Genomic DNA, 133,815 nt, shown 5'->3' on the forward strand with positions numbered 1-133,815 from the left:
TGGACGAACAGATTCGTGTGGATGGTACTCTGACAGTGACTATGACATTTGTGTTTAATGTGAGATACAGTTTACTGTTCAGTGCGTGTTCAAAATGCCGATTTGAGTGACTCAAAGACTTTCGTCCGGGTAACCATGGGAGAGCTTTGACACCGAGACAGTGGTTCTAGGAAAACTATCAGCAACTTTTTGACCCCAAGAAAATCACAGAATGAAAGGTTTCCGTGTGACTCGTAAGATAGGGAATAATGTATTTGTAATTGTGTAAATGTTTTTTTTTATGTGTTTCATTCCTGAAGGGACAGCAAGTGTAATTGTATTTCATCAACATTTGTGTTTAGAATAGTTAGTGTTTGTTTTTTGTCTGTTCTGGGTTATCAAGTTCACGTAGCATGTTTATTAGAATATTTCGTACAATGATGCTCTAATTATAAGCCAGTGGCGTAATACTAACGTAGCGGTTCATGTAGCATTGATCAGTAAGATTGTCACAGGGGACAAGAGTTTGCATTGCACAACAAATATCGGAATTAACTGATGTATTTTGATGTCGTCCATAGTAATAATCTTGTTGGTGTTTTGACTGAAGCCACTTATTTTTATTATCACAGTGGTGACATTTCACATTAAAGTGTAACGAAGGCTAGTCGAAATGCAAGTTCTTGTCGTCTATATGTGTGACAACAGAGAAAGTATTTTTTATTTGTTTTAGAATTACTGAAATTTGGATTACTCATAAAAATAACGAAGATCCCAGTAACTAAAGCAAAATTTTATCTCAAGATTATTTTTTCATTTCTATGATGTGATGTTTTATTTGTCATGTAGATTGTTGTAAATTAGTATGTGTACGTTACTCCGGATTGTGGAGAGTACAATAATGCAACTACTGCCAATTTGGTAAAGTAACAACATTTGGTCGTCAATTTGAGGTCACCAGGGGCTAAGGTCTCCTCCTGGTTACTTTGATGACTTGCTACGTTTGTTCGAATAGTTTTCTTAAAAAAATGTTCGGAACTACCCTCGCATTGCAAGGATAGTACCGTGCCATTTTTTTCTGCATGGGTAGCCGGTGGTGAAAGGGTACAGTACCGCCCAACATTGAAAATAGGTACGAAATTCTTGTCAGAACAACACATTTTTTGTGTAAAAGTAACTCAATTTCAATCAATACAGCGTAGCCGGACACCAGTGTGGGAAAGAATGACAATTTATTTATTTAATTGATCACATGTGCACTCCCTCAAAATAAATCCCTACATCCAGTTTGGTGAGATCTGTGAAAGGAATGAATGTATGGTCGTCTGCTAACCACAGATAGTGAATCGGAATATATGATCATCTTTGAGTCGATCCTTTGGCTACCTTTGGTGAGACCAAAGAGATGGAAGTTACCAGAGCTTTGAGCGTCTGAAATGTGGCTGACCAATAAGGTAGCAAGGTGCTTCTCCCACTTCGAGAGAGGTGCGAGAGAATCGGAATACGGCCATGTTTCAGGTACTCTGCCGCTGAACCTTCTGCTGTAAAGACCTGTTTTTTTTGTTGTGCTCCGTGATGAAAGAGTGGAGGCATGGTATGGATGTGGAATATTTAAGAGTAGTTAGAATTAATACTTTCTTTCACAGGACCTTTTGTGGGGAAAATTACAAAGTGAGGCAGGTAATTTTAAGGGGATTGTAGTAAACCAACGGTCACAAAGAGCCCACGTGTAGTTGTAAGTTGAGATACTTCCGTGAGCTTAAGCTGAAATATTTAAGAATTAATAGCGTGTGTACAATAAGCTGAAATATTTAAGAATTAATAGCGTGTGTACAATAAGCTGAAATATTTAAGAAATAGCGTGTGTATCATAAGTTGAAGTATTTAAGAAATATCATTCCGTGTGACGCTAAATTTAAACTCTGAGAGAGAATCAAGGTGAGTCGGCCGTTTTTCCAGCAACGCCACTTGGCTTGCATTGCACAGGAAGACGTGCGTTTATCTCCAGAGTACACAGTAGGAAAGTAGAATTACAAAGTGGGGCAGTGTCGTGTGAAACGGATAAATATTGATTGAAGTGGGAAAGCGGAAAGTGAAGAAGTTGTAACCGTTCTTTGTGTAATATTTCATATTGTTGTGTTGTGTATGTCTTGTAATTTGGGTATGTGTGTTTTGCATGGGAGTAGCAAGGTAGTTTCGAAAGATTTGTGGGTATGCCTGTTCCTTCTGTATCGCTCGATCTGGGGGAAAGTTTTGTGAGGATTATTGTGAGAGGCGAAGTGTGAGGTATAATAAAAGATCCACCATCCGATCCAGGGAGTGCACTGTTGCGGTAAATAGATTACGAGACCATAGTATAGAGATTCACTAACGTAAAGCCATGCCCACTGGGCGGAGTTTCTCATGTGATTTTGTTGTAGGTTGTAGAATTTGTGTGTTTAGGAATAAATCAAATAGTGAAAAGAAAGAGATTGGTGGCCTTTTTCATTAAATTGTATGTTATCGTAATGTCCCGAATTTATATAAAAGCCGTTAAATCAAAGACAAAAGGTAAATGTGGTATTGCCAGAGCGTAGTGTACAGTCAGAGTTCTATAAATCACTGATAGTCAGATGCGTGTTTCCGTTGCGTATTATTCATACAGGAGGATAATTTGTAACTAAATAGTAAGATTCGAGAATTCATGTTGCTCGATAAATTAAGGAAGATTCCACTCGCTTGGCAAACCACTCATCTTGCAGGCCTGACTGCTTGATGCCACAGTATGAGAAAGGCAAGTGGGTGCCTCTCATCATGTTAGGAACGGTAGATTAAAACTGAAGAAACTGCAAAAGGTGGGAATTTAAGGTGGTAAGACATGGATAAACTGAAAGAATCAGAGGTTGTACAAAGTTTCAGAGAGAGCATTAGGGGAACGGTTGACAAGAAGAGGGGAAAAAATACGCTAGAAGAAGAATGGGTAGCTTTGACAGATGAAATAGTGAAGGCAGCAGAGGATCAAGTAGGTAAAAGGGCGAGGGCTTGTAGAAATCCTTGGGTAACAGAAGAGATATTGAATTTAATTGATAAAAGGAGAAAATATAAAAATGCAACAAATGAAGCACGCGAAAAATAATACAAACGTCTCAAAGATGAGATCGACAGTAAATGCAAAATGGCTAAACAGGGATTGCCAGGGGACAAATGCACGCATATTATGGAAATTGAAGAGGACGTGGATAAAGATGAAACGGGGAATAAGATACTGCGTGAAGAATTTGATAGAGCACTGACAGATCCATGTCGAAACAAGGCGCTGCGAATAGACAGAAATCCATTAGAACTACTGATAGCCTGGGAAGAGCCAGCCATGACAAAACTCTACCATCTGGTGAGCAACATGTATGAGACAGGCAAAAATTCCCAGTCTTCAAGAAGAATATAATAATTCTAATCCCAAAGAAAGCTGGTGTTATAGGTGTGAAAATTACCAAACTATCAGTTTAGTAAGTCACAGCTACAAAATACTAACACGAATTCTTTACAGATGAATGTAAAAACTAGTTTAAGACGACCTCGGGGAAGATCAGGTTGGATTCCGTAGAAAAGTTGGAACACGCAAGGCGATACTGACCCTACGATTTATCTTGGAAGATAGATTAAGGAAAGGCAAAGCTACATTTCTAGCATTTGTGGGTTTAGAGAAAGATTTTGACAATGTTTACTGGAATACTCTCTTTCAAATTCTGAGGGTGGAGGGGTAAAATGCAGGGAGCGAAAGGTAATTTACAATCTGTAGAAAAGCCAGATGGCAGTTACACGAGTCGAGGGGCATGAAAGGGAAGCAGTGGCTGGGAAGGGAATAAGAGAGGGTTGTAGCCTGTCCCTGACGTTATTCAATCTATATATTGAGCAAGCAGAAAAGGAAACAAAAGAAAAATTTGGAGTAGGAATTAAAATCCATGGAGAAGAAATAAAAACTTTGAGGTTTGCCGAAGACATTGTAATTCTGTCAGAAACAGCAAAGGACTTAGAAGAGTAGTTGAACGGAATGCACACTGTGTTGAAAGGAGGATATAAGATAGCTAAATGAGGATAATGAAATTTAGTCAATTTAAATCAGGTGACGCTGAGGGAATTACATTAGGAAATGAGAAAGTAGTAGATGTGTTTTGCTATTTGGGGAGCAAAATAAGTGATGATGGTCGCAGTAGAGAGGATATAAATGTGGACTGGCCTTGGCAAGGAAAGCGTTTCCGAAGAAGAGAAATTTGTTAACATCAAGTATAGGTTTAACTGCCAGGAAGTGCTTTCTGAAAGTACTTGTATGGAATGTAGCCATGTAACGAAGTTCAAATGTTCAAATGTGTGTGAAATCTTATGGGACTTAACTGCTAAGGTCATCAGTCCCTATGCTTACACACTACACAACCTAAATTACACTAAGGACAAACACACACACCCATGCTCGAGGGAGGACTCGAACCTCCGCCGAGATCAGCCGCACAGTGCATAACTGCAGCGCCCTAGACCGCTCGGGTAATCCCGCGCGACATGTAGTGAAGTGAAGTGAAACATGGACGATAAACAGTGTATACAAGAAGAGAATAGAAGCTTTCGAAATGTGGTGCTACAGAAGAATGCTGAAGATTAGATGGGTAGATCACATAACTAATGAGGAGGTACTGAACAGAAATGGGGAGAAGAGGAATTTGTGGCACAACTTGACTAGAAGAAGGGATCGGTTGGTATGGCATGTTCTGAGGCATCAAGGAATCACCAATTTAGTATTGGAGGGCAGCGTGGAGGGTAAAAATCGTAGAGGGAGACCAAGAGATGAATACACTAAGCAGATTCAGAAGGATGTAGGCTGCAGTAGGTACTGGGAGATGAAGAAGCTTGCACAGGATAGAGTAGCATGGAGAGCTGCATCAAACCAGTCTCTGGACTGAAGACCACAACAACAACATGAAGTACAAAACTTGAGGCCGAAAGTAACTTTCGCATGGTGTCTCACTGCAAAATAACATGCCTCCATGAAAGCCAGGACCATACCTAGAAAGAAATGCTACAGTATAGTACATAAAACAATTGAAATACGCAACGAGATGAACATAAATGACACTTTTACTCAAGGACAAAAATTACACTGAAGACACCACTATTCATTATTGTCCGATGGACTCACAAAAAGGCAGTACACGGTTTTTAACAGTGCGTGTGACCACTAATGAGTGCCTTACAACGTGCTCCCGTGGATATTTCCATTCCTCCACCGGCGCGGTCGAATACCGAGCGAGGTGGCGCAGTGGTTAGCACACTGGACTCGCATTCGGAAGGACGACGGTTCAATCCCACGTCCGGCCATCCTGATTTAGGTTTTCCGTGATTTCCCTATATCACTTCAGGAAAATGCCTGGATGGTTCCTTTGAAAGGGCACGGCCGATTTCCTTCCCCATCCTTCCCTAACTCGAGCTTGTGCTCCGTCTCTAATGACCTCGTTGTCGATGGGACGTTAAACACTAATCTCCTCCTCCTCCTCCACTCTCGAATGGCACGTGGGAAAAAGGAACACCTAAATCTTTCCGTTCGTGCTCCGATTCCTCTTATTTTATTATGACGATCATTTTTCCCTACGTTGGTGGGTGTCAACAAAATATTTTCGCATTCGGAAGAGGAAGTTGGTGATTGAAATTTCGTAAATAGATCTCGCCGCGAAGAAAACCGCTTTTGTTTCAGTGACTGCCACCCCAACTCGCGTATCATACCAGTGACACTCTCACCCCCATTGCGCGATAACACGAAACGGGCTGCCTTCTTTGCACTTTCTCGATGTCCTCCGTAAATCCTACCTGGTAAGAATTCCACACCGCGCAGCAATATTCCAGCAGAGGACGGACAAGTGTAATGTAGGCTGTCGCTTTAGTGAGTTTGTCGCATCTTCTAAGTGTTCTGCCAACAAAGCGTAGTCTCTGTTTCGCCTTCCTCACAATATTATCTATGTGGTCTTTCCAATTTAAGTTGCTCGTAATTGTAATTCCTAGGTATTTAGTCGAATTGACAGCCCTTAGATTTTTGCGATTTATCGTATACCCAAAATTTATTGGATTTCTTTTAGTACCCATGTGGATGACCTCGCACGTTTCTTTGTTTAGTGCCAATTGTCACTACTCGCACCATACAGAATTCTCTCTAGATCATTTTGTAATTGGAATTGATCGTCTGATGATTTTACTAGACGGTAAATTACAGCGTCATCTACAAACAATCTAAGGGGGCTGCTCAGATTATCAAATAGATCATTTATGTAAATCAGGAACAGCAGAGGTCCTATGACACTACCACGCGGAACGCCAGATATCACTTCTGTTCTACTCGATGATTTACCGTCTATCACTACGAACTGTGACCTCTCTGAGAGGAAATCATGAATCCAGTCACACATCTGACGATACTCGAATGCACGCAATCTGACACGTGCTCCATGGGATTTAGGTCGGCGGAAGGGGCAGGCCAGTCCAGTTGCATAATGTCTTCTCGTTCCAAGAGCTTTTTCACTTGCGTAGTTTGATGCGGTCGCGCACTGTCATCCATAAAAATGAAGTGCCAAAAGCAGTCCTGAATGCCGCACACTGGGAGGCAGAACGAGTACAGTGTCGCAATGAAGTTGACAGGCGGTTTTATCGTTTTCAAATGTTTAAAGGTCAGTTCGTCCGTGCAACATTATGCCTCCTCACATCTTAACACCTGGAACACCTGGGTACATTATGTACGCTCATATGGCGAGAGGTGGAAACAAGTAATGTGACTCTACAGTAGCGCGCCAGCAGTAGTGGGGTTTGCAGAAACAAAATCGCCGATTACTGTGCGAAGAAACTACCGAGTGCTAGTTCTGCAAGGTTCGCAGGAGAGCTTCTGTAAAGTTTGGAAGGTAGGAGACGAGGTACTGGCAGAAGTAAAGCTGTGAGTACCGGGCGTGAGTCGTGCTTCGGTAGCTCAGTTGGCAGAGCACTTGCCCGCGAAAGGCAAAGGTCCCAAGTTCGAGTCTCGGTCGGGCACACAGTTTTAATCTGCCAGGAAGTTTCAAACTATCGTAGGTTATATGGATGTGATTAGCCTGCTGTGAAGACAACATTAAAGGGGATAGGACGTCAAACGGGCCGACTTGGAGCAGGAGAGGCACCACAGGACAATTTAATTTCCACTGTCTATACTTTTACAAATACATTCATAAAGCTTTGTCAATATGACCGGGAAGGATTCAAGTTCAAATGGCTCTGAGCAGTATTGGACTTAACATCTGAGGTCATCAGTCCCCTAGGACTTAGAACTACTCAAACCTAACTAACCTAAGGACATCACACACATCCATGCCCGAGGCAGGATTCGAACCTGCGACCGCAGCGATCGCGCGGATCCAGACTGAAGCGCCTAGAACCGCCCGGCCACAACGGCCGGCTAAGGATTCAAGATTCACACTCATAGCAGTGGAAGCTCAAAACCTTAACAAAATAAATTTCTTTTACATGCGAAATTCCATCATTTTTTCACTTACTGTTGGCTGCATTTGTTGCTATAGGTACGCTTTTCTACATAAGTAAGAGATATTCTTCGATGAATTTTGCACAGCAAACAAACCATACTTACAGGTGCATGAAACACTAGAATTTTCCAAATCTATTAAAAACTGTGGTAAAAATTGAGATAATTGACTATAAAATTAGAGTTTTTTCTAAACACTAAGTTCAAAATGTAACAGCTCATTCATTTTTTTCATATATTAAATAAATTCTAGAGTTTTATGCACCTGTAATTATGGTTTGTATGCTGTGCAAAATTCATCGAAGAAACTCTCTTACTTATAAAGAAAAGTGCACCTATAGCAACAAATGCACCCAATAGTAAGTGAAAAAAATCATGAAATTTCACTTGTAAAAAAGTTTTATTTTCTAATGTTTTTGAACGTCCAATGCTATGAGTGTCAATCTTGAATCCTGCCTGCTCATGCTCACAAAGTTTTATGAATATATTTGTAAAAGTATAGACAGTGGAAATTAAAATGTCCTATGGTGCCTCCTCTGCTCCAACTTGGCCCGTTTGATGTCCCACCTCCCTTAAGGGAGAGTCTCTTAAGTGTCTGCAACTGGAAGCGTTCTGAAACATTCTCGCGGTGTATGCAGTAGTGTTCCGGAAGAGACAGTGGAGGACATCAGACAAGCGTTTCTCAGAAGGCCACGTAAGTCACTTAGCAGGCATCTAGCCAACTTAATGTACCCTGAGCAATCGTGTAGAAGAACAGCGTCTCCGTTTGCATGCTTACAAAGTGCAAATTATGCAACATCTGATGCCGAACGACAAACCACGCCGACAATTTGCTACGGATATGCTGAAGCGCATTGACATGAATGCCAGCTTACTGGAAAGATGTTTATTCTCAGATGAAGCAACCTTTCATGTATCAGGAATAGTTACTCGGCAAAATGTTCCCAATTCGGGCTCGCAACATGCGCACGCTCTCATTGAAAATACGATATTTCAGTGCCTGTGTTATGCTGATTACGACGCAAAGTTTCTTTGGACAGGGATACATGTCCAAAGGAACAGGCACTGCAGCCATAATGAAATTCATGAAATGTATTCGCAATTGCGAATAAGGACTACCATCAGCTGCAGACTGGAATGACGACAATGAAAATTTGCCGGTTCGGCGGTCTTTACATGTACACTCATGCTCATAAGTTAAGGATAACTGCAGAATGTGGTGCCACACAACGTGGCACTACACAAAACTGGCGCTAATAGCACAGGCACATAGGGAACACACACGACACAGATCTGCAAGTCCACGGTATTGGTGGTAAGTTGAGAAAACCGTCCCGAAACACATGTGCTACAAAACGCCACTGTTTCCTGCGCATGTACCCTGACATCAATATGGGATATGATCACCATGCACACGTACACAGGCCGCACAATGGGTTGGAATACTCTGCTGCTGGTGTATAGTCTCCCATTCTTTCACCAGTGCCTGTCGGAGCTCCTGAAGTGTCGCAGGGGTTTGAAGACGTGCAGCGATACGTCGACCGAGAACATCCCAGACGTGCTCGATGGGGTTTGCGTCTGGAGAACAGGCAGGCCACTCCATTCACCTGATATCTTCTGTTTCAAGGTACTCCACGATGGCAGCTCGGTGGGGTCGTGCGTTATCGTCCATCAGGAGGAAGGCGGATATACTGGTGCAAAATGACGTCCCGATACACCTGACCTGTTACAGTTCCTGTGTCAAAGACATGCAGGGGTGTACGTGCACCAGTCATAATCCCACCCCACACGATCAAACCACGACCTCCATACAGGTCCCTTTCAAGGACATTAAGAGGTTGGTATCTGGTTCCTGGTTTATGCCAGATGAAAACCCGGCGATAATCGCTTTTCAGACTATACCTGGACTCATCCGTCAACATAACCTGGGGCCACTGTTCCAATGACCATGTACTGTGTTCTCGACACCAGGCTTTACAGACTCTCCTGTGACCAGGGGTCAGTGGAATGCACCTTGCAGGTCTCCGGGCGAATAAACCTTGTCTGTCCAGTCGTCTGTAAACTGTGTGTCTGGAGACAACTGTTCCAGTGGCTGCAGTAAGGTCCCGAGCAAGGCTACCTGCAGTACTCCGTGGCCGTCTGCGGGCACTGATGGTGAGATATCGGTCTTCTTGTGGTGTTGTACACTGTGGACGTAACGTACTGTAGCGCCTGCACACGTTTCTTGTCTGCTCGAATTGTTGCTATAATTTTGAGATCACACTTTGTCGCACACGGAGGGCCCATGCTACGAGCTGCTGCGTTTGACCAGCCTCCAGTCACCCTTGTATTCTGCCCCTCATAACATCATCAATATGTGTTCTTTGAGCCATTTTCAAAACACAGTCATCATGAGCACGTCTGAAAACGTCTGCACACTTACTCGCTGCACCGTACTCTGACATGCACCAACACATCTCTACGCATGTGGACTGCTGCCAGCGCCACCGTGCGACGACCGCAGGTAAAATGCACCGCATGGTCATACCCCGAGGTGATTTAAACCGGCAAACGGCCCACCACAGCGTTGTTTCACCATGGTTCAGCATTATTCTTAATTTATGAGCATGGGTGTACATGTAAAGACCGCGGGACCGGCAAATTTTGATTGTCGTTATTCCAGTCTACAGCTGATGGTAGTCCTTATTCGCAATTACGAATTCATTTCATGTATCTCACTGAAAATGTTTATCATAGTCCTCAGCTGGTGTGGGCTCATGCATGACAGGCTTTAATGGTTCGATAAACCCCCTGCCAGGCACTTAAGTGTGCATTGCAGAGTAACCATGTAAATGTAGATGTAGATTTGGGACTATTCTGCTATGCAAAAAACGCAGTGAATGAGCCAGTTTATCTGTAAATGTTGAAGCAGATTGTACACCATCTGATACAAGACTTGCAACCCAACATCATCTTTCAGCAAGCTGGAGCTCCGCCGCTTTGGTCAACGGCTGTTTGCAAGTTCCCGGATACCAAATTTCCCAATCGCTGGATCGGACACGTTCTCCCAACATTACCCCGCTGAATTACTTCTTGTGGGGATTCGTCAAGGACTGCGTGTATGCGACTAAACTTGAATATACTCTTATGTTAATACGATGTACCACTGATGTGAATGCAACAGTGACAGTGGACAAGCTATGAAGACTATGGCAAGAAACTGAATACGGACTCGATATTCTTCGTGCTACAAATGGTTCGAGGTGTACTGACGACTGTTAAATGAATTCTTTGAGACAACGGTCGTCAAACAGCACGCAGCCGGAATCAAGTGTTTTTGCGGCCCACGGTACTCAGGCGTATTTTATAACATCATGAATTTAGAAACTAATATCCGAATCCAAAAACATCAACTGCCGTTAACAGTTTCCTGACAATGTTGTTTTCCTGCTCAGTAACAAACAAAAATACACTCCTGGAAATGGAAAAAAGAACACATTCACACCGGTGTGTCAGACCCACCATACTTGCTCCGGACACTGCGAGAGGGCTGTACAAGCAATGATCACACGCACGGCACAGCGGACACACCAGGAACCGCGGTGTTGGCCGTCGAATGGCGCTAGCTGCGCAGCATTTGTGCACCGCCGCCGTCAGTGTCAGCCAGTTTGCCGTGGCATACGGAGCTCCATCGCAGTCTTTAAAACTGGTAGCATGCCGCGACAGCGTGGACGTGAACCGTATGTGCAGTTGACGGACTTTGAGCGAGGGCGTATAGTGGGCATGCGGGAGGCCGGGTGGACGTACCGCCGAATTGCTCAACACGTGGGGCGTGAGGTCTCCACAGTACATCGATGTTGTCGCCAGTGGTCGGCGGAAGGTGCACGTGCCCGTCGACCTGGGACCGGACCGCAGCGACGCACGGATGCACGCCAAGACCGTAGGATCCTACGCAGTGCCGTAGGGGACCGCACCGCCACTTCCCAGCAAATTAGGGACACTGTTGCTCCTGGGGTATCGGCGAGGACCATTTGCAACCGTCTCCATGAAGCTGGGCTACGGTCCCGCACACCGTTAGGCCGTCTTCCGCTCACGCCCCAACATCGTGCAGCCCGCCTCCAGTGGTGTCGCGACAGGCGTGAATGGAGGGACGAATGGAGACGTGTCGTCTTCAGCGATGAGAGCCGCTTCTGCCTTGGTGCCAATGATGATCGTATGCGTGTTTGGCGCCGTGCAGGTGAGCGCCACAATCAGGACTGCATACGACCGAGGCACACAGGGCCAACACCCGGCATCATGGTGTGGGGAGCGATCTCCTACACTGGCCGTACACCACTGGTGATCGTCGAGGGGACACTGAATAGTGCACGGTACATCCAAACCGTCATCGAAACCATCGTTCTACCATTCCTAGACCGGCAAGGGAACTTGCTGTTCCAACAGGACAATGCACGTCCGCATGTATCCCGTGCCACCCAACGTGCTCTAGAAGGTGTAAGTCAACTACCCTGGCCAGCAAGATCTCCGAATCTGTCCCCCATTGAGCATGTTTGGGACTGGATGAAGCGTCGTCTCACGCGGTCTGCACGTCCAGCACGAACGCTGGTCCAACTGAGGCGCCAGGTGGAAATGGCATGGCAAGCCGTTCCACAGGACTACATCCAGCATCTCTACGATCGTCTCCATGGGAGAATAGCAGCCTGCATTGCTGCGAAAGGTGGATATACACTGTACTAGTGCCGACATTGTGCATGCTCTGTTGCCTGTGTCTATGTGCCTGTGGTTCTGTCAGTGTGATCATGTGATGTATCTGACCCCAGGAATGTGTCAATAAAGTTTCCCCTTCCTGGGACAATGAATTCACGGTGTTCTTATTTCAATTTCCAGGAGTGTACTTTCAGTCAGTACTGGCACCTATAGTCGGCCACTGTCGACATCATATTAGAAAGTCACGGAGTTTTATTGATACCATAAAGCAGATAAGGAAACGACAGACAGACGTCATGGTCAGTTTCGAAGTACTCTCCCTGTTTGACGTGGTCTCCCTGTTTACGAAGGTTCAGCGCAAGATACATTAAAACTACAATGAGATTTTCACTCTGCAGCGGAGTGTGCGTTGATGTGAAACTTTCTGGCAGATTAAAACTGTGTGCCGGACCGAGACTCGAACTCGGGACCTTTGCCTTTCGCGGGCAAGTGCTCTACCATCTGAGCTACCCAAGCACGACTCACGCCCCGTCCGCACAGTTTTACTCCTGCCAGTATCTCGTCTCCTACCTTCCAAACTTTACAGAAGCTCTCCTGCGAACCCTTTCACACCAGCGCACACTCCGCTGTAGAGCGAAAATCTCATTCTTGAAACATCCCCCAGACTGTGGCCAAACCATGTCTCCGCAATATCCTTTCTTTCAGGAGTGCTAGTTCTGCAAGGTTCGCAAGAGAGCTTCTGTAAAGTTCGGAAGGTAGGAGACGAGATACCGGCAGAAGTAAAGCTGTGAGGATGGGGCGTGAGTCGTGCTTGGGTAGCTCATATGGTAAAGCACTCGCCCGCGAAAGGCAAAGGTCCGAGTTCGAGTTTTAATCTGCCAGGAAGTTTTACATTAAAACTGTTGCTCGCTCATTTCTCCCACAAAATTTTAAAATTATTGCGGCACACTTTGATTACCACTTACCTTTTGTACGGTAGAAATTATTATAAAATAACTGATGGAACAGCCACGGGTTCGCTACTACCACCAGCCTTAGCTGACTTTTTCAAGGCGATTTTGGATAACGAGCATTGAAAAGTGCTCCATTCCGGCCATCCTGTTTCATCAGATATGTTGACGATACATTTTTAATCTGGTCCAATGGCAGTGAGCCCCTGCTGCAGGTTTTTGGTCATTTGAATGGTATACATTCCAACATAATATTTACTGTATAGGTGTACAAGGACGCGAAGTTACCTTTCTTACAGGGGGAGGTCACGACGTTGGGATCACAGATTTACTTCAAACTTTGTATGCCTTTAGCAAGCCATTAAAACAGCATAATATGAGAGTTCACTGAAGCGCCAAAGGAACTGGTATGGGCTTTCGTATTCAAATGCAGAGACATGTAAACAGACAGAATACGGCGCTGCGGTCGGCAAAGCCTAAATAAAACAATAAGCGTTGGCGCAGTTGATAGATTGGTTACTGCTGCTACAATGGCACGTTATCTAGATTTAAGTGAATTTGAACGTGGTGTCATAGTCGGCGCAAGACCGATGGGACAGACCATCTCCGAGGTAGCGATGAAGTGGGGATTTTGCCGTATGTCCATTTCACGACTGTACCATGAATATCAGGAATCCGTAAAACATCAAATCTCCGACGTCGCTGGGGCAGAAAAAGACCCTGCAAGCAGGGGACCGACGACGACTGAAGAGAATCGTTCATCGTCAAAGAAGTGCAACCCTTTCGCAAATTGCCGCAGATTTCAGTGCTGCGTCATCAACAAGTGTCAGCGTGAGAACCACTCAATGAAACATCATCGATATGGGCTTTCGGAGCCGAAGGCTCACTCGTCTACCCTTGATGACTGTACGACGTAAAGCTTTACGCGTCGCCTGGGCCTCAACACCGACACTGGACTGTTCATAACTGGAAACATGTTGCCTGGTCGGACGAGTCTCATTTCAAATTGCATCGAGCGGATGGAGACAACCTCATGAGTACATGGACCTCGCATGTCAGCAAGGGACTGTTCAAGCTGGTGGAGGCTCTGTGATCGTGTGCAGTTGGAGTGATATGGGACCCCTGATACGACTCTGACAGGTGACACGTACGTAAATAAGCATCCTGTCTGACCACCTGCTTCCATTCATGTCCATTGTGCATTCCGACGGACTTGGGAAATTCCAGCAGGACAACGCGACGCCCCACGCATTCAGAATTGCCTCAGAGTGGCTCCTGGAACACTCTTCTGAATTTATACACTTCCGCTGGCCACCAGACTCCCCAGACATGAACATTATTGAGCATGTCTAGGATGCCTTGCAACGTGCTGTTCAGAAGAGATCTCCCATTCGTTCTCTTACGGATTTGTGGTGTCAGTTCCCACCAGCACTACTTCAGACATTAGTAGAGTCCATGCCACGTCGTGTTGCGGTACTTCTGCGTGTTCACGAGGACCCTATACGATATTAGGTAGTTGTATCAGTTTCTTTGGCTCTTCGGTGTACAACTTGCTTCTGTCGTTCAGGCGGGCCGGACATTTTGTGAAATTTCAGCTTGCAGTTGAGAATGGCTGTTAAGTCGAAATCGTGATTATGTGAAATAAAGTGAGCTGGGCTGGCCCCGGCTAATGCGTTGGTTTAAACCTTGACTGTTACTCTGAGTTTGGTTTCCCGCGGTTATTGGGGTTATGCCATAATTCTTTCTCTTTCTACGTGTGGCAGCAGCGGTGTGTATCGATATTCGCACCTTGTACTATCTTTGGTCTGGTGCTGATAGTTTCTGGTTAGCCGGTGTGCGGTAGTCCGACGGTTGGTGTGGATCAGCAACTAAATCTCCGCGCGACGCAGTGGGCCGGGCCCGCTCGCAGTCTCTACGCAGTGTCGGAGTGTGTGGGAGCTGTTCCGATTGCTACAGGGTTCGTGGCTCACCGACCCAGGACACCAAAGTTGAGTGGTGATTTAATTACCGGAGCCAGACTGTTCACATTGTGCCGTTGGTTTTCATGGCTGGCTGTTGGGGGTATTCCCGTGAGTAGCGAGTGTTCGAGTTGGCGAAAGTTTGGCCACCATCCGGTGGAGTTTAACTGTGTTTTGGTTATCTGAAGCCCAAGTGCACCAGCGGAATTTTCTGCCCTGTGGCCGTTAGCGTTCCGGTTACCTGCCCGGGCCGCTGACGCAAAATTCAGGCAGTGTCCTTTCCTCACCGTGTTGTCACTGTCCAACAACTGTGTGTAGTTTTGACAGCTTATGCATACTTGGTTGTGGGCGGCTACGCCTTTTACGTTTTGGCTTTGGAGTTCCTCGTGCACTGGTCGGATGGAAAGCAAGTCGTCTTGCCGTGGGGAGGGGGGGGGGGGGGGGGGGGGAAGTCCGTTGACTAGTTGGGTTGCCGGCGCATCGGATATAGTTGGTGCCGACTACCTGTCTCCCCTAACCGAACGTTAATATTTCAAGTGCAGACCGACGCCCGGAAACTTCTGTGCGCCGCTGGCTGTACTGCCTTTTCTTATTGGTGTTTGTTCATGTATTTTTATGGCTCAAAGGCGATGGTTTGAATTTGTATGCTTTTAGTTGGGTTTTAAATAGTGGGCCTTCAGCCGTTTTAAAATTTAAATTCCTTACTTGATAACTCTTGAATTGTTTGGGTCTTCAGCTTGTGTAAAATATTGTTTAAAGATTAAGCTTTGGGCCTTCTGCCGACTAAAAATTATTTTAGTTGTTTTAAGTAATGGGCCTTCAGCCGTTTTTAAATTAAAGTTCTTGTCTTTCAAGTATCAGACTGTGTGGGGCCTTCAGCCTAATTGAAGATAATGCCTTCTGCCTTGTGTTTTTTTCATTAATTTTACCTGCAGTCTTAAATCATGGACCTTCAGCCGTCTTTAGATTAAACTTGTGTGCTTTTCAAGTGTTAGATTTGTTGGGCCTTCAGCCAAGTTATAGAACTTACTTACGTGAGACCTTCTGCCTTCTAAATATTGTGTTTTGAGTCTGATTTTTAAGTTAAAGGCTTTCAGCCGTTTTTAAATTTAAGTGGTTGTGCCCTTAAGGCATAAAATAGTGTGGCCTATTCAGCCGATAACTAAGTTCAAAAATTTTTGCTGTATTGTTTGGACAACTAAATAAAGTTATATGCGTTTGAGTGTAACTGACAGCCCCTTTTTGGCCCCTTTCCTGTTATGACAGGCGGGCTCACCAGTCGAGTCTGCGGCCATACGGAGACTGCGAGTTCGCGAGACCCACGAGACAGACAGGTCGCGGCCCGTACGTCACAGCACGTGACACTGCAGGTCTTGTGAATGCCAGTAGCCGTCTCCGGAGGGGAGCGAGTAACAGTTTCAGACGAGTTTAGTGATTATAGACTGCTCGTTTAATTGCTTGGAAGTTCTCGATAGCACACGACAAAATTAAGACCTTTAGTCGGTACCTTTTCAGTTGAATATTGAACTCCTGTGGGCCCTGCACGGAGCCGATCATTCACGAAGTGTGGCGGACAAGCCGACCAGTGTGACGTCACAAATTCGTTGCAGGGCTAGGAACCAACACCGACTCAAAGGAAGGCCTCGGCGCTTGTTTGTGACGTCACGTCAGCTAGGCACGGCGAACGCCAGGTCTGTTGCAGGCATACTCATAATGGTGGTGTCTCCCTCCCTGACACATGAAGATGTGAAACTATTGGCGGTAGTTGACCAACACACATTGTCCTGAGAAATTTCTGCAATCAATTAATTGTGCAATTCATTACACTTCTTAACAAATAGTGTTCTTCTGAACTTAAATTTCCACCTGTTTTAAGGATTGATATACAAAAAGAACTTCATGGTCCAGCAGCAACAGAATTCGTGCTTCTTTACCTTATTTGTAAATCTGAGGAAGTTACGTTTGTATTGGGTTGCTTTTACAAGAAACTGTGAACATATTCGTGCTCTTCTTTAGGTATCTTGATTGACTATGGGGTGAGGAGCAGTAAATGTTAATGAAATATCTTGCGATTGTACACGTTGGGGGAAGGGGTGAGGGGACAGAAGAAGAGGCAAAAGAGAGATACTTGTTTTATCAAATAAAATTTTTTTATCTTATAAAGTTCCTCCTTTCAGTTGCAAGAGGGGAATATTTATCTTTTCTAATGTGCATGTTTAAAAAAGTTTAAGCTCAGCAGAATTTTCGATGTATGAAGCTATTTTGTTTCCTGTTTAGAATTACTTTGGTTGAAAACAACTGGCAACAGTTGGACATTTACACATGTAAACTAGTTCACATTTCCAGTGACGATGTCAAACGAAAATAAATAAATAAATAAAAGAAACGAGTTCATTGTAAGGGGGTTGGGGAAAGTTTCGATAACAAAATGGATCAAGTAAATATAGTTATTTGAATGTAAAATTTCCGAAGCTTGCAATGGGGCAAAGCATCTTCTCATATTGATCTACGTTTGTTTCGACAGGATTCAGTAATACAGAACTATGATCTTCATTTGTAGCTTTACGATAGTGAGAAAATCTTTCATCTAAATAAAACTGCAGAATCCAAAACAATACCAAGCATTCTGTCCAAAAATAAGAAATTTATAGTGATAAGCACGCCCAGGCGTTTCTGCCTGCAACAGACCTGGCGTTCGCCGTGCCTAGCTGACGTGACGTCACCAACAAGCGCCGAGGCCTTCCTTTGAGTCGGTGTTGTAAGAACACCTCGTTGGCTCCGCGGGTTCGGAGATGACGTCACTAACCCGCTGGCGAGTATACGGCGCTTATTTCTGATTTCTACTGACAAGGGGAGGCCGCCAATTGTGAAATTCAGATCCGATTCATACTGCGCATAATAAAAGCTCATGGCCAGAGGTGTAATGTGGCAAAGCACCAAGATGCACTTCTCAGCCGTTGTCGAGAAAATCGACAGTTAAAAGAAACCGTTGCGGTGAAATACTCTCTACGATTAATAACTTTATACAGCGTCGTGGCGCAGCGGTAAGCGCTCGGGTTCGTAATCCGAAGGTCGCCGGATCGAATCTTGCGCCATGCAACATTTTTTTATTATTAGTTTTTTGTAATTCAAATATATATATATATATATATATATATATATATATATATATATATATATATATATATATATGTGTGTGTGTGTGTGTGTGTGTGTGTGTGTGTGTGTGTGTGTGTGTAAAAACTATTAATGAATTGCTTATGCATGTTGGTGAAGGCGGATCGCTCTCCAATTGTACCGCCTCCATTTTTCCGATTTTCGACGATGTTATAAGTTGCGCTAGGGACCGCATCTACCTTCTTTCGAAGTTAGCAGGCAACTACGCTGTTATGCGGCGGCTCGTTTCGGCCCATTCAACATCTGTCCTTCAAGTGTAACGAGCGAGTAACGGAGTTTATATTTCATACCTGCCACAGCAAATTTTTGTTCGTGGGGTTTCTATTCTAATTCGAACGTTTGACTTACGCTATACGTATTTGTTTCGGAATATTGTTTCTACGTCTTCCGTTAACTATACGTGGTTAACATTATGAAGACAATTAATAACATTTCTGAAATACAACTTTGTTTGCGGAAAACATAATGATGTTCGAAGTCGCCAGTTTTTCCACGACAAACGACTTTCAACAACTTACTATATTCATAATTGTTGCCCGCCGGGAATATTATATATATATATATATATATATATATATATATATATATATATGTGTGTGTGTGTGTGTGTGTGTGTGTGTGTGTGTGTACACATTTGAATTACAAAAAACAAATACTAAAAAAAAAAAGTTGCATGGTGCGAGATTCGATCCGGCGACCTTCGGATTACGAACCCGGGCGCTTACCGCTGCGCCTCGACGCTGTAGATAATTATTAAACGTTGAGAGTATTTCACCGCAACGGTTTATTTTAACTGTCGATTTTCTCGACATGGGCTGAGAAGTGCATCTTGGTGCTTTGCCACATTACACCTCTGGCCATGAGCTTTTATTATGCGCAGTATGAACTGAATCTGAATTTCACAATTGGCGGCCTCCCCTTGTGAGAGGACGACAGCACTGAAGCCGCATTTTGTGGAAAATTGGCACTTGGAAAGTCTTCCGTTTACGCTCTACATTTGAGATTCTGTCTGATATTCCACAATGCGTTTCAATACAAGTACAATTACTACTGTTAATCATTCGCTCACACAGTCAACAGAACGACACTTCGTCAGGTAATTACGGTGTCGCAACTTTTGCATCGCCGACGGTTGCAGCAACTGGAAACACAGAACAACTCGACGCAATGTTCCGAATGGTGTCGAAATTTAACGATCAGTACTCAGGGGCCCACGGCCAACTTACCACACCCTAATCATAGAATACAGAATGGAAATATTGAAACCGAGTAAGCAGCTGTGTCTGAGGCCAAAAGCGAAAGGGTTCGTCTTGTTTATTTTATTCAAGTGGCTCAAATGGCTCTGAGCACTATGGGACTTAATATCTGAGGTCATCAGTCCCCTAGAACTTAGAACTACTTAAACCTAACTAACCTAAGGACATCACACACATCCATACCCGAGGCAGGATTCGAACCTGCGACCGTAGCGGTCGCGCGGTTCCAGACTGAAGCGCCTACAACCGCTCGGCCACACCGGCCGGCTTTATTTTATTAATTGCGGATTTTAGCTGCTAGGCTTACCTAAGGTAAACAGTTGTTTGATGCGCTGTTAAAGTTAGAAATGTACAATGAGCAGTAGTAAGACAAAAAGACCACACAGGAAAGTAACGAGCAGATCCCACAAAGCAGCTGATAGCGTTACGATATGTTAATTTTTACTTTTGGACCGTCCAGTTACAGCCAAATGAAACACTATTTTCATGTTATAAGCGTTTTGCCTCTATTTTTTGTAAGGCACCTTTAGTGACAGCTTTCGTGGATGTTGTATACATGTTACGTTTTTGTTCCATTTTTGGCGCTAGTGTTCTTCTTGTAACTGCCATTTGAAATTTTGTTTTTCCGACTTCACACAAGTAGGAACTGAATATTTGTTTTCATATTATGTTTAAGTTACTACAGCCGATAGCAGTACACGAGAGAAAACAGTTTTTCCGATTTTCTTGCGGCAAACAATAAAAGTTCGTTAAACTGTAAAAAATACCGTATGTAAATGAAGCAAACCTACATCAATTTCCAAATTAATTTTTTCAGTAGAGGTTCACCTTCTCATGTAAAAAGCTAAAAACAACTTGTTTCTCATTTGTGGGTTTTCTTCGCTACTGTACATAATACCTTTCATTCGATTCTTAGGAAACCAAGTGACGCACAAAATTCATTTTTTCGTATGCTATACTTTGATATCACAATTCCATGATGAAATGTCTATTCTTTCCATACTGTCCACAGTTACTGGCATACTTAAGTTCCAAGTACTATGCAGCATAAAATTTGAAGGGTTTGCAGTGAAAAATGTGATCGCTGGCTATTTTACGTTTTCTGTGATACGTTGCTCCCTACTAAATGTAGCTAATATATAGAAATTGTTTTTAAAGTTAGAGGGAAAGCCACATCTCAGTACAGTATAGTAAAAATAGAAGTTAAAGTGGAGCTTCCGGGCAGATTAAAACTGTGTGCCGGACCTAGACTCGAACTCGGGACCTTTGCCTTTCGCGGGTAAGTGTAAGCTGTGAGGACGGGGCGTGACTCGTGCTTGGGTAGCTCAGTTGGTAGAGCACTTGCCCGCGAAAGGCAAAGGTCCCGAGTTTGAGACTCGGTCCGGCACACAGTTTTAATCTTCCAGGAAGTTTCATATCAGTGCACACTCCGCTGCAGAGTGAAAATCTCATTCTAGTAGTTAAAGTATTTTATTTGAGCATGTTATGTGACTGTGTCGTGAACAGTTCGTGCAAGCTGATGGACGTTTCTGACATTAGTGGTCGCGATTTATTTTTGTACTTACTGCTGGACAAAATGATGAACACATTCCACGCCAGCAGTTACATAGTGGAAAACCTGAAACATGTCTCATATTTAGGACGAAGTTTGACAAAAGTTTCTTTGCGACATTTACCAACTCTCGTTTATTAAAAGAACATGATTCATATTACGTAATATGTTAGAATGAACTGGGCCTAATTCAAGACATTTAAATTACATTTTAATGCAGCCTACTGTCTAGCGTATGGTGCAATTTTACTATTATATCTGCTGTGGGTTCTTTCCTGGACCCTGAAACGAGGGAGGTATGAAAGGGACCCCCCCTGTATTTAATACAATACGGAATCGTAGGGTGCGCTCACCATTACCAGCCATATCTTTCATTCGATTCCCGCCACGTTCGCGAAGTTAGTCTCCTGACTCCCCCCCCCCCCCTCCACCCCCCCCCCCCCTCATCCTTTTTTCTGTTGAGGTTGTTTCACTTTCTGTCTTGCCTTACTCATCTTCCCACAGAATGCGAATTCTTCGCTAATTTCGAGACTAGGTTTTCATGCCACTTTTTCTGGAAGTTATCTAAGATATTTGGAAACTGATGTACATAAAAATACGAACGCTTTCACAATAATGTTTGCGTGTGAAGTCATGAACGCCATGACAACTCTGTTGTGTCCGCACCCGCTTTGGAAGGAACTGTGGCTTTGTTAAGGTCGTTTCATTTCGTATTTCTCGTGAAAAATGCGAAACGTTACACGAGCGCATTAAATCGAAAATATTCCGTGACTCCGGTTGTGCTTCGTCTGTCCTCCATACAATTGGGCAAATAGCGATATCAGACTAGAGACGGGTAGTTCGCGAAGTAATGGGTTCAAAGGAATGGTTCACCAAGATGAACGGAAGGAGCGAGGAACGAATTCTAAGGACAGAATTTCATAGTTCACTTCGCTCGCAGTTTTCTACTTATAGTTCCCGGGAACGGGAAACGGTCGGTTTCGTTCCCGCAACGGCACGCCGGCCGGTGTCGTTCCAGCCTCGGTCCCGTTCCCGCCTATCTCGGTCTCGGTCTCGCTCGGCCGGACTCGTCCTTCTTCGCGTGGCCGCTCGCCGCAGTTCCACTGCCGACTGCTCATAGTTCAGTACCGAGTTGTTCGTTTCGTTCGCTTCGCACGCCAATTCTAGATCTGTTTCAAAACTTTTTTTGAATTCTGAACTTCTGGTTCTTTTCGTATTCTCTTCAGCGTCCACAACCGGTAGTTAAAATGTATTTTATAATTACGTAAGTTACACAAGAATTACGTGGTATGTAATACATACATATTTTCAGGTACCGAAACGGCATATCAGCTTACTTCACTATTTCGATAAACAGCAGAAGAAATACTTGTAAAAAGGCATGATTTTTTGTTATTACACATGCAAAGGAAGTCATCACGGCACATAAGTGTGGTGTCACCGCCAGACACCACACTTGCTAGGTGGTAGCCTTTAAATCGGCCGCGGTCCGTTAGTATACGTCGGACCCGCGTGTCGCCACTATCAGTGATTGCAGACCGAGCGCCGCCACACGGCAGGTCTAGAGAGACGTCCTAGCACTCGCCCCAGTTGTACAGCCGACTTTGCTAGCGATGGTTCACTGACTACAGACGCTCTCATTTGCAGAGACGACAGTGTAGCATAGTCGTCAGCTACGACCTAGCAAGGCGCCATATTCAGCTACTATTCTGAACAGATAATATTGTGAATCATGTACCGTTCATCATTAATGGATTAAAGTTAAGTATGAAACTAATTCCGTCCGCTTTCTGAATTCTAATTCCTTGTCACGTTCCAGACCTCACGTCAGTATAATCCTTCCCTCCTCACGCCAGGCTGCGTGAGCTAAAACGCGTGCATTTTGGCCTCCTCTAGTAACATGGTGTTGGCTCCAGCCAACACTACAATAAGAGTGGCCATTTTCCGTCTTTTTTTTTATCCAAGATAAAAGAGCATGTTCATTGTTATGGAAGGCAGACCGACTTACAACCGAATGAAGCCCGAGCTCCACAATAGAGTGTCTGGTGTCATATTTTGTAAAGAGAATATGATAACTTCTACAATATTACACTCCTGGAAATTGAAATAAGAACACCGTGAATTCATTGTCCCAGGAAGGGGAAACTTTATTGACACATTCCTGTGGTCAGATACATCACATGATCACACTGACAGAACCACAGGCACATAGACACAGGCAACAGAGCATGCACAATGTCGGCACTAGTACAGTGTATATCCACCTTTCGCAGCAATGCAGGTTGCTATTCTCCCATGGAGACGATCGTAAAGATGCTGGATGTAGTCCTGTGGAACGGCTTGCCGTGCCATTTCCACCTGGCGCCTCAGTTGGACCAGCGTTCGTGCTGGACGTGCAGACCGCGTGAGACGACGCTTCATCCAGTCCCAAACATGCTCAATGGGGGACAGATCCGGAGATCTTGCTGGCCAGGGTAGTTGACTTACACCTTCTAGAGCACGTTGGGTGGCACGGGATACATGCGGACGTGCATTGTCCTGTTGGAACAGCAAGTTCCCTTGCCGGTCTAGGAATGGTAGAACGATGGTTCGATGACGGTTTGGATGTACCGTGCACTATTCAGTGTCCCCTCGACGATCACCAGTGGTGTACGGCCAGTGTAGGAGATCGCTCCCCACACCATGATGCCGGGTGTTGGCCCTGTGTGCCTCGGTCGTATGCAGTCCTGATTGTGGCGCTCACCTGCACGGCGCCAAACACGCATACGGCCATCATTGGCACCAAGGCAGAAGCGACTCTCATCGCTGAAGACGACACGTCTCCATTCGTCCCTCTATTCACGCCTGTCGCGACACCACTGGAGGCGGGCTGCACGATGTTGGGGCGTGAGCGGAAGACGGCCTAACGGTGTGCGGGACCGTAGCCCAGCTTCATGGAGACGGTTGCGAATGGTCCTCGCCGATACCTCAGGAGCAACAGTGTTCCTAATTTGCTGGGAAGTGGCGGTGCGGTCCCCTACGGCAATGCGTAGGATCCTACGGTCTTGGCGTGCATCCGTGCGTCGCTGCGGTCCGGTCCCAGGTCGACGGGCACGTGCACCTTCCGCCGACCACTGGCGACCACATCGATGTACTGTGGAGACCTCACGCCCCACGTGTTGAGCAATTCGGCGGTACGTCCACCCGGCCTCCCGCATGCCCTCTATACGCCCTCGCTCAAAGTCCGTCAACTGCACATACGGTTCACGTCCACGCTGTCGCGGCATGCTACCAGTGTTAAAGACTGCGATGGAGCTCCGTATGCCACGGCAAACTGGCTGACACTGACGGCGGCGGTGCACAAATGCTGCGCAGCTAGCGCCATTCGACCGCCAACACCGCGGTTCCTGGTGTGTCCGCTGTGCCGTGCGTGTGATCATTGCTTGTACAGCCCTCTCGCAGTGTCCGGAGCAAGTATGGTGGGTCTGACACACCGATGTCAATGTGTTCTTTTTTCCATTTCCAGGAGTGTACATACATATTTTCAGGTAACGAAACGGCATATCAGCTTACTTCACTATTTCGATAAACAGCAGAAGAAATACTTGTAAAAAGGCATGATTTTTTGTTATTACACATGCAAAGGAAGTCAGCACGGCACATAAATGTGGTGTCACCGCCAGACACCACACTTGCTAGGTGGTAGCCTTTAAATCGGCCGCGGTCCGTTAGTATACGTCGGACCCACGTGTCGCCACTATCAGTGATTGCAGACCGAGCGCCGCCACACGGCAGGTCTAGAGAGACGTCCTAGCACTCGCCCCAGTTGTACAGCCGACTTTGCTAGCGATGGTTCACTGACTACAGACGCTCTCATTTGCAGAGACGACAGTGTAGCATAGTCTTCAGCTAAGTCATTTGCAACGACCTAGCAAGGCGCCATATTCAGTTATATTCTGAACAGATAATATTGTGAATCATGTACCGTTCATCATTAATGGATTAAAGTTAAGTATGAAACTAATTGCGTCCGCTTTCTGAATTCTAATTGCTTGTCACGTTCCAGACCTCACGTCAGTATAATCCTTCCCTCCTCACGCCAGGCTGCGTGAGCTAAAACGCGTGCATTTTGGCCTCCTCTAGTAACATGGTGTTGGCTCCAGCCAACACTACAATAAGAGTGGCCATTTTCCGTCTTTTTTTTATCCAAGATAAAAGAGCATGTTCATTGTTATGGAAGGCAGACCGACTTACAACCGAATGAAGCCCGAGCTCCACAATAGAGTGTCTGGTGTCATATTTTGTAAAGAGAATATGATAACTTCTACAATATTATTTCAGTGCTACAGGGCGGCGCACGAAAAATCGGCCCCGATTGCTCATTGTCGCCAACCAATCATCATCTATTGTTTCGAAGTTGTTGTTTGCATTATCTTATTTGTTATTTCTTCAGTCCCTAATTATTACATGTTTATCTGTTCTGCTCGTAGCGGTCAACAAATCGTGCGTAATTGGCGAGCAGTCTGTACCCGGGGCCGGTTTCTCGTGCGCCACCTTATATTATTTCATTGCTGTCAGCCACATAATGCTACAGTTTGCTACACGAGATGTTTTGCAGAATCACGAAAATTACAAGTGTGCGAGAATTCTGCTATGAATAAAAACTCTGTACTCCAGGGGGGGGAGGGGGGGGAGAGGCAAGTGCCCCCTCTTGGCGCCCTCCATATTCAGTCACCTATGCTACTAATTTTCAATTTTTCATAAGAACCATATACCGAGCACAAATGAACGGTGAAAGAGTAACAATGAACGGCCCCCCCCCCCCCCAAAAAAAAACGATCACCATTGAACTAGTTCTCAAGGGTGAACGAGTTTGCCCACCTCTATATCACACCAACTGTGTGGTTGGATTGATGATTTATAGAAAACAGAGCACTGTAGCAAAAGATGTAAGTGCGGATATTCCTATTGGTGACTGAGCACGGTGTACTGGCCTACATTACATCAGTATTGTGTCATATACAGAAAAATAATTATAGCTATTACAGATCAGTGGCGGATACATTTGGGGGCTACCTCCGCCCCCCTCCCCCTTGCAAGGCCACCCGCATTGCCACCCGCCCCCCCCCCCCCCCCCTGCCCCCAGCCAATCAGCCCGCACGCTATTCGTTTCTTTAGTCAGTCGACTCGCTTGAATCGAGTTATCGAGGAGTTCTACTTTCCTACGTAGCACGCGCGTCCGCGTCATCGTGTTTTATACGTGTCTGTGTCGCACATAGATAGCAAACACACACCTACGACAAAAGTCGCGGCCATTCTAGAGATCTCGATACGTTATTCTGTCTGGCATTTGTCCGAGAAAAGTTTACAATATTCTATTGTTTCGTGATTAAAAAGAGACTAATGGGAGAGATTCCTCAATACAAGCAAACGAGCATAAACGCCCTTAATTATCGTGATTCTGTTATGCAAGCGCTGTCTGTTTGTCCTAGATCTGACTATCCTACTTTGGACACGCTGTACAAGATATTTGCTTGTCTAGCTGCATCTATTGCTACAGTAGTAAGAAGTTTTTCAACATTGCGGCGTACAAAGACATGGCTGAGATCGACAATGTAGGAGGATCGGCTTAATGGCTTAGCTCTGTTGAACACTGACCCTGACACTGATTGTCCTATTGACGGTGAAATTAACCAATTTTCCAGGAAGAATAGGAGCATAGAATTCATCATTTAAGGAAGAGAACCACAATTATAACTTTTTTATATCGTAAGATGACATGGTCTTGTATATATGTATAATCAGTTTAAATAAAACTTTCATAAACTTTGCATGTGATTTGACTATTTTTTATTGCGACAAAAGTAAAGGTAGCTCAAGGTGTCTTTAGCGCCCCCTCGAGGTTTTTCTGTATCCGCCATTGTTAATAATCGTATACGTTTAAGTTGACTGGTATCTCCAACTATAGGTGTCAAGAGTAACAAACCATTAATGCATATTTCCCCTTGAGCAGCAGGTCAGGTCCAGAAGTGTAGAGAAGTGGCCGCAAAAGGGGCAATCTATACTAACAGGCATAGCCCACTTGGTGGTGCAGTTACACTGTGCAGAAAACATCAGGTCGGAAAGTTTGTGACATGCTTGTAGGTAGACTGTTTGGTGCAGAGAAAACACAACCAGCACACTGAGGTGTGTTCATGCTATGGTACTACACACAAAAATATCTGTGCCGCGTATATAAATGACGTTGGAGTTAATGTCGGAAGTTGCATAAGGTTTTTCGCAGATGGTGCTGTTGTACACAGAGGAGTCGCAACGCTAGAAAATTGTAGCGAAATACAGGATGACCTGCGACGATCATCGTTTGGTGCAGGAAGTGTCAATTTTCCTTCAATACAAACAAATGAAACGTATTGCGAATGCATAGAAATGCCATTTATTGCATGATTACAGGACTGCAGAACAATCAGTGGAAGCAATTACTTTCATAAAATATCTAGGAGTATCTGTACAGGGCATCTGAAATGGAACGACCACATAAAATCAATCACAAGTAAGGTAGGTGATCAATCTTCCGCGCTTTAGGTTCTTCGCACATATCTCACACTTGTCCGGTCCGGTCTCAGAACGTGCCAGCCGTAGACAAGAAATAAACGTCACCAAATTGCAAGTCAAATCACGAAGTAATGTACAAGCGCCATACCAGTGATGAATAGTAAGTTACGTATTACATGCTCGGGTCAAATATATCTTGATAAATTACGCTCGTGTTGTATGGGCTCATATTCTTTTATTGTATGAAACAAAGTGCCTTAATATTTAGTTCCACATTTACTTATCAACCATATGGAAAAATATTTACGCATCACCAATGTTGTTTCGTCACGTATGGTCTTTTATTATGTGCAGTACCATAGTGTAAGTATGTTTCTTAACATGTCAGCCATACTTTATGATATCTCTTGTAAGTTGCTCATGACGACATCGACTGCATACAAAAACTTAAAGATCGATGAACAAATAAATCAAAAATAGATTTTATTGCACAAATAGCGAAATCAAACTATGTAGTAACAATTCTCTGTGAACGTTACGTAACATTTCATATTATTAAGCGTTTTAAATATATATCGCAAGAAGCTTTTGGCACATTCCATGTAGCGGTATCGGTCTGAGTTTGGGAAAGGTTTTCGAAAATTGTGCAACAAGTACTACTTTTTTAATACCGTGTACTACGGAACACGATACAATCGAGTTAATCTTGGCAGGAAAAAAATCGATTATCTGCAAGTGAATAGTTTCTCGCGATTTAGATCGATTCAGAAATTACTCCTATTACTGCTACCTCCGACTCCTGAAAAAATCGTCTTTAACAAATGTTTACATGACAACAGGGTATGTCTATTTACAGTTTCTTTGCTCTCACGAGAACAATCGAGTTTATTAGGGTGATCCAATAAAAGCAATCGTAAACGACACGAAACAGGTTTAAAGTCCAAGACCAACTGATACTATCCTGCAGATTCGATACTACACTGAAAGATTTCTCACGATAGCCTCAGATTTTTGCAGACCTGTTACTGTATAGTAAGTACCCGATTTGATGACTCCATAGCTGTACTACTCATCAGTTATTCCTCAGTCCGTTTCGACCTTAACGAAAATATTATTCATATTCATGGCCTGCTCGAGATTTCAAGGGATTCTTGCTAAACTGATTTTTTAAAGAATTTAATGTGAAATTCTTTTGAGGACAAGTTACTATATAGCAGCACTATAATTATAGCAACGCCGTTAACACAAAAATGTGCGTGTAACTCACCGCCGATTCTCACTAACTCTTCGTGTCCATAGCCAAATGGCAGAAATGTACTTCCTTTTGCTTTGTGTCTTAAGATCACTGGGTAGTATTGACTGATGATTTACACTGAACTAGTGCACTATTCCTATTTAATCGCATCTTAAAGTTATTAGTTTCTTATAGCCAAAGTGCAATTCTGTGAATAAAGAACATAAAAAAAAGGAAATTTCAAGAGTTCAAATGATGAAAAACCATCAAGTTGTAAGGCATTCTCGCAAGGAATTCGTGTTAACAGAAAAATATGAACGTGTGTCATGCGCTCCCGGTGATCAGATTCTAGTAATTTTCAGAGGATAGCCGGTATAGTGGTTCGGAAGTTTTTCCTCGTTTCCCGCAGATTTTGAATTTAAGCCTCTGACATGCAGTCAGTTATTCAACTATACAAAGAATACAATCTGTGTAAAAAAAGTGACATCTGAATGCCCAAGAACGTAAAGCACATTTATTACATCGATTCTCGCCATCATTTGATGGGCCACCTGATGAATGTTACTGAAACTAACATTTCTTAAAAAAAACAAGGTAATTTTGGAGATGAAACAATGGAAACATGCTTCGACGGACAAGAGTTTCATACAGGTACTCACTTTGTTGTCGGATGCTATTTCTTGATTCTATCGCCACACGAAACCTAGTAACTTCACTAGTGGACTAGGCTCTGACAACACAGCCGAAACTGAGAATACGATCACATTCACGTATGTCCGCCTTAAGCGAAGTGCGCGCCACGAATGTGGGGGCGTGGAAGCTTGAATTGCCGCAACCAGTAACAGTATTCGCTACAGTAGGCAAAGATGTTATTAGGTACGCTTTAAACTCTTTGGTAAAGTCAACGTTTGATCAAATGCCGTTTTATTACATTTTTCCTACAAACAGCTGAAATGTAATAAATATGACATTAAATTATAGAAACAGTTTTCTGGTTAGAAGTTTCAACTTTCTGTAACCATTTTGTTTCTCCCTATGAAGTTTTCTCTCTGTATTTACTTCTCTTAGCTGTGATTTCCACACGCTTTTTCCTTATTTAAAATAATTTTTCGTAGCCGGGTGGTTCTTTGCTATTTTTCGGCAGCTGAAATACTGAATTACTTATTTGCTTCAACGTTCAACGTACTTCTAACATAGACGTTGTCATCTGTTACTGCATTTTTATCTTTGCCTATCGGTTTGCAGAAAGTAATATTTTTATTTGTTTACGCCTTATGGCGAGGTATAGGAGGTGAAGGAAAATTATTTGCGACGTTCATTATCACGTTACAATGGTGTGGGGCTTAATAAAGTAAGTGGGAAGTGTAAGTGTATACCCCAAAGGTTTCGCTTCAGTTCTTCCAATAAGTGATAATAGAGTTCATTTTCATAATTTTAATATAACAGGGTGAATGGAAAGCGCGAAATGACATTTTTAGAATTTCTCTGTAGGATTAGTGATATACGTTAATTCCAAATAAGTAATGGATAATTACTGTAAAGAAGATTGTTATTGGTTGATATTTCCATGTTTTGCCACACTCATTTTAAGGTTCGGCTTAAAAGCTGGTGTTGCTGGCGGTGCTGTTTATTACACGGTAGAACAAGGCGTATGGAATGACAGCAACCGCACGACCGAACTTCATCGTAGAATACAAGAAAATATGAGACCATTAATACAACAGATTCCAATAGATATGAAGGTAAGGGTTACAGGCTACCTTTATTGCGATTCTGTGTTACGTAAATGTCATTTGTAATAGCATAATAATAAAGATAGGCCTTCAGATCCCGTGTTTCCAGTGTAGTATGAGAGTTTGCCTTCAAGGCACACACAAACACAAATTGATTAAATAGAACATTAAATTATGGAAAGAAGATACGTAGCAACAAGCCAATAAACCTAATATTCCGTTGATCAGTGGAACTGGAACCCATTGCTACCCAGTATGATCACAGATGGGTCACTGTATTTTCAGAAGCTCTCTCTTAAAACCACGTAGAAATAAACTTTGTTTACATGTTACAACACACTGTGGAAATTGTTACAGACAGTTGTTGCCCTGCAAAGTAATCCAGGTGAAAAGAAATTCCACGACTTTTGTATTATAGAATATATTTACGTTATAATGAAATGAAATTCCTGTGAACTAGGAGACCCTTCTCCCCTGTACTACTGTGAAGTTGTTTCTGTGTTTTTTTCACTTACACATCCGAGTAAATTTCTTTATTTCTGAATTAAAAATGCAGAATTTCAAGTCGGAATAACATTTAGTGATTTCAAAGTAGCTCAGCTGTAATCTACCCTTTCCAGGAAAAGTGACACAGTCAACAAGTTAACGTCTTTTTGTTGAAATTCTACTTAACAAATGAGCTACGGTTACATGAAACAACTCCAGGTTCTTCAGTTTGATTACAATTTGGCATGTAAATTGGAATATTTATTTTCAATAACATGTTGATATTTTATATGATCAAGCTGTAACTGAAATTTATTAAATTCATAAAATTTTCACTAGAAGCTTCAATACATCATATATACATCCATTCTTTTAACCTAAGTCATTGTACAGAAAGCTATAGTACTCGGACAGGTATGACAGTCAAGTTATGTAACTTCGGATGCTACATGCTCACTCTGAATTCCCTATTGCTACAGAATGTTTTGAGGATTGTTTTGTTTCAGTTATCGTGTGGATATAGTTATACCATTTCTGATGGACAACACAAGTATTTAACACATCTTAATGACCATGTGGATTTTGTAACATACAGTCATTAATTTTCATTACAGATCCCAGAATTGCCTAAAAGTGGAGAGCTGTCTCATGATGCGCAATATCTGTGGAATTCCGGAGTGAAGGCAACATTTAGTTTCCTGAGTGACCTGCCCTCACTGTTGACAGGCTGGAGCATACAAGGATACCATGTGCTCAGAGAACAGTTGTCCAGCAGCCAGCAGACCAATCAGCAGGCACATAGCACTGACAAGAAAGAGTGATATTTCTAATTTTCGTCTTGTAAATAGTCAAAGTGTAAAATAAACTGTTGTCACATTCAGATGGAAGCCTCCTAAATTAAAAAATCCTTTATTACAAATTAAATAGAAAGTTTATGGAAATTTGTCTTTGAATATGTGAATAGTGGTCCAAACTTTCATATGAAGCAGGAGTGAAAGAAAGCCTTCACAGACCCTTAAATTTTTCAGTTCTATGCAGCAGAAGTGTTGCACTAATCCACAGTTATGTGAGTACTATCACAGATATAAAGAAAATTATAAGAATCAGTAACTGGAAAAACAACACAAGCCCACTTTTTGGCAAAACTGAGTTATATGCAGGGGAGTCTTCGTGAAGCATAGATGCAGCTTCAGTACAAAAAATCACACGTGCTCTATACATATTAATGCTTTTACAAGCATACCGTTTTTTTGTGTTCTTTGCAATAACAACGTGGGTCCCGGACTAGTGTTATTATTGGAAAGAATGGTAGAAATGACAACAGTCTGGAGTTTGTGGGATGACCGCAATTTCTGTCAGAAGGCATATATATTTGTGTATTAATATTTCAGCTGTACGATACTGTGTTCCAAAAGGATTTCTTAACATAAGCTGATAGACATTTTCAGAAAATTTCATGAGTTTGAAAGTAAGAACACACAACATAGATGTCTTGCAGGGCATGATGCGCGAAAGACCCGGGAAAAGCAATCGCCAGCCTAAGCCAAGAGCATGTAATTCGCAATTTCACATATTGACTAGACATGCTGGGTGGGAGGTGTGCAAATAGGTATTTTCCAACCTGCAGACAGACATAATTTTGCAGCCTTTTTGACGTTACAAATGAAACTGTAATGAATTTGTAACTGTGAAAAAGTAATGTTCAACCATATAACAGGAGATGATATGCTACTTAAAGTAATCCAACGCACCAGGTGGGCCTATCGATAATTGAGAAGCATATTAAAACATTCTCATAGAGGATCTCGCATTATCCTAGTGAATAAGCATATTTTTTAGATGCAGAGTTGTCTGTAAAAACTGTATATGAACTGTTCCCTAAGTTACATCTGCATATGAAAGAGTCATGTGGAGTGGATTTAAGGGTTTTCAATAAACATTTTAATTTATGCATTTGGTGGCTGTAAACGGATATTTCAATGGTAGGCAATGAAAACTTTATTGCTCAGTTTTGTTAAATTTTATGGGAGAAGCAAAAATGGTTTCAGAGTAACCATGTACATAAAATGAGTAAAAAATTCTATTTAAAGATGGATGCAGCAAAGTGTGCAGAAAATGAGCATGCGGAGCGATTGTTTTGATTACATGCAAAATCTTAAGATTCTTAAGCTCCATTACAGAAAGCATTTTATTTCCTGCAGTTTGATGCCAGCACATTCTGTATTACAGACCTAAGAAGCAACAGATCCAAGCTATATCTGTGCCACAAACATACTGCCCACAAAGGGTGTTTGCATGAGAGAGAGAGAGAGAGAGAGAGAGAGAGAGAGAGTGTGTGTTTGTTTTGTCTACTTTATAAGAAGGCCTTTTGGCCAAACACTCAATTGTTTAACAGTCAGTGACTCAATATCTTCCGTTTATGCTGAGTAGCAATCGATCCTATTCATAATAATGTCATTATTCCATCCTGGATTTTCCATTGTTTGATCTGATAAATAAAAACGAAATATGCTATTCTGAAATGAGTGTGTGAGCCACATGTCACAAATGCACCATTCCTGGAATAACATTAGATACCACCCTTCCCACTAACATTAAAACCAGGTGGTGAGCTAGTAACTTAGTTTGTATTTGTTGAGAACATGTTTGTCAATCTTAATCTCAGCCCATGACAGATTAGCGTAACTTGCTTTTTAATATGATAAATATTACTAACACTTCCCTAACCAATGTCTGTTGTACCCTGGTGCAGGAATGCAATTAATAATGCTGGAGAACATTAGGCGATAAATGTAGTGGACAAGGATGTAGAGAATGTAACATGGACATTTGGATAGTTCCGTGGAGAGTGCATGGATGGTCAGAGCGACCACTTGCAATAAACAGGAAACCACAGTTCGAGTCTCAATCTGACACAAAATTACACATCATTAATAGATAGTTCATCTATACCTAAGATAGTAGGTCTGTAACAACTACAGCTTGTGTCAAAGAATTCACAGTCAGCAAATATATTTCCAATTATTTTGTGCAGTAGTTGGTCATCAAACAAAGTCTGTTCTTTCAGACATGCAAGTGAAGTTTGGTATAACATTGGAACTCCTCTAATATCTTATGGTGAGTATGTATATAATTATAGTTAAAGCAGCATAAGACGACTCCGACAGCTCGCAGTTATGTTGCCAACTTCCAACTGCAAAGTGCTATTAGCTTCAGGCAAAACAGTAGTTGGCAACATAGCTGGACAACACTGAGGCATTGCCACAGACACGTTTCCAAAATCATGCTACATTATTGGTAGAGGTAGGCCTGAGAAGCTCCTGCACTCAGCCTGCTGGGACTGTCAGGGATCAACTTATGCCAACAAATATAGGTAAGGTAAATAAAATAAGTTGTTGCAGACAGAGTAAATGTCACCATATCTTGTGTGTGTTCCACAGGACATGAAGTATATATACCACACAGTACATCTATCACATAATAGTAAGCACGCACTCCAGCCATCTCCTTGTTAACATTTAACAACGTTGTTGTGGTCTTCCGTCCAAACTAGTTTGATGCTCCACTCCAGTCTGTTCCGCCCAAGCCTCTTCTTCCCTGCATAACTTCTCTCTCTCATATGGCCACCACCAGCCACAGCAGTGTGTCTCGCATAACACTGTGTACGTTGCCCGACTATAAACCATCCATCACTAAGTGTGCAGCAGTCAATGTGTTAATCTGGTGGTTCACGAATATTCACATCTTTCAGCACTACTTTAAGACCTAAGTGCACGTAACTTGCATACGATTTAGAGTAGTTTCATCATGGCCAATTCTCCCAAGGACTTCAAGTATTTTGAGCAAATGTCATCTACTCCAAGGAACTGTTTCGACTTTCTCCTTCAGTGCTCTGTAAAATTCTTGCAGTGTATCTCCCATCTCATCTTCATTTACTTCCCCTTTTTCTGTAAGACTATCGTCAACTTTGTTTTCTTCATATTAACTCTCTAGGTATTCATGTTCATTTAAGACACCAATTTTGAACTAAGTGAGGGTGTGCACATATGAGAAAGTATCTCAACAGGTGCCAAAATTATCTTAAAATTCATATTTGAGAGTTCTAACATAACACATTTACTGCCACAAGGCTGCCGGCCACAGCAGAGCCTAATGGCGAAACTTACTTCACTCAGTCAGTCAGTTGCCGAAGTGGCGTCAACTCGAAACACCTGCACCAGGCGAACGGTCTACCCGACGGGAGGCCCTAGCCACAATACATTATTATAACTTGTTAATTGGGTTTTCTCAGGACATGCATGTATTCATTTTTCTAGTCAGCCTTGTAATATGTCTTGACTTTACATGACCTCTCCTCTACTTTGTTTCAAATGGCCAATGAAGCTTCAGGGTCTTATTTCGTGGCAAGGTGGTTTGATTTCCACAGCAGACTAAGTAAGTGTAAAGAATTTTACATATTGATGTCCCTAAGTCAGAGCACTCAGCTTAATATCAAATGCTTGTACACAAGAATTTTGTATTTGCAAACAAATTATGCCCACTGGCAAAGTGGACTGATGTAAAACTTTTCCAAAATCAAACTCCCTACCCCTGCCCAGAAAACCATTTGTCACCTGGCACAAACTATTCATACTGAACCACGTATAAAAACTGTCTTATAAAGACTTATTTACAATTCACTGAAGTGGGCACAAAACTTCGCCAAACATCAAACTCATTTGCGACCTGTCTGTGTGGGGCAGTATTCAATGGCTCTAAGCATGGGGACTAATTCAGTTCATTCACTCCATTCTGACAATTTAAGCTACTTACCCCACAGACAATTATGTGCAAGGGGACAATGGAGTTCTTGATAATTGGTTTACAGGGGGTGTACAGACTTTCAAAGGACCAGATTCATGATTTTTATTACCTCTTTAATTACATTCATGATGTCTTGAAAATGTGCGGTACAGGGACAAAAACAGTTCATGAACCTGAAAAGTGGTTGAAATGGAACTATGTATGACTTGATTATTTTTCATCACATCAGTTAAAATACAAACTGTTTCAACATAGTAATGCAGTGAAAACTTACAGTTGTCCTTGAGACAATATATCAATTTTGAACATACAAAATTCATGTCAAGTTAAACTTCACAGTAAAAGATTCAGTGTAAAGTTTCTTAGCTAAAACTCGAAATTTCAACACCTAAAACTACTATCTTTTGCCTTTTCAATATTCACTTATTTTTGAGCTCTTATTTCTTGAACTGTTCTTTTGAGACTGACCACTTCATTTCCATGAAATTTCTTTAAGGCATCTAATCTTTTTGATTAAGCATTCTTCACAGATATTATTACTGATTGTGTAATGTTCGCATTTGGTTGTTTCTCACTATTAAGTAAACCCCCTAACGATTATATTGCATTGTACACACTTCTTTCTGTAACAGTTGTATCTTTTCCCAAGTTTTCAACTAAAACTTTAACTGAAAAGCCTTTTTCAACTGCAGCGTTTCCATGAGACATTCATAACAGCTTCTGCATGAACCTTGAAGTCATGGTTTGCACTTTCAGTTAATCACCATAAAGAAATCAAGTTTGTCCTTTTCAAGATTGAATTGTTTTTCAGAATATCCAAAAAAATTCTTTCACTACATCAGCTGTCAAAGGAGCAGATAATTAGTATCTCTCCCCCCCCCCCCCCCCCCCCCCCTCACGAATTCTTCCAACACAATTGCCACTTGAGAATTTCTCGAAATGGATCTCTCCGTAACTTTGAATGATAAACATGGGCCACCTCTGACTATCTTTAATTTCAAACAACTCTTCACAGAAAATTTTAGGTACACATTTTAAGGTTGATAAGGAATTGAAGTCTTCCATAAATGAATTTTCTAAGTGATGTTTAATTTTTTTCAATGTTTCTACTTTCAGCAGCATACCTTCAAATGCTCTCTTCATGACTTCAATATTTCTAACTTACATTATAAAACAAAAGTTGAGAAGAAACATGGAAAACTCTAGTGATATTTGAGAATGTTCCTCTCCTTGACGGAAAATCCTTCATAAAGTAACATTTCCAACAATTATTATGAGCAGTTTTCAAAGCTGCATTCACTAAATTAAGTGAGGAAATGCTGCAATGAAACATTCATGGTTATTTCTCTGTTGATTTGAAATGCATGCAAATCATGCAACATCTGTTGAAATTTGAGAATCACTGAGCATAATTCCCCAGCAGTTGACAAAAAGTTAATTGGTTGATACTGATGCACTACATTTAGTCCTTTAATGCTGGGCACAAAGAGGAGTGTAAATTATTTTATTTGCTCTTTTTTATTGTAATGATTTGTAATTACAGACCGTTCAGCTGTTTTCCAAAGTACACTTGACTGAATATGAACACACCTTTCTAACTAAATTTTTAGTGAAGATGACAGATTCGCCACTCAATATGTGACAGCATAAGTCAGATGAAAGGAAGGGGGGGGGGGGGGGATATAAAACAAAAGCAAGAAGGGAAAAAGGCTTCCATACAGTGACAGTCTGCATACAAATACAGACAGACAGATGAAGCAGGAGAGCTGATACCACTTTATATATACATCATCACTCTTTTTAAAGATAAAATATTTCATGGACTCCAATATAGTGCACGCAGGAGGGATTGGGTACGAGATTATATCCCCAAAGGAAGACTTAAAAAAAGAAAAATTATTTGAGCTTACAGCAAAATTTCACCTCCCTGTATGATGAGAGTGTTGTGTAGACAACCCCCCTGCAAGGACACCCAAATCAGATTCCAAACAAGATCACATGGCCTCATGGAGAGGATGCCCAAAACATCAAGAAGTCCTTAGAAATTTACCAATGAAGAGCAAGGATGCAAAGCACAGTACAACAAAGGAACAACAGTCATAAGACCAGTTCAGAGAGAGGCCTCAACCAACTGAAACAAAAGCCCAGCAGCTGACATCAGATGCAAAAACAGGCTATTCCTCTGACCGAACCGTGGCACAGAACCAAACTAGGAACCGAAGGAAAACATCACAAGATTATATAACCAATTATACAAGCATACTCAACACCCTTCAAACAAAATTTGAAGTACACTACCTTCATAAAAAATAACATGAAAGTCTTTGTAGCATTGCAACAATGGAATACGGACTACAAACATTACAGCTCTTAACCAGTATTGAAAATAATAAACTTAATAAGCCAAAATACAATAAATGATTAAAAACTTGACTGGGAGTGAAGAAGACCAACTTTCCAATTGCCAGAGAAGAAAGATCCAGTAATTGGGTCTAATTATTATGAACCCATTGCTGTCAAAGTGTTAATAAGATTAAAATTATTGTTAACCTCACACTCGGAAATAAAAGACATTAAGCCTTGATGTCAGGGAGAAATGAGAAGAAACAGCCAAGTCTTGTCTCATCTCTCATGAGATCAAAGAACCAAGTGGGGAATGCCAATATTGCAGTCAGTACTCACTGTATCGAAATGTTGAGAGAATGGCACAACAAAAAAGTTGCTATACATTTAAGTTTTCGGCAGAAAGGCCAGCTCAAGGAGAAAACACACACACACACACACACACACACACACACACACACACACACACGAAAACAGACTGCGAGCAACTACGTCTGATGGGGAAAGCAATCTATGAATGATGAGGTTAAGGAGGAGGCTGGGCAGGCAGGGGGAAGGTCTAGTGCTGCTTATGGGAGCACAAAAGGATGGGGTGGGGACAAGGCAGGGCTGCTAAGTGCAGTCAGGAGGTTTTGGGGGATGGGGAGGGAAGGTAGAGAAGTAAAGGACCGGATAAAGACTGTCGGGTGCACCGGTTGAATAGAAGACTGTGTAATGCTGGAGTGAGAAAGGGGAAGGGGATAGGTACTGGCAAGGGCTGAGGTCAGGTCTGTTACGGGAACGTAAGGTACCACAAGGAGAGCTCCCACGTGTGGAGTTCAGAGAAGCTGGTGGTGATGCGCAGGATCCAGATGGCACCGGCTGTAAAGCAGTCATTGAAGTGTAGCATGTTGTGTTGGGAAGCATGTTCAGCAACTGGGTTTTCCAGAAGACAAAGCTTGTCAGTTAGCCCATGTAGAAAGCAGCACAGTGGCTGCAGCTTAGTTTGCAGATCACATGACTGCTTTCACATGTGGCCCAGCCTTTGATGGGATAGATTATAGCCGTGCCCAGAGTGGAGTAGGTGGTAGTGGGAGATGTATGAAACAAGTATTGAATGTAAGTCTATTGCAGTGGCGGGAGCCATGACGCAAGAGGGTTGGGACCAGGTTGGATTAAGAATGGACAAGGATATTGCGAAGGTTCAGTGGGTGGCAGAATAGCACTGTGCGAAGGAAAATGGGTACGATATTACTCATCTCAGGGCACGACAAGAGGTTGTCGAAACTTTGGCAGAGAATGTGATTCAGAGATATTAGGTGACTCTAGAGATAAGGCAAGGGAGATCTTTTTCTGTCTATGGTTGGAAGGTTATTTTCAGTCTGTGAAGGCCACAATTAGAGGGGGACTGCTCATCTCTACAGGTGCTTTGGCCATGAGTGGCTAGGCTGTATGGATGGGACTTTTCGGTATGGAATGGGTGACAGCTGTTGAAGTGGTGGTTGTTAAGTTTGATATGGACAGAGGTAGCCATCTTTGAGTCAGAGGTCAAGATTGAGGAATATGGTTTTTTCCATTGAGCAGGACCAGGTGAAGTGAAGTGAATGGGGGAGAAGGTATTTGAATTCTGCAGGAATGTGGTAGGGTGCCTTCAGTTCCGATCACAAAGATGTCATCAATTAACGATTTTAGTTTGTTTTTGCCTTTTTATGATTTTTCCCACATATTTTTTACTCGTTCCTAGACAGAACCCAAGCCTCCATACTGTTCCTGCATTGTTGCTAAGCTCATAGAATCTCCCCAAATGGTCCTTTCTTCAAATTACCCACTCCGGCTGCAACACCTCCTTCCACAGGGACCCATATCTGTTCAAATTCTACCAGTCCACGGCCCTCACCAACCTATTCCTGCAAAACCTTGTGAATAGTCCCAAACTTTTTTCCAATGCCTCCTCTCTACATGTAAAATTCTCTGGTTCTGCAAAGTTACAACAACACCATCTCAAAAATCTCTCCTATCCCTACCTTGGACTACCATCTCTACAGCAGCTTCCCAATCTCCTCCACATTCCCTTATAGCTGGCAAACCCTGACTTACAGACCTACTTGCCACACCCTCATATACTCCCACCATCATATACAGGGTGTTTCAAAAGTGGTGGTCAATATTCAGGGATATGACAGGACTGATCATTCAAAACAAAAAAGTCGAGTAAACATGGGCTCTAAAACGCGTACCTTAAGAGCTATGAGATATTGTTGCTCTTCAATATTGTGAAACAAATCTCTTCTACTGCAAGCCCTTTGCTTCCATATTTTAGGGTGTGGTAGTATGGACCAAAACAAGGAAAAAATGTCCAGTTAACACATGCTCAAAAAACTGCTAAGGTATGCATTTTAGAGCATGTTTACTGGACTTTTCCTTGTTTTGGTCCATACTACCACTTCTCAAAACATGGAAAGGCTCATCCCAGAAGAGATTTGCTTCACAGTATTGAAGCTCAGGAGCTGCCCATATCTCTTAAGATATGCATTTTAGAGACCATTTTACTTGACTGTTTGGAATTATCATCCCTGAATACTGACCATCACTTCTGAAACACCCTGTAGAATCCACAACCTAAACAGACCCAAAACATGGCCATGAACCTACCCTGTAAAAGCTTTTATCCCACAGAAGTATCAGTCCTTTCCTAAGGCCTTACTTTTGTCCAACTCCCAAATTCAGTCATAGTGTACAGGTTAAAGACCACTTTTCCTTCTCCCTGTCTCTACAGGGACACATTTTATTCACCAACCAACCCTACCAGACTCATCCCAAAGACATCGTTGAAACCTGCCTGACTGCATTCACTCCTCCATCCCAAATCACCCCATTTAACATTCCAGAATTTCTTAACTTAGCAAACCTTGCCTCACCAACATTCTCGACCCAAAACACCCGCAGAAAGAGCCGCAACCCACCACCTAAAAGACAAATTCTAACCTTGTAACTCTACCTGCCGACAAAGGCTCCAAGGCTCCACTGTGGTTTTGAACCACAGGGATTACCTAGTGGAAAGACTTCCAGTTGTCAGGTTTGTCCACCTGCAAACAGTGCTATGGTCATCCCATTCCAGAAATCCAAGACGATCACCAGTCTCCTCAAACCCTTAGCCTCATCCCAGAACCTCTTCACATAGTCTATCCCTCTCCTTGCACCTGCCATTCCCCACACTCTTACCTTCTACAAGCTTCCGAAAGTGCATAAACCTAACCACCTAGGTTGCCCCCACTGTGACTGGTGACTGTGCTCCCACTGAGAGAACCCCTGCTGTCATGGACCAACCTTCAGCTTGTTACCTGTAATCTTCCCTGCTATATAAAAGATAATATCCTCTACTAACTCTCCATAGTTCCTCTTCCTTTACCACCCAGCACCCTCGTCACCACTGATGCTCCATTCCTTAACACTAATATCTGCATTGCTCATGGCCTTTCTGCTATCTAACGCTTTACTAACACCCGACTGGCTCCAAACATTAAAACCACCTTCCTTGTCACCATGACCAATGAGGGCAGTAGATTTCCACAAAAGAATGGACTATCTGCCACCATGGTTCACAGATCATATAAGGAATTTCAATTATGTATAGCATGCAGTTCATTGTTGACAGCCATCTGAACTGGTCAGTGTGTCAATTGTTTGAAAACGGAGAAAACAAGTGTCGTGTGTTATCATAAACACTCATCTGAAGGGGTCGGCTGCCGCACAAATCAAAACAGAATTAGATGTTCATGCGGGGTCTGCACTGTCACTGAAGACCATGTACTTTTGGGTTAATGAAATTAAACATCACTGGACAAGCACTAGAAGACAAAGCACGCTCCAGCCAACCCATTGAGGTTACCACAAAGGAAATCACTGACAAAATCTGTAATTTAAGACTGCCAAATAAAAATTCGTGAGACTGCTGAGACAGTAGTAATCTCACCTGAGCGAGTGCATAATGACTATGAAGAAACTATATGCAAGGTGGGTTCCACAACTGCTCACAGTCAACCATAAGTGCATCCAGCACAACATTTCAACACAATGTCAAGTAATGTCCACAATCCACAAGACTGTTTTGTGGCTACTAATGAAACCTAGATCCACCACTACACACCAGAGTCGAAACAGCAGTCGCAACAATGTACAAAAACTGGTGAAACTGTGCAGGAGACGCCAAAGACCATTCTTTCAGCTGGTAAGGTGATGGCTACTGTTTTTGTGACCCTATTGTGCTTCACTGTTGGATCGTTTTAAACTTGCATTGGCTGAAAAAAAGATCAAGGTTGGCACACAAAAAAGTGTTCTTTTGCCAGAATAATGCACCACCCCACGAATCAGCGATAACAACGGCGAAAGTTCCCCATAGGTTCACCCACTACCACTTACTTCAGTCCAGTCACAGGCATCAAAGGAAGGGCTACCTGTGAAAGAAGGCGTTTGAGCCACCAACTAATACGCAACTACTGTGTTGCATTCTATGTGGGCCCGACAAGCAACAAACTTCTTATCATAATGAATTGCCACCAACGAATTGTGCCCTAGAGAGAGCTTGAACACCCAGTTGCTGGACATACTGCCCAAGACAATGTTCCTCAATTCAGTGATTGCTGTACAACCAGCACCATCTGGTTTCTTCCTTCTGCTTTTTGAACTGTGCAGGTGGGAACTCAACCTGCAAAATATCCCACATTACTGTTGTCCACCTATATCCTTCCCTGCACCCACACTAAACAGCCTTCTATTCCACCAACACACCAACTAGTCTTATTCCCCTTATCCACTTCACTCACCACCGCCCCCCCCCCCCCCCCAAATCTCCTGACTGCACCCAGCATCCTCCCTATCCTGTTCCCACATCTCTTCGAACACTTACAACTGCACTACGCTCTCCTTTAATCCTGACCTGATATTTCTCCCCTTTTGCTTGCATTTTTCTACTTGTGAAGATGGCCTTCAGCCAAAAGGTAAAATGTGTAACAGTGGTTCTGCCTGTCTGCATTTGACATCTATCCTTTTCATAAAATAGTCGTCATTCCATCCCGGGTTTTCTACTGTAATATTTCGGCAGCATAGGTTGCAGGATAGAGTAGCTTGGAGAGCTGCACCAAACCAGTTTTCAGACTGAAGACCACACCAATGTTAGTCTGTTGCATCATCTGAAGTAGCTTTACTTTCAATATTTGTTTATTTTCATTTTTCCTGTGTTAAATTATGGCAGTTTCAAATTTAACCTTTCACACACCTGCCCATGTCAACCAGATGATCACCCATTCGCTATCTCCATTGTATAAATTAGGTGGATCACTGCTGTTCTGAGTTAATTTGAAACCTTCAAATGGGAAGCACTGAGCCACTTTCAACTGGCCTTTCAATGCTTATCACAGTTCATGCAGTTTCACCATACAGTCAATTAGTAATGATCATCTGTACATATCTAAATATAATGCAAATTGCAATTTTTTTCATGTAAAGCATTTCATTGCACAAATACAGATTTGGTCATTTTGTACTGTTCCAAACATCACAGACAAATTAAAAAAAATCGCAAGTTTGGTATTATGTAGAACATACACTAAGGATTTTGACTTGGGAAACAAACCAACATGCAGTCCACCCTTGTGTCCATTCGAGCCATTACCAATGTATCAATTTTACAGAATTGGAAAATAAATTGTTGAACTTCAAAGACTTTTCTACTTGTATTCTTTTTTACTGACATCCTATTTCTAACTTGACATAGTATAATACTATGTTTTTACACACTATATTTTGCTTACCTCAGTATCAGCCACCTTGAGTCTCACATTTGTGTAATATCTGCTCAAAGTGTATTTTGAAGCCAATGGAAAACTAACTTAAAAAGAACCAATTTCTTAGTGGCGCCAATTCTTCCTATTTTATATTTGGTGTTTCTTCTAAACAACTGTGGTAACAAACTGTCACCTCAATGGGAAATGTTTTAAAAGTAATTCTACAGAAGTGACTTAACTGAGCAGAACTTCAGCTCTCTGATCCACAGCCTGCTTCCTGATGTACCCATCATGTGTGAGAGGCCTTGGAGAATTGAGCAAGGTATGTCCTAATTATACTTTAAATAAATGACAGTTTTCATAGATAAATGTACTACCATATTGTTGCCAGCTATATACGAGGTACACCTGTCTACAATATTAATGGAAGGAGCCTCTGGGTAGTCGAGCATATTCCAGTGAGCTACAGAGCCCACATTGGGAAGCAATGCTTTAACAATAATAGAAATTCCTGGATGTAGCAATGCTTAAAACAAGGAAAAGGCAATCACTCATCTACAGTGAACAAATGCATGGAGCAAAATATAAATGAGTGGCTGCCATTCCTTATTTTACATATTTTTTATGTGCAAGTAGGCAACTATTGAAATTTGTTACAAAATAGTCAGTGTCATGCTTATTAATAATAGCATATCTATAAATGTGAAGAGTGCAACTGGTGACAAGTAACCAGTGCATTTGTCTTACTTGGGCATATTATGTTAACTCTACATGACACCATTATCATAGGAAACTGCAAAGGGACTGACTAAACTTTTAATCATGCAGTAGTACACCACCAGCTGACACTTTAATGTAAGGAATAACACATTGGTATAAATGAGAAATTTATGCAATATGTGAAACCATAAGCTGATTCTTTCCTTAAAGGAATTGCCACCAAAAATGATCTTTTATGCCATTTCACCAACCATAAGGAAGATAGCAACTGATAGTGAAGATGATCTGCAGTAGAACAGCACCACTACTTCAATTGCTGTGATATATGGCAGAGGAGGGGTAGAGAGAGAGAGAGAGAGAGAGAGAGAGAGAGAGAGAGAGAGAGAGGTTCAGCACTGGATTGGATGTTGTTTCTGCTCACTTACTGGTTGCTCCAGTTTTCACTTCAATATACAACAGACAAAAAATCTGATTTTTATCAAACCACACCAACTACTGACAAGGATCAATACACACTTTTCCTGTGAGGTAACTATAGGACCTGTCCTGGCATTTGCCTTTTCCTATTGATGGAGTCATGTTCAGTCACAATTGTGTGTCCCAGAAACACAAGATTCTGTATTAAAAGTTGTCACCCAACTAACAGCTGAAATGACATACCAAAATTTTACATCTTTCCTCTTGCTTCTCATTATCATCTGCATAGGTCATCATTACAATAACGTGCGAAATCCCATGCTGAACTCTGAAAATGAAACAAAGTTTGCATTTCTGTCAACTAGCAGTCATGTTTCTTTATTATAATTTTAAGATGATGTATTTGATTGTCAGTGTGTTTGTTATTTCACATTTATGCTCATACAAACAAAAATACTGACAAAGCTGTGAGGCACTGTATGTTCCTTTCCCCACACACATACATACAATAACCAAAATATAAAACCAAATTATTCCTGCTCACATTGACACAAAAAACACTTTTTGCTGCACAAGACTGTAAAGTGAGTAATGAAAATTGTTGTGAATCGTGACACTGGTTGACCGGAAAAATATTTCAGCACTAGCTCTACTCTCAAGATAATTATCAGTATTTTGTTCCCTCCACAAAGAATATACTTTTACAGAACAGTGATTAATTGCATGACTTATGACTTCCCTGTTTGTACATTTGTATGTCACCTTTTCAAAACACATTTTACATAATGCCACAGATTAAGAGGAAAATTATGTGATGTTATGATTGTGTGAGTATTAGGAACAGTTCAAGCATGAAATTATGGATCTTTTAGAGAACTCAGAATGCACAGAGAGTGAGAGAGAGAGAGAGAGAGAGAGAGAGAGAGAGAGAGAGAGAGAGAGAGAGAGAGAGAGAGGGGGGGGGGGGGGGGGGAGCTAGGGTAGGGAGGACTGGGTAGAGGATTCTTTACAAGAAAATATAGCAGTTCACATGTGATAAAAAATTAAACACAGACAACATTTAATCAAATCTCTCTTCCTCAAAAGAAATTTAGTTTTCTGGTATTAAAAAATACAACTATTTGGATTCCAACACAAGCACTTTTTTATGACTCACTCAAACTATCACATATTACTAAGAGATCGCACAAATCTCAAACCAAAACCTAACCAAGAAATAACAAATAATTAGTCAATATCACTTATTGTGCATGAGGCTCCTATTATATGTTGCAAAATCTGACTGGGCTGGAGGTACCATTAGCTCGTTTACTTGCACACATCTTCAAATTCAATAGGCTATCTCCTCCTGAGAGCATTTTTCTCAGTTGAAAAATAGTAATACTTTAATTACATTAGTGTCCACAAACTTATCTAATGGTTGTACAGAGCAATATTCTTAAAAAGAAAATACATTCCACATAGACACACTCTCAGTTAACCCGAAATTCTGTAAGTACACACAACAGGAAAAAAGTACATCAAGCATACCACAGTGTAAATGAAGCATAATGAAAAATAAAAAAAATCCTTGTATCATTATTATTTACAGGCAGTAACCAAACTTCACATTCCATGCTACGCTTCCCTGGAAAGACAAGTGCCTAATGTGAATTCATGTCATCGAGTACCTATATCGATATCACATCGTTATTTTATCTTGTCTAAAAGAAAAACAAGAAGACTCCTGTCCACCGAAGTTTCTGGGACAAAGTAATTTTTTCACTGTTTCAACAGTTTGTAAAAAGTGACAGATTTATTACGCACACAACTGCCTGAAAACAAAATATGCACACAACTACGAGAACTCTCGCTGTCGTTTCAGAATAAAATAAAACTTTATTAGCTTTCGCAGGAAAGCCACTGCACATAACCATTACAGTTTCTGATGTAATGGATTTTTCTTTTCGTCACACTCACACATACAAAAACAGAAGGCTGAAGGAGTTTAGAGGTTAGATTTTAACGCCACAACACGTTAACAATTTCTCTCTTTTCTTTAAAGGAAGGGCAAAAAGCAAGTACATATCTCCTCCAACTAACAGATGTCCAGGAAGATTGACACTAAAAGTGCTCAGTGGTAATCTCGTTCCACGATTCGAAGTCCAGAACAAATTTCTTTGAAGTTCACGGAACCAATTATCCAAGCCACATTTTTTAAAAAAGCACAAATGTTATGCTTCTCCCTCAACCTCTACAGGCGCGTCATTTAAAATTGCCTTTTCTGCCTTCTTTTTCTTCTTCTTTGCTGTCTTGGGATTAGCAGAGGTATTCAGCAGGGCCTGAAACAAATTTCATAGTAACAGTCAAAATGAATGTGACAAAAAATGTCCAAACTACGACAAAGTGTCACATGAAATGAAGGGTACAATATGTTAGATGCATGAACTGAATGTTTACTTCTGTCAATATAATCAGATGTGTAGCATATGTAACTTATAAATCCGCAGTATTGTTTAATAATTTCACTGTCTAGTTATTATTGCAGACTCTCCCACTGTCACACGGTTGATACAAGCGAAACTGACGACACAGTTGGGAACAAAGTGAAAGAAAAATGTTCGTTGTTGGTTTTCATAACCACCAGGCTTATTTGTTTCCTGAAACTACAAACAAATCCTGTCATCCACAAATGAAAACAGCAAAACAAAGCGTATAAAATTTGGCATTTTGGAAGTTTTAACTGGAGCAAAAGTAGTATTGTGTTACTTATAATTACAGGACACCATATGGTACTGTGATTACAAGTATGTGTTAGTTTACATTTTTCAAGTGACACTGCGACACATGTTAGGCATTCCCTGGCTAAGATTAACAGCAGGAAGTCGGCTGGCAATATGTGTTTTGCCCACTGCACTTTGTGAAAATTGTCCCATAGCAAATAATGAGGAACAGGAACATTTCGTATAAACAAAGTGGAAAATAACATGAAATACACAGTTTTCAGCGGCACAATGCAAAATCAGAGAGTTTCAAAAAATGTTCATGTAATAAATCTGGGGGCAGCAGTGTACTAGTATTGGTTAACCGCTAGTTACTGAAGCCTGATCTAATTTGACTTTCCATATAAAGAATATTGTTCTAGATGTGCTGTCAAACAGAAACAACCTACTTCCAATGAATTCCATTCTAGTAACAGCTGTAGCCGCTGACATGATATCGGTCCATGCACGACAGTGCACAGCAGCGATATGTTCCAAATAGCTGTGCACAAAAATGGAATTGTTCAGGGCATCACATCTTGGGTTCTATTGACTGCAGAGATAAAGGCGGCCAGAGTTCTGGATAGCTCTTGCCCTAGCAACCACTTGTGTAACTATCAGAAGGGTGGGCATACTGTAGCTATCCAGTATAGGATCAATATTTAAACATTATATACTTACTCCAGTGGGCAAATTCAACAAATAGGTTGGTTCTCTTGCATTATGTCTGGTTTAGGTCGGACCTTAGGTGGCTTACAAAAGTACCACTTGTTAATGAGCAGTTCCTGAGTAAATTCCGAAAAACCATGACTTTTTGGGTATAGAAAGTAGAATTGTGATAATAGGCATTCCTATACTTTCTATTCATGGCATATCATCGAAATATTTACTGTAAGTTATGAAGATGATATTGCCAGGAATGTTCGAAACTACTTGAATATCTGTTACCATGCTCCAGAGGTTCAAGGTCATCACAAGCATTCTGAGACCACCAAAAATACTTCATGATGCATGTCTCTGTATAATGTGATTTTCACACCTACACAAATACATTCAAAGTGGTACTGCAGGGGGCAGGGCGAGAAAATAGTCTTAATATGTCTAAAGAGAACTTACAGTGACAGCCAAAAATTATGTTAAACTGATAGGACTGCATATTCCATAAAATAACATTTCTACTCTTAAGATACAAATCAAAAGCCAGGCATTATTGATGAATTGCGATCTGTATGCGAAGTATCCAGAAACAATATAAAGCACATGATTGTGTGTTAACCTTACGTTACGCATACTTATTTGCAGTTTACAAGTGTCGAAGTATATAAAGAGTCTAAACTTTACCAACCTATAGAATTCACTTTATATAAGCAGCACACCAGAGGAAAAATATTCCTGTTAGAGTACAAAAAAGGCAAATATGTTCCTCTTTAAAACACTGACAGAAAAATGGGGAACCAGCTGCCTCCATCTCTATTCCACTATCCTCACCAAAAATTTTGGGATGCAATAGCAGGGACAGTGACAGTGACAGTGGAAGAGAGAAAGGACAGTGATGGTAGGACAGACAGTGAGAGTGAGTGAGTGTGAGTGTGTGAGAGAGAGAGAGTGAGAGTGAGAGTGAGAGAGAGAGAGAGAGAGAGAGAGAGAGAGAGAGAGAGAGAGGGGGGGGGGGGGGGGGGGGAGGGGGGGGGGAGTGATGAGACATTAACAATGGGAGCCAAATAAAGAGGAGATAATGATGGCCAGCAAGAGGAGTGGCAGTAAGAGAGAGAGAAGAGGTGGATAGATACAGAATTAGAAGAGAGATGAGGCAGTGGAAATGAAAAGTACAGTTGAGTGGAGACCATTCATAGGTTGGTTGGTTGGCTGGTTTAACGATTGAAAGGACCAAACTATGAGATCATCGGTCCCTCTTACCTGGGATTCCAAGTCACCAAAACCATGGCCTAGTGCACTAAACTGAAGGAAAGAAAACCCCAAAGGTAGAAAGTGTGATGGGGAACATACCCTCCCGCCACTTACAGTGGCACCCCACAGAAAACACTGATGAAATAGACAAGAAGAGATTAGAGAAGCACGGGAAAACACAGAAGAACATCAAGTAAAACAGAACACTTAAGAAAGGGGAAGAAAAGCAAGAGACCGGGTAGGGTGACGGCTGGGGCAGACCACCAAGCCCACCTGTCACTGCTTGGTCAGTAGATAGGTGGTAAGGCATCCTGCGAACCCCTCAGTGAGCTGACAAGGCTGAGGCATCCTCCCTTAGAGTGATAAAAACCTCTTTCACGAATAAACCATAAAACCAGATGAGCCACTGAGGCATCATCCTCTACCACCAGGGGTAGCGAGTCAGGAAAATTAAGTATCTGCCGCAGAGCAGCTAGGTTATGACAGTCCATCAAAACGAAGCCCACCATTAAATGGGCACAACAACATTTGAGTGGATCCTCATGACTGATATGATCATGAGTCAGCCAAATATGGCCGATGTCAGCCAGCAAAGGATGATGGAGACCTACAAGAGGCCCATACAGAGGACCTCCATGAATTTGTAGTGTCCTTTACCACCCATAAGGGTGCACTCAGACTCATGATGCCAAATGAGGAGCTACTCGACTGAATAGTAGCGGCTCTGGTCAAAGAAAACTATCACAATGACCGGGAGAGCGGTGTGCTGACTGCACACCCCTCCTATCCACATCCTTAACTGAGGATGACGCGGCAGTCGGATGGTCCCGATGGGCCACTTGAGGCCTGAAGACAGAGTGCTTTTTTTTTACCACTCATAGGTTGTTCAGTGAAGTTACAGTATGTCATTCCACATTCTAAATCCTTAGAACTTGACTAATACCGTTCAAAGGCCTAACACCAGATCTCATGAGACGGCTTGCCATAGCCAATTTGGCCAGCCTGTCATCAAGTTCATTCCCAACATGACACAGGGTCCAGACAAAGACCACCGAGGGCACACACTGTTTGAGCGCAGAAAGAATTAGGGATAGTTAAAACCAAGGGTTGCCGAAGGTAGCATCTGTAATGTCAAAGGTGATACTCAAACCATATGCGAGACTCCTGTAATCTAGATGGCACTGGACCAATGCTTTGTAGAGCCCGAGCAGAGTAGAGGGATCCACAAACCAGTTGGTATTGCTGAGGCATCAAAACTTTGAGATGCAACCAACATGCCTGCTGGTATTCGAGCATCCAACACAGCCTCCAACTTATTATACATTCAAGTAACTTGCAGGGGGCAATGGTTAAACTGATTGCACAATGGCTGTCCACCTGAGGAGGCAGTTAACTCAATGTCAACATTGGTATGGCTACACTTTCTCACCACTGGGAAGGTAATTCCCCTAGCTTCAGAGACGGTTAAAAAGGTCAAGTATGTGATTTTGGCTAGCCACAGATAAATGCTGAAGCATTTGAATGTGCACCCGGTTTGATCCTGGAGCCATGGCAGGATGGAGAGCAAGGACAGTGGCGAATTCCTGCTTGCTAAACGGGGCATTATAGGGCTCCGGGCGACAGCAGGGAAAACGGAGTCATTACAGACAGCGTTTGAGATGATGGAATTTGGATGGATAGTGGACCAATGCTGAGGCCTGGGCGAAACACTGAGCAAAATCCTCAGTGACAGTATCTGAGCTGGTGAGGATAACACTGCTCAGGGAATACCCAGACACCTGTAGTAGGACGGTGGCCAAAAATTTGCTTGATCTTTGCCCATATCTGCAAAGCGGGAGTATGTAGCTCTATGGCAGCAACATACCATTCCCAACAAATCCATATCTAAAATTTAATTAGGTAAAGGGCCCAGACACAAAGCCATTTAAAGGTAAGGAGGTGCTCGAGAGATGGATAAACACAGACAGTTTTGTAACATGGAGATCAAGATGGCAGTCTTTAATAGCTGCAGCAATTTCGAGGGTCCACCAAGGCACAGTCTTCCATCAGGGAGATCCGAGGAAGGAGGCATTGCTGAAGCAGCTGCTGAAAGGATGGTGTCAGTCAAATTCTGTACAGATTCGTCAATGCTTTCGTGTGGAGGAGCAGTTGGGTGCTTTTACCTTGGCTGCCATCCCCAGTCCGTGTTAGTAAAGACCCACCTGGGAAGGCGCACAGGCAAATGACGCCGAAGAAAATATAAGAAAATCCGGTCACACAAATCATCATGAACGCCCTGTTGAATGGAGGGAATGTGTATCCAGGGCTCCATATGGAATGATCAACAGCCAAAAAAGTGTCGTGTGACACTTATTGTGGGGGCTCCAGTATTGAGAAGAAAGGTCAAGCCTTGCCAGCATGTTTCTACAGTCCTCCCTCTGTCAGTCATTGTAGTACCATGCCATAGAGGTTTATGGATGTTCTAATCCCCACAGAAAATGAAGGGTTGAGGAGGGAGCTGTTGGAGGCAGGCATAAACTGAAGGAAGTGTAGGAGGCCAGTCAGGGGGCAGATAAGGTCTGTATACTGTTACTGCAGAGTACAAATACATTCTAATGGCCACCACTTCCAGTGCAGTTTGAAGAGGAACCTAGGAACTAATAATGTCCATACACACCTACGTACAGACACCACTCTAGGCTTGCAAAGGGCTGACCCAGTTCCAGCAGAAGCCTTGGAAACCACAAAGATTCAGTGACTGAGCATCTATGATATGAGATTCCTGCAATACAACACAAGCTACAGAGTAGAGCAAAGAGACAGAAAAGGCTGCAATTCCAGAAGGTGGTGATAATAACCATTACAGCTCCTTTGGAGGAGAGCAGTACAAAAGTCCAGATGGACATCCAACAGGTCAGAATCAATCACTGTGCCGATTCAGTGTGTCATCAGTAAGGATGGGTGACATCCATGCACAAATGTCAGATCTGACCCTGGCTGGAGAGGAGAGTTTCTTCTCTGGCCAAGGAGTAGGGGAAGTTCCATGTAGAGAGGGAATGGGAACCATCAGGGAGGAGGAAAGGGAAGGTGGCAGGATGGAAGAGAGAGGAGGAGAAAAGAACTCCACAGTAGCAACGGTAGACATTAGAGATGCCTGATGGACACGGTCGAATTTCTATAGTGCCTCAGGATAAATGGTTGGGAGTCTTTAATTCCTGAGTCTTCCCTGCCTTTATATAGATTGAGTAATCTGGGGAGCGATGAGACATGGGCTGGAACAGTTCACTCACTCGGGTGGTGGTGTGCAAGGCCTCCCCACATGGACAGGGTGGCCACAGTTGCCACAAACAGGAGTCGTCTACATCAAGCAGTAATGATAAACTGTAACTGACTTTTTTCACAAGGGTATACTCAAAAGCCAGGATAAAAGTGCCAGTATCAACATGATTGTTCTTAGGACCTCTTTGGACTCCCTGGATGAAATGAATGCCACACCATACTAGATTAGTCCTGAGTCCTCATTAGATTGAAGAAGAGGCCCTGTAGAAAATGTCCTGTGTCATATTCAAGGACTGGTGAGGAGTAATGCTCACTAGGATATCTCCTAAGCACTCACAAGCACAAAAGGAAGCTGATCAGAAGGGAACCAAATCACATCTTATTAAAGGAGTCAACTTCACCAAACTTATCTCCTATGTATCCTTAAAAAAAGACAGGTTCGGTACTGGCAAAGGGCTTTGTCTGTCCTGGACCACACCAATTAAGGGGGAAAGAGTTTCGCTTCAAATTGCCAAGACTGGCTCTCATCCCAGGGAGCAACCAGAGACAGGAATGTCGAGGAAGCAAAAGTAGGAGCACAGAATCGTTCCTATCTGAAGAGACGGCCATGGAAGTGCAGCCAGATGCATGGAGCTTTGCACGTTTCATATGCAGAGCATCCACCCTGGTACCACCTACTCCAATCAAGGGCTTACTCTGTGGGCACCACACAGCAAACGCAAGGGCCACCTGGCACAGCTGTTGTTGCTTGGGGTTCTGAAGCCCCAAAAAGTTGAGCAACGAATGTAGTGGGGTAGCAGGGGTTGTGGAGGAGTGGTGGAAATTTAAATGGCTGAGAGGCTATGGCAACAAACAAGGAGAGGAAGCAAGAGTAACCCACACTGAAGATGCTAAGGAAGGAGTTCTTCCCGAAATGGATCTCATTACATAAACCATTTTGATGGGAAGTCAAATCTCAAGGGGGACCAGAAATGCCGAAAGAAGGAACAGTGGAAAAGCAAAGCTGCAGTCGGGTGGGTGGGGTGAGTGGGTGTTTTTTTTCCAATGTACACTAGATGGCTTAATCTTTAAGTAATGCCAAATTTTAAATGCTGTTAATTTAACTATAGTTAAAGAGACCTTTGGAGAAGAGAGAGCCACTTGTAAGAATATCAAGAGCTCCGATGGAAAACCAGTTCTAAGCAAAGAAGGGAAAGCAGAATGGATGACTGGAATTCGAGAGTAGGAAAAGGGAGAGAAGGAAACATAGTAAGTGAATATGGATTGGGGGTAAGAAATGACAGAGGAATCTGTCTGGTAGAATTTTGCACAGAGCGTAACTTAATCATAGCTAACACTTGGTTCAAGAATCATGAAAGAAGGTTGTATACATGGAAGAATCCTGGAGATACTAGAAGGTATCAGATAGATTATATAATGGTAAGACAGAGATTTAGGAAACAGGTTTTAAATTGTAAGACATTTACAGGGGCAGATGTGGGCACTGACCACAATCTATTGGTTATGAACTGTAGATTAAAACTGAAGAAACTGCAAAAAGGTGGGAATTTAAGGAGATGGGACCTGGATAAACTGAAAGAACCAGAGGTTGTACAGATTCAGGGAGAGCATAAGGGAGCAATTGACAGGAATGGGGGAAATAAATACAGTAGAAGAAGAATGGGTAGCTTTGAGGGATGAAGTAGTGAAGGCAGCAGAGGATCAAGTAGGTAAAAAGACGAGGGCTAGTAGAAATCCTTGGGTAACAGAAGAAATATTGAATTTAATTGATGAAAGGAGAAAATATAAAAATGCAGTAAATGAAGCAGCCAAAAAGGAATACAAACGTCTCAAAAATGAGATCGACAGGAAGTGCAAAATGGCTAAGCAGGGATGGCTAGAGGACAAATGTAAGGATGTAGAGGCTTGTCTCACTAGGGGTAAGATAGATACTGCCTACAGGAAAATTAAAGAGACCTTTGGAGAGAAGAGAACCACTTGTATGAACATCAAGAGCTCAGATGGAAACCCAGTTATAAGCAAAGAAGGGAAAGCAGAAAGGTGGAAGGAGTATATAGAGGGTCTATACAAGGGCGATGTTCTTGAGGACAATATTATGGAAGAGGATGTAGATGAAGATGAAATGGGAGATATGATACTGCGTGAAGAGTTTGACAGAGCAGTGAAAGACCTGAGTCGAAATAAGGCCCCCGGAGTAGACAACATTCCATTAGAACTACTGACAGCCTTGGGAGAGCCAGTCCTAACAAAACTCTACCATCTGGTGAGCAAGATGTATGAGACAAGCGAAATACCCTCAGACTTCAAGAAGAATATAACAATTCCAATCCCAAAGAAAGCAGGTGTTGACAGATGTGAAAGTTACCGAACTATCAGTTTAATAAGTCACAGCTGCAAAATACTAACGCGAATTCTTTACAGATGAATGGAAAAACTGGTAGAAGCCGAGCTCAGGGAAGATCAGTTTGGATTCCGTAGAAATATTGGAACACATGAGGCGATACTGACCTTTCGACTCACCTTAGAAGAAAGATTAAGGAAAAGCAAACCTACGTTTCTAGCATTTGTAGACTTAGGGAAAGCTTTTCACAATGTTGACTGGAATACTCTCTTTCTCACTTCTGAAGGTGGTAGGGGTAAAATACAGGGAGCGAAAGGCTATTTACAATTTGTACAGAAACCAGATGGCAGTTATAAGAGTCAAGGGAAATGAAAGGGAAGCAGTGGTTGGGAAGGGAGTGAGACAGGGTTGTAGTCTCTCCCCGATGTTATTCAATCTGTATATTGAGCAAGCAGTAAAGGAAACAAAAGAAAAATTCGGAGTAGGTATTAAAATCCATGGAGAACAAAAAAATAAAATCTTTGAGGTTTGCCGATGACATTGTAATTCTGTCAGAGACAGCAAAGGACCTGGAAGAGCAGTTGAATGGAATGGACAGTGTCTTGAAAGGAGGATATAAGATGACCACCAACAAAAGCAAAACGAGGATAATGGAATGTAGTCGAATTAAGTCGGGTGATGCTGAGGGAATTAGATTAGGAAATGAGACACTTAAAGTAGTAAAGAAGTTTTGCTATTTGGGGAGCAAAGTAACTGATGATGGTCGAAGTAGAGAGGATATAAAATGTAGACTTGCAATGGCAAGGAAAGCGTTTCTGAAGAAGAAAATTTGTTAACATCGAGTATTGATTTAAGTGTCAGGAAGTGGTTTCTGAAAGTATTTGTATGGAGTGTAGCCACGTATGGAAGTGAAACATGGACGATAAATAGTTTGGACAAGAAGAGAATAGAAGCTTTCGAAATGTGGTGCTACAGAAGAATGCTGAAGATTAGATGGGTAGATCACATAACTAATGAGGAGGTATTGAATAGAATTGGGGAGAAGAGGAGTTTGTAGCAGAACTTGACAAGAAGAAGGGACTGGTTGGTAGGACATGTTCTGAGGCATCAGGGGATCACAAATTTAGCTTTGGAGGGCAGCGTGGAGGGTAAAAATTGTAGAGGGAGACCAAGAGATGAATACACTAAGCAGATTCAGAAGGATGTAGGTTGCAGTAAGTACTGGGAGATGAAGCAGCTTTCACAGGATAGAGTAGCATGGAGAGCTGCATCAAACCAGTCTCAGGACTGAACACCACAACAACAACAACAACAACAACAACAACGAGTACTTTCACACACCTACACTATTAAGACTAAAATAATTTGCAGTATCATTAACAACCAGTATGAAACTCAATCATCTCTGGATAAGGATAGAGATTTGGCACACATCAAAATGTCGTAAGAACCTATCACACTAGCAGAGAACTCGCCAAATGAATGCACTTTACTACGTACCAGCAATGGCTAAATGCCTTACAGCACAAAAAGGACCACTTGGTATGCACTGGTCTCAATACAGGGCTGGTTCTGCTAATGGGAGTATAAAAGAATTGATCTATATCCAAAAAAGTTCGGCAGATTAGTATGCGCTGCTATCATCATCATGTTATTTGTGAAAAGTGTGAGAGGGAAAAAAATAAATACTGACCTGTGGAACATTCAACTGTATTAAATATATACAAAGGTAAGCTGCTTATCGAAAACAACTTATTTACAAATTTTGGTTTTCCAAAACAATGATTGCTGTTTTGTCACATTCCTGTAGACTGGGACCACCACCACACGCACCAGATTTTTCCATCAATTCACCATGTTCTTGATGTACGCATCAACCCTCAGCAGATAGAACTTTTACCTTGTAATATCAATAAAGAATCACTTTTGTTATTTCTGAAATTTCTCCTAATGTAGTAGTTGATCCGGAAGACCATGAATATGCTAGTGCTTCACTGTCCAGCATGTGCAATATTTCAGTGATCTACTGACTGTAGAAACATTGTGCTAGGTTGACAGAGTGCACTGGCAGTACACCAATGGACTGTTCAATCAATAAATATTTTGTTTAACTTAGGTTTCTATTTTATGTGCAATGTTCTCTTCAAATTTACGAACAGAAGCAGAGCACAGTTTGAAATCCTCAAGCTCTTTCCGCTTCTTACAATTAGATGTCTAATACTAGTATTAGAGCAACAGAAAGTGCTAATATGAATTTGGCAACAACTGATAGTACTGTTGGTATTCTTCGTTAATATGCTGGGGATCTCACCATGGCCTTCACAGACAGAGAGAGAGAGAAAGTGTGTGTGTGTGTGTGTGTGTGTGTGTGTGTGTGTGTGTGTGTGTGTGTGTGTGTTTACTGATTAAGGCTGTGGACAAAAGCTATATGTAAATGTCTTAATTGTGCCCATGTGCAACTTTGTGTGTCTTCCTTTACGGTAAGTAACAATCTGTCTTTTAATACATTGCTGATACTCCTACCTGGAGTTTCCATTGTTTGGCAGCAGTGAGTGTTTTCATTTGAGTAATGGACACACACAAAATGACAATCTTATTTCTTCAGCTTTTAGTCTTCCTAATACAAACATTTCTCATTTACCTTTAAATCTGGGTCATCCACATTAAGTTCCGACTGATACAGCTCCTGTTCGAATGGCAATCCCGTTATGCGATGAGGACCATTAGGCATCAGTAACACAGTGAACTTGAAGTGCGCAACAAATTCACCTGGGGGAGACAGAAAAGACAAGTTTAGATTGCAATGTGTCAAAAAACGTTTTCTATCACAAAAGAATGGCAGTAAAATAAGAAATTCCAAAAATCCTTACACAAGATCACAGCAAATACTACTACTGTTAATCTGACCTAACCGATTCAGACAGTCAAACTGTGTGTGTGTGTGTGTGTGTGTGTGTGTGTGTGTGAGCTGGCAAAGTTCTTGTTCTTTTTTGTGTCTTGACAACTTCACACTTCTACTGCTCAGTAAGTTATTACCTTCGTGCCTAAATTTATAATCTCACATACATGGAGAGAGACTGTTCGTTGAATGTAAAAAAAACACTCTACAACGAGAACTAAAAGAGCCTCTCTAAATAGGATGATGTATATGCAGTCCGAGAAAACAATGCATAAAAGAAGAATTCCAAACACTGAGTTTTCTGTACTTGTGTACTATTGGTGGCAATCAAAATAGTAGCAGAAACTACCAGTGATGTAGCAGAAATGGAAACACCTTGGTGAGAAAAGAGTAATTGATACATAAAGATGACCATATTCATGGCTAGAAAAAAAAAAAAAAAAAAAAAAAAAACGGCAAATTTGAATGTGCCGAAGTGCAGCATTGTTCAAATTAATATAACATGTGGGTCCTCCCACAACTGACTGGGCAAGTCTGCTCCCGTGACGGAGAAAGGAAAGGTATATTGTCTCCTAGAGGATCGAGCATAATAAGGTACAGATTTTGAAACCATCCTTCAAGGTGGATGAAATCTTTACCTTTTCAGAACTTCAGATTTAAATTCATTAGAATCACAATTCAACCCAGTATGATACTTCCACTCTTTAGTTGTGTTTGACCACATGTGGAAAAATTGTGTACCTAAGTTGGAACTATGAAGTACGATTTCAACCAATATGGTTGGGAGTATCAGTGATCATTCTAGGCAGAATTACTTATGAAGAAACAGTCACGATCGCAAAGTATCAGTTATTTAAAATGACTGGTTTCGGCCATCTTCATATTAATTACCCTGTAAAGATTATACAAAGTGCATGGTGATTAGGTCAGTCAGTCTTACACAAAATATAAAAAGAATAAGCTAAAACGACATGACAATTTAACCATTTGCTGGAGCTGACAATGTGCTAAGTAGATCCATGCTGCCAAAACAATAACTGCCACTTGTGGCTGCACTGTCAAGTGTTAAATAGTGCTCGATTGGGTGCCAGTTTACTTCACTACATCAGCTGCAGGCAAAGGGATCTTTTTCTACATAAAAATATTTATGACATGCAGAGGTATAAAAACTAACAGTGATTAAAATTCTTCTGGGTATTATGTCGTATCATTGCTAAAAAAAACTAACAACAATAATAAACTAAAACCAACGTTTCGGCCAAATTGCAACGGCCTTCCTCAGGGCACGACTGGTTATGCATGGGGATAGGTGCTTCTATTTATTACAGACTATCGATGTCTGACATCACTGTTTTATAACTTTTAATTGGCCCTCTAATATGATTGGCTAGTCATGACGTAAGGGGAGATGGAAAGAAAGAGGCTATTCGTGGATGTCCATGTCGTCAACAATTGGTAGCTGTACGCCAATCAGTGTTCGGCTTCTGGTTGGCAAGTTTTCCTCCTGGTGTGTGCGGAAGTGGACGGACAGTTGCTCTACAGCTGTTTGTGCAGATACGTCCGTGTCCCGTATAGCTTCTGCTCCGCAACCGCTCGCAGCCTGTTGGACTGGGATGGCCGGCAGCCAGGACACCGGGAGTTTGTAGCCATCTTCTCTGTTGATGTTGTCAAGCTGCTTAATAATTTCGATCGCCTCCCATATTTTGTGTTCTTGCATCCACGATTCTTTCGCCAGCACTCTGGCTTCCTGGAACCTGATAGGTTGTCCGCTGTCACGGTGGTGTTCCACTATCGCCGATTTATTATTATGTTGTAAACGTACATAGAGTTCATGTTCTGCTACTCGTAAGCTGACAGGTCTCCCTGTTTCTCCTATGTAGGCAGTTCCACACACACTGTAGTTCGTAAATACCTGCAGTGTTAAGATTGTTGACTACATCCTTGGCGGATAGCCACCACCACCCAGCTCAAAAGTATTCTGTTCTGCATACGTTAACTGCCCGAGCCTACCGGATAAGAGATGAAAATAACATCAAAGAAGAATTAAAGGAGCTACAAAACACGTTTCATGCCAACACCTATGATAACATCATAAGAAAGGCAGCTAAAACCAAAGGGAGCAGAACACGAGAAGAAGGCACAGAAGAGAAGCTTCCACTGGTACACTTACCATATGTAAAAGGTGTCAGTGAACAGCTAGGCAACATCCTCCGCCGACGAGGTTTCAAACCGATTTTTCAAAGCAGTCACAGGACCCGTGAAATGATAGGTTCCACCAAGGATGTAGTCAACAATCTTAACACTGCAGGTATTTACGAGCTACGGTGTGAGTGCGAAGCAGCCTACATAGGAGAAACAGGGAGACCTGTCAGGTTACGAGTAGTAGAACATGAAAACTATGTACGATTACGACAATATAATAAATCGGCGGTAGCGGAAAACAATCTTGACTGTGGACAACCTATCAGGTTCCACAAAGCCCGAGTGCTGGCGAAAGAATCGTGGATGCGAGGAAGCAAAAATACGGGAGGCGATCGAAATTATTAAGCAGCCTGACAACATCAACAGAGAAGATGGCTACAAACTCCCGGTGTCCTGGCTGCCGGCCATCCCAGTCCAACGGGCTGTGAGCGGTCGCGGGACAGAAGCTACACGGGACACAGACGTTATCTGCACAAACAGCTGTAGAGCATCTGTCAGTCCACTTCCGCACACACCAGGAGAAAAACTTGCCAACCAGAAGCCGATCGCTGATTGGTGTACAGCTACCAATTTTTGACGACATGGACATCCACTAATAGCCTCTTTCTTTCCATCTCCCCTTACGTCATGACTAGCCAATCATATTAGAGGGCCAATTAAAAGATTTACAACAGTGACATCAGACATCAATAGTCTGTAATAAATAGAAGCACTTATCCCCATGCATAATCAGTCGTGTCCTGAGGAAGGCCGTTGCAATTTGGCCGAAATGTTGGTTTTAGTTTATTATTGTTGTTAGTTTTTAGCAATGCTGCGACATAATACCCAGAAGAATTTTAATCACTATGACCCCGGTCGCGGATGCCTACGTTCTTATATAAAACTAACAGTACAGTATATGCATATCATTATAAAAGTTCAAGTGTTTCAATAGCACAGGTAATTAGTAAACTTATTTAACTTTAAATAAACTTTAAATTCAAGTGCACCAATACAAAAGGTTGTGCGAACATCGAATGCCAGCTGGTGGTGCTGGACAGTACCCCAAGCCAATGCCATTTCCATGGAAATGGCGATGTGTTGGGCGCTGCTTGTCAGAGACCATGCTGCAACATGCTGTTGCCTGTGTGACATTGTATATTGTCTATTGGCACTGAAAAATGTTTGTAGATTATGCTGTTTGCATGGAGATGGTGTCCAGATTTCCATTACTTTGATTGAATTGGCATTTTGCTAGGAATTTTCAACGTTGTGTGTAGAGAATACCACTATTTGTAAAAGACTGGGAGAATCAGATGACATTTGCAATGTGTGAGAAAATCAGATAAAAAAGTTAAATTTATAAGAGCAATTTGGCTGTGTCAGTTGTAAAAGAAATACAATGGCATTTTTAAAAGTTGTTTGTTTTGTTACATGTAGTGTCGGCATTTGTAAAAGATTTAGGAAATAAAATATAAAGAAGTGTCGGAGTCAACAGGTAGAAAATGAAATGTGGAATCTAACAGGTTCAGTGAAATATTTTTAAAAATTTGTTATATAAGTTAACCAAATGAGGACACAAAGAAACAACTATCCTCCTCACATTATTAAAAAAAAAGATTTTGTGAATATTAACTTTTTTTATTTATAATGGTTTTAGGGCACAAAACTGCTATGGTCATAAGCACCCATTATGTGGCTTAGTGAAATGTAAAAAGCCAGAATTTGAATCAGCAGCAATGGGAGCAAAACTCAATAAGGAAGGAAACTAAAAATGGAAGAATCTTAGAAAACAACTATTGAAGGGGGGCGGTTTTCTCCGAAAAGAGCTTCAAATGACTGATGTCATGTCTCTGGCACAAACTCAAGGTCGCCATCGGCTGAGCGCGTGTCACCTGCCAAAAGGGAAGCCGTAAACAGGCATGTAGCGGATTAAAATAAGGCACTGAAGTAAAAAGTGTCTCAACGTCCACGGTTGAGAGCAGTGGTGACAAAGCGGGGGAGGATCACAACTTAAAACATATCAATGGCTAAAAAGACAGCGCCCAATCTGGAGTCTTGTTAAAATTACCTCCTCCCGACAAGCAGGCCGCGACAAAGAGGTCCAAGCAAAGGGATGAGATTTTACGTCCCATAATTTATTATTGGGAAGTGCAGACCAATGTGTGTGCTATAAAAGAGCTACGCAACGGCATAAAATGCTCTGTAGATAGGCAAAGGGAACCATGAAAACAGCGGGCTGAGGTGGTGAGACTGCAGCCATTGTCGCTATATCGGTTGCCTCATTTCCGTGGATACCAACATGCCCTGGCATCCACAGAAATGCCACAGAGATGCCCTCAAATGGAGCATGTGGAGGCAGTCCGAATCCGGTGGTGCCAGAAGGTGGACAGGATAAAGAGTTTTGAGGTTTAGAAGAGAGCTTAACGACTCTGAGCATATAATATACTGTACTCACATATGGTGACAGATGTATTGAACAGCCCAGACAACAGCATAAAGCTCCGCAGTAAAAACCAAACACTGGTCAGGAAGCCAAAATGTAATAGGTGTGTCGCCAACAATACAGGCACTCCCAACACAAAAGGTGGTCTTTGAGCCGTCAGTGCAAATAAATGTGGCATCCTCCATTTAGGCACATAGAGCAGCAAATGCCTGACAAACTCTGAGAGGTGGGGGGGGGGGGCGCTTGGGGGGGGGGGGCTATCCTTGGAAACCTGGTGAACATCACGGAGAAGACAGGTCCAGGTCCGGGGGTGAAGCCACGGTGGCTCTGTCCTCCCATTTGGCAAGAAAGTTTTAAGAAATTGGAAGGAAAGGGAATGTAACAGTTGACGGAAGTGGACTCCCGGTGGTAGTCGAGAGGAAGGGCAGCCTGCATACCCTAAATCCAAGGTGGTGTTGAAAAAAAGGGCATGGGTCAGATGAGCAGGCATGGAAGACCAATGACCAGCGTTAACGACTCAGGAGGACAGCTCACCAATTGGACAGCGGAGGTTCAGCAGTCTCAGCCTAACGGCTCTCCACAGGGCTGGTGTAAAAAGCTCCAGATCCAAAATGCAATCAATGGTGGTGGACAGAGTCTAGGCACCAAAGAATACACGGCTGTGCAGAGGAGTAAACTACACTTCCATAGTCCAATTTCGAGTGTACTAAGGGAGCCGAAAAAATATGAAACATGGGAAGACCGCACGGTTTTCTGTACAACACAAGTTCTAAGAATTTTGCGATGTCCGCGAATGGAAAGTCGACAGGGCCTAGATGTAAGGAAAGCAAACTAAATTCCATACGACGCCAAAAATTTACAGACGGTCTTACTGGGAGAAAATCAGAAGCCGGTTTCGATCCTCCAGGAGTGGAGGCGATCGAGGCATCCTTGAAGACGTCGTTCATGAAGGCTGGTCTGTTGAGAGCTGTAGTTGATTGTAAAATCGTCGACAAAGAGGGAGCCCTAGACATCGGGAAGGAGACAATCTGTAATTGTATTTATAGTGATGGCAAATAGTACAACACTTAGCGCGAAGCTCTGAGGCACCCCATTTTCTTGGGAGAAAGTGCGGGAGAGAGTAGTGTTCATACGCACCTTAAATGTCCAGTCAGTCATAAATTCATGGATGAAAAGAGGTAGCCGACCTCGAAAGTCCCAAGAGAACAGTGTGCAGAGGACGCCTGATCTCCAACAGGTATCGTATGTACTCTCCAGATAAAAAAATTAGCTACCATTTGTCGTCTCCTGAGAAAATTGTTCATGATGTAAGTGGAGAGAGCAACAAGAGGGTCATCTGTGGAACCATTCTTTCGGAAACTACATTGGGCAGGCGTTAAAAGGTTTCAGGACTCCAGTCACCAGCCTAAATGGAAATTTACCAGTCTCCAAAACCTTACATACACTACTCGTGAGAGATATGGGGCAATAGCTAGAGGAGAGATGTTTGTCCTTTCCATGTTTGGGAACAAGAATGATGATACCTTCTCACTATCTTCTGCAAAGGTACTGTCAGTTCAAATTTGATTATAAAGGCGAATGAGGTAATGCAAACTACAGTATGATAAATGTATGAACATTTGGATGTGGATGCCATTTGGTCCCGTGGCAGAAGAGTGAGAGGAAGAGTGTGAGTGTTGGAGTTACTGCATAGAAAAAACAGTATTATAGCTTTCGCGGTTTTTGAGAGGAGAAAGCAAGAGGTTGCACTTCCGCTGCTCGTTTCTTTGGGAGAAAGGCTGGTGGGTAATTTGAAGAGCTCAAAATCTCAGCAAAGTGTTGACCCAATGAGTTAGAAATTTCAACTCTCATTCACGTATCGCGTCACGGGACGCCTCATTCCACTAAGGAACTGGGGGGCGCTGGGGCAAAGGGGAGGTACACTGTATTGAACGTTCCACAGCTGTACGAACAACTTCCGTAACATGAGTGACCTGATTGTCAATGCCAGGCAACTGACAGGCATCATTTGTTGTTAGAGAAGAGGAAAGTGTCCATCTGCTGCCAGCGTTGTGGGCACATAGATGGCAGTTATGGCTGTAATCAAAGGAGACATTGAAAATGGTCAATTGAGTGTATCAGCAAAAGCAAACCATTCTAAGTGCCGAGGTTCCCCATTGTTGAGGCAAACAAGCTCTGTTGGTAGAAGAGGTCAATCAATGGGAGCCTCTCAGACAAGGACATTGAGATCCCCAAAGCAGGTGGTGGGCATTGGAAATCCCCAACCGGCAAATAGGAGGGTGGAAGCTAACCAAGGAGATGAAAGAGATTGGCTCTTGCCATTGATGTGGATGACGGAATATATATGGTATAAAGAGATAAGGTGTATCCAGAAAGGGAAAGACGTACAGCGACAGCTTGGAAGGAACTGTTTGAGGGGATTGGGTGATAATGGATAGTATGATGGAGAAGAGTCGTCCCCGTGTGCCAGAGCGCCATCAACAGAGGGGAGACCAAACCAAACTGACTGGAAATGAGGTAAGACAAAGCAATCATGGGGACACAGCTTTGTTTCCTGATGACAGAAGACTGGGGAGTAGGATTGTACTAGGATCGACAATTCATCCTAATTGGAGTGAATTCCACAGATATTCCAATGGATAATTCACATAAGGTTGCAGTCAACTCAACGACCACCGAGAGCTGACAGCAGATGGTGTGGAACAGCATTCAGCCAAAGGCAGAAGATCCTGATTCATAGATTGTTCGGGGGCAGCTCCTGCCACCAGTGATCGGCCACCCGCAGTGTGTCTTGGCAACAATGGAAGACAGCTGAGGATGGCTACCACAGGGTAGTGCTGTAGGAGAGATATGCCGTGACGGAGGAGGAGAGAAACTTCGTTTCTTATGAGTCTTCTTGGAAGCAGGACATCAAGATGGAGGAGTCGATGGTTGTGAGGTCCAGGTCCGTAAAAAAATCTTCAAAAGTAGGCTCTTTTTTGGAAGTCCGGGCTTCCAATTTTGGGGTCCATGATTTAGCAGGAGCCAATGAAGGTTGAGAATAGAGTGAGTGAGTGATAGTGGGGAGGTTGAACGGGCGACCTTTGGGATGTCCGCTCTGCCGACAGTAGTGCTGAAGGTGAGATCGCAAATCTGCGTGGCTACCTCCTTAGTAGGTCGAGGAGAGCTGGGACAGTGCTATATTTACCCGCTGGGAGCACAGTGGGCTTTCTACTGGCGAATAACTTACGAGCAGCAAATAGACACCTTTTCCTTCACTCGGATTTCCTGAATAATTTGTTTATCTTTAAAAATAGGGCAATCCCTAGAGGAAGCAGCGTGGTCGTCCATACAGCTGATACAACAAGGGGATGGAGGTGGACAATCACCCTCATGGGCATCCCTGTAAAGCATATGGCCGTATTGAAACACAACTAGCTGGTATGACCAAACTGCTGACACCGATAGCAATGCATAGGATTGAGGATGTAAGGGTGAACTGAAATTCTCATATCCCACCCTAATGTTCAATGGAAGGTAAACTCTATCAAACATCAAGAAGAGAGTGCGGGTCGATACCAATTCCTTTTCATAACTTTATGTATGGTCGTTACGCTCTGATCAGGCAGGTAATGTTGAATGTCCTCATTGGCTAATCCGTCAACTTATCTTGTATAAACCACCCCGCACAATGAATTTAAAGTGCGGTGCACTTTCACCTGGACAGGGAAAGTGTGTAGCTGTTTACTTCAAAGCAATTTATGTGCCTGCAGGGCACTGTATTTCTAACAACAAGGTGCCATTTCGTACCTGGGAACAAGACTTTACATAACCTGCAATTGTGTCGACGCCTTTCTGAATAATGAAAGGGTTGACTGGGGAGAAGTCTACCTTCGTCAGACCGAGAAACAACTAGGAACTTTGGCACTGATGGAAGAATTGTCCGAGGCTGAGACTCATCTAGATTTCTCCTGTGGGCAGAAGTTTTAGAATTAAAAGAAAGCATTGCGAATGTATCCACCATGATTACCGACTTCTCTGATGGAGCGCTCCTTCCTATTGGGGCCCTCACTGAGGGCACTCCCGCCTTAGGTGATTGTCCACACCTAACAAAAAACGGACGGAGGGACCAATTGGTACATTCAGAAGGTAGCAGCTTGGGTAATCACACCTCCCTGGGCCCAGCCTTTACCAGGGGTATGTATGTGTCCTACTTGTCTAACCGGGGCTGGGAATTACGCGTTACCCTGTCACTGGCTACGCATGGGTTGGCCTTCAGATGAAAGAGAAAAGGAGGCACAAAGAAAAGGAAAGGAAAGAAGAGAAGAATTCTCAAACACCGCAGTGGAGAAGAAGGTAAAGAGAAGAACCAAGGAAAAGAGAAGGATAAAGTAAGGACAGAGACTTTCCAGTAGATGAAAGAAGAGAAACTATGTCTTACAGTCACAAGCGTCTGTCTCCGGACATAGGCACAAAACACTCCCGAAGAGAAGAGGAAGGGGAGGGGAGGAAAAGGGGGGAAGGATATGGAAAGGGAAGGGTCCTGTGCTGGCCATGCACATATACACATGAAAGTTGTGGACCCTCTGGGGATGGAAAGTAACTGTTTGTTTAAAAGAATTTAAGAGTTATTCTTCTTGTGAATAAAAGTTTCAAGCTCCTCAAGTATGTTCAAAAGTAACTCATTTAAGCTTGTGTGTAATATTTTAAGGCAGTCAGAGATGTCACCTACTGTGTGTTCCTTATAAAAAAAGGTGTTGTCAGAACATTGATTTATTTTGTGAAATACTGGAGATATGTTCCTTAAAATGTGTTTTAAAATTACAACCAGCCCATCCAATGAATATTTTTTTCACAGTTACCACCCATCAGTTTACATACACCTGAGTGAGGAAGGTGTTCATTGGCATTTCCAATACAGTGTCTTAATTTATTTAAAAGGGTATTTGCAGGTATAAAGTTGGTATTTTTGAAAAGTTAATTCTACTGGAAACTTCAGAGCTACAGCGATTTAGACTATGTCTTTATGGGAATCTGTGGTTTTTTTGTTTTACTTTCTGAAATAGGGAATGTATGATTTTGGATCACAGTTATTAGCATAAACAACTTGCTTCAAAAATTCATCTCATTTATGTTATTGATCAAGTGTAAGTGGTAATTTTAGCATTCTGTTAAGCACAGATAGAAAAAAGCTTTTTCGTATTTCGGCTGCTGGCAATATTTTGCATTAATGATTGCGTCTGTCATAGTTTGGCTTCTAAAGGTGACAAAAAATGTGTACCATTATTGGAGATAGTTAAGAAAATCTATGGATTCTTGATTTTCAAGCTCAATAGTGCAAATTAGATACCGACACTGTATATTACAGAAAAAAAAACCTTTTTGAAACATCACTGTATTTTGCGACCGACAACTACACAGCTCTTACTACAAATTTTAATTAACTATCCAAAAAAAAATTTCCCCTCATGCTACACTGATACTCGCACATGATTGTTGTAAATGTCATCCAATTCTCCCAATCTTTCATGAATCATTATATTCTCTATGCACAATGCCGAAAATTTCAAGCAAAACGGCAATTCTACCAAGGTAATGGAAACCTGGACAATGTCTCCATGTAAACAGCACAATATACCATCGTCTCTGGATGCCAATAGGCAGCATACAACAACACACAGGCAACAGCATGCTGCACCACGCTCTCTGACAAGCAGCCGCCAATATATCGCTATCGGCAAGAACCACCAGCTGGCATTCAACATTCGCTTGACATTTCATATTGGTGCTCTTGTATATGAAGTTTATTAAAAGTTAACCAATTTTATTAATGACCAGAACTATTTGAACAGTATAAGTTTTATAAAGATATACTTATATTTCTACAGTTAGTTTTCCAATGTACTTCATTTGCACATCATAAATATTTTTACATATAGTAAGATTCCACTGGCTGCAGCTGGTGTGATGCAGCAAATTGGCACACTATCAAACATGTACAGCCACTAGCAGCAGTTACTTTGACAACACGCAGCTACTCTGCACATCACCAGCTCCAGCAAAAGGGTAAAACAACATGCCTTTTTAGTTTAATCTTTGTATATTTTATGCAAGATTGACTGATCTAATGACTACGTGCTTTATAATCTTTACAGTGCAATCAGTCTGAAGATGCCTACTGTATGCTGCAAACAGTTATTTTAAATAATGATATTTTATGATTGAGACTTTTTTGCATAAGTAACTGTGGGGGTATGTTCTGAGGACACAAAAAAGAAGTAACACATTGTCTCCTGAACCCAGGTATCCAAGTTAAGATCCTCGTCCAGCAGTTTTAGCTTTTCACTAATGCTCAGAATACCACCAGTTCAGCAGAACACACACAACCTACTGTCAAAGAATCTGTTATGCTTGTTGGAAGGAAGGAGAATTTCAGGTTTCAACTGTTGATGACAAGGTCACTACAGACAGCACAAGCAGAAAATGGGTATTTGTCATTCAAAGGAACAAGCATATGCAGAAAATTGGTGATGGTCTTTCAAAAGGAACCATCCAAATATACATAGCAGGTAATTAAGGGAAACAACACAGAAAGCCTAAAAGCGGATGGCCAGATGGGAGTTTGAAGTGCACAGCTCTCAAATATGAGTCACCTGTCAAATTACTGAACCAACTTGTTCAGGTATTTTCTTTCCCCACAAATCGTCTCCAGGCCCATGATTTTCCCTTTTTGTTTCTTCTCTAAAATATACTATCTATTATAACACTTTAAAATTGCCATTTCCTTTTATGTAATTTTCTTCCAGAATTTATTTCCACCAGTAGAGTTTCATTTAATGCACACACTTCTCTTGGGGTTAACATTTAATACCACACTGTCTTCTCCTCACTACATGGAAAAATCAGGTCTGTAATATGATTACGTGAATTATGTGCTTCAATTTTCCTGCCCCTTTTATAACTTACCCGACTTTTCATAAAGCACCTGGAAAGGTTCAATGAGTTTGTGATTCACACATTCCATTACACCTAATTTTGCTTTTTTGTCATCTTCAAAGCCACGGAGATTGAATGGCATCGTTCCATACTTGTGACTAACTTCGCTAAAGAATGTTCTTGAAGTCTTCAGCTTCAACTGGTATGTCTCGTCTGTCTTCTTGTATATGGTAACTCTAGTAGCTGTCTCCTTGCCCTACACAAAAATAAGAATACAATCAATGTATCAAACACAAACACACATTTCGATATTTTATCATATCGTCACTGCAGCCATATTTTTGTACAAATTCCACCCATTAAAATTTAAGAAACAGTGTCAAAATACCAGAAAATTTGTCATATAACCGTTCTCACTATTGATTTTGTAAGACATACTAAGCACAGCAATGAAAGGCAATCTATCTCTAAAAGTAGTGTTTTCTGAAAAAACTACTACTACTGATAACAGACTCTGTTTTCCATTAAAGAGGATGTTATCACTGCCACACTTAATAGTCAGAATTCTAGTTACTCACCTGCAACCCACTTCCATTAACAATCTTTCTCAACCCACTCCCCCACCACCTAACTCTAGGGAGACCCGGCTTGTCAATCAAAACCAGTAATGGCATTGTTAAGTGCTCATGTCTGGGATACACAAATCTGAAAGGTGAGTCTAATAACTGGACTGCAAAGGTTACAGAAAGTTGGCAACAGCTGAACAACTACAATTGTATCTGGTACCTGTGACAGTGGTGACATTTAATGAGAAACCAAGAATGTATTATTAAAAATAGCGGCCGATTTCAGCAACACAAGAAGTGTAATTGTCCAGTTTGGAAATGAAACAGTTTTGCCATAACTGACTGATTCTCTTGCTATTTATTCGAACAATACATACGGAGAAAAAAGTTTTTGAAGTGGAGGACAGGTTATCAATATCACCTAATTTTTCTGTGGTACAATCGATACACAGTTTAATTTCAGATCAGCACCATTACCTTCCTGTACTACTTGTTGTAGCTTACCTTCCTGTACTACTTGTTGTAGGTATAATTCCATTATCAACCAAATATGAAGAGAGCAGCAAAATTAACACAAACACGACAAACCTATCATTTCAATACAGTTGTTTTTGTATAATACTTCATTCAAAACCTAGTCACAAAATTAAGAAAGGAAAGACAGAAAGAACTGAAACAGACTGCATTACACCATATAACTCTATATTTGTAATACAGAATTACTTGAAAGATTAATTTCTTTTCTTAGTATGGACAGATGGTTATATTCGTGCAGCATATAACGAGCCTCACATGTCCCCCCTACATTCTCAGTCCACCATATGATGCATCTCACACTGAATTTGTTACATACTTTACAGAGAAAGTTTCTCATGTCGACAACACTACTTACTACAATTGAGTTCTTGTACAAAACGAACTTTCAATCAATAAAGTGTTAATTTCAATTCTCTTAAACATGAAATACAGTGGGCACCTCATAGCTGCTCCGGCCCACCACGGGACCATGTGATGTCAGGTGGTGTGAGAGGCCAGAGCAACATCCAGTATGTTGACGCACAAGCCAAGACTCTTGTGTTTTCAAAAAGTATTTTGTATTTTTTGCAAGGCAATTCTCAGCTATGGCCGACTTGTGGACTTCCCTTTGCTTAATGTCTCTTGTGCTCAGTACATTGCTCTGCAAGTGTGCAAACTGTCTGGCCTACACAGATGCTGCCACACTCGCAAGAGACACGAAGAGCTATGTTGTCTTCAACAGGGCACAACGTATCTCTTATCTTGGGGGTGGGCAGGAATACCGGTCTCCATCCATGTCTCTGCAGTACACGTTGTAATTTGCTGCTCGTTGTCCAACCCCATGGCAGGAAAGCCGCTGGCTTGGCTGCTTCTGCCGATTCACAAGGTGTCCTCCTTCGGTGACCCCTGAAAGAGTTTGCAATGTCTCTTTTGCTCTAGCGATTCTTCTTGAACGTGGCAGAACAACCTGACAATTCCAGGTTAGGTCATTGTGAACATCATGTTGTAAACTTGTAGACATTTGTTGAAATGCTCAAGATAATGGAAATAGGTCGAAATGATGTAATGGTTAGTCTGGACGTGGTGTCACTTTTTACGATGGTGCCAGCGCAAGGCACACTGGATCTTCTGGCCCCACCAGTATTTACATGGAATCATCAAGTCGTTCCATCATGTTGTAACGACAACTTACTATTTGTACCACCAAAAATATGAAATGACAGATGGCACAGCAATGAGCTCACCACTGCCTCCTGCAGTCGCAAATTTCATCATGGAGCACTTTCAGGAGCACTCTGTGGTGTTGCATCTGTTTTGCTTCCTTCGGTATGTCAATGACACCTTCCTGATACAGCCTCACGATGAAAATACACTGCAGCAGTTTGTGGATCACGTGAATGGTGTCCACTCCAAAACTAAATTTACCATTTAAATGGAGAAGGATGGCAAGCTACCGTTCTCAGATGTTTTAGTTGAGCGGAAGGCAGGAGGCCGGCTTGGTCATTCAGTGTACATTGATCAATATTTGAACACTGGTAGTTTTCACAACCTTGTACACAAGAAAGCAGTCCTTAACATGTTAATACACAGAGCCAAAGTTATTTCTGACAACGACCACCTAAGCCGTTTAGCACTTGAGGCACATGTTCAGGGAGAATGGCTACAGCAAAAGTGACATTGCAAATGCTTTCAGGTGTCCAGAGGACGACACCTTGTGAACCGGTAGAAAAAGCCAAGCCAGTGGCTTTCCTGCCATAGAGTCGGGCAATGAGCAGGAAGTTAGGACTTGTACTGCAGGGGAATGCATTTAGACCAGTGTTCCAGCCCCACTCCTGAGATACAAGATATGTTGCGCCCTGTTAAAGACGATATTGCTCCTCATATGCCTGGTGTGTACGGTGGCCCTTGTCAGTGCAGTGTCATCTATAAAGGCCAGACAATCCGCACAACTGCAGAGCACTGAACCGAGCACAAGAGAGATATTAAGCAAAGGGAGCTCAACAAGCCAGCCATAGCTGAGCATTGCCTCAAATACGGACACAAAATACAAATTGAGAACACAAGAGCCTTGGTTCAAGGGCCAACATACTGGTACTCCATTCTAATCTCAGCCGCCCTTCTGTAACGAACAGCAACAATTTTAACAGAGACCAGTGCTACACACTGAGTAGGGTGTAGGGGCGGGTTTTGTACATCGAAACGAAGCAACGGTGGATGCTTAACACTTGTAGGGAGGAGGGAGTGGCAGTTTCAAATGTGGCACTGGCCCCTCGTGCCACCTGACATCACTCAGTCCCGCAGCAGGCCAGAGCTGCTGTGAGCTGCCCCCAACTCATCATCCGCACAAACATCGTTTCTGTCCTCTGATTGGTACCAGCGGATATAATCATAGGCATTTTAGCAGCGAATAGTGTCAGTCCCATCAATAAGTAGTTTTGCTCCTGGGAGCAAGGCCACAGCAAGCCATCGAATGCTCGAGAATTTTATTGGAATTGACTAGGCTTGAAAACCGAGAAGGTTTTCTTCAGCGTAGTGAATGTATTCTTGCAGCAGAGAGAGAGAGAGAGAGAGAGAGAGAGAGAGAGAGAGAGAGAGAGCCAACTCTTCCTCACATTAGTACAAACTTATATACTTATTTGCTTTATAGTTGTAGGAGCCAGAAGACTGTGAGACAAGACAGAGGAACAACAGATAAATTAGAACATATACCTGAATCAGTCGCTTACTTTTTTTTCTCCTCGAAAACTCGTTTCTAGAGCTTACACCCTCTACTTCAGGTGGATCAGTGGATTATATTACATTTTAGTTTGCTGGGTGTAGTCAGTTACTATTTCATTTTGATATAAGTAAGATGTAATGTACATTTGTTAACATAATATGGCACTGGAATTCTGAGTTTTAAACAATAGTAAAGCTACTTACATGTTCCAGCAGAAAGAATCCTGATGGTCATCATAAATATACATTTTCATCTTTAGGTGTTCCACAAACACGAGTCGACATAACCAGACCAGGTACTGTACACATGCAGAAATTCAGTGCCCAGTAAATCAAAGTGCATTTATTACTAACTTATACTGCGCAAATGTCAGTACATTGATTTGTAAATGTTTAAGTTTGGTAATTTGTGATTTGTTTTCATGATTTAGGTCAATCAAAAATAGGTGGTAGTAGGAGTTACTGTATAATCTGGCTTCTAGAAAAGTTCATTGCCACACATACATTTTTGTCATTGAGTTTCATGTCATGTTTTCTGTTGCGAAGAAAAATTTCAAGTAGTTTGTAGATTGACTGACTGATTAATTGAAAGGGCTTTTGGGATAAACAGCGAGGTCATCAGTCCCGCGACTCCGAATTGAGTCACAGAAGAAAGAGGGTCTGCTAAAAGTAGACGGATCCAGTCAAGGGACTCAAATTATAAAATAATGATCATTAAACACACACAGTAAAGGCATAAAAGGTGAGACCAAATAAAATTAAAAAATAAAATAATAAAAAAAAACTGGTAAAAAGGGAGGCAGTCATGGAGCCACAGACCGAGAAGATTAAAATAAGTCCCAACCACAACCACCCTGCCCCTGCTCCAAGACTAAAATAGAACCTTACATCTGGAAATAATAACCACTTTCATGGAGGGAACTCAGGACCAGTTCAACCATCCATGAATCGTCTGCTAATATTAAATTTAAGGAATCGGGAAGGCTATACTTAACATGAGGAACCGAAAGAAGGGGACATTCTACCAATATGTGAAATATCGTCAGTCTGGCTCCACAACCACATTGTAGGGGTGGGTCGTTACGTAGGAGGAAACAATGGGTGAGCTGGGTATGATCAATGCTTAAAACAGTGGACTCCTTCTGAGACGAGTGGAAGGAAGAGCACTAAACTGCAGTAGACTCCTTGACTGTGCGGAGTTTATAACTATGAGCAGTGGCGCTCCACATAGTATTCCACTTTTGGGCAAACTGAGATCTGACATAGATCCACATATCTGCAGCTGGAATCATGAAAGGAAATGCGGGTTAATTATCTGCTTCTCTAGCAAACAGTTAGCCAGTTCATTCCCTGGGATGCCCACATGACTTGAGACCCAGAGAAAGATGTCTGAACAGGCGGCACACACTCAAGGGCAGAGAGGTGGTCATGGATAGCAGAGACCAAAGGGCGACGAGATTACCATCGGTCAACAGCCTGCATGCTGCTCATTTTGTCTGAACAAATCAAAATGCTGTGGATGGAGGTCCAAGAAACAGAAACAAGGGCCCTGTGAATGACCAGAAGCTTTGCTGTGAACACACTACATGATCCCGGCAGTAAACAGTGTTCGAAGCCAGTAGGAAAGTGAAAGTGTATCCCACATTATCAACTGTCTTAGAACCAGCAGAGTAAAAGACGGTGGCACCCTGGAACTCTGCAAGGATGGTACAAGACGCCGGTAAACCACAGGAGTGTCAGAGACCTTAGGACCCTGGAATAGATCAGTTCTATAATCTCTAGCCTAAGCACCATCCTGGTGGGGTATGAGGAGACACGGAGAGAAGTCCAGTGACTGGAGATGGAGATCCCGACATAGGTAAGTGAGACGCATGCCCGCCGGCAATCCCACCTTTGGGCAGGTGTTAGGAGTAAGACATCCCTCATTGGCGAAGAACACAGGGTACACAGGATGGTCAGGGAATGGGCGAATGGCAACTGCATAAGAAACAAGGAGCTGGCTCCGTTGGATGTGTAGAGAGGGAATACCTGCTTCTGTGAGGAGACTATCAATAGGACTAGTGCAAAAGGCACCAATAACCAGATGCACCCCACAATGATCGACAGCATCAAGGAGTTTCAAAGTGGAAGGAGCTGCTGAGCCATAAACATGACTACCATAATCTAGTCTGGACAAGACCAGAGCACGGTAAGGATGGAGAAGAGTGGAATGGTCTGCACTCCAAGATGTGTGGGCCAGGAGGCAGAGAGCATTAAGCTTCCGCATACATATAGTCTTCCGATGGCGAATATAGGGCAGTCTTGTGAGCTTGTTATCAAAAATAAGGCCCAAGAAACAGGAAAACTTGAAGCCATGGGCAGTGGCCCACCCACATAGAGGCCTGTCAGATGGTGCCTTGGAGCTTGCACTCAGCAGATGGCTACAAGCCATGCCATACACCTTATGTAGGTCAAAGATGACTGCAAGAAGGTGCCGGCAATGAATAAAAGCCTGTTGGATGGCTCATTCCATTCAGAGTAAATGGTAAATTGGAAATCACCCTGTGTGGAAGGCACACTGATATGGGGACAAAAGACCCAGAGATTCGAGTACCCAGCATAATCTGAAGCTGACCATCCTTTCGAGCAGTTTACAAAGTATGTTTGTCAGGCTAATTGGGCGGGTTTTCCTGGGCTAAAGGACGGGGATAATTATACTGTCTCGCCATTGTGACGGAAAAGCACCCGTGAGCCAAATGTGGTTGAAGAACCTGAGGAGCTGTTGCCTCTGGAGAACATCCAACTGTTGGATCATCTGGTTGTGGATGGAATTAAGGCCTGGGGCTGTGTCTCGTAAAGAGCTAAGATCCTGCACCAATTCCCATTCAGTGAAGGGTGCATTATAGGGCTAAACGTGGTGCGGGATCAAATAGATGGGGGTCTGTTCAACTCTGTTTCTGCCGGAGAAAGGTAGTAGGATAGGAAGAGGACGACTGTGCCGTCGCAAAGTGTGTCGTGAGGTGTTCTGCGAGGACCAATGGATCGGTGCACAGAGCACCTTGGAAGGTTCAGACCTAGGACAGTTGACTGTTGCTGGTGGCTCAAAAGGTTACAGAGCTTGGACCAAACCTGCTATGAAGAGGCATATGTCCCTAGACAGGAAAAATAGCACTCTCAGCATTCCTTTTTACTCCGCTTAATAAGGTAAAGGGCCATAGCACGGACACACTTAAAAGTGAGGAGATTGGCCTGTGAAGGATGTTGCTTAAATCGTTGCAGCACCTGTTGGCGGTCCTGGACAGTGACTGCGACACCCTCGTTCCACCACGGTACCGGTCGATGACGAGTGGGACCTGTGGACAGGGGGACAGCAGTGCCAGCAGCATGAAGAATAGTGGCAGAGATGCCTTGCACAGCTACATCAGTATAATTTGAGAGGGAGGTGTCAAAGTTCACAGCAGATGTATGTAAAGGCCAACTGGCCCTGCAGAATGCACAATGTGGAGGCCTGTCTGCCTGGCGGCAACAGGGGAATGATAGAATCACCAGAAAATGGTCACTGTCACAAAGATCATCACGGGGTGACCAATGTAGGGAAGCCACGAGGGCAGGGGAGAAGATCGTGAGACTGATAGCAGAGAAGGCGCCATGAGCAGTAGCACTGAAGTGGGGAGGAGAACCATCATTGAGGAGACAGATCGAGTTCTGTGACAAGTTGGTCAATTAGGATACCCCTTCCCATTGAAGTGACATTCTCCCCCCCCCCCCCCTCGGATTCCGGGCACTGAAGTCCCCAAGGAGGAGAAATGGGGATGTGACTTGCTGGATTAAGATAGACAGTGCAACGTAAGAAAGTGGCCTACTTGGAGGGAGGTATATATTGCAGATGGTGATTGCCGGAGTCGTTTGCACTCTAACCACTATCGCTTCCAAGTTGGTACATAGGGGGATCCAGTCACTAATGACATTGGAGCGAACCGAAGTGCAGACTCCACCAGATACTACTCCAGGGCCAGCACAGTTACGACAGAACGCCCTATATCCACAAAATGTTGGACAATGGTTATCAGGGAGATGCATTTCTTGAAAAACAAGACAACACAGAACAGGAGACAAGACGCATTTCTGGTATGTGATGGTAGTATCCGTTGCAATTCCACTGAATGATCGTGTGACAAGAGTCCAAGGTAGTCATGAAGAATCCGAGGAGTAGGTCAGATCACTCTGTAGTCATCACCAGCAAGGAAAGGGGTGACATCCGTAAATGTAAGGCTCAGGTTGCGAGGGGGGAGATGGTACTTCCAGGGGCACCAGGGGTGCCTTTTCTTGGGATTTATGTTTCATCTTCTTCTTCTTCTTCTTCTAATGTAGATGAGGGCAGGGCACAGGAGGAATACAGGCTTCTGCAGTCTTTCTGATGGGAGGTCGTGCACAGGAGGGGGCGGGAGAGTGGAACAGGATGAGGGGGAGGAGGAAATGAAGTAACAGAGGCAAAAGTTGAAGACAGTAACACTGGATGGAGTATCTCATACTTTTGGCGAGCCTCAGCACCCAGGGACTTGTATTCTTCCATCTACTTTTCTCTTTTGTAAGTCAGGCAATCCAGCGAGCGAGGGGAGTGGTGGTCAGCACAATTGACACACACAGGTGGCGGAACATGGGGGCTTCCCTCATGGAGTGGGTGCCCACAGTCACCACACAAAGGGTCCGCCGCACAGTGGGAAGACATATGCCTAAAAACGCATGCACCGAAAGCACCGCATAGGTGGAGGGACGTAGGGCTTCACATCACATCTGTAGCACATAATGTTGACCTTCTCTGGGAGGGTATCCCCCTCGAAAGCCAGAATGAAGGAGACAGTATCAGTGCGGTTGTCTTTGCAACCCTACTGCTACATCTAACAAAATTAGCACCATGCTGCTCCACAATAGACCGGACTTCCTAATCAATTTGCAGGATGAGGTCCCCTGGAACATATTCAGAGATTGGTGAGAAGTGATAGACTCTGGGACATTGCCAAGATAATCACAGGCACGAAGAGCTGCGGATTGGGTAGCAGAAGCAGCTTTGATCAACAGGGAGCCCGACCACATCTTACTAGAAGATTCCACTTCACCAAACTTTTCTTCTATATTTTCCACGAAAAACAATGGCTTTGTGGCAGTGAATGTGACCCCTCTGTCCTAGTACAGACGAGGCAACAGGAAAAGGGTTTCATCCCAAGATGGTGAACCTGGCCCTCCTCCCATGGTGTAGCCAGGAAAGGGAAGGCTGCTGGGTCATACGAAGCAGCATTCAATTATCCTTCACCATTCGAAGAGATAGCCATTGGAAAACGGCCAGATTTTTGCAGCTCGGTATGCTTCATACACTAAGCATCCACCCCAATACCACCCACTCCGACCAGGGGCTCTCCCCTGGGAGACACCCAGCCACAGCAAGGGCCATCTGGCATGGTGGCTGTTGCTGGGAGTTTGAGGCTCCAAGGAAACGAGCAACCACTCCTTCGCATACATGGGGAGGGAACAGCTCAGATATCAGTAATGTGATCCCTGTGTTGTCAGGGGGGCTCAGCCATATGGGTACATAACAGCCCCACCACACGGACTGGCTACACGTGCTGGTGACCTAGCAGGGTGGAAGGAGGCTACAGTGGGGAAGGGAGAGGAGAAGGAAGGGGGAGAGGAATCCACACTGTAGATGCTATGGAGGGAGTTCTTCACCATATGGCTTCCACTAAAAACAGGAGATTTTGGAGTTGAGGTCAAACCTCAAGTGGCGACCTAATTGCCAAAAAGAATTGAAAAACAGGCAAAAGGAACAAAATTGCAACCATTACAGGAAGCCAGGTAGATAGCCAGGTCGACATAAATCAGAACACCGAGAAAAGGGAAGGAGGGGGCACAACAGGGAAGGAGCGAGGAGAGGGAAGGACAGCAGGGTGAAGGAAATGCAGCCAGGGAAAGAAGAATTGGCAGCAATAGCTCCAGGCCCCATGTGTGACACGCACGAACTTACAAAAGAAATGTGGGGAAGGGGTGGAGAGGGGGAGGAAGTAATTTATAGAGATTCAATTTGTGGCTTTTGTTTAGATTACAATGTATTATTAGATTATTATCAACGTTGTTGAAAGCGTATCCCATGTCGATAAATGTGAATAGCTATGGCAGATTTACTGGGAGTGTTATACATGAATGCATTTGTGTGTTCCTTAAAATCGATTTTCGGAGGTTCATCTAGTCTGGATTTTACGTTCACTGGCAGTATATTAGGTAATTTATTGCTAGTGTAAAGGGAACTCTTACATTGTCGTCTCAACATATTACCAATTTCCTCTTAAAATTGTCCTTGTGGCTGTTTGTTCCTTTTCTAACTATTGGACATTTTGCCTGTGCACACAGGTTTAAAACAATTTACAATTTCTATCTGTATAATTATTCTAAGGTCAGTTTGAAACATTTCACTGCTTAATGGCATTCTGCAAGATGTGTGTAACATGAATTTACATGTTGCTAATTTGTGTGTGTGTGTGATGGTGGCATGAAGAAGAATAGATATTTATGTCCACAACTGCAGGTTTACTGTAAATGTTAAGTGCACATTCACAGTTTTTTTTGGGGATGGTGAGGTAAAGGAAGTCTGCTGAATTCTGGTATTCACATTCACATGTGAACTGAATGTTCTTGTGCATGCTGTTGAAAACACAAATTAGTATGCCTACATATTGCTTTTGGGTAAAATAACTGAGTATTGGGCTGGGTCATTGCAAATTGCTAAAACAGCTGAACTGTCAATGTTTCCACCTATTTTCTGCGGTCCTCTTAAGGGCGGTTCACTACAGCGAACAACTGATTGCAAAATTTCTCCTAATGCTTCCTGACTGGGATTGTCTGTCTCATTGATGTATTTTTTCTATGTTTTTCTCGTATTAACATTAGTAAATAATTATTCCCCACTGTGGACATATCAGAACACTGCAAGTGTTGAAACTAAAGGTAAGCTACATTGAAATGGCTCCAACCATTCGCTTTTTAGGCATTTATTTTTCCATGACTACATTTCAAGATGCTTGGCACCTAACATTCAGATTTTTATATTTATTTATACCATGAACACTGTTCCTCTGCTAATGGTGTTGTAGAATTTTGTTATTGAAGTTTTTAAGACACTACTGCAAATCGTCGCAAGTAAAGTAACAGCCTTCACAACACACAGATGAATGTAAACATCTGAGGATGGGGTGAACTTACTCTCAAAAACTTGAGTTTTGAGGCAAAATTTGTTGTCATGGCATGTCGAGAAACGAATGCCATCACATGGGTGTGTTTTCCTATCAACATTGACGTCACAGGCGCCATAATTTTGACTTTGTGCACTCCGAGCACATCTATCGCATCATGTGATGAGCCAACCCGCAAACCTAATAAAGTATGTGAAACAGGCCACTGGGTCTTGGTGACCCGGTTTATGGTTATTCAGTGCTTTGCTGTCTTTACAGAGCAATGAAATGCTTCAACCTGACATTGGAATAATTAAACAAGTAACAGCTACAAATGGTTTACGAACAACAATCGTACAGACACCAGGACAATATGCATTTCTTATTGTGGTGCCAGTTCACAGAACACTGGGAATGTACTGAGACCACATAATGTAAGAGTTACTTTTTCCACCAGCAATAAATTATGTAATAGACTGCAAAAGTCAATTTTCCTTGTGTGTCCAGGACAGTACGGATGCCAGACTGGATAAAGCTTCCAAGTTAGATACACACACACACACACACACACACACACACACACACACACACACACACACACACACACACAGAGAGAGAGAGAGAGAGAGAGAGAGAGAGAGAGAGAGAGAGAGAGAGAGAGAGAGAACATTTATGTACAACACTCCCAATAATCTGCCAAAGCTCCTCACAATGATATAGGATATGTTTATGCCAACGTAGATGATAATCTAATAATACTTCATAACTAAACGAAGGCCACAAATTGAACCTCAATGACAAAATTTTTATCCACAACAGAAAACGTGGAGAGAACTATTCAATGGAAAAGGTGAAACAGTGCCAATGAACTGTGGAACTCGGTAATGCACAGTAATTTTTATTGCCATTTATGTTTCTATTGACTTAAAACGTGGAAAAAAACTCACAGATCACCAAGCAGAAACTTCAACAAATAAATACACTGAGATGTTTGTTTAGGGCTTTTTAAATTATTTACATTTTTTTGCAATATGATATTCTTAATCAAAAAGGTTGCAAAGATTTAAACACTTACCTACATTGTGTGTGTCCAGTTTAACGATATAAGCTGATATATGTGCTATTTGATTACCAGGCACTATTTCTACATCTTACATCTGTCCATTTTCTAAACTGTTTATGTTGTTTCACGTTTGTGCACCATCTAAAGATGCGAATCTATATTTACAGCAACCATAAGGATTCTTACTGATGGAGCACCCTGCAAGTAGCTTTAACGTTGTTTAAAATTCATATTTCCAGTGCAGTATTATTTTAACAAATGCAATTTGTGTCTTATTTGCAGTGAAATGAAACTCAGAAATGGAAACTGGCCACACCCAGCAAACAAAAATGTAATAATGTAATTCACTGATTGACCTGAAGATGGGAGTGTAAGCCCTCAAAAACGTGTCGTGGAAGTAAATGAAAATGACTGATAGAGATTATTGGTTTAAATTATCCTTTGTGTCATAAGCGGTCACTGTTTTCTAACCATGGTCCAACATGGATGACAAAGACAATATACATTAACCAGATTATTACAGGAGACAAAAATTTAATTTTATGAGGAAATTGAATTTGATAGTCAGAAAAATAGGAGAGAATAATTGCTGAATACCGACTGCAGAAAAGAATGAATGCAAAAACTGTCCTATAGAATTTTACACAGCACATCATTTAATCATTGTTAACACTTAGTTTAAATGCATTAAAGGTGGGTCTAAACAGCGAAGAAACCTGGCGACACCAGAACGTTTCAGATTATAAAATGTTAAGACGGATACTAAAAACAGATTTAAAATTGCTGAATAGTTCCAGGGTGCCATATGTTGACTGACCATATTTTATCAGTCCTGACCTGCACATTAAACTAAAGAAATTGCAGGAAAAGGGATAGAAATTTTAGGACATGACACTGCGTAAATTAAAAGACTCGGATTGTTGAAAACTTCAAAGGGAGCATAACACAATGACTAACAAACAGGGGAAAGGAATAAAACATAAGATGAATGGATAGCCTTAAGAGATGAAACAGAGGAGAGAACAGACCATGCAACAGATTAAAATACAAGGCCCACTGGCACCCCTTTGATAAACATGAGATGTGGAATTTAATTGACTAAATGTAAAAATATAAAAATGGAGCAGGCAAATGGGAACACAGTCATCTAAAACTGACAAAGTTTCAAACAGCAAAGCTAAAGTGGTCAAAGTATAAATGAAAATCTGTAGTAGCACCTACGATTTTGGAAAAGATAGGTGTGGAAAAACAAACTTTTGAAGAAAATAGAAGCAGTTACAAAATTGATGAAGAAGTACTTAGAAAAGAGGGAAGGCTGAAAGGAACATAGAGAACGGCTATACAGGGGAAATAAACTTAAAGACAATATTATGGAAAGGAAACAGAAGAACATGAAAATGAGATGGGAGAAATGATACTGTGAATATAATTTGACAGGGCACTGGTAGACCTTAATCCAGAAAAACACACATGGAGCAGATAACATTCCCTCTCAGTTACCGAGACCCTTGGGACAGTGAGCGATAACTAAACTATTCCACCTCATATGCAAAATACAATCTGGTTTCAGAAATAACATAGTAATTGTAACTCCACAGACGGCAGGTCCCGACAAGTGAATAATGCCAAATAACCAGCTTAAGATACCATGGTCATGATATACTGGCATATTGTTTACAGAGAAATGGAAAAACTGGTGAAAAGCAAACCTAAGAGGACATCAGTTCGGGTTCTCGAGTAATGTATGAACACTCAAGTCACTATTGGTCTTCCAATTTATCTTATAAAACAGGTTAAAGAAAGAGAAACCAACAATGTGGCCTTTGTAGAATTACAGAAAGCCTGTGACAATGCCAAATGGTATATTCCATTCAAAGTTCAGAGGGTAGGAGGGATAAAATAATGGAAACAAATGGTTGTAACTTGTACAGAAGGCAGAATGCCGTTATAAGACTATGAAAATTAACCCTCCATCCATGGATGACACACAGGTGTGTGTTCAACTCTTTCCATTACAATTCCGCAGGACATGCTGTTATCGTGCGGGATATAATTTCTGAACCGTATATATCTCTAAAATAGACATTTTCCCATCTGATCTTCTCCTGTTCCTCTGGAATGTTGGGAGTGTGCTTTACACTCACTCACTCACACATCAGTCTTTTAACTGTTTTCATGAGCTTGTGTATTGAACCTTGCTTTAAGTTACACCACACTCAGAAAAATTATCAGTAAAAATCTTCTTCGTAGCCCTGAACACGATTTCACACTTCCTACATCATGTAAACTAAATTTCAATTAAAAATTCCTTTTAAATTCAGTTTTTTGCTATAATACAATCCTTATAATTATTCAAATTACTGAATAAAATTGGTCTACAATTATATACAGAAAAATTACCCACAGTTGGAATGTTAAAAGATAGTAGCAGTTGAGAAGGGAGTGAGACAGGGTTGTAGTCGCATCATTGATAAAATTCAATTTGCACAGTGCATAAGTTCTGGTGGACACCAAAGAGAAATTTGGGAAGGCAAAGTACAGGAAGAAAAAATAAAAACTTCTGAGAATTGCCAATGACTTTCCTCTATCACATACGGCATAGGACATACGTCAGTTGAATGGAATGGATAGCACCTTGAAAATTAAATAAAACATCATGAAGTGTAGTCAATTAAATCAGGTAATGCTGATGGGGTTGGGATGGTACATGGGACCAAATTTTACACGAGGCACTATTTCGGGAGCAAATCAACTGATGATGGGTGAAACAGAGAGGATATAACATACCGACTGGCAGCAGCAAGAAAAATGTTTCTGAAGAAGAGAAATTTGTTAACACTCAATACAAATTTAAGTGTTGGGAAGTCATTCCTGAACGTATTTGTATGGAGCGTAGCGTTGCATGGCTGGCACAGAGATGTGGAGAGAGTCTACAGATTGAAGGTCGTAACATCAAATTAATACTCACTATTCCTTCCCCTGTACTAACGAGCACGTCCATTGCATAAACTTCGTGTGTAGCAAACTCAAATTTCTCCTGCTCTTTCTTCTGCGCATCATTTGGATTCTGTATTATCGTCTTCTCACCATCGATTTTAAACTGCTTTAACTGATGGCTCAGCATGCCCTCAATTGGTTTGCACTTGTATGCCTCACACACCTTCTGCACAGCATCTGTTACAGCAAATGTCTGGAACAGGTTACATACAATATATACAAAGACACTTGTTTTATAAAAGGAATAGACAAGATATAAATCAAACAATATTAACCTCTACCAAGTACGAATAAGCAGTGGCTAACTGCAATTGAATACATTGTTTACACTTGACTACAGGTTAACAATGTGCAGAAAAACACAATGTACAGATATGATATTGTTCTAATGTTCTTGTGGACACTACAGCAACTACTACGTGCATGCAAACAACAGTTGCACAAACAATGCGTGTGATCCATTCTCACTGTCTTCCAGGGACGATACGGTTGTGCAAAGGTTGGGCAAAAATATGGAAACACTGCAAGAAATGCATACTTGAACATTAATGCAGGTGCTAGCCAAGCCTGCATGTTGCGTTGTCTTACTGGACCACGAACAACACCTCTGCAATGTTCTCATTACATTCCAAAATTGCAAGTGGATTATGTCACAGCTGAGTGAATTCCAAACACATTTTTGGTGCTCACATGATGGATGCTTCTGTAGCCAAAGTAGCTAAGTGTGGTATTTCAAGAAGCACCTTATCTAAGATCTATACCACATACAGGGGAAAAAAAAACATTATCTGTCAAGTCACAATACAGGTGCAAGTGTACAATGAGTGATCGTAAAAGATCATCAATGAAGATGACAGACAAAAAATAAGTTGACGACAGTTGCAGAAATTACTACAGAACAATGTCACATTCGCAAACCCTGTCAGCACCAAAACATGAAGAAAGCTCCAGAAGCAAGGAACTGCAGGGCAAGCTGGAATTCCAAAACCACTGATCAGTGATGCATATACCCATGACACAAAAATGTGGTGCCGAAACTGTAAAACCTGGACTATGGGAGAACAATTTGATCAGATGCGTCTAATTTCACACAGTTTCAAATTCTTGTCACGTTTATGATTCGAGAGCAGGGTGGGCTCTGGTGGCGATTTGGGCAGCTGTATTGTGGTATTGTATAAGCACCACTAGCACACTCTGCAAGGTCACATTACTGCCAAGGATTATGTGACCATTCTGGCTGATCAGTTCCATATCATTGCACAGTGTTTATTCCCAATGGTGATGGTGTGTTCTCAGACAACAGGGCCCTGTTCATACAGCCTGCACCGGCCAGGACTGGTTTTGTGAGCACGAGGATGACTTGTCGTATGTCCCCTGGCCACTTGTCACCAGATACCAATTTTATTGAGCCTCCGTGGTCTACTTTGGAGAGAAGGCTGCACAGCTGCTATCCACCTCCACCATCGTCACCTGAACTTGTCACTATTTTGCAGAAATAAAGGTATTGGATTCCCTTGACAACTCTGCAGGGCCTGTATTTATCTACTCCACGACTACAGCAAGCCGTCTTTAATGCCGGCCATTGTCGTATCCTATGTATGTCATGGTAATGTGTTTTTTGACGTTTCCATATTTTATTCCACCCCCTGGCATTTTTACACTGTCAAATACTCTATAACATTTTGATTAGTTTGGTGCTGATAGGGCCAAGGAGTTAAGGGAGTAACAGTAGGGGCATCTGTCCTTCACTTATGGTACAGTCCACTTGGCGTGAGCGGTGATATCCAGAAATTTGGTCAAATTGTGATAGTGTATAGAAGTAGAAGAAACTGAGGAACTGAAAGCAATCTTGATGCTAGAAATTAGAAATAATTGAATGAGAGGCAGGAATGTACTGACCGGGCCAATCTGCAGGCCAGAGAATTTTCGAGGCACCCCCCGCACTCATCTGTGGCAAGAAGAACCCCCCCCCCCCCCCCCCATCCCAAACTCCTGCAACTTGCTACAAAAGTAAAACAATAAAGGAATGAATACTGTAACACCTATTCAGGAGATCCGTAACAGTAAAAAGGTTAAAAATGCAAAGATCATCAGTGGGACTGACAACAGTAAAATAAGGTAACTAAGTGGGTGGACCTATGTTGACAAGGACGAAGTAAGGGGATTGGAGCTCTATTTCCCACATGTTCAACTGAAAGTATTGAAAATGGGAATAGAATGCTCCCTCTCAGAGGTGGTCTAAAAACCTGTTCAACAGCTCTTATCGTCAACTAGTATCAAGTACAATGAATCAACTTTAACTCGACTGTTATAAGCGGAGCCACTCCTAAAAAAGCAGCTGTGTGACAGAAAACAGGGCTAAATGCATCTACAAGCAATTAGAAACAGAGACAAAGGGATGACCATAGCAACTGGCAGAGAAGGTAGGTTCATGATCCCCACTCCCATTCATTCACAGCAGTATGCAGTGGTAGATTTCCCGACCAACATCACATACACAAGAGGTTTCAAAATTTAAATCTGAGAGTAAAACCTCAAATGAAGCTAAGAACCTGATCAACTGTCCATATGTCATCCTTCAACAGTATACAGAAATAACCTCTAAGACCGTGCTGGTGCAGAAAACCACAAGGAGGGAGCGGTCCACCAGGATGTTAGTTGCTGAGTAAACCACCACCACGACAATGAGGAGGTGGCTGATTAAATAAGACGAAACCATGGTTTAATCTGGTATGACCTATGCAGAGGCGACATGCAATGGTGGATTTCTTTCAGGAAGAACACAAGGAGTTCCATGCCGGAGTAGCCTCCTCAAAAGAAGTTTATCAGAGTTCATCAGATGATGTTCCATCTCTGAGTAAAAATGGAAATGTCGTGTGGCTAGGGCCTCCCGTCGGGTAGACCGTTCGCCTGGTGCAGGTCTTTCGATTTGACGCCACTTCGGCGACCTGAGTGAGGTAAGGGCTTATTTTCCAACTGTAAATCAGCACCTCAGATCGTCAAAGCAAACACTGAGGGAGTATTCATTTCTATAACTAACGGTTGGCCATTTATTGCCCAAAGATAAGACAACTAAGTAGTTAGTTTGACTTAGCTCAGACAAGTTTGTGAATAGCAGGTATTGCAGGGTGACATCAGTAATATTGATTAATAGTCTGGAGACCGCTCATTGAACCTACACAAACTAAAATGCAGTTGAGCGAGATCTCGTTAGTAGAACGAAGGACTTTTAATGGCTATCAGCTCCAAAAGTAGTTCTTAACTGGTAGGAGATGTAAAAGCATATCCCATCCATCCACAGTTTTAGAGCTGCCAGTGTTAATGACAGCAGCACCCTAATGCCACTGAAGAACGGAGAGGGTGAGATGCTGAAAGGTCACAAGGGTGACAAACTTTAGGTCTTAATTCATGGTCTGGGTATTAACCAGAGGGGGAGGGGAGAGGAGGGGAGGGGAGTACAACATGGGGAGCACATCCTGGCATTAGGCCAGTATTACACTATCAAATTTCTTTGTCAAAGAAATTTAATGGTGTAATAGGGAACTGTCAAATGTCGTCACATATTTGATCAAATCTAGGGCCTCGCTGTAGATTTGATCAAAGAAGTTGCTTGTCTGCTGTTCACTGCAATGTGACATGTTACCACGTTGAACGCTATTATCGCTGCAGCGTTCTGTCATCTTTAGTGTTTTTAAAACATTGCCGGTAAATACAATTGGTGAGTACCAATACTACAAAATTAATAGAGATGTATGAAGCTGATGAGGCACTTTACAATGTGAGGCACCCTGAATACAAAAATAAATTAAGAAGATTGGAGGCCTGACCTAACACAACCATCTCCTGTAGCAAGGAATCTGAGTGTTACAGTGAGCCTATCTTCTGCAGATACAGCAGTTCTTAAGCGAGTATTGTGCTTTGCGATATGAGGATACACTTCACTGAAAACAAACAGAAATGAATGCTCATCCATTCTTAAGTAACTGATGTATGGCTTGACGTCCTCCACTGTAAGACCACGTAACAAGTTTTGTTGAATGCTTTGATCGTGTTGCCGTAAAACTCATGGCTTCACGCAGGTACGTTTCCTTTTTTTTTCTTTTTTTTTCTCTCCCTTCTTCTCTTCCGCAAGTGCACACAGTGCAATTGTGGTACATGCAACTGCTGCTGTTAATAACAAGTTATTGTCGTCAGCCATCTTGAACTGACGAAAAATATGACGACAGTGTAATATCCCCATTTAGCACCACGTCAAAGATCTTTGTCAAATATATTTGACGAATATTTGATCACGTCTTTGATCAAATCTTTGACAAATAAATCTGATAGTGTAAAACCGGCCTTAGGCAGAGATCCTGGCAAATGGTTATCCTACTTGAAGGCGGGTGTTAGGCATTAATGACCCTTGTATACCTAACGGATTAGGAAATCGTTGGATGGTGACCGCGTTAAGTGATCAAGTGTCCGTACAGTCTGAAACTGAAAGAGGTACCAGGAGTACAATTATGAAATGCGGATTTCAAACATCACATGTAGCACCAATGTCATTTGTGCTATAAAGATTTGACACGGCAGCATTTTGTTGTGTCATCAATACATGACATATTGGAAAAAGAGTGTGCATAGTGTTGAGTTCAATATGTCAAAGTTTATACCGAACAAAGAACATTTGTAGACAGCATTAAATTTTGTTTCTATTTGAAGAAAACTGCTGCTGAATCATACAAATTACTTCAAGAAGTTTATGGAGAACATGCTCCATTGCAAGATACATATGCCCCATCGTTTCAGCCCTTCAAAAACGATGCCTTCAATGTTGTAAACAAGGAACGAGAAAAAACACCAAAAAAATAAGAAGACGTAGAATTGGAAGCATTGTTGAATGAAGATGGTTCACAAACACAAAAACAACTCACCAAACAGTTTAGCATTAGTCAACAAGCTGTTTTCAATCAGCTACGAGAGATGGGAAAGATTCACAAGACCAGTAGATGGGACCACAAGAGGTGAACGACAGGCATATCGAGAAGTACAAAAATGCACATGAGATTTTGCTTGCTCGATACAAAAGGATGTCATAATTGTATTGTATAGTAACAGGGAATGAAAAGTGGATTTATTTTGAGAATCCTAATAACAAAAAATCATGGATAGATCTAGGCACACCATCCAGATCTACCACAAGACCTAATCATTTTGGAAGAAAGACGATGCTCTGTGTTTGGTGGGACCAGAGGGGCATGATCTATTATGAGCTGTCAAAACCTAGTGAAACAGTTAATACTAAATATTACCAACAACAGTTGACCGAGTTGAACCAGTCGCTGCTTGAAGAAAGGTTACAATACCGAAGGACTCAACACGAAGTCATTTTTCTTTGTAACAATGCTCCTTCACATACACCAAAACCAGTTTGCGACACTTTAGGTGGACTCAACTAAGAAGTTCTACCCCATGCAGCTTACTCACCAGAGTTGGCTCCTTCCGATTACCATTTGCTTGCAGTGGTGGGTCATGCACTTGCTGAGCAGCTCTTCAGTTAGTATGAAGATGTGAAAAATGGCTCGATGAATGGTTTGCAGCAAAAGGGGAAAATTTTTGCTGGTGTAGCATTCACAAATTGCCCGAAATACAGGAAAAATGTATAACAAACAAGGGAGCATACTTTGTATAAAGTACTATTTATCAGTCTTCTGAATTAAACACCTTTTTTAGACAAAAAGTCTACATTTCTTCGTTTTACACTTTGGCAAGGAGACTGCCTGCTTAACTAGTCCAGAAGGCACTAATGGCCACTATTACTCCACAATGATGGCCTAGGTCCAATAACTTTAAGGCCAGAGAAGCTGGCAACCATAGACCAGTCAGGATGAGACCAGGGCCTTGTAAATTCAGAGTACTGTGATCCACAGCCCAAAATGTAGGGTCAAGGAAGCAGAGAAAGTTAAGCTTTTGCTTGGTGGGTAGAAAACTATCATGCCAGCTTTCTATCAATGGATAGAGCCAACAATCACGACTGTGCAACAACGTCCAAGCACTGGCTACAGAAATAGACTTCTGGGTCAGGATGGACCATCGCACAAGAGAAATGCACAACTGGTATTTCCAGGGGAAAATATTGGATGGGCGATTTGAAATTGGGTGAAATAAACAGTTCCAATGTCAGCACCCTTTCACAAGATAGTGGTATTAGTGAGAGAAAACTGGAAGGTACGGAACAGTGACCAAGTGGCGGATCTTCAGATTTCTCCTCGCAGCTGTCATTAAGCCAAGGCTACAGACAGAGCAGGTCCCAGAGACTTCACTCACATAAGGTAGCGAGAATGTGATGTCGCCATGTGGTGTCATATGCCTTTGGCAAGTCCAAGGTATTGACAATCGTCAAAAGCTGTCCATATAACAAAGTCCAGGCAAACCACATTATCAGGAGTGGAACGGCCTTGGCAAAAATCACTCTGAGAGGGAGCCAGAAGAGAGAGACTCATGGAGCCAACACAGCCATGCATTCGAGCAATTTGCAGAGAATATTGGTGGGGCAAACTGGGTGACAGCTGTCCATTTCTAGAAGGTGCTTACCCAGTTTCAGTACTAGGACGACGATGCTTTCTTGCTTCTGAGATGGGAACTCTCTCTCGCTCCAGATACGGTTGAAGATGGTAAGGGGATGACACTGACAATCCACAGATAGGTGTTGGAGCATTTGATTGTGGATGTGGTTTGGTCTTGGGGCTGTATCAGGGCAAAGAGCTAGGGCACTGAAGAATTCCCACACACTGAATGGACCATTGTATGGCTCTAAGTGGTGTGTATTGAAGAATACGTTCATTTGCTCTACCCACTGTTTGAGGACAAGGCAGACTGATAGTTCCCAGACACCTGAGCTTGAGCATAATGAAGAGCAACATGTTCAGCAACAGCATCCGAGTCACCGAAGACATCACTATTCTAGTAAACAGATACACCTGCAGGAAACTGGTATCAATAGAGGAGCCTGATCTTTGCCCAAAACTGCGAAGGAAGGGTACGTGGTCTGATGGTTGACATGTACCATTCCCAGCATTCTTGATTCCGTCATTTTATTAGGTGATGGACTGGGGCACAGAATGTTTAAAGAAAATGTGGTGCTCTGTCAACAGATTCTGCTTATTGCCTTGAAGAGCCATCTGTGATATCTGATGGCTTTGTCTATTTCCGGGGCCCACCAAGGCACTATCTTCAGACAGGAAGATACTGGAGAATAAGGGATCGCTATGTCAGTTGCCCAACAAAATGGCTCCTGTTTTACTCTGATCAGCTGTGTCAATATCTCCATTTAGTGGAAGTTAAAGCACCCTAAGTAAACATTGTTGAGAGCCAATCCGGGTGGGCAGCCACGGGAGTGACATGCAGACTGCAAAGTGGTCACTCCCATACACGCCATCACAGACACTCCAGTGAATGGATGGTAGAAGACCAGGGCTGCAAATGGAAAGATCAATGTCTGAGCAAGTTCTATGTGCCACACTGGAGTGTGTGGGGGCACCTGCATTCAAAAGACAAAGGTTGACATCCATCAGTAAGTTTGTGTGTCTACTATGACCAGTGACCACTGATCCACCTAACAAAGAGTTACCCACGATTAGGAAAAAGTGGAGGATATGGGAAACCAATGTACACAACACTTTCCGAGACATTTCACCACCAGGAAGAAGATACAACATTACAGATTGTAAAATCCTGAGATGCCATTATCTGAACAGCCCCAGTATCCAAAGTTGTATCAAGAAACAAGTTTGCTAGCCTACATAGAGTGCAGAACGTATGTGCAAACTCCACCCGACACCCTATCACAGTCAGCATGATTCTTGAAGTACCCCTGGTAGCCATGAAGGACAGGGGTCCACAGTGCTGGAGGCCAAGTTCCTTGAAGGGCAATGCAAAAGTGGGGAGGTACTTAAGAGATGATGTGGTTCAGCAAGATGTCGAAAAATAAAAAACAGCTACAATTCCTTAGGAGAATCATGCCGTCTGTGTACTGTGAATGCAAGAAGGGTCATCTGCTGCTACTGCTGCCACCACTGCCGCCACCAGTTGAGCCATTGTGGTATGAACACAGTTTCTAAGACACTTTTCTGTCATTTGATCTGGGGCCTCCAGGGCCACCAGCATCTCCATCTCGGTAACAGAAGAGGGATATGTAGAATCCGATAGTATGGGGCCACCAGAAACTCTTCCTTGGAAGACTTCTCTTTATCTTTCTTCTCCTAGGCGGTTTAGATGACTGGAGGACTTTTCTGAATTAGTTTCAGGGACTCATGAATATCGTGAGGCCCCACGATCAAGCAGCCTATGGCTCCTTCAGCCACTGGCTGGTATCCAGTTGCAGACATCAGAAACCTTGGAGGCTTGTGTCCAGAGGGACTGGCCTGAGAAATGAGAGAAGGGTGATGCGACTCCAGCTGGGGGATGGGGATCAATGTTCCTGGTGGGTGGCAAGCCATTGCTCCTGCAATGGGTGTGGGGAAGAAAGCAGAGGGAGCACCTGGACATTGCAGGCGAGGGTGGGGGGGGGGGGGCAGTGGCATGATCCAGCAGCCCTGAGGGCCGTCTATAATAGGAATAATGGGTGAGAATGCTGTTAGAGACTGCAACATCGTTGTAGCTGTAGCATACACTGCCGTCATCCATGTAGGGAGTACACTTTTTCTTGGCCTTTTGCTATGTTAATCTGTCCTGAATCTTATACTCTGTATTTTTTCCTCTCCCTCTGAAAGACATTGCAGTCTGATGGGCAGGGAGAATGGTGCTCTCCACCGCTGACACAGAATTGTGAGGGACACGAGAAACATTTGTGTGCAACAGTCATCCACAATCCCTACTGCCTGGGCTGGCATCTCAACTTGAAGAAATATGTCTGAATTTCACAGAACTTAAAGCACCACACAGGGGGAGAGGGACAAAGTTTCACACCACATTGGTGTATCACCACCTTGACCTTTTCAGGCAATGAATAGCCCTCGAACGCCAAGATGACACCAGTAGCAACCCTATTGTCCTCTGCCTCTCATGGACACAACAACCCAAACCATATTTAAAGTATTACGAGGAGAGATAGTCAGCGGAACATCACCGAGCTTGTCACAAGCTAGCAACACCCATAACTGGGCAGGGAATTAAGAAAACTTTCAAACAGGCCATGAAGACCCTACAATACCAGCTGATCATAATGTCTTCCTCTGCCCTTAGGTGTCACCAAGTGCAGATACACATTTGCATGTGGTCAGCACACTGTTCTCCCAGGTGTTGTCAGTTTTCATGACCAGTGTTGCTACTTCTCAGCCAAGTAGCTCCCCAACTGACCTTATGAGGGCTGACTGCACTCCACTTGCCAAGAGCACTCAGTAGACGTGGACAGTGACCCATCCAAGCACTAACCAAGCCAGACAGCACATAATTCCGGTGCCCTGATGGGAACCAGTATTTCCAATGCGTCAAGGCCACTAGTGCGCAGGGAATACTGTTTTAATCAAAACTAATCCACTGTTTAATTTTGGAGATTGCTAAAACTTCCCCAAATTTGTCCTCTATATCCTCCACAAATAATAATGGCTTTCTGGCTAAAAAAAAATAATAAAAAAGACCAGGTACAGGTGGGGAGGGGGGAATTTCTCCACTTGTCACTTAATCCTATCACCCATGGTATTTCCAGATTTCTAGGAAAGGAAACATTTTGGCATCATACCTATCTGCATTTAATAAGCCCTTATCTTCTGAAGAGACTGCTGGGACTGTGTGACCGCCAGTGGTAGAACGCTTCATCCACTTCATATGCAAGTCATCCACCACCACGGTGCCACCCACCCCAAATGGGGGCTCTCCCCATGGGTGCCACCCAACCTCAGCAATGGCTACCTGGCCAGAAATCTGCTGCTCAGAGTCCCATGCCCCAGTCACGATGGGCACATACTACTTGGCACACATGGGGAGTTTCCAGCTCAGGCACCACCACTGCGATCCCTGCGTGGCCAGTGAGCTACCATCATGCAGGTACTTCACACCCCACATACCAGAATAGGTACTGTGTTGGGTTTTGAACATACAATCTTATTAAAAAGAAAGCGTACAAAGGCACAAAGGTGGAACATATACCACATTGGGTAACCTTTCCTGCACAATTTGCACTTCCAAAAAATTTGGAAGAGTGATGTAAAGTCAAACCCATAAATGGGGACCTTGTACCGATTAATGAGCAAGTGTAAATAGCGCTGAAAGTGAAATGGGGAACTAGGTCTTAAATCGTGTACCAGGTCCGAGTGGGGGTTTGCACCAGGAAGACTATCCAATAGAAAGGTAGAGAGCAAAAGGGATAATGGAAGTATAGGCTTGCAGCACACAAAGGGAAGTAGTGCTGCAATAGTTGGAGCCTCATGTTCACTAAGCACATACTCGCAAAAGAGTTGTGGGCTCCCTGGAGGGTCCAGTGGGAGTGGAAGTACATATACAAACACAGATTCCAGGTCTGATAGTGTGGGACGCATCTCAGTCATCTCCCGAGTAGTCTTTTCCCAAGATTTCTTGTTTTTCTCATTACCTCCTTTAGAGGGTTGGTATTTTCTTAGGCTTATCCACTGTGTGGGTAAGAACTGAAGGAATGTGTAGTCCTGGAGCTCCTCCATCCATGGCTGGTGGCAGACCACTGGTCTGTGCATTCCTGTGGAGGGTCCTGTTACCAAAAGATATCAGAATGATGCTGCTTTCTGGCTACATGTTAGAGTCAAGACTCTCAAGAAGATTTTGCAGGAATCACATGAGGTGATGGCCTGTCCCCCATGAGCTAATTTACTTGTGCTACTATTGACGTAGAGGGTAGGCATGGATTAGGTACTCAAAGTACTGCTGATGACCTGTCTAGAGTATAGCAGTAGAGTAGTCACCATTTAGGCACCGTGATCAGAGGTGCGAAATATGGCTTCCATGATGTTAGACCACGTTTCTATTAGGAAGCAAAACCCACAACAACTACGATAAACACTTTGTTGTCAACCTTGTTTTGTGGTGAACCTCGACATACGCAGTAGACCCATTGCTTTTCCAAGTTTTCATGTAATCCCTCATCAGTCTATGGAAGTCAGTCCTGGAGAAACTTTAAATACTGTACTATGTTCACGCCCTTATAGGGCTTTACAGTAAAGGGTATGTAGGACTCTCTGCTTTAATTAAGACAGTATCACTTCGTAATACACTGAAGGAAGAGATTATCGACAAGAATATCAACTCACTAGATGTAAACGACCTGTAAGTCTGTGTGCAAAAAAAGAACAAAGGTAATAAGTTTTTGCAATTCACTTGATTTTGTTGTCTATGACATGGTCAAAGGGGGGGGGGGGGGGGGGGGGGGGGGGAAGTTCTTGTGGTGGTAACAGTCTGCATTACAAAAAGACACTGGTAGCTCCAATATGACACCAGAAAGAACATCTGACTTCTGTATCATGAGTATCCCCACAAGTTATCCGAAGACGGTGAGATTCATTTCAGATTTCCAGCTTCACACATGTACGGAGACAGGCCTTCCTTCTACTGTTAAGTGTGTGCTCTTGGGGGCAACTAACAGTTCATATCAGCTAGGAGGAAAACGAATTACAGAAATAGACTAGTAAACAGAAAATGATGTGAAAGTGAGAGTGTCATTGATCTGAGTGAGGACCAACCAAAATCATCTTAAATACTGTGAAATAATGGACTGAAGGCTACGTGTTATAAATTCGGAAAAAAAAAACACTCCACACGTAAGCAATAGCTGGAGTACTGAAGGTTTCACACAGAACACAAAAAATGTGGTGGGAGGAGATATGCATTGCACCATTTGGCAAGAATGATCTTTTCTGAATTACTTTTCAGAGTACATGTTCCACAGAGCACACTGAACAAAAGAATTATTATAAAACTAACTTGTTCAGGTAGAAAACTGTGAGGGCCTAGTTCCTTTTTAGATGAGTGCAAGCCTAACTGATGGCTTAAATTGCATGCCTGCAGTTTATTTTATGAAAATATCATGAGACTTTACTTTACTTTGCATTTCAAGGTATGCGAAAAGAAGGCCTTGCTTTTCATTGTGCAATCTGTGTGTTACTATGTCACTTAACCATTTATATTTAATTTCTTCAGCATGCTTAATAATTTTCCTGTGTTTACAATTAACTGATTTTTGGGACGTTAAACATTGTTCAACTAAACAGTAACATTTTTGTGACGTGCTTTGAGTGAGGAAAGTAACGTGAGCAGCTCCATGTTGATTTCCATGTTTCTGAAGCTGACGTGCCATAATGCCAGTTTCTGTACTTAAGTTGGTTGATTTGGCGTATAAAGGGACCAAACTACAGGGTCATCAGTGCCTTTTTCCTGATGCAAATAAGGCTCAAGGTAGACCACCACCCCAAGTACGTTTGGGAAAGTAAAAGGGAGAAAAGGAATGGGGAACCACACCTAAAGAGAAAACGAAAGGGACAAACAAATAATGGGGAAAATGTACACATTAAAAACATATAGAGATGTTCTTGACTGGCTGATCACTAGAATAAAAGAGGATGAACCAGCTACTCTGCAACATGCCACAATATCCACCACAAAAAGACAAGGCGAGCTGAATACATGTAGGAAAAAGACGGACACCAAGCCAAACAAACCCTTACATGGCACGATAGTAAGCCCCCTCACGAATAAAACATAAAACTAAATCTGTCGTTGAGGCATTGTTGCCCAACACCGTAGGTAGGGTGCTGGGAAGGTTAAAAATACACTGCACAACGGCTAAAACTGGACAGTCCAGCAAGATGTGGACGACAGTCATGTGGGAGTCACAGCGACACCGAGGTGGGTCCTCATGATGGAGGAGGTAATCATGTGTTAGTGACGTATGGCCGAAGTGGAGCCTGAAAAGGACAACAGATTCCCTGCGAGTTGCTTGCATGGATGACTGCCACACATTCAATGTCTCCTTAATATCAAATAGTTGGTGTACTCGGGGTGCGCCATTCAGTATCCCAGACTGCGAGAACTTTGCAACAGAAGAGCGATTGCAAATCAGTCTCCAGCGGGCCAATCTCAAGAGATGGTTTACTGGTGGCCTGTTTGGCCAGGTGGTCAGCAAGTTCATTGCCTGGTACCTCGACATGTCCTGGGGTCCAAATGAAGGTCACTGAGCTTACACTGTTGCAGAGGGCATAAAGAGTCTCCTGGATTGTCAGTACCACAGGATGTCTAGGGAAGCACTAGTCGAGAGCTTCTAGGCTGCTTAAGGAATCACTACAGATGGCGATTATGAGCAGATATGATCAACAAGAGCACGGCAGATGGCAACCAACTCTGCAGTGAAAACGCTGCAGCCATCCGGCAAGGAGCGCTGTCAGTATGGCTAATGTGAGCGTAGCCAACGACACCTTCGACCATTGATCCATCCGTGCAGATTATTTCTGAGCCATCAAACTCACTGAGCAGAGAGAGAAATTGCCAGTGGTGGGCCTCAGGTGGAACTGAGCCTTTGGAGCTTTGCAATAGGTCCAGCCGATGCCACGGCTGATGTATGGACCATGGAGGTGTATGGAAGCAGGCCCGCAGGAAAGGTGGTAAGGATTCCCAGTTCTGGGTCACCGTTGCAGGAGATTTTTTGCCATGTCAGGGAAAAGGAGATGGTAATTCGGATGGCAAGGCGAACTAAGTATCTGGGCGGTATAATTTGCGAGCAAGTTGCCACCAGAGCTGCAATGGAGGAATGCCAGCTTCCACAAGGAGTCTGTTCACAGGGCTCCATCGGAAGGCTACTATCACGAGGCAAACACCACAGTGGTGGATAGGGTCCAGCACACCCAGGGCAGAGGGTGATGCTGAACCACACACCATCCTCCCATAATCAAAATGAGACTGTACGAGGGCTTGGTACAACTGCAGCAGAGTAGGACAATCAGCACCCCTATCGGTGTGGCTCAGGCATCAAATAAGATTAAGAAGCCGCTAGTACTTGTTCTTAAGCTGACGAAGATGGGGAATCCAAGTTAACCGGATGTCAAAGACCAGTCCCAAAAAGCAGCAAGTCTCCACTACGTCTAGTAGTTGATCATCGAGGTAAAATTCTGCATGGGGGTGGACAGTACGGTGACGACAGAAGTGCATGACAAGTTTTGGCAGCCGAAAACTGAAAGCTGTGACTGAGGGCCCATTACTGCATCTTCTGTATAGCTCCCTGCCACAACAGAAGAGGAGCAGAAGGAAATACAAAAAATATCAACGTATAGGAGGGGAGATACAGACGATCCTACTGCTAACGTGAGACCATTGACAGCAATTAAAAAGAGTGGGACACTCACGACAGAGCCCTGCGAGATTTCATTCTCTTGTGTATGGAGTGCACTGCGGGAAACACCGACGCAAACTCTGAAACTGCGGCATGACAAACAGTTCTGTAATTTAAAAATCGGGAGAGGGACCCGGAGACCCCACTCATGCAGAGTAGCAAGGATGTGCTGTTGCCAGGAAAAGGCCAACTGAATGGCAGACTCCAGGTACACCAACTTGTTGATGGTGGAGAGTCCTTGGCGAAAACCACCCTGCGGCAGAGGCACAAGGCCCCCGAGACTCAAGGAGCCAACACAACCGCCAGCTCATCAGCAGCTTGCACAGAACATTGGTGAGGCTGATGAGACAACAGCTATCAACATCTAGTGGGTTCTTCCCAGGCTTTAGCACTGGAATGATGACAGTTTCCCACCATTGTGACAGGAATTAGCCATCGCTCCATACGCGGTTGGTGTTGGGAATCCGCTGTCAGATGTTTCAGCATTTGCGAATGGATGCGGTCTGGGACAGGGGATGTCACGACGGTCAGCAAGGGCATGAAGAAATTCCCACTCACTAAAGGGAACATTACAGCTCAGGGTGGCACGGAGCAAAAGATAGCTGCTGCTGTTCCACCCTCTGTTTGAGGAGACAAAAGATGGGGTGATAATTCTCAGACAAAGATGCGAGCATAATGCTCGGCAAGATGCTCTGCAATTACCTCTGGATTGGCAGATACAGCTCCATTTGTGGAAATTCCAGGTACACCTGCAGAGTCCAGATAGCTGTAAAGTCAGCGGAGCTGGGTCCAAACCTGAGAGGGGGAGATTCGTGTTCCACTGGTGGGGACATAGTTTTCTCAACACTCCTGCTTCCTTCGTTTGTTGAGAAGGCGAACTTGGGCACGGAGCTGTTTGAAGGCAATAAGGTTCTCCAGGGAGGGGTGGCGCTTATGACGCTGCAGGGCCCACCTACGTTCTCCAATGGCCACAACAATTTCTGGCGACCGCCAAAGCACCGACTTCTGTCAGGGACAACCTGAGGAAGAAGGGACTGTTCGATTCAGCTGCAGCAACAACGGTGTTAGTGACGACATGGACCGCTTCATCGATGGTGGCATGCAATGGATCCTTAACATTGGTAGCGGATAAGAAAGAGTCCCAGTTAACCTTGGGAAAAGCCCACCTGCTCAAGCATTGAGATGAGGGATGCTGGGGTAGGGACACGAAGAGTGGAATGTGGTCACTACTACACAAGACGTCATGTGCTTTCCAGTGGATAGATGGGAGAAAGCCAGGACTGCAAACCGAGAGATCAATGGCTGAATAGGTGCCATGTGCTACACTAAAATGCATGGGGGCACCTGTATTTAGGGGGCAAATATCAAGTTGAGTTAGTAAGTCCTCAACATCTTTCCCGTGACCAGTAACCTTGGTGCAACCCCACAAAGAATTATGGGCATTAGAATCACCCAGAAGGAGAAAAAATGGGGGAGCTGCGAAATGAGTGCAGCCAATAAATGAGGCAGTGCATCACCATCTGGAGGGAGGTAGAAGTTATTGACAGTAATTTCCTGTAATGTCCTCACCCTGACAGCCACAGCTTCTAAAGGTGTTTGAAGGGGCACGGGTTCACTACAAACAGAGGTAAGGACGAAGATGCAATCTCCACCTGATCAATGTCACAGGCAGGACGGTTTTTGTAGTACCCCTGATAGGCACGAAGGGCAGGGGTCCACAGTGCACAAAACCAGGTTTCCTGAAGGACAACACAAAAAGCAGGTGTAACGCTTGAAAGTTGACGTAACTCAGCAAGGTGGTAGAAAAAACCAGCAGTTTCTCTGGACGACGATGCTTTCTGGAATCGGGGAAGGCATGTGCTGCCCAAGGAGGTAGGCTATGCCTCAGCATCACCTGCTGCCACCGGTTGAGTATTTGTATCCACTGCAGATGAGGCAACAGAGATCCATGTCCTCAGGGGACGCTAAAATATTCACCTCATCCTCAGATGCCAAACTGGTAGGGAGTGGTGGTGTTGGGGCCACCAGATGCTGTTTCTTAGCAGTCCTCTTCTTGATTTGCTTGCCCTCTCACTTCTCTTCAGGGGTTTGCTGAGAGGACGTCTCCAAAGTAGCTTCAGGCATGGAGGAAGACTGAAACTCTTTGTCCAGCAGCTTGTGCTGCTTTAGCCTCTGGCGAGCGTCCGCTGTGGCATTAGTGGAGACCTTGGAAGAGAGATTCCCAAGCGACCCCTTCTGCACGAGAGGAGCGGGAGGAGGCTGTTGCTTCTCTGGCTGGGGGGAGGGAATCGATGTCCCCTGCGTTTGGGGAGTGGGGTGGTATTGCTCCAGAAGTAGGTGCTTTGGGAGCAACAGAAGAAGATTTGTCCCCTACCACCAAAGTGACAGAGGTATTCTGGTGGCCCGGGGTGCCCACTGTTTGTCGAATGGTGTGTAATCGTTCAAATTTACTTTTAGCCTATTAGTACGTCAACCAGTCCACGGTCTTGTACTCTATGATTTTCTGCTCCTTTTGGAGTACTGCGCAGTCTGGCGAGCAGGGGGCATGGTGGTCTCCACAGTTGATACAAGTGGGTGGAGGCGCACATGGAGTATTCGGATGCAGTGAATGTTAGCAGTCTCAACATGTGGTGCTGGAATCTCAGTGGGAAGACGTGCCCAAATTTCCAGCACTTAAAGCACCACAGGGGGTGGGATGGGGATTTGGGGGGGGGGGGGGGGGGGGGGGGGAATGTATGGTTTAATGTCACAGCGGCAAACCATCACCTTGACCTTTTCAGGTAATGAATCACCCTAAAAGAGCAAGATGAAGGCAGCCGTATTGTCTTTAGGTCTCCTGTAAATGCACCGGAAGAAATGAACACACCGGTGTTCTTAATTGGCACAGACCTAGTTGTCAGACTGCATTCTGTATTTATACTTGCTCATCCCTTGAATACCTCAAATACTGCAAATCATAACTGTGGCCTTACAAATAATAAACATAATGCAAGAACTTCCCTCAGAACAAGGAAATGGGAAATAATGACAAATTTTAAAAAGCCAGAATTATTTAAGATACAAATTGAATGACACCCACTCAACAAACGCAAAACGTCTAGACAAAGTAACAATTTTGGGCGAGTATTAGTGTGAGAAAAATCTTTTGGCTATTACTGACCGTTGGCTACTGTCTGGTTAGCGACCCAGTGCTGTAGAAAGTTAGTAACATCCAAAAGCGGCAATCGGCTCTCAATCAAGACCATTTTCTTTTCTGTGTGGAAGTATGAGTGCAGTACACTGGGTCAACGGAAGTGTCCGATCCCACCCGTCAGCTTTGACCCGTGATGTAAGGCTGTTGTTGCGTGTGACGTCATGACGGCGCGGAGTCTGGTTTGTAAGGGTGGCGTGTTTGTAGGTGTCGTCGTGTTGCTATTCGTGGTGCCCTCTGGTGGTGTGTTTAGGGGTTTCATGTGTGGTGTATTGAGTTCACTTTGGTGTTACTGCTTGTTCTGGTTTTGGAAGTATATGGAGAAGAATTTTTTCAGTGAGTTAACTGATTTAGTGTTTGTTGTGTGAAAGTTGTTGTTGTGCTGTTTGCTGTAGGTTGTGTGTTAATTTGAGTACCGTATTTACTCGAATCTAAGCCGCACTTTTTTTCCGGTTTTTGTAATCCAAAAAACCGCCTGCAGCTTAGAATCGAGTGCAAAGGAAGTGGAAGTTCTGAAAAATGTTGGTAGGCGCCGAGACAACTAACTTCTGCCGTCGAATATATGTAGCGCTACACAGGCATGCTTTGTAGGCACAAAGATAAATACTGGCGCCAAAACCACTGCATCAGTAAATAAATAAGAAAAAAGGGGTGGAAGACGAGCTTTTTTTCTCCGCCCCACATTTCGACCACTGCATTTTCATACATTACCCAAAGAAGTAAATACAAATTCCGTATTGTTCATCTTTGAATGTAGCAGAATTTCAATGTACTACGAAAATCCGACTGGCAAGACTGTTTGGGATGTTTGTCAATATGGCCAACTCTACGCTCTGAATTTTTTCCTGCCCGGTGAGAAGAGATGGTTGCTAATACGAACCTGATGAAATGTGAATCGCATGCAGTATTCTCTTCACCATAAGAATAATACGAATATAAACATTTTGTCATGTATTCTTTCGTGTTTGCTATCTCATTTAAATCCTGTCTGCCTAATAAACTACAAAAATAGAGTGAGACAACAGCAAACGCGAAAGGATATATGTATCGTGTCATGTTTATCTTCGTATTATTCTTATGCCTAATAGTGATACAGTCAGAAACGAAGCACGGCAACTGACTAGATTTTAAATCTAAGATGACTAATTTCTGTGCAGAATTTGATGTACTAAAGAAGCGGCCGCAAAGATTTTCAAATGTAGAAAAATTTTCGCCTAACTCTCAATCAGAACATGTTCCATCATACGCAGTCTATTATTTGGTTCTTGTTGATCATTATCACAGAAAGCAGCAGTGTAAGTAACAACAAATAGCAGTCTCTTGCCTTTGTTTGCTAATGAGACGATTCCCCCCCCCCCCTCTCTCTCTCTCTCTCTCTCTCTCTCTCTCTCTCTCTCTGTGTGTGTGTGTGTGTGTGTGTGTGTGTGTGTGTGTGTGTGTGTGAGAGCGCACGCCTTTGTACAATTGTGGTGGCTGACCTAGGTTGCAGCACCGGAACTTTGTTGTGGTAAGTTCTTATTTTCCTTTTTTTTAGTGTATTTGTTGTGTTTTGCTGGGGCTGGTTCTGAGTTGTGTGGTTGGTTGGTTGGGGGAAGGAGACCAGATAGCATGGTCATCAGTCTCATCAGAACAGGGAAGGAAGTCGGCCGTGCCCTTTCAGAGGAACCATCCCGGCATTTGCCTGGAGTGATTTAGGGAAATCACGGAAAACCTAAATCAGGATGGCCGGACGCGGGATTGAACCGTCGTCCTTCCGAATGCGAGTCCAGTGTCTAACCACTGTGTGGTTTGTGGTATTGGTGATTTGGTATTGTGTATCAGTTTGTAGGTATGTAGTTGAAGAGAAGTTTTCGATTCCAATGTGTGGTCGTATCTGTGGGTGTTTTCGAACTGGGAGCCGCTGTTGACCTATGTGGGTGAAGGGAACTGTTCGATTCCAAGGTGTGGCTGTAGTTGTGGGTGTTTTGGTTTCAGGAGCCACTGTTGATGTATGTGCGTGAAGGGAACTGTTCAAGTCAAAGGTGTGGTCATCATTGTGGGTGTTCTGGTATCGGGAGCTGCTGTTGACCTATATAGGTCAACGAAAGTGTTTGACTCCAATGAGTGGTTGTGGCTTTGGGTGTTCTGATACTGGGAGCTGCTGTTGAGCTACGTAAGACAACGGAAGTGTCAGTTTCCAGAGGATATTGTGTTTAGTCGAATTTGGAGAGTTTTGCAGTATCGGTTTTTCTGTAGTTTTGTGTGATTTGGTATAGTGCTGTGCATCTAAATTTGTTTATATTTAGTTGGTCCCCACCCAAAAGCCCCCATTTCCCATGTTTGTCCCGTTATTTTGATAGGTTTTTTTGTGGAAAGTGCGTATGTGTGTGTGTGTGGGGGGGGGGGGGGGGGGGGGTTCGATGTATTTTCGTGTGTTATGTTTACGTAATGACATTGGCCACATGTTGGAGTCGCAGTGGATGGTCGTTTTCGCCTTATTTGTGACATCATGAGTCAAAGAAGACGAGTGGAATCTGACTCCGTATTTCCCAGTATAGCTTCTTAAAAACACCCAAATAACAGTAACATTAAGATTTTACATCTCTCGTGTTCCAGAAACCTTCAGAAATTATCAATTACATTCAGCAACAGGGAAAATACACAATAATACACTTGAGAGACTGAGGAATATTTGATGATAGCCGTCTGTTTTGCCCAGTGACATCAATGGCTGCTACGAAACCAAATCCAAACGAAGTGAAAGTAAAAAGCGTAGTTGGGATGACAGATTGATCTCTAGCTTAGCCCAAGGTCTAGGTTAGGTTAACACACGAGTCTGGTTGAAGGTTGTCAAAGTCACTGAATGTGAAAGCAAAAAACATGGTTGTGATTGCTTAACCTGTTAGAAAAAAATCACCACTGATATGAAGGTGTAGCTGCCATGTTCCTCAATAAGCTTCACACACATTTTGTACATCACTGGTCAAAGCCAAGGGCCAGTATCAAACATTCCTCTTTATCTATGATCAACATCAACATGTCTAGTATCTCTAGAAATAACTTTCAGACCTTATATAACTTTGGCTGACATATGCTTTAAAAGAGTAAACTTAAACAAGGCACACACATAGATTTTCAAAAATTACCTCATTTCCTGGTTTCAAAAGCCTCAGAGCTGCCTGTGATGCATAATGAGCTGCCAACACTACATCTGCTTTGCGACCTTTCACCTTATTATTGCGATTCGCACCAACTACTACCGTGTGGGCAACAACGGCAATAAAGCCGTCAACATGGGCACCCAGATCACTATTAGATAAAATTACAAAATCAGTGTATAAAAATAAGAATAGAACTTACATGAAAATACTTTACAGTCATTTAATACCCCCCCCCCCACACACACACACACACACACACACATGGGAAAAAACTAAATATTTAAAGTTCTCAACTAAATTTTAATTATGTTTTTTCTATGTGTATGAATATCAGATGAATTCTATAAAACCACCTGTATCTAATTTAGTCAGAGTGACATTTAAATGCTATGTTCTCCTCTGCAAAACCTAAGATTCGAATACACTTGCCTCATTGTTACATTTTTCCTACAATTAGCATCAACATTAAGACTTGCAACAGTATTAGCCTACTTGAACTTTCATATACAAACTGCAGTTAACATAAACAACATGGTGACTGAATCCTTCACAGAGATACACTATTTTAAAAATGTGGCAGTATAGAAAATACTTTTCCTCAGAGCATTTATATATATTAAGAATACCCAAGTAACTCACACTTTAACCATGTCATCATTCTTCAGTTCAACATCAGGTTCACCGTGAGAGGGGGAAAAATGGCAAATACAGTTATTCACAGACACACTTGTGGGGAATGCTATTCCTGGAAAGAGAGAAAGTATAATTTATACTGTTAACCTGAGATTCAATCTTATACTCAAGATCAAGCAAACCGTGTTTAGACGATACCATATACTAAACAATACCTTTCTTAAGTTCCTTTTCTTTCTTGAAAACTTTGCTTGTTTCATCCAAAATAAGCGTGTCCCCAAACTCGCATATTTCTCTGACAGACGCACCAGCAACACATCTATCAATAACCTGCCTCAGGACCCCTACAAGAGATCGAAATACATGCTAATCACACAAATATTGCGAGCAGAGAAATCAATGGTGTCAGAACTTGCTTCTACAACAAAAACGCACTCAAAGTTACCCAGTACATGCGAATTCTAAGTAAATGTCTTGTGACCAGTTGAAAATCCTTTACAATTAATTAAAGCTTCATTCTCTAGTCACTACCGACTGCACAAGACATTTAACTGAGCTGAATTCTGTAGCGGTGTAATGGGTGACCAAGCGTTACATGTGCTGTTTATGTAACAAAACATCCACATATCGACGAATGTACGTAAAGCCATCACAGTGAAAGAGAAGAAAGACCAAACCGGACAAGGATCATCCTAGTTAAACTCACACTAGCTATTAAATAAGCTCTGCCCACATGGCAGCAAGCAGCCAAACGCAAGCATCCCATATGGGCCGACGTGTTCTTCTTCAGACTATACCCACAAAGGACACTATAAACATTCCAAATTCACAGTGAGGCAATTTTCCATCTTTCACACAAATGTACTCACTGTTAACGATGTCACCAGCCATTTTATATTTGGTGACAACCAAATCCTCCGCGATAGTCTTTTCCGCGACATCTTCTTTGTCGGCCATGTCTTCTTCGTACTATAAGGTCACGTGACGCAGAAGCGGGAAGTCGATGTAAATGAAACGAAAAACAAAGACAATCCAAATTAGAGATATAAGTTTGTTTACATCGAACTGCCACGATGGCTGCAACGAAATTAATTTTATCAGTGTTCAAATGGCACGTAAACACCAGCGTTAACACTGCAAGCTTGGCTCGTAAGTTTAGGTACAAAATAATCTGTTGATGCATACGGCTACAATAATTTTAAGTTTTGTTTATAAGAGGTTACTTACAATAAAAGGAGCATCTGAAAGCTGTTTGGGACGCATTTTCCTTTCAGACAGAGCTATACTGTTGTCTTCTGTAGGGGAGCCTCAAAAAATTTGGTATGAAGTCACACTTTGCTCTCTTTCTTGAGAGTATGTTATTCAATTGCCAGAAACCAAGACAAAATACTGGCGATCCGTACACACAAATGCATGGAGGTAATACAGTCGTTTAAACGGAAATCACACTTCAAGTTGGTTTTGCAGTGAGAACGTAACGAACATACAATTAACTTATGAAGATATGTAATGAATCATTTAACATCACAGTAACTTCCACAAAAAAAAAAAATTGTCCGATCAACTGTAACCTCATCAGCTGCTTACCGGTCGTGACGGCCTATGAAAACTGTATCCCTCTCCTTTTCACTTAAAATAAGTTATCTATTAATTTTACCGACACAGCGCAAATTGAGATGCTAGCCTCATTGTAGTGTATTACGTTAAGACACAAAAAACTACTTATTTTGAAAATATTTTATTATATTTACTGCTGTATAATTTTAATTTACTCTATGTGAAAGAGATATAGGGACTATCTCTTTGCTCTGTGACTTTGCAGTCCATTGTGTATAGATGACGTAAAGTTGTGATGCAAATAGAGAAACCATACTCCTTTATAACGTATCTATTCATGAGAAAATTTGTCTAAAACGTATCCTTTATAAACAATTTTTAAGACATCATCATACTATGAGAAAATATCATTCACATTAGCAGACAAAAGTGTGTGTGTGTGTGTGTGTGTTTCGCTCGGTATTTGTGCGTTTAAGAAACAACGAAGGATCCAAAATGTAACCTTATAATACCGTTTGTGATTTATTTATTTATTCATTCACCAGTAGAGAAATTTTTTTGTGTAGAGGTCGTCATTACACACAGGTGTTATAGAGATGAGATACGGGGAAAATGTTTTCGTTGGAAGTTGTAGGTGACAAAGAAGGTGATGCATTGCTACTAACAGCAATTACCTTGAAACTTGAACGTGATTATAAAGGTGATTTGAAGGTTAAAGTGATTAAACTAGAATCTTAATTGATTTGAAGCAAGTGGCACATTTCATGTATAAAGTGATAAATTATTCAAGCTCGTAGCAAGGCTCACCGATGGTCAAATAAGCAAATCCTATTTTTGTTCTCCTACTAATTAACTCTGAGAAAAAAGGACAAATATTGCTAAACATACTGTCAAAGATATACTTTGGCCGAAGAACCTGGTTGGGGCTATATTAGCTCTCGTCAGTCTCGTATTTGGCGTGCTTTATATTATAACTACATTATAACTTATTTCCAATAACTAAATGCTGTTCTAAGACACTAGCAGATTGAGGATCTCTCGAAAAGGGATGCAATATATTGATTTTAATTGTCAGATAATGAGTGACTGGCGTTTATAGATTTCAGGAGACCTATAAGTCACAGTTAGCGCTACAAAATGTAATTGTTCATGGTCGTATAGTTGGTACCCTTCCACCGAATGGAAAGAGACTTACACATACACATGTTCCCAGTTTTGGTTGGAGTCCTGCCATCTTCAAAATTTTTATTATTTACCATCACAGTTTCTAGAGCTTCTGGGACTTGTCATTGCCAATAATTTACAAATTAAGTATCAAACACGAAAATAGGACTGAATCTTGAAAACGTATTGGTTATCTCGTAAAAACGAACTACCACTCATCGTCAGGACAGAAAAAATTAAGAAGGACTGATACAGATGCAAAAGAATTAAAAGGTGGGTGACTGTCAGCTGCCTATAAAGTATAAAGCAAAGTCTACCAGCTATGATAGTTTTCCATGAGATTTCTTACCCAAACAAGAACATCTTCATATAAAGACATGCAGACGAAGTATATTCCTGGTACTGGTCCAGGATTTCAGCTCGTGTTTCAGTTAGTTCCAAGAGTAAAGGAAGAAGTTTACTTTCCTGACAGTGAATTGTAATTTATTGCGCAAATTAGAACATACATCACAGAACTTCCACATTTATTTTACGGTGTTGGGTTTTCTGTTTATGTACTTTTTGTAATACTGCCACTATATAAATAACTAGTATGTAGTTGACAAGTCTTCGCTTTCTTTACACGTCAACACAGTTATGTAGTGTTGTGGGGGGGGGGGCTTCTTAAGTACTTTTCATACTGCATACTGCTATGTAAATAATGTGTATAAAGTGGGCACGATGTAAAAAGAATAGATAGAAATAGTTTCCTAATTTGCAATGAATAAACCAGCAGAAAATATAAACAACTGCTTTAATTCTCCTATTACAATAGCTGCTGCAGTCACAGCACTACTTCGACAACAGCGACATCTATGGATGCCTTCGAGAAAACCAAAGTATATCTCTGAAAGGAACACAGCCGCAGTGCCTCTCGTGACAAACTATATGTATGTGTGTATATATATATATATATATATATATATATATATATATATATATATTCGCCTGCAGGACAGTGGTTAACTTGAGCATTACTTGGTCATTCATTTTTTCATCGTTTCTTTCTCCATTTTTTTTTTCAAAACCTCTTAATTCTGGCTATGTTCCTATTTGCTTCACTCTGTCCATATTTTGCCTATTTTCTTCGTTTTCTTTACTTCAGATTTCGTTTCCATAATTTTGTTTCTGAATTTGTCTCTTTCATTTATCATTTTGTTATTGATTCCTGCTTATTTTAGGTCTTCTTTTATTTCTTGAATACATTTGGTTGTTTTGGTTGAACTGTTTTCTGGATAAAAACAATCCACTATGTGAGTCTGTTGTTATTGATTTTATGTATGTGTCCATAGAATGTTACTCGTTGTTTTCTGATCATATCTGTGCGTTTATATAATTCTTTGTTTTGTCACTTCATCGATATACCATCTCTGTGTACTGCTCCAAAAATTTTCTCATGATTTTATGTTCTACTTTTTGTGTCTCTGTGATGCCTGAATCTCCGATTGTGGCAGTTTCTGACGTGTAGGGTGCTTTTCAAAGTAAAACTGTACTTAAGTGCCTGAGTTTAGCCTGCCTTAAAATATTTCTTTTATTGTAGTGTGACCATCCCAGTTTGTACATTTTCTGAAGTTCTTCTGTTCTTTGTATGCTGGGTGCCTTGTTTGATCCTCCTATTCGTATATATTCCCCAAGATATTTCAATTTTTCCATGGAGTTAACCTTCTGTATTTTGTGTACATGTTGTGGTGGTTGTTGTTATTTCTTTCCATCTACACCGTCTTCTCATACAATATCTATAAACCTATTTTCACAGAGACATCATGTAAGTATTCCAGTGCTTCTTGTCTATTGTTGCAACATTTTACCAAGTCATCTGCAAATGCCAGGCATTTTATGATCATCTTGTTTGCATACATTCTGCCTTACTGAATTCTTTTTATTTTTTCTTCCCATTGTTTGATACCTTTGTCCAAGACAACGCTGAATAAAAGTGGTGAGAGACCGTCTCCTTGTCTGATCGCTATATGCATCTCGAATGGGTCTCAGATTTCTCCCATAAATTTTATTTTGAATGTGATGTCTGTAAGTGCCTGTTGTATAAGTGTCCTAGTTTTTCTGTCTGCTCCACATTCTTCTAACATGTCAAAGAGAATCGGCCTGGCTATGGAGTCATAGGCCTTCTTAAAGTCCACGTATGTGACTACAGTGTTGTTTGTCTGTCTGATCTTCAGGAGCGTTCACAGGTTCCATATTTGACTAATACAGGACCTCCCTTTTCTGAAGCCTGCTTGGTATTCATCTATCTTCGTATCAGTTTGTGTTTCTTGTCTGTTGAGTAATGCCTTGGAGAGAATTTTGTAGGTGACCAGTAATAATGAGATATATGTGCACTTATTAGAGTCTTTCTTGTGGCCCTTTTTGTGGTGTATGTACGTGTGTGTGTGTGTGGGGGGGGGGGTCTATGCTTCAACTGTAATAGAGGTACATAAAATAATGGGGAAAAACAAGGTATCCATAAGGAATTCATAGTACAAATATCCTTTACACAATATATCACAGCATTATATAAGGTAGAATGAGCCTGCTTCAGACAAGATAAATGAATTATAAAACTTTTCAAAAAATATACCTGGGTTCTGCACTACATGGAGTAAAATACAAACTACAATGCACTGTGTTGCTTGCAAGCATGTTCCATCCTCGTGGTCTCCCTTATTATTGGTCAACATGATTATTTACTTTATAATAAATTTATGTTGCATGAACTTTCATTGGAGTAAGAACTATTTTAGTAAATATTCTTTAAGATATGTTTTAAATTTATAGAGTTCCTTTACATTTTTATCTCTTTTGGCAGATTATTATACACTCCTGGAAATGGAAAAAAGAACACATTGACACCGGTGTGTCAGACCCACCATACTTGCTCCGGACACTGCGAGAGGGCTGTACAAGCAATGATCACACGCACGGCACAGCGGACACACCAGGAACCGCGGTGTTGGCCGTCGAATGGCGCTAGCTGCGCAGCATTTGTGCACCGCCGCCGTCAGTGTCAGCCAGTTTGCCGTGGCATACGGAGCTCCATCGCAGTCTTTAACACTGGTAGCATGCCACGACAGCGTGGACGTGAACCGTATGTGCAGTTGACGGACTTTGAGCGAGGGCGTATAGTGGGCATGCGGGAGGCCGGGTGGACGTACCGCCGAATTGCTCAACACGTGGGGCGTGAGGTCTCCACAGTACATCGATGTTGTCGCCAGTGGTCGGCGGAAGGTGCACGTGCCCGTCGACTTGGGACCGGACCGCAGCGACGCACGGGTGCACGCCAAGACCGTAGGATCCTACGCAGTGCCGTAGGGGACCGCACCGCCACTTCCCAGCAAATTAGGGACACTGTTGCTCTTGGGGTATCGGCGAGGACCATTCGCAACCGTCTCCATGAAGCTGGGCTACGGTCCCGCACACCGTTAGGCCGTCTTCCGCTCACGCCCCAACATCGTGCAGCCCGCCTCCAGTGGTGTCGCGACAGGCGTGAATGGAGGGACGAATGGAGACGTGTCGTCTTCAGCGATGAGAGTCGCTTCTGCCTTGGTGCCAATGATGGTCGTATGCGTGTTTGGCGCCGTGCAGGTGAGCGCCACAATCAGGACTGCATACGACCGAGGCACACAGGGCCAACACCCGGCATCATGGTGTGGGGAGCGATCTCCTACACTGGCCGTACACCACTGGTGATCGTCGAGGGGACACTGAATAGTGCACGGTACATCCAAACCGTCATCGAACCCATCGTTCTACCATTCCTAGACCGGCAAGGGAACTTGCTGTTCCAACAGGACAATGCACGTCCGCATGTATCCCGTGCCACCCAACGTGCTCTAGAAGGTGTAAGTCAACTACCCTGGCCAGCAAGATCTCCAGATCTGTCCCCCATTGAGCATGTTTGGGACTGGATGAAGCGTCGTCTCACGCGGTCTGCACGTCCAGCACGAACGCTGGTCCAACTGAGGCGCCAGGTGGAAATGGCATGGCAAGCCGTTCCACAGGACTACATCCAGCATCTCTACGATCGTCTCCATGGGAGAATAGTAGCCTGCATTGCTGCGAAAGGTGGAGATACACTGTACTAGTGCCGACATTGTGCATGCTCTGTTGCCTGTGTCTATGTGCCTGTGGTTCTGTCAGTGTGATCATGTGATGTATCTGACCCCAGGAATGTGTCAATAAAGTTTCCCCTTCCTGGGACAATGAATTCACGGTGTTCTTATTTCAATTTCCAGGAGTGTATGTCTTGACTCTATCCAAATACAAACATTCACTGTATCTGGGTTTCTGGTCATGTATAGAGCTGTTTGAAGCATATGTACATTAGTTGGCATCAAATAAGGAACAAGACATAGGTAATAGTCGAAGAAGAAATCGTGGCACATTACAGCAGGGCATGATAGGAAAATATTACAGAATCTTGTGCACCTATCAAGTATATTGTTAAACTCATGGACTAATTCAAGGACTTATTTCAATAGTGGTACAAGTCCATTTTTGTTCATTTTGAGATACAGAATCCTAAAGTTCAACGGGCACTGAAAAATTTGCAGTTGAGATACCAGAAATATTGAAGCACATGGCTTCCTGCTAGAGATTAACCTTTCTTTCTGATTGTTTGGATCATTAATTTCAGAAGCATTATATTCAGAAAAGTGGAGGTAATGGACTTGTACCACTATTGAAATTAGCCCTCCAATTAATTGTAGACTCATCAGTGAATAATATATATTAATACTAAATTGATGGTAAAATGATACTGATAAGCCTTTGCAAGAGTTTCAGAGTATCATGAAAGATTGTCTGGAGTGTATACTGAAAATAACTATACTGAACTTAATAACTCATTCAGTATGTCGTTGAGATATTGTGAAGAAGCCAAATGAAAAAATCGTATGTGTGATAACATCAAGCGCCAGAATGGCAGCCTGGAACATACCAGCAGAGAAGCCTGTGAGACGACATTAGCCAATAGAACGCTGACTAGGACAGCACCACGACAGGAGCAGCATCTAGAGGAAGAGAATATAAGCTCTGCTAGAGCTAGCCTATGCTGCATTAGAGGAGCTGCACTAGAAGATCCGCACTAGAAGATGAGCCATGACTTGTGACCTATACTAACTGATTGCTTGGAAATTGTATATGTACAAGGACATTGTTTATTTACATGTTGCCATTTGCTTGCGACCAATCTTTGTAGAAAGACAAATTAAGTACTGTCAATTTTACATATTGCAATAAACTCCATTAATAAGATTTGCCTCAATTGTTGTTTAGCTATCCGAAAAAGCAGCTTGCTAGGCCTCCTATATTACATGAGTGGGCAGGATCCCACAATAAAAATTCCGAGTACAATAATGAAGCATACATGAACAGACAAACACACAAAAAAGGACTGTAATGAATTGAAAGAACCAAACAAGTTCAAATACACAGTTGTGGACCACAAGCAGAAAGAAAGAAAAAGCAAAGCACCTAGGGAGTGGAGCTTCAAACCTACAAACACACTACAAAGGTACACATAGCCACTATTGGGTAGATAAGAAAGAAATGACTGTAAGATACTGAAAATGCCAAAACAAAGCAAAAGTAGACAAACAACTATGGACTGATGTGAGAAAACGAAGACAAGAGGAGAAAAAGAGCCCACACAACGGCCAAGCGAAGTTTAAACTAAAGGTATGGGATGCACTGATTATGACACATGATTAGCGAATCCAGTCTAAAAACTGACTACTTCAACATACAGTTCATGAGTAACTTGACTGATAAAATAAATGTACTGCTAACAGACAAGCTAAAGAATACCTCAGTAATTCTTTAGTAATAACAAAGAAAATAAGCTACAATTTGTAATTCAGAAATACAGTACTAACTGTTATCTTTTGTTATGTTTATATGTAAATGTTTTCTCTTGAGCAAATAAATGCTGATGTTTTAAAAAATGTTCTGATGCTTTTCCTATTGTTTTAATTGCCAGCACACTGTAGGATTAACTGCACAGCCTTTATCAAGAACATCCAATATAAAATTGATATCATCATTAATAAATTCCACTATTATTGTTATTTTCTTAGTGCTGATACTGTGTTATTACTTCTCAAATGGTGGATAATCTCTTGAATCATCACACTCATTACTCAGTACTAAACTCATCAATACAATGTTAATTTATTTATTTATCAAAAAAGCTCTTTAGATTGTGGTATTCAGAATGAACAGACACACACACACACACACACACACACACACACACACACACACACACAGACACACACGCACACACACACACACACACACACACACACACACACACACACAGACACACACACACACACACACACACACACACACACACTCACACATACACGCACACACATTTGCAAAAAGTAAAAAAAAAAAAATCATTATTCCAGAAAATACATGAATTTTCCCCATTTTATCCATAAAGGAGCTTGTGCTGTCTTTTTTCAAGTCTCTTGTATCTGAAATGTTCTAAAAATTCTGCTACTGAATAGTAGCAATGATTCATTAAAAATGTGTGAGAGTTTTACCAGAACGGGAGTGATGATATAATTTCTACCTTATGTAGAATACAGTTGTAAATCTGTATAGCACTGTTTGAAGTGAAAGTTTTGTTAGGTAACGATCTTACTGCATGCACATCAAAGTGGATATTAAACTTTTTATTTATGTCTTTTAAATTCTTTCTGACATATTTACAAATTTCTAGTGTGTATGTATGGGGGAGTTGGAAGGATTTATGATGTTTGAAATTTTTGGAAATTTGTGATAAGGTCTTCTAGGACCAGCTGCTGAGGTCACCGGTCCCTAAGCCTACACACTAGTTAATCTAAATTAAACTAACTTACGCTATGGACAATACACACACCCATGCCCATGGGAGGACTTGAACTTCTGATAGGGGCAGCCACACGGACCGTGACAAGATGCCCTAGACTGTGTGGCTACCCCCCACTTGCTCTTTCAGTTGTTCTCTAAGTTAAGAAAATTAATGATCTTGGTGGAAAATTACCCCATAACATAATTCCATAGGATGCTATAAAATAGGGCAAACTAGCCAATTCAGACAGTGTGAAAAGTTATTTTAACAGATATTAAATGTAGACTATACCATAATTTATTTAGCATTCAATTTATTTACATGCATATGTTACTTGAAGTTATATTGAAGCCATAAGCCTAAAATTTGTTTCCAAGCAACATGCAATTTTGTTGGAGTTTGTTGTCATACTGGTGTTGCATGCATCAGTTTTTAAACATAAATTTAGGAATTTTTTTAAATATTTATCGGTAGCTAGAGCACTACAGTAGTAGTATCAGTAGGAACAATGGAAGTATCTGCGTACACACTGAGTTTTCAACATATTTCCTACAATGTTTCCTGTTACTATTAGGTGATTGATGTTTGCAAAACTTTACAAACATGACTGAAACACAGATACAGTTTTCTGTGGTAGTGTCAACAATGGTTGAATGGAAAAATGTTTGTGGCCAACTACTTCATATCACCACTCCACAGTGCTGGCTAACATCTATAACTGAGCGAGGTGGCGCAGTGGTTAGCACATTGGACTTGCTTTCGGGAGGACGATGGTTCAATCCCGCGTCTGGCCATCCTGACTTAGGTTTTCCATGATTTCCCTAAATTGTTCCAAGCAAATGCTGGGATGGTTCCTTTGAAAGGGCAGAGCCGACTTCCTTTCCCATCCTTCACTAATTTGATGAGACCGATGACCTCGCAGTTTAGTCTCTTCCCCCAAACAACCAGACCCTCTAAATCTGATGTCATTCAGATTTAATTGTGAGTGTTTGCATATGGTATTGAAATTGTACAAAAATATATATTCTTGTTTGTGAGGATGTTGGTATAGGGTGTTTAAAGCACCCAATACTTCAGGGGGTGAGTTTAAACACAAAAACAAGGAAAAAAATGTCTTATAACAATGGGTCCTACAAAGCATACAATTTGACATATGACCATTTGCTCAGAGGACTTGCTCAAATGGTGTCCATTCACCTTAGCAGATACCTCTGCCCTTCAGCGTATGGACTCATGCACTCTCTGAAATCGTCCTAAATGGTTCTGAATGTGTTGAGATGCATGGAAGACACAATCATGTAGGACTGCACATCATTTATTGGAGTGGCATAGAGCAATTGCTTTCTGTGTCCCCATAGTCAGAAGTCCAGTGGATTTAGGTCAGGGGAATGAGAAGGCCATGGTCTGGGACCACCTCTACCAATCCACCAGTTTTCATATGTCCTCGTCAGGTGCTGGAGCAAAATGCAGAGAAACTGTGCTGGTGCACCATCATCCATGAATCACATCTGTAGTCTGTCCTGACATGGCACGTCCTCCAGCAAGTTAGTATGTTCTGCAGAAAGCTGTGATAACAAGCCTTGGTTAATCTCTGTGGTAGCATGTACGACCCTAGTGATCTATTACCAAGAATATCTACCCAACTTTGACTGAGAATCGATCCTGACGCCTTATTTATTGGACAGCATGTGGATTTTCTTTGGCCGAATGGAAATTTACAATGCTATCTTGTGTAAACTCTGCCTCATTGGTAAACAAAATATTGGCAGCACACTGTGGATCTGCACTGTGGTAGGATGGTGTTGTGACCTAACTGCCTGGACGGACTGAACATGGCATGGGTGAAAGAATTGCTCACGAAGTACTATCAGGACCAGAGGATGACTAATACCTTCAGCTGCTGCTATTAATCACAAACTGGTTCCTGGACTGTCATTCACTGCACTTAAAACACACTCCTTCATTTCAGATGTGTGAACTGAGCAACACCTTCCACTGACTTCTTTATTGGGTGCTATGGGACCTGTTTCCCCAAGACGTTGGAACATCTGGCTAAACAGCTTAACATATGGTACCCTGCGGGCTGGAAATTGTTCAGTGTACAGGTTACGGGCTCTCAGATTAACGCCATCTGCTAAACCATAGCTATAAATCATGTCTGCCCTCTCCCTTTTGGAATAAAAGGCCTCCACTGCTATGTTGTGTCAGAGTATCTGCAAGAGAGAAAATATATTGTACAACTTTACTTTAAATGTGACCTGTAAGTAGATCAAACATCATGGTCTGCAATTAGAGGTAAGAGAAATGTACATGAACTTAAAAAGATGTAACAAGAATACTGTACAATAACACAATGTAATTAGAACAACTCACTGCAGACCTTATGTTTACATCGATATGGCTTGGCCGTATCCCAGAACACTGTTGACCCTGGTATGACACTGAGCGCCAATGCAACACTGATGCTCATATCCACAACCACATGCTGCTGATGCCTTCCTACCTCACAGTATTTCGTGCCAGGGGTTGTAGTTAATATTAACTATCGGCCAGTCGTCTGTTGTAGAACAAGTAATGCATTGCCATGGATGACATACCAAGAGCACCTCCTCTGAACACATGTTCACATTTCATATAACTCATGGTCATAAGACACTTTTGCATTGTTTTGACGCATACCATTATTCCCTGTGTATTCTACTCCTTTTGTAACTGGGCTGGTAGAGAGGGCATACTTCTGAAGCCAATTATAACAGTGTGTCTAGAATGGCTTAGTGTGGGCTAACATTCGCTGCTGAGGAAATATGTACATGAATATGAATAAGGACCAATGATGGTTATAAAGGCTTCTTTACTGAAGCTTGTTTAGAATCGTTGGTTGATGGGATAGAGAACATCATGGTGTTTCCCGAGGGGGTTGGCCTCCAGCTGCTGACCGCATGTTCTGTTGCTGCTGCAGCATTGCCAGGTTTCTGTATCTTCTGACCTTGGGTTAGTAGCTACTAAATGCGCAGAGTTGCGATTTAATTCTACTTTACCAAGTATATCCTTATTTGCTACAGGTTTCTGAGCTCCAACATATAATAAAAACGTAAGCAACTTTCTTTTTACATAACTGGCCACAAAAAAATCTACCACTGATTTTTCACTTGTGTTGATCCTTACTGGGAGAAATGCACAGTGGGCACAGCTCTCCCTGGCCTACTTAACTGTGGGGTGTGAGGCCCCTTCTATGATCGCGTTCCACGCTTCTTGAGGTTTTGTCATTACAATTCTGTTCATAACGTCCCAATTATCTGCCTATACAGCACTGCTGCTATTTGCAATTACACTTCACATGCCCTATTTGACCGTATCTAAAACAATTAACATCTGAATTAAAACTGCCTTGCTTTTCCCTGGTTTGATGAACACACAAATTTCAGCTAGCGCTACTGCAGTTTCTCCCTATGTCTTTGGATTCCATTCTACATGTTCGTGACATTTCTGGTTGTAATCCCTGTAGAAACGCGTAAACTGTCGTCTGCTCATGGTTTTCTTGGTATTATCATCCTCTGTGAGGTCATATGTACCGTCAATTTTCTGAATATGGTCTATAAAACTCGCTATAAATTCCCCCCTGCTTTTCAAATGTACTGTTTAGTTGCACATTATAGTATATAGATATATTTCCAGAATGAGATTTTCACTCTGCAGCGGAGTGTGTGCTGATATGAAACTCCCTGTCAGATTAAAACTGTGTGCCGGACCGAGACTCTGACTTGGGGTCTTTGCCTTTCGCAGGCAAGCGCTCTGCCACCTGAGCTACACAAGCACGACTCACGACAAAGACATCCTCCCTTGATTTTCCTGAATACAGGGTGACCAATGCCGCAGTGTTAGTGCCTAGGGTAGGTGGACTAGGAAGAGACTGTTCCCTTCTTTCCCTCCTTGGCTACCATAACACTGCCTGCAACTGATCATCTTAATTTTCATCCTCAGCAGTTGTTCTGACACTGATTGTAACTTCAGCACATTTGGGGAAGGTCCAGGGAGTAGCTGGAATGGCTTCTTTATTGAGGCTTATTTAAAATCGTTAGTTTGTGGTATAGAGAATATCGTGGCGTTTCCAAGAGTGGTTGCCTCTGGTTGCTGAGTATGTTTTCTGCTGTTGCTGCTGCAGCAGTGCCATGTTCCCGTGTGTCCAGGCTGTGGTAAGTTTATGAAACGTCCCCTTTGAACAATTCTACACGAGACTGTGCTTAACCTGACACACAATATTTTGTTAGCGCAACGCAATCTGACTTTCAAAATTCCCTACAAAAGAATGGCCCTGACTAACATTAAACTACACCTTTCACAAATCACTAAATCACTTACCTCACAAAAATCTTCGTTACTCCCACTACTGCAATACAGCAAGCGCCACTACTGCCAGCTAAGTAAAAGATTCAAACTTGATATCATCATATATAAATATAGCAGTTCATGACAAATTTCAAAACTCCACCATCTCTCTCCCCACATCCACCACTGCTGGCGGTTCACCTCCAACTGCGCAACGCTACGCGCTGTTCACAGCCAGCTGCCGCTGCCCAACACTACAATGGCGAGTATTACAACAATGCAAAGCAGACACAGACTGCCCACAGCACAGCCAGTGATTTTCATACAGAGGTGGCGTTACCAATAAAAAAACCTAAACAGCCTACTTACAAGTTGACCATCAGTGGCAGCTATGAGGACATCAGGCAGTATCATACTCCAGACGCCTGTACCTATGAGACTTCTGATGATTCCGTGGTGAGGGCAGAGACCACTGTTACCCTGGACTTCACTAGACATCAAGACTTCTCAAGATGGCAGCAAAATGCATGGCGACAGGCAGTGGTTTGTGCCCTGGCGGAGGTAGAGGCGTCCACGTCATTAGCATGGCATGGACAGCACAGGCTTGATGTCACCTAACCACCCATCTATTCGCCAATGACGAGCTGTTTCATGCATCCTTAAACACTGCTGCCCCTGCTGATTTCATGATGATGATTTTGTTAGTGTGTCACGCCGAATAATTTGGAACAGAGTGACTACCCATTAATCGTAATAATGCTGCGATACTCCCTGCAAGCTGGAGCAGTGTGAGCATGTGCAGCTTCTCGCCACAGAGGCATTGTGAAATTGCTGATTACACAGTTCACTGGCAATCACAGACTAACTTTGGAGGTGTCCTGATTTTCGTCCTGGTGCTCCATTCCTGGTTCTAACCCTTTTTTATAACTTTATTTAATACACTGAGGAATCTAACATAATTTTCAGTATACCAAACAATTTTGTATACAGACAGATGTAACGGATGTTTTCAGACTGCAATTATTATTTTACGTTACATGGAGCTTAATTACAATTACTAAATAATAAATGTACAATTAAAGAAAAAATAGCGTATATGAAAAGTTGTTACATATTTTCTTTTAGAATGTAACATCTGAAATTTAGGTCCATGGTAGATACTCACTCATACAAGACATATATTTTTCTGTGAAAGATATACTTTTCAGCGGTTATAAAGCTAACAGTTCCTTTTATTTCCTTAACTTAGTTAGATATCTTATTAATAAACCTCTTGCCTTCTTCAAATGGAGTGCTGATGTTCTGTTTGAGATTTGCTATGTTGCTCCTTGCTCCTTTACTCTCGTGACATAGTCAAGTATGCCCTTATTAAGGAGGTGATTATCACTCACTGTTACTGCTATAATATTCTGATATAAATACTGTGAGTACACTGTAATAATAGAAGATTGTAAAAATCTTGTCTAGGCCTCAGTACTCTTTTCTGAATTACAAATAGGCTTTTTTTTAAGTTGCCAGATTGCGCACTTTCCCATATGTACATTGAATAGGACATATTGGGGAACGTGAGTGCATAAATAATTATACTGAGGATTTTCTTGTCCTCTTCTTTATCTTTGTGTATGAGAAAAATCTGTGTGTTCATCTTTTTACGCACTGCATCCATGTCTTCCCCCCAATGTTAAATACTTATCTATTATAGTTCCTAAAAATTTTGTGTTGTGTTAGTTGCTTCTCTATTTATTTTAATATTTGCATTATATATTTCACCCTGGTTTGAAACACTCCATACATCGTTTTACAGTGATTTATAAAAAGAATGTTTTGTAGTAGATACTTATTTGAATTTTCAGTATTTAGAACTTCCTTTTGAAATTTATTCTTAGTCTGAGCTACGCAGATAATTATTATGTCATCTCTATGCAGTATTAGTTTCTGTTCTGCATTGCCTAGGAAATCAGAAATACAGTACTAACTGTTATCTTTTGTTATGTTTATATGTAAATGTTTTCTCTTGAGCAAATAAATGCTGATGTTTTAAAAAATGTTCTGATGTTTTTCCTATTGTTTTAATTGCCAGCACACTGTAGAATTAACTGCACAGCCTTTATCAAGAACATCCAATATAAAATTGGTATCATCATTAATAAATTCCACTATTACTGTTATTTTCTTAGTGCTGATACTGTGTTATTACTTCTCAAATGGTGGATAATCTCTTGAATCATCACACTCATTACTCAGTACTAAACTCATCAATGCGATGTTAATTTATTTATTTATCAAAAAAGCTCTTTAGATTGTGGTATTCAGAATGAACAGACACACACACACACACACACGCACACAAACAAACACACACACACACTCACACATACACGCACACACATTTGCAAAAAGCAAAAAAAAAAAATCATTATTCCAGAAAATACATGAATTTTCCCCATTTTATCCATAAAGGAGCTTGTGCTGTCTTTTTTCAAGTCTCTTGTATCTGAAATGTTCTAAAAATTCTGCTACTGAATAGTAGCAATGATTCATTAAAAATGTGTGAGTGTTTTACCAGAACGGGAGTGATGATATAATTTCTACCTTATGTAGAATACAGTTGCAAATCTGTGTAGCACTGTTTGAAGTGAAAGTTTTGTTAGCCAACGATCTTACTGCATGCACATCAAAGTGGATATTAAACTTTTTATTTATGTCTTTTAAATTCTTTCTGACATATTTACAAATTTCTAGTGTGTATTTATGGGGGAGTTGGAAGGATTTATGATATTTGAAGTTTTTGGAAATTTGTGATAAGGTCTTCTAGGACCAGCTGCTGAGGTCACCGGTCCCTAAGCCTACACACTAGTTAATCTAAATTAAACTAACTTACGCTATGGACAACACACACACCCATGCCCATGGGAGGACTTGAACTTCTGATAGGGGCAGCCACACGGACCGTGACAAGATGCCCTAGACTGTGCGGCTACCCCGCACTTGGCTGATGCTCTTTCAGTTCTTCTCTAAGTTAAGAAAATGAATGATCTTGGTGGAAAATTACCCCATAACATAATTCCATAGGATGCTATAAAATAGGGCAAACTAGCCAATTCAGACAGTGTGAAAAGTTATTTTAACAGATATTAAATGTAGACTATACCATATTTTATTTAGCATTCAATTTATTTACATGCATATGCTACTTGAAGTTATATTGAAGCCAGAAGCCTAAAATTTGTTTCCAAGCAACATTTAATTTTGTTGGAGTTTGTTGTCACACTGGTGTTGCATGCATCAGCTTTTAAACATAAATTTAGGAATTTTTTTTAATATTTATCGGTAGCTATAGCACTACAGTAGTAGTATCAGTAGGAACAATGGAAGTATCTGCGTACACACTGAGTTTTCAACATATTTCCTACAATGTTTCCTGTTACTATTAGGTGATTGATGTTTGCAAAACTTTACAAACATGACTGAAACACAGATACAGTTTTCTGTAGTAGCGTCAACACACACACACACACACGCACACAAACAAACACACACACACACACACACACTCACACATACACGCACACACATTTGCAAAAAGTAAAAAAAAAAAAAATCATTATTCCAGAAAATACATGAATTTTCCCCATTTTATCCATAAAGGAGCTTGTGCTGTCTTTTTTCAAGTCTCTTGTATCTGAAATGTTCTAAAAATTCTGCTACTGAATAGTAGCAATGATTCATTAAAAATGTGTGAGTGTTTTACCAGAACGGGAGTGATGATATAATTTCTACCTTATGTAGAATACAGTTGCAAATCTGTGTAGCACTGTTTGAAGCGAAAGTTTTGTTAGCCAACGATCTTACTGCATGCACATCAAAGTGGATATTAAACTTTTTATTTATGTCTTTTAAATTCTTTCTGACATATTTACAAATTTCTAGTGTGTATTTATGGGGGAGTTGGAAGGATTTATGATATTTGAAGTTTTTGGAAATTTGTGATAAGGTCTTCTAGGACCAGCTGCTGAGGTCACCGGTCCCTAAGCCTACACACTAGTTAATCTAAATTAAACTAACTTACGCTATGGACAACACACACACCCATGCCCATGGGAGGACTTGAACTTCTGATAGGGGCAGCCACACGGACCGTGACAAGATGCCCTAGACTGTGCGGCTACCCCGCACTTGGCTGATGCTCTTTCAGTTCTTCTCTAAGTTAAGAAAATGAATGATCTTGGTGGAAAATTACCCCATAACATAATTCCATAGGATGCTATAAAATAGGGCAAACTAGCCAATTCAGACAGTGTGAAAAGTTATTTTAACAGATATTAAATGTAGACTATACCATATTTTATTTAGCATTCAATTTATTTACATGCATATGCTACTTGAAGTTATATTGAAGCCAGAAGCCTAAAATTTGTTTCCAAGCAACATTTAATTTTGTTGGAGTTTGTTGTCACACTGGTGTTGCATGCATCAGCTTTTAAACATAAATTTAGGAATTTTTTTTAATATTTATCGGTAGCTATAGCACTACAGTAGTAGTATCAGTAGGAACAATGGAAGTATCTGCGTACACACTGAGTTTTCAACATATTTCCTACAATGTTTCCTGTTACTATTAGGTGATTGATGTTTGCAAAACTTTACAAACATGACTGAAACACAGATACAGTTTTCTGTAGTAGCGTCAACAATGGTTTAATGGAAAAATGTTTGTGGCCAACTACTTCGTATCACCACTCCACAGTGCTGGCTAACATCTATAACTGAGCGAGGTGGCGCAGTGGTTAGCACATTGGACTTGCTTTCGGGAGGATGATGGTTCAATCCCGCGTCTGGCCATCCTGACTTAGGTTTTCCATGATTACCCTAAATTGTTCCAAGCAAATGCTGGGATGGTTCCTTTGAAAGGGCAGAGCCGACTTCCTTTCCTATCCTTCCCTAATTTGATGAGACCAATGACCTCGCAGTTTAGTCTCTTCCCCCAAACAACCAGACCCTCTAAATCTGATGTCATTCAGATTTAATTGTGAGTGTTTGCATATGGTATTGAAATTGTACAAAAATATATATTCTTGTTTGTGAGGATGTTTGTATAGGGTGTTAAAAGCACCCAATACTTCAGGGGGTGAGTTTAAACACAAAAACAAGGAAAAAAATGTCTTATAACAATGGGTCCTACAAAGCATACAATTTGACATATGACCATTTGCTCAGAGGACTTGCTCAAATGGTGTCCATTCACCTTAGCAGATACCTCTGCCCTTCAGCGTAAGAACTCATGCACTCTCTGGAATCGTCCTAAATGGTTCTGAATGTGTTGAGATGCATGGAAGACACAATCATGTAGGACTGCACATCATTTATTGGAGTGGCATAGAGCAATTGCTTTCTGTGTCCCCATAGTCAGAAGTCCAGTGGATTTAGGTCAGGGGAATGAGAAGGCCGTGGTATGGGACCACCTCTACCAATCCACCAGTTTTCATATGTCCTCACCAGGTGCTGGAGCACAATGCAGAGAAACTGTGCTGGTGCACCATCATCCATGAATCACATCTATAGTCTGTCCTGACATGGCACATCCTCCAGCAAGATAGTATGTTCTGCAGAAAGCTGTGATAACAAGCCTTGGTTAATCTCTGTGGTAGCATGTACGACCCTAGTGATCTATTACCAAGAATATCTACCCAACTTTGACTGAGAATCGATCCTGACGCCTTATTTATTGGACAGCATGTGGATTTTCTTTGGCCGAATGGAAATTTACAATGCTATCTTGTGTAAACCCTGCCTCATTGGTAAACAAAATATTGGCGGCACACTGTGGATCTGCACAGTGGTAGGATGGTGTTGTGACCTAACTGCCTGGACGGACTGAACATGGCATGGGTGAAAGAATTGCTCATGAAGTACTATCAGGACCAGAGGATGACTAATACCTTCAGCTGCTGCTATTAATCACAAACTGGTTCCTGGACTGCCATTCACTGCACTTAAAACACACTCCTTCATTTCAGATGTGTGAACTGAGCAACACCTTCCACTGACTTCTTTATTGGGTGCTATGGGACCTGTTTCCCCAAGACGTTGGAACATCTGGCTAAACAGCTTAACATATGGTACCCTGCGGGCTGGAAATTGTTCAGTGTACAGGTTACGGGCTCTCAGATTAACGCCATCTGCTAAACCATAGCCATAAATCATGTCTGCCCTCTCCCTCTTGGAACAAAAGGCCTCCACTGCTATGTTGTGTCAGAGTATCTGCAAGAGAGAAAATATATTGTCAACTTTACTTTAAATGTGACCTGTAAGTAGATCAAACATCATGGTCTGCAATTAGAGGTAAGAGAAATGTACATGAACTTAAAAAGATGTAACAAAAATACTGTACAATAACACAATGTAAACAGAACAACTCACTGCAGACCTTATGTTTACATCGATATGGCTTGGCCGTATCCCAGAACACTGTTGACCCTGGTATGACACTGAGCGCCAATGCAACAGTGATGCTCATATCCACAACCACATGCTGCTGATGCCTTCCTACCTCACAGTATTTCGTGCCAGGGGTTGTAGTTAATATTAACTATCGGCCAGTCGTCTGTTGTAGAACAAGTAATGCATTGCCATGGATGACATACCAAGAGCACCTCCTCTGAACACATGTTCACATTTCATATAACTCATGGTCATAAGACATTTTTGCATTGTTTTGATGCATACCATTATTCCCTGTGTATTCTACTCCTTTTGTAACTGGGCTGGTAGAGAAGGCATACTTCTGAAGCCAATTATAACAGTGTGTCTAGAATGGCTTAGTGTGGGCTAACATTCGCTGCTGAGGAAATACGTACGTGAATATGAATAGGGACCAATGATGGTTATAAAGGCTTCTTTACTGAAGCTTGTTTAGAATCGTTGGTTGATGGGATAGAGAACATCATGGTGTTTCCCGAGGGGGTTGGCCTCCAGCTGCTGACCGGATGTTCTGTTGCTGCTGCAGCATTGCCAGGTTTCTGTATCTTCTGACCTTGGGTTAGTAGCTACTAAATGCGCAGAGTTGCGATTTAATTCTACTTTACCAAGTATATCCTTATTTGCTACAGGTTTCTGAGCTCCAACATATAATAAAAACGTAAGCAACTTTCTTTTTACATAACTGGCCACAAAAAAATCTACCACTGATTTTTCACTTGTGTTGATCCTTACTGGGAGAAATGCACAATACAATAAGCAATGCTCTTTCCCAAAAAAGATGAGTAACAACTAGTCTTCAGTTCACTGGAGTTGATTTCCTCAAATGCGTGTCATTCCTTCAAAGCTGCCATATTCACTGCAGTTTCAAACCTGAGCCCATCACGAAGTTACTGAAACTGCCTTCTTCTTTGGTCCCCATAGCAGGTTATTCCCTCTGCTTCTTGGATACTAGATTTAGTCCACCAATGATGACTACACCTTTCTGTTGGTTTACTTAAAACATTAAGTGTTAATGGTACAGCATGACACAACACTCTATTGTTGTCATCACTAGACATAATAGGTTATATGAATACATTATGAGAAGTGTTTGCTGCAATTGTTCAGCATACGCGATGTCTCTAAATCAGAATCAACATGTTGATAGTGTGGACAAAGGTATTAATAAAAACCTAGCTGCAAAAAGACAGCAGCTAACTACGCAGCACAGCTGCCCAGCTCTGAGACACAAATACCAGTATCAATGGCGATGCAGTTGTTTGACATCACATGCAGACTGGCAATAAACGTCTCGCGATTACTGCTAATTGAGGACCACCTGTCTCTTGAAATATTCATTTCCCCTAGTTGGTTCCTTAACACTAGATATAAGGTCGATTCATGGTAGAAGTCAACAGACTACCACTTCATGTCAGGTCACTATCATGTCAGGGTGTATTCACACTGGACGTGACGTCAAGTCACATCACATCGATTTGCTGAAGCCCAATATCAAACAGTGAAAGTGAAGTTACGGCATAGCGGGTATACCACCTGTGATACAAAATATCAAGAGTATAGTATCAAAAATGAGAAACTAATGACGATAAAGTTTATAAGTGTTCAAAGAAAACTTTATACTGTATGATCTTGACAAACTTTGTGTGATAAAGTGCTGAGAAGTGAAACAACATTTCCAAATATCAACATTTATTTGCTAGTGAAAGTATACAAACACACCAAACAATGTTTATAAGGGAAAAATACGCCTGTTTATCTTATCCATTATGTTTTTTTTTCTTTACGTAACCAATAATATTATACATAACTGTAATTTTATCCTTCATTAGAGCTGATTTTTTCTTTTAAAATGTTATTTTATAAAAATTATTTCATCAACTTATGTTCCTATTTATACACAGTGAAAGCGTCAGCTCTTTTCTGTTGCAGTAAAACCAAAATAACGTTTCAATTTCAGATATCTGACCTCACTTGTGGGTGACCACTGGGTGGAAGAAATAAGCAGATCGTCATGGAACATTTGCAATTTGCCACGAGAAAAAAAGAAAAAAAAAGATGAAGAAGAAACAAAGGCACAAAATGTACTACAATAATATGTGCGAGCCACGGCCGCCTCTATTAGCGACGGAACAGGTTGACTCCAATGTTAGCAGTTGACGGTGCAGTCAAAAGTTTCTCCCCAAGAAGCCTTGACGGTGACGTGACGTCTGTTGATGGTCTGTGTCAAGGAGGTTAGAATTTATTTTAACCTACTTGGACTTTGTGAAGGACTCCATTTGAAATGTATGCTGAATGTTTTGGTGTGGAGTGGTGTGATGTGACAGCAAATTTGAATTTGCCTTTAGGATGCCACCTATCTGCATAATTTTGAATCCTGGTGTAGGACGATACGCTGTAGACGACGCTATCTCTCGTTGCTGGGATTCGGCTGAAAAAAAAAAAAAGAACGACGGACTTTTACTACAGTCAACTCTGTCCCTGTGAGTAACAAACTGAAGGCGAAAAATAAAAAATTGAAATAGCGACGTGATCCATCAATTCATCCACCTCAATTTCACCACAGTCTAACATAACAATCGCGACACTCAATGCTGTAACAAGTGTTACCATTTGACAGCTGGAGCGCTCCAGGTGTAGAGAAAGGAGAACTTCAGATGCGTCATAAGTACAGTGTTTGTTTTGCATCCCTTTCCTACGTGATTTACGAAATACTTGAATAATTTTTTTTCCTCCAAGTGTTTGTGTAGTATCAGAAGACAGATGTTTCTTAAAATGATTCTAAATAAGGGCAAATAGTGATAAAACTCATGAATCCAGTGGCAAGTTACAATACATCCATGAAGAAACACTTTTGATGCTGGACAGAACTGCAGCTTACCACGTTAATATCAACGGAATATATACACATAGATTCACACATAATAAGCACAGACATATATCTCTACATGTCAAAGTGGTCGACGCCCCATTTGTCGTTCCATAGGCCTGCTGTGTTTTAGTCATTGTCGCCTGTTGCCACAAGTACGACCTTCATCTTTATATTATTCTAAGTGGGACAAGCAACTGCCAAATAGTGCGAGAAATGTAATGTGAGTGTAAACTTCATGTCATCAAAGTCATTAACACTGTCAGAAGTGCTGTTATATGTTAAATTTGCCATTAAAGGCTTTTCATCCAATGACATATGCACTAGTTTATGAGTATTGGAGAAATGCTGTACCTTCTGCTTTAAAAGGTGGAACTTTTTGTCACTTACCCCACATTTTATTTGTATGCCTTCCACATACCTCTGTAATGTACACACTGATAGAAACATAAAGCATTTTGACGAAACCTGTATCCCTGAGTGCTGTAATATAATAAGTTTAGAGCAAACAGTTTATTTTTGTCTTTCCATCTTGCCGATGGCATACTAATCTGGTTTAACAACAAGCCAAGGGCATCTTTTTTTTAATATTTGGATCCTATAGTCTTCAAATTTTGTTTGTTCTCTTCACCTGATCCTTCTGATACAGTTTCTGTTGCTGTCTTTACTTAAAATGATAGGCACTTTTCTTGTCCCATAACAGTTTTACACGAAGTCTAGCGAGCTGCACACTCTGATACTCCACACGCTTTTTCTAAACACGAATAACTGCACTTAATTTTACCACTTCATTATCAAAGCAGGTCTGTGTTGACGATTCAGACGAATCGTGCACTGATGTATGGAGAGTTGAGCTGGCTGCTTCCGTGCCATAGGAGTGTTTTACACCTTTAGACGGATTGTGTCGAACCTTTGTGACAGTCTCCTCTTCATCGTCTGTTGACGTGGCGTATATGGAATGTGAAACAATGTGATTAACTGCATTTCACACGATTTTATTATTGTCTGCATTCATGAACTGGTTTTGGTCGACGTGTAACGGACGAAACTTAACATTATTATAAAGGCAAACAGGGCCTTTTTTTCATAAGATCTTCTCGTCTGCTATTCACTAGCCATTTTCTACTCCTACAACGAAACATTAATCATTAATATACATGTAATCTGCAAGCGAGTAAGATAATGGTATACAGGAAACGTAAAAAAAAAAAAAAAAAAAAAAAAAAAAAAAAAAAAAAAAAAACCAAAGATTTGGTATCTTCTTCTTCTTCTTCTTGTTACTCAAATTTATTGCGCTACGCTACGCTCCCATTTGTAAAAACCATTGTACAAGACAAAATAAACAACTAATATTTGCTTTCGCTTTCACGAGTGCGTCGAACTCAACAGTTTAATTTACTGGCCGCTTGGCGTGCTGCTGGCGCAGTAGGCAACAAAAAAATCGAGGCAAAGTGTTGCGACTGTTACGTTAGACTGTCATTTCACTCTAGTCGATTTAAGAAGAAATCTGATCGAGCATTATGAAACGTTTGTGTAGTCGCAAGGGCGCGACGTTTCAAACAGGTTATGGAGCGGTGTAAGTTACAATGAATGGAAATTGACAGAAGTAAATGACGTTGGTTGGTTGGTGTGTGGGGATTGAAGGGACCAGACTGAATGACGTTAAATTGATTTATTAAAATTCATAACAAGTGATACAAAAAGTGAAAAATGTCTCAGAGGTAAGAAGAACGGAAAATACTCGTGTGAAACGGAACGATTTACACAATACACTGGCGGCTGTGCAGATGTGGGATCCTATGCAAGAGATATTAGCAGCTAAAATGTCATGTTATACAGCAGGACGTTAGCCCAGCGTGAAAAAATATCACGTTGTTCGCAAAGAACGAAAAATTCACTTAGGAAATAGAACAATGTTTATCGCAAAACTAACTTTCCGACTTTACATTGGATCTACTACTTCCATAACACTTGCTGAAAAAAATTCTAGGTTGTGTAGGGCTAAAGCGTTTGAACACTACGATTTATGTGATACAAAGTACATGCACTCGTCCAGCATGAGTCTGGACGTTTTGTGAATCAACTGATTTGTACAGTGACGTAACCTGTCATGCGGGGCCCAGAGCGTGAATCTAATCAGGGAGCCCCTCCTTCTGCTCCATGCATGTCACTTTCATCATCCTCAACTCGACAAAACTTATCCCACACTTCAACTCCTATACCCAGCCTCCTGCCCCCTTTTCTTCTATAAAGCTTTTATTCATTTGTTAGTGAAAATACTCTCAGTGCTCTATATTTCACAGATATCTAAAGCTTCCTCAAGCAGTTTGTCAAATGATCCTTTGATGTTAGTTATTTCTAACAATGCTGTTCCTAAGAGGTTATATACAGCTGTAAAATCCGTATTTTCAAATTTCAAAACCTCTCATGCTTTTTTAAATTTTATACTGAATTACTAAAGATGGAACAAAGTGCTATGATTCAATTTTCTCTTAAGATATGTGGCAATACTGCACCACATTTCTTCCCCCAAAAGATTAACAAAACTCCAGGGTTCAATTTTGTATTTTAGACTGAATTCTGCATTTTGTTCTTTGAATATCTTACTCATAAGAATGTTTATCAGAGCGTTCAGAATTTCCATGAATCTTTTTTCAAGTGCATGGATGGTATCTTACATCTCAGGGCAATGTGTTAACTTTAGTATTACCTATCAGTAGGTCTAACAAGTTTTTGAATCATGAATAGCAGATACATAGTGACTATGTCATTTGCAAAATGCCTGATTTTACTATTAATATTGTCTGCAAGGTCATTAATATACAACATGAACAGCAAATGCCCCAACACACTTCCCTGGGATGTTACTATATCTCATGATGACTCTCCATCATGCTGTGTTCTCCCTACCAAAAACTCCTCAAAGCAGTCACAAATTTCACTTGATGCCGAATATTATTGTACTTTTGACATTAGGCATACATGTGGTACTGAATGAAATGCTTTTTGGAAATCTAGAAATACGGCATCAACCTGGTTGGCTCGATCTGAAAATTTCAGGATGTTATGTGAGAAAAGGGAGAGTTGGGTTTACATGATCAATGTTTTTGGAACCCATGCTGGTTGGCATTGTGAAGGTCACTCTGTTTGAGATACCTCATTATGTTTAAGTCCAGAATATGTTCTAAGATTCTACAGCAAATTGGTGTCAAGGATACTGGACTGCAGTTTTGTGGATCACTTCTGCTATCTTTCTTGTAGACAGGTGTGACCTGTGCCTTTCTCCAAGAACTGGGCACCGTTTTTTGTTTGAGGGATCTACGATGGATTATAGTTAGAAGAGGGGCTAACTCAGCTGCAAATACAGTATAGAATATGACAGGGATTTCGTCTGGGCCTGGAACCTTAATGATTCCAGCTGTTTTCAACACCACTGACACTAATACTTACTTCATTCATTTTTTCATTGGTACCAGGATTAAACTGGGGCAATTCCCCTGGGTTTTTCTTTGTAAGAAGCTGTTGAAGATGGAGTTAAGTATTTCTTCTTTTGCTTTGCCACCCTCAATTTCAGTTCCTGTCTCATTTGCTAGGGACTTGACACTAAACTTAGTGTCAGTAACAGCCTTTACATATGAGCAAAACCTATTATGCAGTAATCTCTGTTTCTTTAGAAACCTTTAGTGAATCTTGTTCATGCGCCATAATTTCAAGAGAATTTTCAGTGCTACACACTCTCACACTGCAACAATTAACCTTTCCGGATAAATGGAAAAGTTGATTCTTCGCTGAATATCAGATGAGCGGTAAAATGTTCATCTTCAAGAGCTTCCTGAATTGGGATACAAAATTTAAGGTACTGGTCATAATCTTGTGATTTAAATTGTCGAACAAGCTACAGGCAGTACAGTTTGAAATGTAACTGCTGTCACAAAATATTCCACACAGTTTGCTGCAGTGTTCCAAGTTTCTGGCTTGCATACACCATCGCCACAGTTGCATCTGGTACACATCTATCTTCAAGAATCTTCCAGTTCAGTTCCTTCAGTATCTCTGTGACACTCGCCCATGGATTAACCCTAGAAACACCAAGCACGGGCAGAAATTGCCCGACCATTTTTATTTTTTAAAAATGTCATGGCAAATATCCTTCTATGTTTTTGGGTCTTTTTCTATTTGTCTATATGCTGTATGTTTCTATGGTTAAAGTTTTATAATTGCAAGTACAAAATAGGAATTTTACGCCCAAGGGTACATTTTGCCCTGGGTTGGTACTCCGCGTGACCATAATTCTTATTACCTTCGCTACAAACACCAAGCATGGGCAAAATTTTCCCATACGCTTTTCTTTCTTTTATTCAGTTGGCAACCTCAAACATGAGTTTTACAGTGGTTTGTTGAG

The 133,815-nt window shown here is 42.0% G+C and overlaps 2 protein-coding genes across 2 annotated transcripts; one reads left to right on the forward strand and one right to left on the reverse strand.

Moving 5' to 3' along the window:
- Nucleotides 1-30,040: 30,040 nt before the first annotated feature.
- LOC126428099 (MICOS complex subunit MIC13 homolog QIL1) lies at nucleotides 30,041-32,005 on the forward strand. Its single transcript, XM_050090001.1, has 3 exons — nucleotides 30,041-30,196; nucleotides 30,437-30,587; nucleotides 31,679-32,005. Exons 1-3 carry the CDS (start codon nucleotides 30,177-30,179, stop codon nucleotides 31,883-31,885), a joined length of 378 nt encoding a protein of 125 aa, XP_049945958.1. The 5' UTR covers nucleotides 30,041-30,176; the 3' UTR covers nucleotides 31,886-32,005.
- Nucleotides 32,006-45,460: 13,455 nt separating this feature from the next.
- On the reverse strand, nucleotides 45,461-107,150 carry LOC126428132 (proliferation-associated protein 2G4). The gene is made up of 8 exons (XM_050090035.1): nucleotides 107,016-107,150; nucleotides 106,362-106,490; nucleotides 106,153-106,258; nucleotides 105,499-105,661; nucleotides 84,829-85,050; nucleotides 69,829-70,054; nucleotides 57,999-58,126; nucleotides 45,461-47,430 (listed from the first exon to the last, which is right to left on the reverse strand). Exons 1-8 carry the CDS (start codon nucleotides 107,101-107,103, stop codon nucleotides 47,323-47,325), a joined length of 1,170 nt encoding a protein of 389 aa, XP_049945992.1. The 5' UTR covers nucleotides 107,104-107,150; the 3' UTR covers nucleotides 45,461-47,322.
- Nucleotides 107,151-133,815: the final 26,665 nt, after the last annotated feature.

Source organism: Schistocerca serialis, chromosome 12, assembly GCF_023864345.2.
Source record: "Schistocerca serialis cubense isolate TAMUIC-IGC-003099 chromosome 12, iqSchSeri2.2, whole genome shotgun sequence".
NCBI classification, from domain to species: domain Eukaryota; kingdom Metazoa; phylum Arthropoda; class Insecta; order Orthoptera; family Acrididae; genus Schistocerca; species Schistocerca serialis.

What these genes read in the sequence shown, in the direction of transcription:
- LOC126428132 (XM_050090035.1), bottom strand. Translation starts at nt 107,103, where the DNA reads ATGGCCGACAAAGAAGATGTCGCGGAAAAGACTATCGCGGAGGATTTG. An exon ending in GGTGCTTTATGAAAAGTCGG is followed by an intron (nt 58,127 to 69,828) that starts GTAAGTTATAAA and finishes TGTCTCCCCCAG; the next exon opens with GTGAATTTGTTGCGCACTTC. An exon ending in TGGATGACCCAGATTTAAAG is followed by an intron (nt 47,431 to 57,998) that starts GTAAATGAGAAA and finishes AATTTGTTTCAG; the next exon opens with GCCCTGCTGAATACCTCTGC.
- LOC126428099 (XM_050090001.1), top strand. Translation starts at nt 30,177, where the DNA reads ATGGTGTGGGGCTTAATAAA. An exon ending in ATGGTGTGGGGCTTAATAAA is followed by an intron (nt 30,197 to 30,436) that starts GTAAGTGGGAAG and finishes ACTCATTTTAAG; the next exon opens with GTTCGGCTTAAAAGCTGGTG. An exon ending in AGATTCCAATAGATATGAAG is followed by an intron (nt 30,588 to 31,678) that starts GTAAGGGTTACA and finishes TTTTCATTACAG; the next exon opens with ATCCCAGAATTGCCTAAAAG.